The 144,179-nt window shown below is 39.5% G+C and overlaps 3 protein-coding genes and 2 long non-coding RNA genes across 7 annotated transcripts; 4 read left to right on the plus strand and 1 right to left on the minus strand.

Annotated features, from left to right (window-relative positions):
• The first annotated feature begins 41,499 nt into the window (after positions 1–41,499).
• fam219aa (family with sequence similarity 219 member Aa) lies at positions 41,500–72,585 on the plus strand. Of its 2 annotated transcripts, none has more exons than XM_037546075.1 (6): positions 41,500–41,730; positions 56,296–56,395; positions 60,389–60,491; positions 62,170–62,250; positions 65,216–65,291; positions 67,032–72,585. In XM_037546075.1, the coding sequence occupies exons 1-6, from the start codon at positions 41,671–41,673 to the stop codon at positions 67,188–67,190; spliced, it is 579 nt and encodes a 192-aa protein (XP_037401972.1). In that variant the 5' UTR covers positions 41,500–41,670; the 3' UTR covers positions 67,191–72,585. The 2 variants fall into 2 exon arrangements, with proteins under 2 accessions (XP_037401972.1, XP_017570413.1); XM_017714924.2 differs by having other exon boundaries at positions 65,216–65,270.
• Positions 72,586–74,999: 2,414 nt separating this feature from the next.
• On the plus strand, positions 75,000–87,753 carry zgc:109965 (uncharacterized protein LOC619266 homolog). The gene is made up of 17 exons (XM_017714937.2): positions 75,000–75,123; positions 75,502–75,669; positions 76,354–76,544; positions 76,795–76,939; positions 78,663–78,760; positions 78,863–78,940; positions 80,018–80,121; positions 82,318–82,406; positions 82,906–83,045; positions 83,146–83,208; positions 84,797–84,912; positions 85,012–85,099; positions 86,374–86,412; positions 86,521–86,693; positions 86,789–86,842; positions 87,306–87,384; positions 87,494–87,753. Exons 2-17 carry the CDS (start codon positions 75,513–75,515, stop codon positions 87,548–87,550), a joined length of 1,671 nt encoding a protein of 556 aa, XP_017570426.2. The 5' UTR covers positions 75,000–75,123; positions 75,502–75,512; the 3' UTR covers positions 87,551–87,753.
• Positions 86,637–105,299, minus strand: LOC119265404. The gene is made up of 4 exons (XR_005131632.1): positions 105,173–105,299; positions 98,590–98,597; positions 95,608–95,611; positions 86,637–86,648 (listed from the first exon to the last, which is right to left on the minus strand). It is a non-coding gene; the product is annotated as an uncharacterized LOC119265404 (long non-coding RNA).
• LOC119265405 lies at positions 93,757–94,731 on the plus strand. Its single transcript, XR_005131633.1, has 3 exons — positions 93,757–93,847; positions 94,218–94,307; positions 94,545–94,731. It is a non-coding gene; the product is annotated as an uncharacterized LOC119265405 (long non-coding RNA).
• On the plus strand, positions 95,255–102,768 carry myorg (myogenesis regulating glycosidase (putative)). 2 transcript variants are annotated; one of them, XM_017714951.2, is made up of 3 exons: positions 95,255–95,334; positions 98,494–99,000; positions 100,099–102,768. In XM_017714951.2, exons 2-3 carry the CDS (start codon positions 98,738–98,740, stop codon positions 101,891–101,893), a joined length of 2,058 nt encoding a protein of 685 aa, XP_017570440.1. In that variant the 5' UTR covers positions 95,255–95,334; positions 98,494–98,737; the 3' UTR covers positions 101,894–102,768. The 2 variants fall into 2 exon arrangements, with proteins under 2 accessions (XP_017570440.1, XP_017570456.1); XM_017714967.2 differs by lacking the exon at positions 95,255–95,334 and adding an exon at positions 95,704–95,785.
• Positions 105,300–144,179: the final 38,880 nt, after the last annotated feature.

Consider the following 144,179-nt stretch of genomic DNA (forward strand, 5'->3'; position numbering starts at 1 on the left):
GACTTCACCATAGAAATTTTAGTACATCCAGCATCTATGAGCACAGGAACTGGTGAATTTGGGTTAAAACTAAATGCTTAAACTTGCTGAAGTGAGACAAACTTTTACCTCATGTCTTCTCATGTTAAGTACAGTCTAGCTGTCCACTGTCAGCTACATCCTCAGTGGAATCCATTGATTCATAGGGCTTTTCAGTCACAAGAAAAAAAAAACTGAACATAAAAATAAGTAATGAGGCATAGACCCTTTAAACCAAAACTATACTGAAGTAAGTTAATTATATATATATATATACAGTGTATCACAAAAGTGAGTAAACCCCTCACATTTCTGCAGATATTTAAGTTGTCATGGGACAACACTGACAAAATGACACTTTGACACAATGAAAAGTAGTCTGTGCAGCTTATATAACAGTGTAAATGTATTCTTCCCACAAAATAACTCAATATACAGCCATTAATGTCTAAACCACCGGCAACAAAAGTGAATACACCCCTAAGAGACTACACCCCTAAATGTCTAAATTGAGCACTGCTTGTCATTTTCCCTCCAAAATGTCATGTGACTCGTTAGTGTTACTAGGTCTCAGGTGTGCATAGGTAGCAGGTGTGTTCAAATTTCTGCTCAGCGTCACATCCAAATGCTGTCTTTGAAAGATAGGCGCAGGAGTGCTGTCAACATTGCTGCAGAGATTGAAGAGGTGGGGGGTCAGCCTGTCAGTGCTCAGACCATATGCCGCACACTACATCAAATTGGTCTGCCCACCCCAGAAGGAAGCCTCTTCTGAAGTCTGTACACAAGAAAGCCCGCAAACAGTTTGCTGAAGACATGTCAACAAAGGACATGGATTACTGGTACCATGTCATATGGTCTGATGAGGCCAGGATTAATTTGTTTGGTTCCGATGGTCTCAAGCATGTGTGGCGGCAATCAGGTGAGGTGTACAACGATAAGTGTGTCATGCCTACAGTCAAGCATGGTGGCGGGAACGTCATGGTCTGGGGCTGTTTTTCCTAGTGGAAAAGTAGATATTTGTATCTTTTTATAAACTAATGTTTTAAAACAGAACAATAAAATAAAAAGCCTGGAGATGAGATGGGGGGGTGTGGAGTCAATACATGTTAGAAAATATAATTTCAATGGATTATGGTACAGTTATGTTCCCTAGGTACCACCCCAGTGACAAGAAGTGTACTGCCCTAGTGACAGTGTTGTACCTTTTTTTCTGAGAGTGTAGGAACAACAGGAGGTCCTGACTTCATAAAATGTTACTGAACAAAAACCTGTAATTATCTATGTATAAATATATATATATATATATATATATATATATATATATATATGATTGTAAACCTTTGAACAGTGGTGTAAACTTGACAAAAGCATTTGTAACTCTTAAAAAGATGGTTATTCAATGACTGTCTAGTAAAGACAGTGATTCTATATAGAACCAGGAACATTCAAAGAACTGAGAATGTGTGATATATGGTTTTATATAGAACATTTTCAAAAATGGTTCTATATAGCAGCAAAAAAGTTCTGTTGTTACAAGCTTGACATTGTAACCTTTTTCACAACAAAACACAGAACACATTCTCATTCAATCTGAAAAACCATTTCACCTTGCAAAGAACCCTTTAATCAGGCCAACAATTAGTGTCACTTGATTCTTTGAGTGTTTATAGTTCTACATAGAAACGTCTTTACTAAAGAACCCCTGAAGAACCATACTTTGGAAGAGCGTAGGGTACTTTTCTACTAAGTACATAAGCATAAGCAAAAGTATTAGCAATTAAACATACTCAGAGGTACAAAGACATGAAAATGTAACAGTAAATGTAACCAGCTTCTGTTCACCACTGAACATAACCTTGGAAAAGAATTTGGAGAGCAGCTTGTTAAAACTCAGATGGAAGGGGCCTTGATTCCAGCAATCCTGAGTCTCGCAAGGAGATCTGGATGTGGTCCAGTTTCATTATGAAAGTTAGTGGAATGAATCTGATTCGCTACAAATGCTGGAAAAGGCTATTTTATTCAACCTGAAAATGAAACTCATTTCTCAAACCCCAAAAAGGACTGGATGATGTCACAGTAGCACAGTATGTCCAGACAATACGCCAACTTGAAAATAGATCCTAAGAGCACCTTGGTTTAGATCTCAGATGCATGAAAATTACATCCCTAGAACTGACTCTGAAGGTAGCGGGGCAGATGGTTAGAATTTGTAGACCACGACCTGCTGGAAATTCCACCTGTTTAAAATGTAATAATATAGTGCCTTTCTGTGTTGGAGACGAGGCTGTTTGGAGCTGTAATGGACACTCTGTGAATGTATTTTTTTTTTCAGCACACCTGTCATTACTGGTCCAGCCTGACATTTCGCAAGTCTGAAAGGCTTCTAGGAAAGAAAAAAAAGGCGCATCACTGTCTTCAGCTCTGGCTCTGGCATTAAATTCAATTAATGAGATAAAATCAACCTTACCCATTTGGACCACAGAATGACAAATGGCTGCTTCCACAAAAGAAAACTCATCTTTGGAAGCTATAGAGCTTGTAAAGAGCCAATAAAGGTAAAAAGCAGGGATTTGAATGGCCAGTGTCCTTTCTGATCTATGTTACAAATTGACAATTGACAATTGATATATCGCTGCTGTCGGAAGAAAACCTCGTATCTCTATTTTTGTAATTTTTCAGTTTTTGACATAATTTCAAAGGACCTGTTTCCCTTTACGTTGTTTGTGAATTTCATGATGAATGGAGCAAAATAAACATCCCAAACTTGGAAAGATGTCTGGTTCCATTGACTTGCATTAAAACTACAGCATGTTTTTTCTTTCTCCTGTAATGTTCTAATTTTGGAGATACAAGGTTTTATTCTCACAACAGCGATATGTTAAGTTTACAGAATGTATGAAAGGTTTCATTCTAAAGTTTTCATTTATACTTTCATTTGTAATAAGAATTATTTTGAAAAGAAATCAATTCATGTTTATTGGAATGGATTTCCATTTACTTGCTTAGTTTCAGATACAAACAAATAATACAAACAAAAAAAATCAAATGTGCCATAATTTTTTCACAGGCCACAATGTGTGTTTTATGTTTCCAATAAATTAAATTCAGCAAATAAACAGATATTGTAGAAATAGAAATTGTGCATTAAAAATGTGCAGAAGTGTGTCCTCTGTAGAGGATGTGTACACTTTCGCACACAACTGTATTTCTCTAATGAAGGAGGCCTTAAACATAAAATAGCATTGGTATTTCTTGCATGTGTAAAGCCTACTCTCAACAGTGTAGCATCCCATCATCATGAAAAAAGAAAAGCGTTTTGGAGCAAAACTCTTTTTATTTACTTTCCAATTGTGCAAAATTGGATACTGAAGTGGGAAAACTAACCAACAGTGTGCTGAGCATGATGCGAATGTATGTAAAGTCAATCAGACATTGAGCTTAGCCCTGTCGACCGAAATTAGTCGAAGACATTTGAGTAAAATCCCTGCCTCATCCTCTGGATCGTGCACAATGCAGTAGAGGAAGCATATTGTAAGTTACTTGACAGATGCATAAGTGTACTTGGCAGCATTCTGCAACAGGCAGACAATAAGAGCACAGAGTCCACATTGTTTGTGCAAATTTACCCTTTTAGATACCAGGCAGCAAAAATTCAGTAGCAGAATGTGTCATGTTCCGAACATCACTTCCTACATTTGCGTGCATCTCTCGCCGGCTGGTGGATGAAGCGGGGGGGGGGGGGGGGGGGTATGGGGGGATGAGGGCGGGGGTTTGGAGACACTTATGCAATGTCTGTGTGGGAAAACAGGATGTGGACAATATCTGGAGGGCTGGTTCCAGTCCTCCATACTTTGAGTGTACTTCCTGATCTATTTGCATGCTGCATCCTGCGGGCAGTTGTCAAACGTTGGAGGAAAAATAAAGTTACCGTCTTGATGATAATGCAAAACTCAAGCTCAGTAATTTTGGCCATAAATGGAAACTTATCTGCCGACCGATGGTGATAAAACAGAGGCATTAGCATAAATTAATATAAAGCCGACGGTTCCGAGGCAGTATTTCAATACTGTTTACTCACTGCCTCCGCCACGGGGCAAGCACTTACTTGGATTGGTTTATTATTGCTGTTTTGCTGTTCATTTGCTGCTAAATAATTCTAAGCAAAATATGAAAAATTACACTTTTCTATAGAGTTCTGGGGCACCAGGCTGAATGGGCCCCATGCTATCATGCATATCCCTGCAGTTCATAAGAAAGACAAATTTACTGAGTGTCTATAAACTTCTGATATGATGCATCACCTCTTGGCTTCCTCAGCCTCATAAATCTTCTGTTATAAAACATTATCAGCATCAGTAAGATGAACTGAGCTGGACCAGACAGCACAGGCAATCTACTGGGACTTGGGAAAGGCCATAGTGCCACCAGCAGGACAGGACAGAAAAAGCCTCATCACCAATACATCATACAGCTTTCATTTTACACTAACATTAGAAACAAGCCACGTCTAATCAGGCCAGGCACTACAACTAAATCATGAGTGGGGCATCCAAAAACCACAGGGAGAACAACTGGCAAGGAATTTACAGTTTGTACATCAGGAATGCAACGTCAAAGCCATGCATACAAACAGAAAGAGGACTCTCTTTGTTGATGGTGGTATCTACAGTATTTACCTGAATTGGATTGCTATGCTCTTTGGTGAAGAAAACTGTTCTGTCTGATATCCATGATGATGATATTAAATATTGACATAACTCATAAGCACTGCATGTGGTTAATTACATTACTTTGTCTGGTTTGCTAGTGGAAGTGATGCTACTGCTATCTTGACAAGCTGAATAATCCACAATTGTGAAATTGGTCATGCGTGCCTTTTCACACGTATAAACCTATACCTAGCTCCATAATTATTGCCAGCCCTGTTAAAGATGAGTTATGAATGTCATGAAAGAATGTTTTGTGGCTAATTAGCGTAATCTTATTTGTATCTGAATGAGTCGTCCATGATTTTCTGTGTCATTAAAGTATGAATATATATAATGTTAGAAACACTGGCATTCAAAGTTTATAAAAGTCATTCCATATTTTATTTGAAGCTGACATACCTATTAGCATCTACTTTACCTTAAAGCAGTTTTATAGTGCCCTCACAAATAGCTCTCACTACTTGCCATCCAACTAAAATGCTACCACTGGTTCTCGCGGTCAGTGATGTATCTAGAACTTCCAGAAAATCATGACTAGTTGATTCCACTGTCACTTTCTAAGCAGTCAGTTGTTAAACCAAACCAATAGAACTTCAGGTTCAGCTCCTGAAGTCCTAACCAATGGGGGAGTTTGTGTGGCTGTCTAGACACCACCTTACTAGATCATTTTCCATTGGCCATTTCAAGAATTTAACCTTTTTGTTTCTACTCATTTAACAATGAATTGAAGAAAAGTACTGCACTGCTTGCAGTAGTTCAAATACAAAAAACACAGGCATGACTATTGTATTAAACAAATGAACATAAAACTACAAACAGAGAAATCATTCAGCCTTCCCTGAAAGGCCTTGAAGGTTCCCCTCTAGATTCAGACCGTAGTCCATGCTTAATCATAATGCATTATGTAACAACTGCACCATTACTTTTGTGCTTTACCTGAACTTCTTGTATAAAATTCCTTTTTACATCACATTCAGCAAGCATTAACATTAAACTCTTCTGACTGGTCTTAAGTTGTTTTGTGTGTTTGTACACTTAGCAATGCATGTACATGCTGAAGTGAAGCCTGTTGTGTAGGAGCAGCAGCAGAGCAAAGAGCAGGAGACAGCTGGCCGGCACGGCAGGTAGCAGAGCAGGAGGGTTAAGAGGGAGGGAGGCTGGAGGAGACAGAAAGAGACAGAAGGGAAAGAAGGGAGTTGAAGAGCAAAGGCAGGGTGTCGTGGCATTTTTTCAAGGCCATCTTTAATGCAACAGTGGTTACAGGATTGTACCTGCACTCATAGCTCAGGGAAAACACTGCTGTAGCCACTGTGAGAGTTGGCTTAGGCAACGTTCCACAATCATCACAGACTTAATATATAATTTATACACGTCCCACCTTCACCCCTTAACATGATCTCATTGGGGGCAAACAAATTGCTATTCCTGTTATGATTCTTTCTGCCTGCTGGACTTGCCTGACCACTTTGGATCCATTAGCATGTGCCATTCAGCCTCCTGCTGTGATGAAAAGCCTCACCTGGATGCCCCAGAGATTTTAATGAATAGTCATCACATCCCTCTCCAATGTCTGCCATGACTCGTAATTAGCTTCACAAACTCCTTCCCTCAAAAAATGAAGGTGTCAAAAAAGGATCTGGAACAATGACATAGAAGAATCACTATCAAGAACATTTCAGTGGATGTTTTTTATTTTAAAAATGCATAATTGTGAATAAGAGTGTGAAGAACATTTTTAAAGAACATCCACATGGTGTAGAGGTTATTACTAGAACCACAGTTGTAGCACAATTGAAGCAAATTGTAGCAGAGATTTTGGGGTGGTCTCCTGACATCAGGTCTCACTATGAGGTGACCTACATAGAGAAAAACTATTTTTATAATATTTGTTTAGATTAACTCCTGTATTTTTTAAAAGTATTACTAAACAGCAGTCTTTTAACCCCTTACATGGCCAGGGCCCACCAGCAGGCTCAAAGTTTTATTACACACTTGCATGACCTAAGAACAGGTCAAGTGGTTTGTGTTGAAGTCCCTGTAGTTACTGAATAAGCCTTGATATGTAAAAGTCTGGTTAACTTAATATCTGGAATGATATGAAAGACGTGTACACTTAGTAGCTGACAAGAAGGTACAGCCAATAGGTCTAATAGTGTTCCTTTTCCAGTAGATTAATTAGAGTGTCATGCTTGCCTGAAACTACAGCCAATACGGCCTCCTCAGACGACAATTCCCAGAACCCCTCACTTCATCACATGACCTAGGACTCCAATCAATCCCTTTTAGCCCTCAGCATCATCAGGCTTCTGAATACACACACCTGTTTCCCCATGTATATAAACTGTCTGTTTACAAAGATTCATACCCGGTGTTTCGTTGACGCCTGTGTTCCTCTTTTTGTTTACGGCCTGTATCAAGTTTTCAACCTCGTTTTTTGCCTTGACCTTTTGCTTTGCTTTGGATTTCTGTTACATAAGAACAGATAATGATGAGACGGCCTACAGGGACGAAGTACAGCATCTCTCCTCATGGTGCCATGACAACAACCTGGCACTCAACACGCACAAAACAAAGGAGATCATCATGGACTTCAGACGGACTAGGAACCAGGCTCACACCCCCATCTCCATCAGTGGAGTTGCAGTGGACCAGGTGTCCAGCTTCAAGTTCCTTGGTCTCCACATCTCCAAGGATCTCACCTGGTCCTTGAACTCCTCCGTCCTCATCAAAAAGGCGCAGCAGCGCCTTTATTTTCAACGGAGCCTCAAGAAAGCTCACCTGTCTCCCAGGATCCTGGTGAACTTTTACCGCTGTACCATTGAGAGCATACTCACCAACTGCATCTCTGTATGGTACGGCAGTTGCTGCGCTGCTGACCGCAAAGCACTCCAGCGGGTAGTAAAAACGGCGCAGCGCATCACAGGCACCGATTTACCCACCATCGAGGACATATACCACAAACGCTGCATGGGCAGGGCAAGAAACATCATCAAAGATGTTACCCACCCAAATCATAGACTTTTCAGCCTCTTACCATCTGGCAGGCGTTACAGGAGCCTCCGCTCCCGCACCAGCAGGCTTAGGAAAAGCTTTTTTCCTGAGGCGGTTATCCTGACGAACGCTACACAGTCACTTTAAAAAACTGCACTTCCAACACCTTCTGCACTGATGATATACTTCATTCATACAACTTTCATTTGTATTGCTGCTCCCTGATCTGTACAGTATCTATTACATCTACATGTCTATATTTGTATACGCATGTGTATATAATAACCTACATTCATATTACTGCATATCTCACTTTATGTATGTGTTATGTATATATGTATATTATATACTATATATTCAATATGTACATTCCTGTATATAAACATAATACACAGATAGATAGATACATATAACACTGCATATATAACACTGTATATTTTATATTGTATGTCTCTTATATTACATATTTCACATTTCACTTGTACACACATGTATATAACAGTTATATTTATGCACTGGTCACTGTTACCACCGCACTTTATGTAAATAATGTTATATATTGCACTTCTGGTTAGATGCTAACTACATTTCATTGGCCCTGTACTTGTACTCTGCACAATGACAATAAAGTTGAATCTAATCTAATAAAGCCGGGAACGTCGGGAAAAACACCAAGGTAAAATATAATATGTGAGTCACCCTGTAAAGCCTGAAATAATAAATGAAAAGTCAGAGATGTCGGGTTAGATTTTTGGGGCTTTTTTTCAGACCTTCAGGAAGAAGGTCAGGCTCAATGTTTAGGTCAAAAACACAAAAATGATCATTACATTGAAGAAGATAACGACAATAATGAGTAATTCACTTCCTCATAAGAAACCTCCTTCACCAAGTTTTGACTGAGTTCTCTTTGAATACTCTTTCAATGAACTTGCAATAATCAGATTCATCTGCTAGGGGGAGGGTTTTGAAGCACCACCCACATTACAAAATGTTCTTCCAGACCTTATATGCAATCACACATTTCCACCAGAGAGGTCTCCAAAATCCTCAAAACTTGAACAGTGCAGCTTTCTGTATTATTTAGGTAGCAAAAGTCTTCAGCAGGCAGGTTGGGTATGTCCCATAAGAAGTTAAATGAAATTACATTTCAGTTTGCTGTACAAACAGGTAAAATTCTGGTCATATACTGCTTGTTGTTCAAAAATGGAACAATTACCACATGATGCAATAGGCTAGTGTACACAGTTCTTGTCAGCCAACAAATAAACATTTGTTGGCTTATGTGGTGGTGACTCATAATATTTATTTTTCTCTGTGTTTTTGACTGCTGCTCACGTAGTGTCAAAAGCATTTAAGGTCTCTTTGCAGTTTGAGTGAAGCAGCTTTGCACACTTGTACGGTTCCATTCTGAATTTGGGTTATAATTTTACAGCATCTCCAGAGGGATAAATCTAATATTGATCCCAAAACTGAATACATTTGAACCACCAACCTTAATGCGATACGCAAATAAATAAATAAAACCATTTCTAAGTTTACATGAGTGACTTTGAATGTCAGTTTCGCTACAGTCACAAACAGCCATTACTGCAATTCCGCTCTCCCACAGCTCTCAGTAGTGACAGGTTATTTATTTTAGAAAAAACATTTAGTCTGAAGGACAGATTGAAGCACTACATGCAGTAAAAGCAATGTTTAAAGGAAAGCTAAGAAAGCATGATCGCCATACAAAATGCAGACTAACCAGATTTTTCAACCCGAATTGTGTGTAGAGTGTGCAGTGCATCAGTTTGGTCTTCAGAATGTAGGTGTTTCTATGACTACTTTGAAGCCATGTTGAACCTGACAGGTTGCAATGAATAATAATGATTCTAGGGCCAAGACTCAACTTGAGCTACATTCACATTCCAGGTCTCTTTGCTCAAATCCAATTTTTTTTTTTTGCTCAAATCTAATCTATCTGACACAATGGTTCACACTTGTTTAGGTAAGTGATTCAAATCTGTCATTAATGTGAACAAATTGGCATCTGAAATGACCTGCATTCGCATATCATACTCAGTGACATCATGTGAATAAAGTTTGTGCATCATATGCATCATCAGCAAATAGACTAATGGTCAGAACGAGCCTTCTCTGAGAAGATAATTAACTCTGAACATCAGCTGATCATTATTGGAGCAAGACAAAATCGGAGGAGGTGAAATGATTCTTTTCCACTATTTACGGGCTTTAACTTCTGTTTGGCATGGCTGCCAGAGTACGGGCAGTGGAAAAAAATAACACATGAATTCTGATATGAACGTTCACATTAAGGTTGCATGGCCGCAAATCTAGGACCACATATGAAAGGGACTCAGGTCAGATTTAAAAAGATCAGATCTAAGTCGCATTAGGGCAAAAAAATCAGATTTGTGCCACTTCAAACCGGTAATGTGAACGTAGCCTTAGATTCGAACCCCAGAGACTTGAGACTCGACTCAGACTGGAATCTTAGAGACTTGAGACTCAACTTGGACTTGAAACCTGGACTCATATGAAATGACTTGTGAACAACTTATGTAGTAATCAAGCCTTATACCTAAATTGAACTTCTTAGCTTTAGTATTTATGTAACATCTTGTAGATGTTCAACGCAATCAGTAATCTGCCTGATCTTTGGTAGGGTTATAACTTTGATCATCTCTGTTATTTTGCTATTGTGTTCTAATTGAATCAAAACTGCAGTTTGTGCTGTGGAACCAGAGGATGGATGATCAGTAGCTGGTTCCTTTTAGTGTGCTGCAGAATCAGCGGAGGAAAGTGGGTTCCTGGTTCCTCTCCTTTTTTTTTTTTTTTTTTTCTTACTATTTTTGGGAGTGTCTCTTTTTGAGTCTTGGTTCCTCTCAGTGGTTCCTCCTCATGCTCTTACAGAGTTTCTCAGTTCAAATCTTGGTTCCTCAGTTCTCAGTTCCTTCTTCATGTTTTAGAGAAGGTCTTTATTTCTTTGTTTTTCCCTCATGATCATATTTTTAGGTAAGTGCTTCTCTCAGAATTTTTGTCACTGTCACCCTCAGCAGAACATTTAGCTCATTTGGGGTCTGGACCTGAATTTCTACAAAGCATTTCTACAAAGAAAATGCCACTGCATGTGTTTATTTATTTTTTTGTTCAAGACAAGATATACAGGTACCATATGCAAAACAAGCATAATTTAAAATGTTCTGAGTCACATAAGAATTTTTTCCTTTTTCTGAAAAATAATGTTGTCATGGTGTCGGTTCTCCTCTGAACAAATATAGAACCCTGTGTTGTAATTAGCAGGCCATAGAAATGTAAGTATTCGTAACAAGCATGTGGATGAAGATGATAGCTGGCTTCGAATTTGAGCAAATTATGGCATCAAAGCTGGAAGCAATGACTACATCATGGGATTGCAGCTGAGGTTGCCTGGACTGTTTTCTGGGAAAAAGTACTTCAAGTCATGGAGCAGGACCGCACATAAGAGAAGAAAAGAGAGAGAGAGTTTTAACTTTTAAATCAACCATTTTAATTAATTAATTTTAATCAACCATTGTCCACGTAATAAGAGCAGTTACAACCAGCTCGGAATAAAATCAAAAACAGAACAAAGAAAGAAAAGGCAAATAAAACAAAAATAGTCTACACTGTCAACAAGGAGTCGTTTCATGATCAGTCCCCTGACCATCAGAACCCCCACAGCTCTGTATCCTGTTTCTTCTAATACACCACATGGGTAACTTAGCAGCGCCCTACAGAAAATGTAAAAGTACTGCCTTGTTCCTTTTTGAAACTGTGTACTTATTTACTATCATAAATAAATAAACTCTAATCAAAACAGCCTTAAAACCTCAAGGCCCAGTCCTTAATTAAACCCAGAATTGGACTCAAACATGCACACTGGCAAAAACCATGAGACGCTGTCTCTGATATCCCACAGAAGGGACAACCATCCCCCACTAATGGATCAATCTGCACCACATGTTGGTGGCTAAAATCCCATGTACAGTCCTCCACTGGAGGTCTCCCACCCTCAATGGGTCTTTTGTACAGGGACCACCAGCTACCTTTCGGGAAAGAGCCAGCCTGAATAACCTAATAAGCCAATTTAGATTCTCGCATGTCTCTCAAGCTGTGAAAGTTCAGTGCCTTGGTACATGCAAGAAGAGTCCTCTTGGCGAGAATACTAAAGAGACCAAGAGTCAGGGTTCCCAAAGACAAGAGCATCCCCCGACACCCCTCGCTCAAATCCATCACCCGTTCAGGAAAACCAAACTCTTCATGTCTAGATAATCATGCACAGGAGGAGACAGGTCAAATTTCAAACAATTCAGTATCTGTAGTGTCAGTCCACCTAGATCCACTGCTCTCAAAGAAAGACAGAACAGGTGTCTGTCCAGGCCCAATGTACCAGCAGCCCTCAGGAGAGCACAGGCAACATCCATCCAGCTATGGCAGTCTTGATGCAGCAACCCCTGCACCTTCTGCAAACACAGAACAGCCACTCTGGAATGAATGTCTATCAGTCCATTATTCCTCCTCTCAGCGAGTGCTGTCCATTCCGAAAAAGTTCACCGGTGCCTTCTGCATGTTATAAAACAGTTGTCCTCGAGGATTAAGAACAGTAAGCTTGTGCCACAAAGCAGATGCGATGAGGTTGTTTGCGACCAGAACTCGACACCTATATGACGGCAGGGGTAGCATCCAAGACCATTTAGACAACCTGACATGGGGTAAAGAGAGAGAGTGTGAGAGAGAGAGTAGAGAGATAGTGAGAGAGGGAGAGAGAAGGAGAGGGAGAAGAGAAGGTACAGATGGAGATAAAGAAAGGGGAAGGAGAGGGAGAAGAAAAAGAGAGAGAGAGAGACAGAGGGAGAGAGAGGGAGAGGGAGACAGAGGGAGAGAGAGGGAGAGGGAGAAGAGAAGGTACAGATGGAGAGAAAGAAAGGGGAAGGAGAGGGAGAAGAAAAAGGGAGAGAGAGAGGGAGACAGAGGGAGAGGGAGAAGAGAAGGCACAGATGGAGAGAAAGAAAGGGGAAGGAGAGGGAGAAGAGAAAGAGAGAGAGAGGGAGTGAGAGATAGTGAGAGAGGGAGAGAGAGGGAGAGGGAGAAGAGAAGGTACAGATGGAGATAAAGAAAGGGGAAGGAGAGGGAGAAGAAAAAGAAAGAGAGAGAGAGAGAGGGAGACGGGGAGAGAGAGGGAGAGGGAGAAGAGAAGGTACAGATGGAGAGAAAGAAAGGGGAAGGAGAGGGAGAAGAAAAAGAGAGAAAGAGAGACAGAGAGAGAGAGAGAGAGAGAGAGAGAGAGGGAGAGAGAGAGGGAGAGGGAGAAGAGAAGGTACAGATGCAGAGAAAGAAAGGGGAAGGAGAGGGAGAAGAAAAAGAGAGAGAGGGAGAGGGAGAGAGAGGGAGACAGAGGGAGAGGGAGAAGAGAAGGTACAGATGGAGAGAAAGAAAGGGGAAGGAGAGAGAAAAGAAAAAGAGAGAAAGAGAGAGAGAGAGAGAGAAATGGAGTGAGAGAGAGAAAAGGAGGTTGAAGGAGAGAGAGGACAGGGAGAACAGATATAATGGAAGAGAAAAAAAGAAATGGGAGAGAGAATAGGGTGAAGAAAGAGGAACAGTGAGAAAGAAAGAGAAGATATAATGAGAGAGAGTGAGAGGTACAGAGGTACAGAGAGAAAAAGAGAAAGGTGATGAGAGAGAGAGAAGAAAGAGAGAAAGACAGAGAGAATAAGAAAGAGGGAGTAACATAATGGACAGAGATAATGAGAGAGAAAAAGAGATGGGAGAGGAAGAAAGATGAAAAAAAGGCTAAACAATAATGAGAGAGGGAGAGAGAGAGAGGGAGAGAGAGAGAGAGAGAGAGAGAGACCGAGAGAGAGAGAGAACGAGAGACCAAGAGACCTGTTGAACGGCTGCCTTCTAGTCTTTCTAAGCCAAATCTACATCCATCCAATTTTTTGTATCCAAAGTTTTAAGATCCCAAATTTCAGAAGAGGAGTACAAGAAAATCACCACAAGTCAGAGTTCAAGAAAGAAACAGAGACAGAAAGCACATAATGAAGAAAAGTCAAAATATTTTAAGAAGAATGGCACAACCACTAGCTAGGTGATGCTAACTTGACTGATGCTAGCCCTAAGCTGCAAACACCTGAGCAAGCAACCAACACGAATGTCATCATCATTGAGATAAGATAACTTCAGAAAGAACTGAGTGCTCAGACAGAGTCCCTGGACTCGATCAAACAGTATGTGGTCTCTCAGGCTGCCATTCAGAGAGGACTGAATGAGAAACTATTATAGATGGACATCGGACAGCCTGGCTGCTTTCCCATCTTATGCACCGAGACGGACGGATGGAAGCTAGAAAAATCCCAATGGAGAAATAATTTGACACTATATGGAGTCAAGCAAGACTCTGAGGAAGGACACACAGTCAAGTTGGTCGAAAACTTCTTGCAAGTCATCTTAAAACTTGCACTCACTTCGAGAAAAGCCAGGACAAACAAAGCACAACAAAACAACAAAGCATGGCAGCTAAACAACTTGACATATAAGGGTCACAGAATCACCATGGATCATGACTGACCAGCGCTGTTAAAGAAATGATGTGAGTACTCAGATACTAAAAGTATCAACTCCATATCCTGCCATTCTGAAAGTGCATGTCAATGGAGAAGCGAAAGCCTTCATCTCTGCATGGAATCTGCTGAGTGCCTGTGAGGACTGGGCAGTACGGCATCGCAATCTGAAGACTAGCGGCTGAAGAGAGATCTCCATCTCTCTGGATGGTGTACCACATTTACTAGAAACAAGTGCACTCGAGTGGAACACAGACTCATCCAGGATATGAAGTGTTCTCGATGACTTACAAGACAAGCCTTGAACTGGAGAGCACCTGCAGCAATGCACTGTTGTTGTGACAATGCAATTTATGAACACTGGAGACTTTTAATTGGTTTAGTACAAAGTAATGTTTTAGGTCTATCCCATGCCGGACAAACGGACTTAAAAAACAGTTTTCACCCCAGAGCCGTATGGGAAGTGAACGCTTCCAAACACACAGACTGACAAGGACTTTTTATAGAACACTGTGCTCAGTAGAAGGGAACTGAACACCGCTACAACTCTGTACTGGCCCTCACTTCAAAGGACACTGTACACTGTTCCAGCGTTCCACTTCACCTCTGTTCTATTTTTTATTCACTGCACTATTTGTTCTCGAGTGTGCAATCTATTTTTTTTCTGTGCAATTCTTAAGATGTGCAATATTATATAACTCAGTGAGCTATCCAAGGAATCTTATCTTATCTTATCTTATTTTATCTTATCTTATCTTATCTTATCTTATCTTACAAACACATTCCAGGAGCAGTGTTGTGTCACTGTGGGAGACCAAGAATGCTATCATCTAGTAATGAAGTTAGCCTTGACATACCATCTCTTTTATTTGGTTGCTGACTACTTATGATAGTTTACATAACGTTTTAGACCAACAGAGTTGAAGGATTTCAATGACATAACACTAATTCTACATATAATGTAGACTCTACCAGGTCAATGGTAGCCAGCAAGGACAGATTCTCTGTTATTAATTACACCAAATTCTGAAGGCCCAGGCTTTATTTTAGCCTGGAGGCTCACTCTTGTTTTCCTTTTCTTCTCTTTGTTTATTCCTTTTCTCTTCTTTTTCTATTTTTTACAAACCCTCATGCTTTACTGTTATATCAGAAAAATGCATTTTTAACAATCAGCTATACGTTGTACACTTTGTCTGAGTTAAACCCCCCAATCTTTATGGAACATATAAAGGTGTGATAGGACTGATTAAAGTAACTAGCTAATATTTTAATGGCCTACATTGCCACATTGAGATAAAGCAAATTCTCACTCAATTAAAACATCTTGGGTGTAGTGTAGCATTCCTCCAAGAAACTCATATGTCAGATAAGGAGCATGAAAAAATGAGAAACTGTTGAAAATGGAAAAAGTTTTCTTCTCTCAGCTCAGGAAGAAGAGGTGTAGCATTCCTTAACATTTAGAGCTACATTATCTTACAAAGACTCAGAAAGCAGGTACATATCAGTGAATGGGGTTATAGAAGCTGTCTGGGTATCTCTATGTGATATACACTCACCGGCCACTTTATTAGGTAATTTATTCAGTTGCTTGTTAACACAAATAGCTAATCAGCCACAATCAATCACATGGCAGCAACTCAATGCATTTAGGCATGTAGAGGTGGTCAAGACAACTTGCTGAAGTGGAGACCGAGCATCAGAATGGGGAAGAAAGGTGATTTAAGTGACTTTGAGCGTGGCGTGGTTGTTGGTGCCAGACGGGCTGGTCTGAGTATTTCAGAAACTGCTGATCTACTGGGATTTTCACGCACAACCATCTCTAGGGTTTACAGAGAATGGTCAGAAAAAGAGAAAATATCCAGTGAGCGGCAGTTGTGTGGACGAAAATGCCTTGTTGATGTGAGAGGTCAGAGGAGAATGGGCAGACTGGTTTGAGATGACAGAAAGGCAACATGAACTCAAATAACCAACCAAAATCTCTGAAGAACGTTTCCAACACCTTGTTGAAAGTGTGCCATGAAGAATTAAGGCAGTTCTGAAAGCAAAAGTGAGTCCAATAAAGTGGCCAGTGAGTGTATATGCACCAGTGAGGATGATGCTGAGTTTAATGAAAGCCTTTAACCTTATTCTGGACAAATCTACAGGTGTTCTATTGATAGGGAATGATTTCAGTTGTGTCATGTTTCAGAGAGCAGATTTCCATAATCATCAGCAACATGCAGAAGGATGAGTCCTAAAAAATCATTACCAAGAGATGGGATTAGTATGTAATTTGGTATGGAGATACAAGTTCCCCAGTGGTTAAGTTTGCATGCATTTATCGCATTTGCATATTGATCTTTTTTCACACCTAAATGTGAGGCCTACAATATAGCTTACCATGCACTTACTCATTCAGTAATTCAATTATAACTGGGTTTCTGCATTTATCTGATTATTCAAATGGTCGTGTAAACATCACAGTCCAATTTCATAGATCTGAGTAAGGTCTAGAAATCTGATTAAGAAATCTGATAAAGAGAGCTGGATTTTAGCTCAGTAATCAGATTTCTCGGTGCATGTAAACTCTGATTTCTTTCAGATTTCTCAGTCTGTCTCAGTCTCAACCAGTTTGCTGCATGATGGCAGCAAAACATTTTTGGAGTGACACTGAAACCAACTACATTCTCAACAAAAAGGATTCTTCATCTTCTAGATGATATAAGTTCATAGTTTCAGGTAAAGTGATGCAATCTTTTAATTAAAAAGCAAAGGTCTGGCATGAAGTTTGAGTTTTACATTATATTTACGTCATGTTTTCTTCTGTGAGTTTACTGGCTGATTGCAAAGCAGAAACCTAACTACTGCCTGAATCATGTAGACCTGGAGTTTTCACATTATCTGATTACTCAAGTGCATATAAATGCATTGATCAGATTACTGACAAAATCTGATTTTCTGCAGTTATCACAATTATTAAGTGCATCTAAACGCACTCAATGACATTCTCCCAATTACCTTCTCAGGCCATACCTCAGTGATTTTAGAATGGAGCCTTCCCAGCTGGCATTTCAACATTTAGTCACGGTTGAATCAACGTCACAGATCATGTTTGAAACAACATTGGATTATGTCTCGATTTTGAAAGATGAATCAACATCTTACCTCTCAACATCAAGTCTCCCAGATTACAAAAACCAGTCAGGCCACATCTAGAATACTGCACACCAAGCTTAAACCTCGTCGGCTGAGACTTTGGTTTGTATCTTGGCTCGCATCCAGATACGTTGTGGTATTAACACTGCCAGCTAGCAAAATATACTCAGTTTACTTCCATATAGTTTCTGCATGAATCTGAATCTCTATAACTACATGTACCTCAACCAAAAGCATAGCATTTGCTCATATGTAGACATCACTTTTATGTTCACTTTTATTCTGAAATAGCATAACAGAATCCAGACAATAATAAAAAGAAAACCAATTAAGCCAATCCCCAAAGAATACAGTAAAGCACAAGTGAATACAGCAATCAATAGTTTGCCACAGTTTTAATGTGCATCATCTATTAGGCTAGTATGCATTGTATCATGCTTTATAAAGTAACACAATCTTAAAGCTCACCTGTTTTCACCTCTATGCATGAAATCATTTGGAAACAACTGCTTTAATTGTCTTCCATAAATATATAGTACATGCCTACAACACGGACAAAATGGAATAGTCAGTACATAAAGGTAAACAGTTAACATATACCAATAAACAGATGTTAAAGAAAAATACACATGAAACTGAAATGTGCAGCTCACCACTGTGCTTTGTTTATACACACAAACGCATATGCATGTGCACACACACACACACACACACACAATCATTTACAGCCGCCTTGTATTAACTCAGGTTTTCATGAGTGGGTATTATTTGGGTGGTTGGTCATTCTCAGCACTGTAGTGACGCTGATGTGGTGGTGGTGTGTTAGTGTGTGTTGTGCTGGTCAGAGTGGTTCAGACACAGCAGTGCTGCTGGAGGACATGCAGGTGACTGCAACAAGAGAACAAGAAGATTTCAAAAGCATTACTCTGACTAACCTCTGGTCAGTGACGCAGTGATTTCTCGTACTAGCATTTAGTGGTTTTATTCCACTTACCATACACTACCATCTCCTAAAGTGGATGCTCAAACTTCAGTTTATACAGAAGATACTGAATTTCCAAAAGCTGAACACTGACCTAATGTTAATTCTTTTAGATATTCAAATATAAGCAAGTAAAACTATTAGACAGAAAGTAACAGAAAGTCATAGCTCAGTTCAGTTAGGATAACTCTTATCCAGTTAGGATAACACATTTCTATCAATTCAAAATTCTTGAATAAATCAGTCCAATGGAAACATGTAAATGATGTAAACATGTGGCTGCAGAGTCATTCAGAGTGGTTTGATATAAAATGGTTCATAGTAAATAAATGTACAGTTTCTTTACAGTGGTGGTGATAGGAATCAGGGTCACCATGACTACAACACAAATATAAGTTTCAGCATCACACTAATATATATATATATAAAGTGTGTGTGTGTGTATGTATGTATATATATATATATATAATATAAAACCATTTCATATAATAACTTTTTTTCAGAGTCACTGAATTCTTCAGACGTCTGGTTCCACTTTAAACATTTCCACAGTCGTAGGTTTCACTACAGTCAACATCGCAACCATTTAATTATGCAGAATTTTTTAAAATCAGTGGAGTTCCCCTTTAAGGTTTAACTCCAGCACCAGTCACTCGACGTCTCTCCCTCTAAAGATTTCTGCTTTATCTCATGTGAGTGAAGCATCAAACCTGGTCTGTGTGGTGAAGCCGTTACCTGCTAACTAGCAAACTAAGCAATAGAGTCCATTTGCAATGAAAGGCATTTTCATAAAACAAGAACGGCCACAACATACGAAAACATTTTTTAATCCTAATGGTATTTATTCAGCAGGGGTTACTGTGTTGCTGCCAGCTTGCACAATATAACTCTGGCAAGGTTGAGTATTGCTGAACATCAAGCCACATGTGCTTATTTTCCACAAGTTGTAAGGTGGTAGTAAAATGTTAATGTAACAGTAAACTTACCGGCATCATAATCTGTAATGAAAGCGCTCACAGTGTTTTAGGGCCACTAATAAAAATTAAAATAGTAGACTTTGAGATTAAAATCATAATATTTCGATGATAATATATAATGATAATAATTACGACATTAAAGTGGGATGTTATCAGAAAAGGTGTGCAGTATTGTGAGCAAAGGCTTTGCAAAGGGAAGGCAGCACCTCCTCGTGTTAAATGAGGGGCATTGAGTTGGTGGAGTTATACTTTCATATCGATTTAACCCATAAAGGAACATGGCTGAGCAAGAAACTATTTATTTAGAATAAAGAGCCATACGGACTCAGAAGAAACTGTCTGTCTGTTTCGTTGAAGGAGAACCGCAGGCAGGGTCGTCTACACGGCTACTGGGGCTACATCTCAGCGCTATTCAAAGATTAGGCATTAAATTTCATAGACAGTGAAAAAGATAATCAAAATGATCGATCCACAAGGAGACAGGAGTGTGAGGAAATCCAGTGCCAGTATAGCAACCGAGACCCCACGGCAGCCCCCCTACAGTAGCACTTAATCCTCGGAATATTGCGATTTTACTTTCATAATTATACAACATTAATCTCTAAATATTATTACTTTACTCTCAAAGTCTACTAACTTTTATTAACAGCGGCCCTCCACAGCCCACCTGCCCCTGATGTCACATAAGGGGCGTTGCTGGGGAGCGTGTCTGCATCACAGAAACGCTCTTATAAGGTGCTGCAATTCGACCCTCCTCAAACTAACAGCCCCACACACCACAAAACCTGATTAGGTTCTGCTTATCGGACACTCCAGCACCGTTCACTCGACCAAACTCATTCAAATTTGAGTCATTTTTCTTGAAATTCGCCAGTTTAGCACAAGTTAGCCAGAATCGAACCCGTCTTCCAACAGAGTTGTTAGACAATCTGTTAACATTAGCTAAACTTAAGCTAACTTAGATAGCAACTTACAGTTTATTAGCTAGATTTAGAGCATGAATACAACACCATCGTTCCAATTTAAAATAGGTATTCGAAAAAATTTGAGCCAAGGCGACTAACCCAGCTAGCTCACCATAGCACACCACCAGCTAGCTAGCTAACTTAGCAAGTGATGCTAATTTTCGATTTATTGTATAAAGAGTTCAGCATTATCAGATTATAGGATTAAGTCAGTAAATGTCCCATTAAAACTGTTGGTACATCAAGTAAACTAAGTACAGTGTCTGGCCAAAAAAACGGTCACCACGTGAATTTAACTAAGCAAATAGGTAAGAGCCTCCCAATGGATAGTTACTGCATGGGTGATTATGTTTCAGCTGGCAACAAGTTATTTAACCATAACTGATGCAATGAGTCACTTCTCATTTGTTAAACAACCATGTGGACAGACACACCCTGTGGTTGTGGAAAAGATGTTAATCTGTTTCACAAGGGTCAAATTATGGGCATGCATCAAGCAGAGAATACATCTAAGGAGACTGCTGAAACTACTAAAATAGGGTTAAGAACTGTCCAGCACATTCTGAAAAAGTGTAAGGACAGTGGGGAAACATCTTCTTCGAGGAAGGAATATGGTCAGAAAAAAATCTTGAATGATCGTGATCGGCGATCACATAAACGTTTGGTGAAATCAAAATCAAAAAAGTTTTAATAGTGAAAGTAAGAACATTTTCACATGCACAATGCGAAGGGAACTCAAGGGATTGGGACTAACAGCTGTGTAGCCTTAAGAAAACCACTTACAACTTACCATCAAAAACGGCTTCAATTTGCTAGGGAGCATAAAGATTGGACTTTGGAGCAATGGAAGAAGGTCATGTGGTCTGATGAGTCGAGATTTACCCTGTTCCAGAGTGATGGGCAGATCAGGGTAAGAAGAGAGGCTGCTGAAGTGATGCACCCATCATGCCTTGTGTGTACCATTCAAGCCTGTGGGAGCAGTGCTATGATCTGGGGTTGCTGCAGTTGGTCAGGTCCAGGTTCAGCAACGTTATGTGCCCAAAGAATGAGGTCAGCTGACTACCTGAATATACTGAACAACCAGGTTATTCCATCAATGGATTTTTCTTCCCTGATGGCACGGGCATATTCCAAGATGACAATGCCAGGATTCATCAGGCTCAAATTGTGAAAGAGTGGTTCAGGGAGCATGTTCATCTTCACACATGGATTGGCCACCACAGTCCAGACCTGAACCCCACTGAGAATCTTTGGCATGTGCTGGAGAAAATTTTGAGCAGTAGTTCAGATCTTGGGGGAAAATTAATGCAACTCTGGACAGAAATAAACGTTGTGACATTGCAGAATCTTGTGGTAATGATGCCACAGCGAATGTGTGCCGTAATCAAAGCTAAAGGTGGTCCAACGAAATATTAGAGTGTGTGACTTTTTTTTGACCAGGCAGTGTATTACTCACCAATTACTCATTTCCAAGCCCTCTGAAGTTTCCAGAAGCAGCTCTAAATACTGTTCCCACTCAGGTGAACGTTGGCGAATCACACGCATTGCTGCAGCACAGAAGCACTCAGGCAGCCTCAAAATGGGTGCACTCAGCAAGCCTCAGTATGAGTGCTATTTGTCAGTTAACATAGTTTTCATGCTTTCATGTTTCAAGGTTTTTTTCTTAAACTTAATTTGCCTGTTACTATTATTGTTGCTGTTGTTTGCCATTTTAACATAATTTTTAAGTGGTCTTATGATCAAAATATAAAAAGTGCCAATAAAAAAATAATAACGATCATATTTGTAAAGCAGGATAAATGAGACATTATTTTGATTTAAAGTTGAAATTTCAACGTTGATTCATTTTACAACAATTTTAATATTAATAGTTGTTTCAACGTTTTTCCAATGTTGAAACAACAACTGACATTATGTCAACTACATTTCGATGTTGAAGGTCAGTCATGTGCCAGCTGGGTTGATCCAAAAGCTGGTACTGGAAACTGGAGATGAAATACTTCCCTCATTCATTATTCCGAATTCACTGTATTTGTAGAAGGCGAATTTAGAGCCTATTTGTATCTCAATGTGAACTCTGAATTCTAAACAGATGCTCTCTGGGACTGTGTGAAGGCTTATTTAATGGGATATATTATAGTCTTGTCTTGTGTTAGGAAAAGGGAAAAAGAAGCTGAACAAATTTGAAAATAAAGGGAAGACCCTGGAACAATAGAACAAGTTCATGCAGTCAACTGCCCTGATGCAACCACTTAAAGAAACAAGTAGGGCTTTAGACACATAAGCAGAAGCATAAAGCAGAAGGCCACTTGCATTTTTCTGAGCAGTAATATTATGACTATGGCTCTAGAGCAATACATTTCAGTCAGAAAAAAAAATCTAAATAATCTTTCTGTGAAAAGAAAGTCAAACAAACCAGGCGAATTATTGACTAAACCAGAAGAGATTTTCTGAAGCATGTGCTATTTTTCTATAGATCTGTATATAAAAACGAAGGGACTGCCTCAAGTGACGACATCAAATCTTTCCCAGGTCAGATTCATTTGACAAAGCCTCCCAAACTTGCAGTAGAAAAGTTAGACAACCCACCTGCTGAGAAGGAAATTGAAGAGGCTGTTGTATATTCAAAAATAATAAAAGCCCAGGCCCAGAAAGATGCAAGTATGAGTTTTATAAGAGATTCAAAGACATTGTGTTCTTTTGCAAACAAGCAATCGTGGTCTGGACACAGGCTGGAAAGAACCCTACTGACTGCAGTGTATACAGACTGATATAACTCCTTAATGGAGACCAAAAATTGCTAATATCTATTCTTCCTCAGCAACCAAACAAATATGTCTCACAAATAACAGACACTGACTAATCAGAAGTTTAACAAGCGGATATTCAGGTACCAACATCCGCAGGCTTTTAAACATTATGAGCCACGCCAGAGCTGGTGGAAGTTTTGATGCTATCCTTAGATGCGGGAAAAGCATTTGACCATGTCTCTTAGAGATTTCTTTCACAAACTCTAACACACATTGGATTTGGCTTTAAACCTTATGAAGTCTATTTGTGTACTGTATTCAGCACCAAGAGCTGCAAATAAAGTTAATGGACATCTCAGAGTGTTTTACCCTTGAGAGAGGAACATGCCAAGGTGATCTGCCAAGATTATCACCTGCTTTCTTCACCATCTGCACCGAGCTTTCGGGGCAGACTAGTAGAGATTTTAAAACTATATCTGGAATCTTGGGAAGTGATGAAGACCATGAGATATATTTCTGTGCAGATGACATGCTCCTTTGCTTCTCACATCCATCTTCCTCTATACCAGCTCTGAAGGGGTGCATGGAACAATTTTGCTACCACTCTGGCTATAAAGTTAAGCAACTAAAACAGAGGCTGTTGACATTAACGCTAAAATCATGCTACAAATCAAGACTAAGAGTGGCTTTAGATGGCAGAGAGAAGGCGTCAAATACCTTGGTGTCTTTATACACCCTTCAGTAGACAGACCTTACTAAGCTAACTATAATAGGACAATCTGGGCTTTGCCTATTTAATGGCAAATAGAACTGTACAAATGAATAACCTCTCAAAATGATTATATTTGTTCTGAATACTTTCTATCCCAATTCCAAAATCAATGTTCCATGTGTGTGATCTCTAGTTTTTTATGGCAGGGTAAAAAGCCTAGAATCCATATCTGAGCCTGACAGGGGATTGGCTCTCCCAAATCTGAGGCTGTACTTTTGGGCTGCTTGGCTAAAGCTTGTTGTGGCCTTTATTATCAGTGATACTACAACCAGGCGGCTGGGCAGTGAAAGGTCAAACTCTGAATGTACAATGGAAGATCTAATATTTAATAATATTCCCTTGACATTTTGTAGTGTAAGCACCTGAGAAAAGAACATGATTTAAAAGTAGAGGGAAAAAAAACAGAATACAGCTTTAACTTTGATTAGATCCATACATAATTTCTCTCCATTATATTTAGATTCAGAATTTTAAACCTCAAGGCGTGGCCTCACCTATATACATCATATATTCAAGTCAGAAGTTCTTAAGTCTTTCACGCAAACCTGGCAAGAATTTAGCCTCCCTGGAATAGATTTCTTCATATTTCTACAAATTAGACATTTTCTTAAAAACACTAAAAGCAGTCACAAAATAAGACTACCATCTCCAAAAGAGCAGAATATTATGAAAAACTTGGTAATGCAAGGTAATTTCAAATTCTTAAAACAATAACTCCTTATCTATCCATATAGTAAGCATAGGGGGAAACTAAACTGCAGTAGGAGATTTCAATAGAAAATTGGAAAGACATCTGTTTGGAATGTCATTTAACTACTTGTTCCAACATATGGAGGGAATTCAAATGGAAGCTTGTTGCTAGATGTTTTAAATCTAGCGCATATTAAGATCCACGTTTTAAGAGGACTGGTTCATCTTTATCTAGTCATTGAGGAACTGTCAGGAAAGTGAATCAAATTTTGTCCACACTTTCTAGTCATGTAAAATACTGAGGGAGACATCTCCAATGCCCTAAACTCTGTCTTTGATATTCAGATCACTAAAGAGCCTTTAGGGTAATTGTTAGGAGTTGTTCTCCAAGGATTTGATAATAGACAGCAGATCTATTAAAGGTTCAACAGCGTCTTTACTTCCTCAACAAAGCTCACCTGTCTCCTGGGATACTGGTGGACTTTCACTGCTGTAATAAAACTCACAAACTGCATCTGAGGGTGGTACAGCAGCTGCTCCACATCTGACCGCAAAGCACTCCAGCAGGTGGTGAAAACTGCCCAACGCATCACAGATACCTAGTAATCCTCCATTGAGAACATTTACCACAAGCACTGGCTGGGCAGGGCGAGGAACATCATCAAGGACGTTTCTTATCCTAACCGGACTTTTTACCGTCCTCCCATCTGGCAGGCATTACAGGAGCTTCCACTCCTGCATCAGCAGGCTCAGGAAGAGCTTCTTCCATGATACTGTTACCCTGTTGAACTCACACCACCACTTTAACCGCATCTTAGCACTCACTGCAATGTTACTGTACTTTGTCTAATTGTATTCTCAGTCGGCACAGTATGAGACTCTTATTCTCAGGGTCATGGGCTCGTGCTCCACACTGGTCATCACTTGTGATGGCTTTATTACTGCACTACTCATATCTACTGCACTATTCATATTTGCAAAACCAGTTACTGTACATGTTTTTACTCTGTATATGTATCATTTTACGTATGTTGCTCTCACAGTACATACTATCTACATTTGCATTCTCTCCACTCACCCTGTATTATGTAGATTATATTTATACTTGCACATCTATATTTTGTTTAATGGATGTTGAATCTAATCTAATCTACCTTCTTCATATTCTATTAGCAGCAGCCATTAAAGGTCTAACCAGAAGCACGCTAAAACTATTGCTCTAACATAAGAACCCTCATAGATACCTATGAGAATGACATAACATGGAAGAAACAACACAAAATTTAAGACACAGGTAGAAATGTATGTGTATACATATATATTGTATAATTGAATTTAAATATGTTGTACACAACAGTCCCCTGATTCCCTGGTACCCCCTCTCCCCTCCCTTTCCCCTTCAATGTTAATTTAAGTAATTTTATGTTCACCGTTAATCATTAACCACTGTGTGTGAACATCAGTGTGACTGGACATCTGACTATGACCTGACTGCAATGTGGTGAACCTCTCTGTGATCTTTTAATAAAACAATTAGTTCCAAAAAAAGAGAAATAAAGAGAGAAAGAAAGAGATGAGAGAGAGAGAGCAGAGAGAGGCTAAGCTAACAGAGAGAGAGAGAGAGATGAAGAGAGAGATATTACTAGAAAGAGAAGGAGGAGAGAGAGAGGAAGGGGATGAAGAGATACTTGTAGATAAAGAAAGAGATCAAAGAGAGAGCAGAGAGAGGCTGAGCAAAGAGAGAGAGCGGAGATGGAGAGAGAGATATTAGTAGAAAGAGAAGGAGGAGAGAGAAGAGAGAGAGGATATGAAGAGAGAGATACTAATAGAAAGAGAAGGAGGAGAGAGAAGAGGGAGAGGATATGAAGAGAGAGATACTAGCAGAAAAAGAAAGAAGAGAGAGGGGAGATGAGGAGAGAGATACTAGTAGAAAGAGAAGGAGGAGAAAGAAGAGAGAGAGAATATAAAGAGAGAAATCCTAGCAGAAAAAGAAACATAGATAGAGGATATGAAGAGAGAGATACTAGAAGAAAAAGAAACAGGTACAGGAGATGAAAAGAGAGATACTGGCAGAAAAAGAAAGGAGAGAGAGAGGAGATGAAGCAAGAGATACTAGTAGAAATAGAAGGAGGAGAAGAGAGAGAGGATATGAAGAGAGAGAGATACTAGCAGAAAAAGAAAGGAGAGAGAGGGGAGATGAAGAGAGAGACACTAGTAGAAAGAGAAGGAGGAGAGAGAAGAGAGAGAGGCTATAAGAGAGAGAGATACTAGCAGAAAAAGAAAGGAGAGAGAGGGGAGATGAAGAGAGAGACACTAGTAGAAAGAGAAGGAGGAGAGAGAAGAGAGAGAGGCTATAAGAGAGAGAGATACTAGCAGAAAAAGAAAGGAGAGAGAGGGGAGATGAAGAGAGAGACACTAGTAGAAAGAGAAGGAGGAGAGAGAAGAGAGAGAGGCTATAAGAGAGAGATACTAGCAGAAAAAGAAAGGAGAGAGAGGGGAGATGAAGAGAGAGACACTAATAGAAAGAGGAGGAGAGAGAAGAGAGAGAGGATATGAAGAGAGAGAGATACTAGCAGAAAAAGAAAGGAGAGAGAGGAGATGAAGAGAGAGATACTAGTAGAAATAGAAGGAGGAGAAGAGAGAGAGGATATGAAGAGAGAGATACTAGCAGAAAAAGAAAGGAGAGAGAGGGGAGATGAAGAGAGAGATACTAGTAGAAAGAGAAAAAGGAGAGAGAAGAGAGAGAGGCTATAAGAGAGAGAGATACTAGCAGAAAAAGAAAGGAGAGAGAGGGGAGATGAAGAGAGAGATACTAGTAGAAAGAGAAGGAGGAGAGAGAAGAGAGAGAGGATATAAGAGAGAGATACTAGCAGAAAAAGAAAGGAGAGAGAGGAGATGAAGTTAGATGCTAGTAGAGAAAGAAAGAGATGAGAGAAGAGAGAGAACAAACAGAGAGAGGGAGATAACAGTAGAAAGAGAAGGAGGAGAGATAGACAGAGAGAAGAAAGAAACATTGGACATACTTCCATCTTCCATAAGAGATAGAACAAACAGGACAAAAGGATCCCTCTCTCTCACAAAAGGAGAGGCTTGAAGGCAGGTAGGTGTATCTGTACATACAGAGAGAGAGAGAGAGAAACGTATAGTTCTATTACCAATGTGCAGCATGTTTCTTCAGTTTGTACTCGTGACCAACTGGGGGGAAATATCACCACCATTATAATTAGCTTGATTTCCTCTTCTATCTTAATGAAAGAATGTGCTGGCTCAGCTGGCAGTGTGCCAAATAAAGATACAGTGCTTTAAATGCTGGAGTACATATACCACAATAATTCATATTTAGCCTCCCAGTAGGCCTACTCTCCGACAAATACAGCGGTCAAACAAATTGAGACTGCAGTGGAGTTGCTCGAATTTTATCTCTGTAATGAGCAGCTTGGGGCAGAGGGACTCCACACAGCTTCATTTACTTGCTCCACACATCATCAGCTGAATTCAAGGCATAATGCATAAGTTCAACCTTCAGAATCAGGAATCACATTAGTGCTGAGTAAGACAAACTCACGGGATAACTTCCTGATCCTGATCAGTATGCAGACCTAGCCTACACTCTTATGGGTTCTCTAGTAAAGAAAACGGTTCTAAATAGAACCATGAACACTCAAAGAACCTTTTGCATGATTAAAAGGTTCTTTGCTTGTTTCATGAAGTAGTTCTTCAGATTGATGGAGAAGGTGTTGTATATGGTTCTATATAGGACCTTTTTGAAAAGGGTTCTTCTCTTGTTATTATGTCAAGCTTGTAATTCTCCCTTAATCTGAAGAACCCTTTCACAATGCAAAGGACCCTTTAACCATGCAAAAGGTTCTTTGAGAGTTGATGGCTCTATATAGAACCATTTTCTTAACATAAGAACCTTTCTATACAGAACCATAAATATTTAAGGAACTATTTGCATGATTAAACAGTTCTTAGCATCATGAACGTTTCAGATTGATGGCAAATGTGCTGTAGATGGTTCAATGTTGAACTCTTTTGAAAAGGGTTCCATACAGAATCATCTAAAGAACATTCGCCAACAATCTAAAGAACACTTTCACGATGCCATTTCTTTGAGTGTTCATGCTTCTATAAAGAACCATTTTCTTTACTAAGGAACCCTTAAAGAACCATCATTTGTTAGTGTGTAAGACTTTTTTAATGCATTCTCACCAAAACAGTCTCATTTCAGTAGCAATATAGAACCATTTTGAAAGGTTCTTCAAAGAACTGTGTACAATAACTTCTCCATAATAACAATAATCAGAAGAAGAAAATAATAACTGACTATCATAACCTTGTGGAAAACATAACCTTGTGGAAACTTCTGGAAATGTATGGTTCCTCAAGGGTTCTTTAGAAAAGAAAAAGGTTCTTTGCATGATTAAAGGGTTCTTCCTATCATGGAAAACTTTTTTAGATTGATGGAGAATTTGTTGTAGATGGTTCTAAATAGAATATTTTTGAAAGGAGGAGTTTCATATATCACCAAAAAAGGTTCTTCTATTGTGCCAAGTTTCACATCGTAACAGGAGAAGAACGCTTTTGGTGCTATATAGAAAACTTTCCCAAAAGGTTCTATATAAAGACAACTACAACACATTCTCCATCAATCTAAAAAACCCTTCCATGATGCTAAGAACCCTTTAATCATGCAAAGAACCATTTTCTTTTCTAAAGAACCCTTGAGGAACTATACGCTTCCAGATGTTTCCACAAGGTTATGATAGTCAGTTCTAATTTGAGTGTTCAACATAAAGTGGTTCTACATAACATGAGTGGTTCTACATAAAGCCATTTTACTCTTTATTAAAGAATGCTTGAATAACAAAAAAGGTTCTTGCATCAGTAGCAAAACCCTTTTCGGTGCCATATAGAACCATCTTACAAGGTTCTTTGAAGAACTACAATAGCATCTCCATAATAATAATAATAATCAGAAGAAGAAGAATATAATAACTGACTATCACAACCTTATGGAAGCATATGGTTCTTCAAGGGTTCTTTGGAAAAGAAAATGGTTCTATATAGAAACATGATTAAAGGGTTCTTTGCATTATGTAAGAGTTTTTCAGATTGATGGAAAATGGGCTGTAAATGGCTCTTCATGGAACCTGTTTGAAAAGTGTTCTATATAGCACCAAAAGTGTTCTTCTATTGTGTCAAGCTTGACATTGTAACAAAAGAAGAACTCTTCAGTTCTAAACAGAACCCTTTTCGAAAAAGTTCATCAACTTGAAGAACCATTTCATGGTTTGAAAGAAACATGGTTTCTTTACCAAATAACCAGGTTATGATAGCCTATATATCTCTCCCAGGCAGCTGTATTTTGTAGCTGATTTAATGTGTTTCTGTTTCTGGCCTTGAGGATGTTGGTAGCCCTATGAGACACAATGCTTTATAACTGTGCTAAATCATAAATGGCAAGGCGAACAGGAGAAATTAGGCTACTTGTAGCTCATGGATCTGCACTGGAAAACACTACAGAAGACCTGATCTGAGCAATCTGTTGACAGAATGTCAGGTGTGGTTAAATCCTCCTCAACCCTCTGAGTGTATACATCACAATGCATAAAACTGCAGTGATTAAAATAATCTCCAACAGCAGAAACCAGTAACCTGCTCTGGGTTCCAAATGAACAACAGCAACAGAATCCATGCTTCTCTTCTCAGGGCTGGAAGGAAGTTTAGGCAGGATTGCCATCTAGCGCTACCTGTGTGCGATAACAGGCTGTAACATTTGGATAATGTGAGGCGGAGTTTAATGAGAAAGTCTAATGATAGCAATTAGAATCTATGGATGCCTCAAATATGAGACAAGATTCATGAAGTGGAAAGAATCCCAATTGCTTTCCTGGCTCCAGGGCAAGTGATTGGCAAGAATAGCCAATATGGAGAGGTTATTTTATAAGATTTGAGACTAAGCCAATGCGGTCAAGGGTGTCACTGAAACAAATACGTAATATAGTGTAACTAATGCTTTAGATCTGAGGAATTATCCTGTCTTTTTTTTCTTTACTTTTTTTTGGTCACAGACTACGGAGTTCAAACTGCCCTGAATACTGAGAAGAGCCTGAGTTGAGAAATGAGCTTAATGAGATTTAAGCTTTCTGTTCCACTGAGGTTTAGGCTGGCCCTCTCTATTATCCTCTAACACGTTCAAATCTCCAGCTCAGCACTGTCATGAAAGGACTTTCTTGTTAAATCATCACTTACATTAATAATTTCCTCTCAACTTGTCCTCTAATGAGGAGACACAGGGCATTCTGGTAGATGTTTCAGAAGAGAGAAAAGGAGAAGGGGTCCAAGACAGGCTTCCATGTCCTGCTGAATCTTCTGTCAAGGTCAGCTCAAAAAGAAGGAATTCTCCATCTGTTCTTTACTATAGCTGGACAAGCTTTATTTGTAGCCCCATTTTAACCCCGCTCCTGACCATTTTCACAATTTGAAGCCATTGGCATAGGTTTCGTTTCAACTCTGGGGGGACATACTGCTCATATCATCTAATCCAGCATATCGCTGCTGTCGAAACAAAACCTTCTATCTCCAAAATGAAAACTTCACAGGAGAGGGAAAAACATCACTTTTAAGATACCCTTCTTAGTCCCACAATGGAGAAATTTCACCTCCACATATACTCTAGTGAGCACACACACACTAGGGGGCAGTGAGCACACTTGCCGGAGTGGTGGGCAGCCCAATCGGCAGCGCCCGGGTAGTAGTTGGGGGTTAGGTGTCTTGCTCAAGGACACCTCAGTCATGTGCTGTCGGCTCTGGGGATCTAACCGGCGACCTTCCAGTCATGAGGCTGGTTACCTAACCTCCAGCCCATGACTGCCCCTACTGTAAATCAATGAAACCAGACTTTTGCCAAGTAAAAAACTAGGTTGAAAAGGATTTGGAAATTGGAAATTTAATTGGAATTGGGGTTGTACTTAACTTTAATGTTTTGCAGACTGTGCTCTGATGGACACTGTTTTCTGGTTGAGCACTAGTGCTGATGTTTTGACGCAGTGAGTTTATTTTGAGATGTTTCTGCAATGTTTTTATGGCTGTAGAGCATTTTGAGCGTGAAATGAACCAACTTGCTTGCTGCTGCAGAGAGTTTAAGAAAGTGAACCTTATATTGAACCTTAAACCACTTCTAAGGAGTTGTAAACAAATACAAGACACTGAGGCCTTGTCCATACATACAAGGGTATTTTTTAAAGTGTAGCCTTTTCTATACATTTTGGCCTTTCATCCACATGCAAACTGCCCTTTAGGTCTCTGGAAATTGACCTTTTGCAAAACCCTTTCCAGCATGAACTTTAAACGAAGTGGTTGTTGCAGAAAAATGACGGAAAAATGATTTGTTTGTCAAGGACATCACTGTTGTCATTGAGTGAGCTGCTGACAGGGTGTCTCTGCATTTTCATGTGGGTGGAGATTTTTTAAAACAGTGCTTATGTGGACAGGATTAAAAAAAAAAAAAAAAACGCTCTCTAGTGGTCCTGTGAAATGGAGTAACAAAGTATGTAGAGATGCAGATGGACCAGTCTTTTGTAGAGCTACTAAGTGCCCCTGTCTGGAAGTGGAGATGATAAAATGGACAATGAGTGTAGGTACAGGGTGAGTGTACTTAATAACGTGGCCAGTCACTATATGTATATTCACTACATGTATTTCTAACAAACTGCCAACTCAATGTAGTTTGGCTATAAGACAGGCTTATTCTATTAACAGCTGTGAAATGGGAAAGAAAAACGCTCATGCTGTATTAGAGCTACTGCTACCATTCATCTATTTACAATAAAAACCTCGAAGCACAAACATGTTCAGGATTAGACGATGTTGAAGTTGAAAAAAAAAAACACTTCTAGGTTGAGATAAATGTATTCTGGTTACAAAAATTCATGAACTGTGACAGGCTGCCAGGGAGTTTGTCAAGGCAAAGCGACAAACCAAAGCTCAGCTGCTTCGTATGCACTGTGTACTGCATAAGTTCAGAGGAAAATGGCTTGGATGTTCTCTTGAGAATTTTTAAAGGAAGACAACTTTCAGTACAAGCCGCTCAGATTCGCCTCTGATCCACTATGCATTTCAGCATACATGCAAGTGTTTGCAGTCCTTTCGTGCAAATGTCTTGTGTAAATATACTTTAAGCAGCACAAGCTATTCTCTAACGGCCTCTCAGGGTGTGTTTGAGGAGCTTTCACAGAGCATCTTATTGGTAATGACTACTGTTCAATGTACCATCCATAAGGATAATATGAGCACTTTCCTTGATGGGTCTACTTAATACGGCTTAATATGATGTTTGGTTAGATGTAGCATGGCCGTGCTTGCGCAGTAGTCATTTGAAGAGAACTCGTAGAGCATGTCAGCCTCCATTAGGTTGGGTGGAGTTTTAATCTGTGAATCACTGTAAATATTACGCTACCAATGAACATTTCCATCTGTTGTTAAAGCTATTTTCCTCAGGGAAAATAGCCTTTTTCTAAGGCATTAGAGACATATTGCCTTTGTTATTTTCCAAATGTTTTGCTTTGTTTGAAATCACTTACAACCAGCCTGTGGGATTTGCCCAGATCCACTCATTGGAACTCTGTATTCTAAACATTTAACAAACCTATTGTTCAATTCTGGAGAGAAAAAAGGTCTTTGTAAACCACAAGAGCCAAATTTAAGGGAAAGGTAATTGCTCTAGCAAGCATCAAACCTATAAGTGCATGGACATGGATAAAGTTTTATATTAGACATTTGTGTTGATTCCTAGTGGAATTTATATATCTGAGAAATATAAAGCAATTCAATTATTTTGCTGGTTTTCCATTGACGCCATCTCTACAGAAAAATATTGTACACTTTTAGAAATTACGGTACCATGCAGGTACATGATTCATTCATGACGGTACGACACAGTGGCTGTGAAGGTCCAATTGTGTACCTTAAATAAGTTTTTCCTAGAGGAAAAGAAGATATTTGTATCTTTTTATAAACTAATGCTTTAAAACAGAACCATTAATAAAAAGCCTGGAGACGAGATGGGTTGTGTGGAGTCAGTACAACTTAATTACAACTTAAGAATATATAAATTCAGTGGATACAGTTATGTTCCCTGACTATAGGCGCAGAGATGTACCCCTGAGGGTACCACCCCAGTGACAAGAAGGGTACTGCCCCAGTGATAGTGTCGTACCTTTTTTCTGAGACTGTAAGATAGAATATTTTCTTCAGATGTACATGAACAGTCACTTAGTATTTAATTCTTATAAATAACAGAAAAATACCAATTGTCCCATATGTAAAACTTTGGACACCCTACTAGGTACTTAATAACACCCCTTTGGGCAGATATCACAGCTTGCAAGAGCTTTTTGAACACTTGTAGTTCAGCATTCTTGGTTTATCTTCTATGCACAGCATGTTATGATCCACCCACAGATTTTCAATATGTTCGAGTCAGGGGAAAGCTTCAGCAGGGATTTCTCAAAGTAGTTCATGGTGGATGTTGAGGTATATTTTAGATTAGTGTTCTGTTGTAGAGACCAGCCTCTTTTCTGGTTTAGTTCCTTGACTGACTGTCACATTTATTTCAAGAATTTGGTGGTATTTAGTGAAATCCATTTATCTACTCTTGCAATGTTTCCTGTGCTGATACATGCACGCCCCCATGCTTAACAGCTATCAAGGTGTTCTTTTCATCACATGCTGCTGATTTTTTTCTCTAAACCTACCTTTGATGATTGTGGCCTACAAGATACATTTTTACTTCATCAGTCCACAGCTCTTGTTTCCAAAATATCTCTGTATCTTTGTATACTTCAGTTGTTCCACAGACAAAGTTTCTTTCTTATGACTCTCCTATGCAGATCACGTTTGTGCATGCAACTGTATTTTTCCTCTTTCGCAAAATTACCTTTGTCACATGCCAACACAAATATTGAGTGCAAACTAGAGCCTTATTGAAATAGAAGTGTTAAGTGTGCAAGCAGGATTCAGAAAAGCTAGAGGAACAAGATATAATTGAAAAAGCCAAAGAATTCAAGAAGAAAGTTAATATGTATTTAATTGACTACATGTAATTAGAAATGTCCTCAAGAATATGGCTATGCCAGTGCATCTTATTGTTCCAATGCAGAACCTGATGATCAACAGGCCATAGTTTAGACAGAAAGTGAACAAACTGATCAGTTCTACATCAGCAAATGATATTGACAAGGCTGTATATTGTAGCTTCCTGCTACTGGCCATGTTGCCGTAAGAGTGTGAGAAGCATGGCCATGCAGAGCAGTCATTTGAGGAGGCTCTTGGGACGTGCCACGTTCACAGTTAGAGAGACATTTCTTGTAAATAAGTTGTTGTTGCTGTTGTTAGCTTAACATGTGTTAACATAGAAGTGGGGTAGTAAAGTGGGAATGTGTATGGCTAGAAGGAACCTGCTTGCTTGCCAGCCATGTGAGCTAGTGCTGCACAAAGGTTCTCTTTTGCATCCTGTTCAATACAATGTTTCCAATTCAATGTTTCCCATCTTATTTTATGCCAGTCACACTGGTGTCAGAGGTAGTGCCTTCCAGTGTTCAAAGGAATAGTGCTTCTATGTACTCAAAAGTTAGTGGCATAAAAGCCCAAGTCCTCAACGGTAAAGACAGTGGAAGAAGCATCGTGGCAAGGCTTGGCAGCAGAGTCCAGTGGGAGGACAGCAACAGGGATGACAGCGGGGCTGCCTGGATGGCATCCAGTGGTGAGGACCTGCCTGCAGAACAGCTTGGTGGCCTGATGGTGTTGGCCGCTTCACTCCAGCGACACTTTGTGCGTGGCACAGCTGGCTACTTTCTGAGGAGCAGGTGGGCAAGTTGGAGGCAGAGCTGAGTGCTATCTATACTATCACCATCTTTCTTCAACCTATATACTAGACATAAAATAAAAGAAAGACGGTCAAGGATTCAAGATCATAAAGCACAGAAAGAAACGATAGGTCTTCAGCTAAGTATTAAGAAAACACAGGTAATGACAAAAGGAAAGAAAGCATCAGAGATGGTGCCTGCAGATAGTGTAAGTGGTGGAGAGCTTTTGGCCACATGGATTAGTTATTAACAACAAAGGATTCAGCATGTAAGAAATGAAAAACAAATTGAAATTAAACAGAACAAGTATGAAGGCACTTGATCTTCAAAGGTAATAATTTGTTTCTCCAAATAAAGATCAATATTGGCCAATGAAGGAATTTATTGTTGTGAAATCTGGATCTGTGTGCATGTGCTGAAGTTGTATTTTAAGCTGTCTATTTTGTGTTTAACCCTATATGGCTGTGTTTGTCACACCTGTTACTTGTCCTGTATAAACTGGGTCTAATCTTGGCATCAGTCCAGCTATATAACTGCATCAGCCCAGTGTCTTACAGGGCTGGCTAGGTATCTGGTACCTGCGAAAACGAATAAACTTCACTTCTCCAGACATACGGCTGGTCCCGTGGTTAAGTTAGGGTTAGAGTTTAATTCTTCACCAGGCTATGGCCTTTCCTCTGATTCTTTATGGATGTGAAAGCTGGACAGTAAAAAGGCGCAACAGAAAAGAATAACGATGCCTTTGAACTTTTGTTCTGGCAAAGACTTTTGAGAGCACCTTGAATGGCAGACAAAACAAACAGATGGATCCTTGATCAAATCAAGCCTTGCCTTTCATTCAAAGCCCAGATAACCAAGCAACCAAGAATCTCTTATTTTGGGCTCAGTATGAGAAGAACCAGTTCACTGAAAAAGACAATTATGTTTGCAGCAGTTAATGATAAAAAAGGTAGATTTTATTGTAGCATGCTAATGTGTTTTGATCACCTTGACCTTGTAATTCCACTTGACTTCATACTGCTAGTGTGTTAGTTTTGTCAGAATAATTTATATCGTGCATGACCCACTTCACTTGGCTCGCTTCAGCTTTGCACTTGTTCGGGGCAAATGAGTGAATCTCAGATTTATCCATCTTCCAGAATGGACAAGGTGCTGAGGTTTTGCCCTTTCATGCTCATCTGGTACCCAGCAGATAGGACCACTTATGAGTGGGAAGGTAGTTAGAACTGTGAAAAAAGACAGAACACAAGTTCTAAAACCACACTGACTGCGAACAAGAGCGAGCCATGCCAACTACACCCTTCTGAAATGAAAGCAGCCTGGATAAAGTCTAGCAAAATTCAGAAAATGACATTAAGTCTTTTTTCTGCTCTGTCATTTCTGACTCAGCTGCTGACACATATGACTCAGAATTCAGCACTCAGATGTACAAGTTATAGATCCCCCATGTGACAGAAGACCAGTGGATGAGCCATCCTCAGTTTGTCCTCACAGCAAAATTATTTTATGTTGCTTTTTAAATCCTACTGACAAGCAAGCAAGAGTTGAGATCAAACAAATCAACAAGAAGAATGGAAGCCAATGGAAAGAATGGAAACCAACATTAGTTTATGTCAACTTAGCAAACTCTATATATTGCCAAAATCAGTAATCAACACATGAACGTACCATTTTAGTTTAAATTCTATGTGTCTTGCTATTGACCATGTAATAGTAATTGGTGACTTTATCTTCTCCTGGAAGGGTAAATGTATTTAATGGCTTCAGCTGAGTGTTACCAAAGACAAAGGAGACCACTTTTGAATACCGTCAGGTCCTGTTGGTACAAATCTTGAGCAGGTACCAAACTGGAACCTTAGAACTGGACAGATGGCCAATAACAAAAAGCAAAGTTCAGGTTATCTGGTGACAAATGTTCTGGTATTTTTTTAAACTAGAAAAACACCCCTGAGGCTGCATAATATTTAAACCACATTCATGGTGCAACAGGATCTAAATGTATATCTATCTAAACACTTTGAATTTAAAGTATGCACTTTATGTGCTTTTGAGGAAAAGCAAGAATTTTTAACTGTTTGCATTTGCTATTTGGAGTCATAAATTAGCTTAGTTTAGTTTAGTTTGAGCTTAGTTTGAACACTCAGGTTCACCTTCATATGTTAACTTATAGCTCCATCTGCTGGACTTCCTGCATATTGAAACAGTGTAATTCTGAGCTGCGTTTCATCATATGTGCTTTTACGTGTGCAGTGAATAGACTTTTTTCCCCTCGAAATCCACTGCTTAGCAGTGATGCAGTGATTTTGGGGGGAAATGTGGGTTTTTAGTCTGATTTATAGCCACCCAGGGCTCAGGCATGACCAAATTATTATTTATAGGTTTGGTATTTAAGGATCTTTACTGATAGACCACCGGTGAGCCTGCAAGGCCTCTCACTAAAACACTATCAAATCACATCTATTTGTATAGCGCTTTTTACAACTGATGTTGTCACAAAGCAGCTTCACAGAATTCCAGAAAAGACAAAGTTTTAACAAGAATGTAAAAACCCCCAGGTGAGCAAGCCAGGGGCAACAGTGGCAAGAAAAACTCCATCAGAGCTGAGGAAGAAACCTTGGAAGGAACCAAGGCTCACAAGGGGGGACCAATCCACCTCTGGTCAGACTACCTACAAATGATTATACTACTCATATTAATAGCAGTAGTATTACTAGTAGGAATAGCTAGAAGTCTATGAAAACTTCAATGTAGTTTTCCGGGCAGCTAGTCCAAGGCAGGTGGCAGTAGCTGGGGTGTGGGCAGCTGGTCTGAAGTGGGTAGCAGGAGAGCTTGACACCTTCAGTGTCCGGCCGGACAGGTGGGCGGTTGTATACTTGGAAAAAGGCAGGGAGAGGGAATTAGTTTTATTCTGTCTGTTTGTCTGTAAAACAGGGGATGTGAACATTTACAGAGTGTGGCTAACGACTCCGGCAGATCTGACTATGACAGCTTAACTAAAAGGAGAGAACCAGAAGGACACACAGACACGGCAGCTCTCTGAAACAATTTGGCATCCCTCGCTCCACTGTCCACAAACCTGAGTGACCGCATGCGAGCAGCGGGACGACAGCACCAGCGTCTCAGTTTACTATAATTCCCTGTGTCCATGGACCCCTGGATCTGCTGCCTTTATCTAAGGGGGAACATTACCTACCAAAACTAAACTGAACAAGTGAGTTTTCAGCCTAGTTTTAAAGATTGACACTTTGTCTGAGTCCCAAACATTTTCTGGAAGATTGTTCTAGAGTTTGGGGGCTTTATAAGAAAAGGATCTTCCCCCAGCTGCAGCCTTATGAATTTTAGGATCTATTAACAAGCCAGCACTCCGTGATCTGAGTAGTCGTGATGGCTCATAATAGGAAATAAGGTCTTGCAGGTACTCAGGAGCGAGCACATGTAGGGCACATTCCAATGAATTTGGGACATTGTGTAAAACATAAACAAAAACAGAATACGATGATTTGCAAATCCTTTTCAACCTATATTCAATTGAATACACTAGAAAGACAAGATATTTAATGTTCAAACGGATAAACTTTATTGTGTTTTGCAAATATTCACTCGTTTTGAATTTGATGCCTGCAACACGTTCCAAAGAAGTTGGGACAGGGGCAACAAAAGACTGGGAAAGTTGAGGAATGCTCAAAAAACACCTGTTTGGAACAGGTGAACAGGTTCATTGGAAACAGGTGACTGTCATGATTGAGTATAAAGGGAGCATCCCTGAAAGGCTCAGTCGTTCACAAGCAAGGATGGAGTGAGGTTCATCACTTTGTGAACAACTGCATGAGCAAATAGTCCAACAGTTTAAGAACAATGTTTCTCAATGTGCAATTGCAAGGAATTCAGGGATTTCATCATCTATGATCTGGATAAATCTCTTCAAGTAAGCAGCAAGGCAGAAAACCTGAATGCAAACATTGAATGCCCGTGACCTTCGATCCCTCAGACAGCACTGCATTAAAAACTGACATCATTCTGTAACAGATATTACCACATGGGCTCAGGAACACTTCAGAAAACCACTGTCAGTGAACACAGTTCGTCGCTCCATCTACAAGTGCAAGTTAAAACTCTGCCATGCAAAGTGAAAGTCATATATCAACACCACCCAGAAACGCCGCCGGCTTCTCTGGGCCTGAGCTCATCTGAGATGGACTGGCACAAAGTGGAAAAGTGTCCTGTGGTCTGATGAGTCCACATTTCAAATTGTTTTTGGAAATCATGGACGTCGTGTCCTCCGGGCCAAAGAGGAAAAGGACTGTCTGGATTGTTATCAGTGCAAAGTTCAAAAGCCAGCATCTCTGATGGTGTGGGGGTGTGTTAGTAACTTGCACATCTGTGAAGGCACCATTAATGCTGAAAGGTACATTCAGGTTTTGGAGCAACATATGCTGCCATCCAAGCAATGTCTTTTTCAGGGACGTCCTGCTTATTTCAGCAAGACAATGCCAAGCCACATTCTGCACGTGTTACAACAGCGTGGCTTTGTAGTAAAAGAGTGTGGGTACTAGACTGGCCTGCCTGCAGTCCAGACCTGTCTCCCATTGCAAATGTGTGGAGCATTATGAAGCGCAAAATGCAACAACGGAGACCCCGGACTGTTGAGCAACTGAAGTTGTACATTAAGCAAGAATAGAAAAATTCCACCTACAAAGCTTCAGCAATTAGTGTCCTCAGTTCCCAAACGCTTATTGAGTGTTGTTAAAAGGAAAGGTGATGTAACACAGTGGTAAACATGCCCCTGTCCCAACTTCTTTGAAACGTGTTGCAGGCATCAAATTCAAAATGAGTGAATATTTCCAAAAAAACAATGAAGTTTATTGGTTTGAACATATCTTGAACAAATATCTTGTCTTTGTAGTGTATTCAATTGAATATAAGTTGAAAAGGATTCTGTATTCTGTTTTTATTTATGTTTTACACAACGTCCCAACTTCATTGGAATTGGGGTTGTAATAAAGCTTTTTGTTGTCTTTATTATTTATTTAAAAAAATTTTTAATTTGATATGTTCTTTGAACAAAGCTCAATTTTAAAGTGGGCTTTTCCCACATTGAGCAAAGTGAGGTGAGGCTTAGCTTTGGTAATAGTACAACTTAGCTTTGTTACATGTGATATTTTTGCAGTATCCCAGTAATGTAGCAATACATTTCAAGTAAAAGATCATGGAAAATTAATTGACTGTATTGACTATCTGACAGCTGGAATAATCTCCAGCACCCCCCACGAGCCAGAAGGAGAAGCAGCTTAGAAGATGTGTGTGTGTGTGTGTGTGTGTGTGTGTGTGTGTGTGTGTGTGTGTGTGTGTGTGTGTGTTTGTATTGACTATCTTTAAACAAATTAACTTATATTATCAATTTTATTAAAATTATATAATGTATAGTGAATTTAATTGGTTTCTGGTTTGTCTTTAAACCAACTCAATATTATTAACTACATTTTCATGATCTTTCTATGTTATGTATTTATTTCTACTCATTTTAATGCATACTTTTTAATGGCTACATTTAATTGTAATTTAATTTTTTTTACTCAAAATCAACTGAGTAACTTGATAAGATTGTTAAGATTGCATGTAATCTGTTGTCTTAGTCAGTTTTTCCTCCAAGTCCCTTATTATAGGATAGCCATACACTATTATACATTGTTATATAAAAAAGGACAGCTTATGTAAATTCATCATTTCAGTCTAAAGACAGTTTCGATCATGCTGAAAACTGTTCACATGCTTTAGATTATTTCCAGAAGTTATTTCAAAGACATTATGGCTAAATAAAATATATTTTACCTACATGCACAGTGATGAATAAATGAACGAATGAATAAATGAACGAATGAATTAATGAATGAATGGGGGAATGAATGAACGAATGAATGAATGGAAGAAAGAAAGAAAGAAAGAATGAATGAGTGAATGAATGAATGAAACAAGTAAATATATCAATAAAAACATTTGACGCGTCTCGTGGGCGTGTCCTCATTAATTATTTATCACATTGTCACGGTGGGCGGAGCCAGGCTCCCGGAAGTGAGATGTTGCTGTTGAGTCACCCCGTAACCGCGACTCGGCCGTTAACACACTGAGATGGACGCCTCTAGCTCCAAATAGTGACCGATTAAATGCGCTTTTTTAGCTGCTACGTCATCTTAAACACCGCTGCTACGCTGTGTTAGACGGGTACTTGTCCAAAATGATGGAGGAAATCGATAGGTTTCAAGTGCCAGCGGTGAACTCGGAGATGCAGCCGCTGGTGAGTAGCTTCACTGATCAAAACAACAGCAGCTGACGGGCTGGGCGTCTCAACTTAGACTGTTCTACGAAAATAGACCGAGAAAAACCGAAAAGCCGCGAGGCGAAGGGTTGCCGGGCTGCTGCGCCGTCTCTGTTTTTCTTTTCCTTTCTGGAAACCATCACCAAGTAGCCTGAGCTTTTACCTCAGTTGGGCCACGTTGCGAAAACTGAGAGGTCTCGCATTACGAGCCCCCGTTTTGCCTCATTTGTGTTGTTTAGCTGATGAAGGGCAGGAGTTTGAAGGCTTGAGGGGATGTTCTGTTTTTCCTGCGTGGTTTAACTCGCATGAAGCTTCAGGTTGGATTCACTAGCCAGCTCATCAATCTTGAGCTGTCAAACCCAACGATAACATCGAGACCATGACAGTAATACCACTGATGCTCCTGCTCTCTGTGGCCTGATTTGTGTTTGATAATGCAAACGGTCATATCAACGCCTTACGTCATTTGTCATTATACCTATAGCGTGTATTTTAGTGTAGACCCAGAATAAACCATATGGAGAATGGCCAGAGCTAAATGAAACTCTGTGCATTACACCAGATATCTAGGCTGGACTTAGACTGAGCTTGAGATATGCCTAGTTATATGTATGATTGGTGTGAAGTGATCTGTGGTAAGTTCTACTTTTCTCACCTAAGTGCTCAAAGAAATGCTCCACTCTATAAATGTAATCACTCTGGGCTGCATAACAACTTTTACGTGTTGTTCGGATCCCCCTTTGCGGTATGTTAAATGCTTGTAGATAAGACCGTATGCGTGGCCTTAATTAAATAGGCCGTGAATGCTCTATCCTAAAAAGACAGAATGCCTGACAGGCCATATTACAGAGCAGTTTAATTACAGACATTTCTTTTAAGTTAGTCCTGAGAGAAAGTTTACATAGTGCTTCTAAATAAACCACGGAACCTCTGGGTTGCGGCTCATGATATGGCATTTAAAGACTACTGAACATATAAGGATTTAGCCGTTTTTGTCAATAGAGAACATACAGATGCCATCACAGAGTTTTAGGTTTGAAATGCAGAGGCAGCCAAGTGAGCGCCCAGTATGCAGCGGGAAAGCCATGTTGATTGTCTCGGGTTGTTTTGAGCACCCCTGCAGGGATAAAGCCGACGCTGCTTACAACCCAGTGAAATAGTCCTGAGAAAGTACAAACACCTTTGTAAGAGTACATTGGAGGAAATAATTCTGCTATGATAAAAGTGCTCTTAGTTGCTGTCTAAACATTGAAATTGAGTGATGGGGGCAGCCACAGGGGCCTAGATGACAACTTGTTTGATGACCCCTTTTTTTATTATTGTTGTAAGAATTCCTACCTGCTATAAAGCTGTTTTCCTCTTCACCACTGAAATCAATAGTTCTTTGACATGCTGTTCCCTTTACCACAAATGCAGACGATCAGCCGAGACATGTTTATTGTTTGAAGTTGGCTTTTTTTAGTTTCTCAGTGGAGCTATGAGGCCAAATGAGTTCAAAAGTAATGAAAATCGGTGTAACCAAAAATATATTACTGCTATTACATTAGCCTCGTAGCTTTGGAGACCAAATATATCTTGGCTGATTGACTGCAAATGGACAAAGAAAGCTGAGACATAGATTTTGTGCCTGACTATTCCTTAAAGCCTAGTTTTACTGGCATAAACAGCCTCACAGATCAAGCTACCTATAGTCTGCACTGTGTGCAGTTTATATTAAGGTGTGTAGCCCTCTGAGCTCAGCTTTACATTTGCTTGTTAAAACTGAGCTGGATTAAGGTGAGACGGCCTGAAGTGATACTGTGTGTCTCTCTTTCATTCAGTTCCACTATTCAGGGAGCCAGCTGTTACCCTGCGCTGCAACAGTGCTGCACTTTGTCATGCTAATGTCTGTATTGTGGGTAGAAAAGCATATAAATCTGGCATCTTCTCAAAGCTGTTTCATATTGCCATGTTGTGAGAGTGGACATATTGGAACAACCACAGAAGTGAGTTATGAGTTATATTTACTTTTTTACTGATGTCGTTTGTCTGTTTCCATAACCCAGTTAAACATATGTCCATATGGGAAAAACAGATCTTAACAGAATGGTATCATATTTGCTGACCCTGTTTCATGTAGGTTAGTAGCTCATATTCATTAAACTCTTTACTGTGTCTCTATTCACAGCTGTTAGTCACATGACTAGTGAGGCTTTTCCACTGTTGGTTGGAGACACAGCTTGTCAGATTATCCCACCGATCCCTTTCACTGTTCAGCTGTGTCAGCAGCTTTATTAAGCTTTTTTAACACGGTTTAACCAAAGGCTGTGTTGAGGAGATGCACGACTGCAAGGCCAACAAAATCTTCCATGTTTAAAAAGAAAGGAAAAAACCATGCACCGTCTGAAGTTGAACAGCTGATGCCTTAGTGAAAAGGTTTGCTCCCAAGAGATTTTCCTGGCAAGCAAAGTGAAGGAATTACTCAGGTCTGACTGAGAGACAAAAGGCTAACTTGTTGCTTCAGTGTTTCAGGGTTTATACTTTCACTTTGATAGGTGGTACATGTCTGTTTGTGTCTCTGGACTTCAGTATTCCCACGTCGGCATTCTTCTACCCAGAGCTCGTCTTGATTGTCATGATCAGTGTTTCGTCTGCCAGGATCTCACAGTTCTGTGGAGCAGCGTGTCACCCCCTGTGGCGTTCAGCGCACATATTCCCTGTCTGTGGCTGGGAGCATTAGCATAAACTGCACAGGCAACTGAACGTGTAGCTGGCAGAATATGAATAGCAGCTCCGTCCTTTGATGCTGTGTTTTGTGCTGCTTTTGGTGTGAGCTTTGTGTCGGCTGTGTAGTTTAAAAAAGGCTGACTGTGTAGCCAAACGCTCTTGTTTTCTTGGAGAAAGGTCACAGTGGAGCTCATGTAAGGCTGTCTGTGTTTCTAATTAGACGTCTTTGGATTTTGTTTTTGTTTTTGTTTTTTAATAAACATGATGATAACTTTCTGTTGAGAGCCGCTCTTTAACTCATTTTCATACCCAACAGGCTGAGTTGTGATCCAGATATTTAGCAGCACTATATGTTGGGAATAAACATTTTACATTTTTTTCAAGTGATAATGGACAGTAACGTATTTGACAAAGTGTCTTCAGCAGTAGTGTACGACTAACTGATTCTCCAATACTTTAGTAGCTGCTCTGATCAAATCCGCATGATTCTCATTCGGATTCTTTTTGTGCAGGCTCGACTAACTGAATCAGCATTGTTACTTTAGCAGTTTACAAATGAGGCGCTGTTATCAATGAAGACAGTGAGGCCTTTTTTCCATATTATACACTAGAGTAAGAGTGGGCCTATATCATTGCAAACTTAACATGGATGATAATGCAAATTTAGACAGTTATTAGATTATCGTCTGTAGAATTAGCAATACATAGTATCATCATGATCCAGGTTCAGTTATGTGAGTGTTACAGAGTCTTACCCTATAGCTTGGATTTTCCCTGATGGTAATATAATTACCACTTTGGCTAGCTTCTGATATTTCTTCATCGTTTATAATTTGTCAGCATTTTGGTTTCAATCACAAACCGCTAGATGCAGTGTAGGAGAGGGTCCGTCAAACTGGCACCCTTGGTCTGGCATTTACTCTCAACAAGACTCTCTGTGCTATACTCTTCTGAAGTGACATTCATAGTATAAATGTTTGCAGGGGGTTAGGTGGTGATGCTCTGTTTGTATAGCCAGTATTTGTGGAATCTTTTCCATTTCAGTACAATTTTGAATAAACCACTGTTTAAAATAATTGTATAACGGTAAGGGTAAAACTAAAGTAAAGCAGTGAAAATGTAAGAGAATAAAAGAACAGTAGTTTTTGTAATTTTGGACATTTTTATTTGTTGATACTCAGTAATATTGCACACTACTGGAAACGGCAAACCAGTGAAATGTTCCTCAAAACCTCTTTGGTTTAACATATTGTGCTGTATTGGTTGACAAATTAACTTATTTGTAAAATATTTTTAAACTCTAAAAGAAAAATTGGTAAAACTTTATAACAGCAAGCTAATCTTCAGTGTACACGTGTATTTTTCATCCCACACGCATATACTGACAGGGCTGGTGATTTGTGTCATCACAATACTCTGATATTATCATATGTTCATTGTTATGTTTTATGAAGATGAAGTTGATTGCGTTCGATGACCAAATAATGTTCCGACAGTGATTTGTAGGCCATCTTCTAAAGGTCTGGCTTCAGGGTGTGTTATGGATGGTGTCGCGCCCCTATGGATTTGACAGGGAGTGACCCTGGTGTAAGCCATAACACTGCTTTTATTAGAAGCCATAATGTCTCCTCTCCTTTGAGCAGAGCTCTTGAAAAAGTCTTTGCTGAGAACAAAGGTGACCAGTAGTACCTGTGCAGTGACCCTCCTGTAAGAAGGCACTGTGTTGCAAATGTGGTAGAGCTTTCGTATTAGTTCCTAACAGAGTTTACAGAGAGACAGAGAACTCTCCTGTTGGATTATTAAGCCACATGACCAGTTAGGTTTTATTCTTTGTTTGGATATGGAGACTATGGCTGGAATTGATGTGTAATGAAATGCAGAGGCCAGCCTTCAGCTGTTTTATTTCTTCTCCAAGTGGCCAATAAGAACGTTACGCTCACTTTTCAGCATCAAGAGAGCATAAATTTAACAATTACACTCTCTCCTGTCCACCCGCCTTTTTTCCAAAGAAACCTGTAAGGTTATTTTCAACACCTCCAAAGTCTTAGAAGTTGGGTGCATTTTCGTCTTTTGTCTTATTTCCTGCTCTCAGCAATGGATTTTTGACAGAGACGCATCTTTTCGGCCCCATAATGTTTAGTGTTGTCTTCTCACAGTGTAAGGATGGAGAGAAAAACCTGTGGGTTTTTTCAGATCTGAAGTCAAATTGGAGATTGAATTTGTATTCGTTTCTATTTATTTATTTATTTATTTATCTATCCCTCTCTTTCTCCTTATAGATGTAAGCCTGAAGTACTGTTATCTGATGGTGACCGTTTTGCTGGTCTACCAGGTCTTACATGGTTGTTAAAAATTCCATTTTCTCTATAAATCCAATTCCAAAATGTTGGGACAGTAGGTAGAATGCAAAATAAAAACAGAAAGCAGTGATGTATACATCTACATCTACCTGTATGAACAAAGTACAAAGACAGCATGTTTTATTTTACCAACTTTTTCTTGCAAATTTATTTTCATTCTGGATGATGCCTGCAACACATTCCAAAAAGGGTAGTTTAAGAGTAGGAGCATTGTGAAATGTTTAAAAACAGCTATGCAATCATATTATTTATTGGAAATAAATAGAGCATTGAGGGAAAAGAATAGTTATTCATGAGCAAAGATGGGTTGAGGCTCACCACTTTGCCAGAATGGAGCAGGAAAAAATCTACAAAGTTTAAAATTGTTAGTCAACCAGGGATTTTAGGTATTCTACAGTGTGTAATATTTTCAAGGAAAAGGCCAGAAACTAATAGTCATAGTGGTCTGTGTTCAGTGTTCTCACTATCTATTTGGCAGATTTGTTTGGTGGCAGATCTGCATGGTGTTCCAACTTTATCATTCACTCATATGTCAAGATTGAGCTCAGCATGCTCTTTTTCGCAGCTGTCAGTCCAGCTGAATTATTTAGCATTTCATGTGTTGCTTGTGGAGGTCGGTGAGCTCTGTCTGGTGCCTGATATTTTAAAAAGAAAAATAACACTCGTCAACAGTGGCTGTAGCTGGCAGTGCTGCAGAGCTTGGTTGACTATGCTCAGTGACTCTATGCTTTGGTCATTCTAGTGATTTGAAGTGATGCCCTGTTGGGTGTTTGTTTTGTTTTTCAGGCCATGTTGGGGTTTCCCCCCATCGATGGCTCAGTGCCCATATTCAGAGCAGGGACAGAGAGGGCGGCTAGCTCATTTCTCCTTTTGGGTCTGTTTCCAGAGAGACCCCATTATAGCCATGCTTTCACATGTCCCCCACAAAAACAGAGCTAACCTCCTCCTTCGCAGAGGTCTGCATGGAACAGTGTATTCTTAACTGGTTTTTAAACAATGTGAAATCTGCATCGCTGGATGAATGGCATGCTGTATTTGGACATGTAGACATTAGCAGATATAGTTGAGCCTGTTTTGAATGGTCTGTAATTCCAGAGATAATTTAATGTTTTGACCAAAAATTCTGAAAGTTATATTCAAACTAAGATGTCCTTTGGTTAAGAATGGATTTAAGCTCTGGGGTAGCAGATCTCTGGCCTGCAGTGTCCTTTCTCAGGCACTGGCCTTCATTTCTGATGTGTAAAGCCACCAGTGAATATGCATGTTTGCTTATTAAGTCCTTTGTTTAAGTTGCTTCAGAAAGTCAAACTACAGTGTGTTGGAATGTCCCCATTAGCAGTGGCTAGTATTGCTGTACTTTATCATGATAAATTAGGCCTACATCACAGTATGTTTTCCTGAGCTTAGTGTGGATACACTCAGTTAAAAAAAAAAAAAACACAGTGTGTGTTATGAAAAAGAGGCTGATGTTTAATATGTTTTAGTAGAGCAAAGTATGTGTCCTATTAATTAAAAATTTTAATTAAAGATTGTTATTAATACTGATGGACTGATCCACGTTTTTTCAGTTTTGATGCAATTTCGATATACAACTGCCAGTACCAACACAGATTCTGATACAGGAGCTCTTTTTACTAATAAGAGACACTGGGCTCACATCTGAAGTCCAAATATCATTTGTGCAGCTCCTGGCTTTAACATGTTTAACGTGTTGTACAGTTGGAAAACTTTCCTGTAATCGTTTTAGTCTTTGGGTTGTGTGCTGGAAGATTATCGCATTTCTGGAAAGTATCAGCGAGAGTGCTGCAGGCGCTTGGTGAAATTGGTCGTATTGTACGACAAACCAGACGTCCACCCCTCGGCACACTGGCTTTGCACACGTTACAAGTAGCTGTCGTACTTTTCAGCATCTCATGTACGTTATGTTACGTTACGGCGTGTTCATTGTGCTGCGGACTGGAATATGGATCTGTAAGTGGATCAGTGAAAGAATGTCAATATCTGACCCGATACCCATAACAAAAAAAGCACTGCTCTAGAGTCCAGTGGTGGCGCTTTACACCACTGCATTCGATGCTTTGCATTGCACTTGGTGACATCAGGCTTGGATGCAGCTGCTTGGCCATGGAAACCCATTCCATGAAGCTCTCTATGCACTGTTTTTGAGCTAATCTGAAAGCCTCATGAAGTTTGGAAGTCTGTAGCGATTGACTCTGCAGAAAGTTATCAACCTCTGCGCACGATGCACCTCAGCATCCGCTGACCGCTCTGTCATTTTACGTTTTTAAATTTTACACTTACCGTTTCATGGCTGAGTTGCTGTCGTTCCCAATCGCTTGCACTTTGTTATAATACCACTGACAGTTGACTGTGAAATATTAAGTAGCGAGGAAATTTTCATCCTATCACAGTACCATGCTGGAATTCACTGAGCTTCCATTCTTTCACAAATGTTTGTAGAAGCAGTCTGCAGGCCTGGTGCTTGGTTTTATACACCTGTGTTCATGGAAGTGTTTGGAACACCTGAATTCATTGATTTGGATGCGTGACTGAATACTTTTAGCGATATAGTGTATGGCCTGACCAGGACTAGCTTGAAGCTCATATCAATATAAACCTAGTAGCTCACAGCCTTTATGGTTAACCATTGGCTAACAAACACATGTATAGGCTCTAATTTAAAGCTACCCTTAACAGAAGCAACACATCCTTTACAAAAGAGTCAGTTATATCCTACCTTAACGCGTTATGTGTCACTTGGCGAACTGTCCTAGTTGCTTTTGTTGAGAAAAACCATCATATCCACCGAAGTAGAGGTCAGTCTACTATGCAGTCTGTACACAATCAGACGAGTGGCTGAGAATACCCGCTCTGCAGGTACTGAAGTGGCTTTTGTGCACAATTACCGCCTGGCTGAAATTGCTAGCCTCAGAAATCATGTGCTGTTGTCTTTCTACCAGTGAAGAGGATTTATGTCCAGTGCTGGCAGAATATCGCTGAAACGGTTCTGTGTTTCAGAGTTCTCAACTGGAGATAAGCAATGTTCTCCAAGAAGAAACAACGTGGCATTTTTCTTACCGGCTTTGTCTCCCAGGTGCTCTGCTCTCTGCTGCTACAGACAAGCTGTCTTGGTTATTATCACACACAGTTGTTTTTGCTGGCTGCCTCTTTCTTGATTGAAGAAAGCAAAGGTGTTTGTGACGAGGGTCCTGCATACAGGCAGCTTATTGGAAATTAAACGAACTTTTTAACCAAAAGCATTGGTTGAACATTTGAGTGTTTGTCAGTTAATGGTCAATCATTAACATCCTTACTATCATGTATAGTCTTGTCTTCGAGTATTGTTTTTGCCCTGATCTCTATGTAAATCCTTTGGTATTGATTATCTGCTGCTACAGAATCCTGATTTGTCTATTTATTTTCATAGATAATACAGCTGCACAGTAAACATCAAAGGTCATAAAACCAACCTAATTTATGTAAAATATTCCTGACTACTGAGTAGGCCTACTTTCAAATGCTACAGTAAAATCACTTCAGTTTCACTAAACGCATAGTGTGACGCCCTCTGAACTGATATTTTGTTTTTGGGACTACCTTTTTCAAAGGTTTTGAATATGCTACTTTCATATTTCAAATTGCAAAAAAAGCACTCCTTTTTCTCAGCTTTGAATGCGCAGTCACTGCTGAGAGCTCAGAACTAGGCCTATTCACCCTGCTGATGGAAAGGTTTGATCTTTTTGCTGGATTTGTCTGTAGAGGGCATGTTATGAGGAAAGAGGCTGCTTCTCTCTCTGTCTTATATGACAGGAGTTATCTCTTCTATCTGAGGATGTGCATTCTTACTATGTTTGATATTCAGTTATCTTAAAAAGGCAATGAACAGATGTTTGGTTTCCTGCTGGGAAGAACAGCAAACAATAAAAAGCTGATATTAAGATGATGTTGTTCTTGCTTATAAAGTAAAAGTTTATGGGTAAAACTGTGGCACTTAACAGCCCTGTTGAAACTAGTGAAGTTTTTTTTTCTTCTTCTTCTTTCTGTCAAACGCACATATGAGAGAGATGATTTAGAATGATTTCCTGTTCCACCTTAAATTGTGCAGCAGTTACATTCAGGTGCTTATACAGGTGCCATGCTGCTCCATTTAAGGTGGAGTGGAAATTTTGAACAAAAAGCTGGTGAATAAGAAGCCAGCTTCAGCTTTGTAGAAATTAGGACATGAAACAGAATTTAGCATGGTTTAGACTAGGCCTACGAAGGTGGTGTTAGACACACACACACACACACACACACACACACAAAGGGTTCCTAATAAAAAGTGAAGTTCCATTCCAGAGTAACCTACAACAATAGGTTTACTTCTGAATCTAAAATGATTGTCTTTGTGAAAATGTGTAGTCTCTACAAATTTTTGGCTTCACAACATATTTAAATAATGATGTCAGTATTTAAATACTGGCACCTGTAATGGTTAAGTGAGTACTCAAGTACCCACGCAAGTATGCCCACTCCCCTAGTGTCCCCCTAGTCATGGCTCACATTCCCAGAGCCTTGCCGTGCTGTTCTGTCAGCAGTGAGATTGTGTTCAGCTGGCTTCTCTGTGCCAGACATGCCTAATTAGTCCAGCTATATGAACAGTATCTCTCTGTACTACTGTTTCTGAAAGGAGGTGAATGCTGGATGAGAAAAGCTCTGTCTGTCTACACTACAGTACATGTGTTTTGTTCTATATCAAGAAGCATGACGCTGGTGGTTCACAGTTCAAGAACGAGGGAGTGGTGAATGGTATCTTTCTGTGCCTTTGTGGCACTTCTCATTACTTCAGCTCTATCTGTATAAGCCTATTCATTGCCTATATACCACTCCACTCTAGCTCTCTTGCCTTGCTCTTTTCTTGTAGTTGCTGCTCTGAAGACAACGTCAGACAGTGATGTATCGAAATGGCCAGCCTTGTTTTCGGTTCTGAGCACCTCATCGAAACCTTAGTCAGAAATATTTATAGTTTGACAGCTGCTATGTTTAGTGTGTCAAACTGCTATAACTGCGCCGCGCTGCTCTGACTGGTTCATGACGTGCTTCTGGCTGCCTGTAATAAGGTCAGGCTCGGGTGGTCATAATGAAAGCTCTGTTGGCAGAGAGGCTAACTCTTGCTCTTCCTCCAACAGACTCCCTCTGTTCTCCTCCCAGTCCCTAGTGATGTCACACAGGGCCTAAACCTTACAAACCGAGTAGAGAACTGGCATGCTGTCCATGTAGGAAATACTAGGTGGTTGCTATGGCGTGTAGAAACTTCCTCTTTCTCTCTGTCTTTGCTGAGCACTGAGCAGTCTGGGAAAGGGGCATCTCTAAAAAATGAAAGGGAAGGATGGCATCAGCTGTGAATACATATGCGCTAATAGAACGTCACATAAATTGAGGAAAAACGGTTTAAAAAGCTTTGGACAAAAATGTTGTTCCCTTGGTCTGTTTATCAGATTGGGCCCTTTATCTGATGTATAGGTTATATCAGTGTTCAAGGACACTGGGTTGATGAGGCAGACACTGATAATCATATTCACTGTCTGATAAGAATGCTCTGTGTAAGTTCATTTAAGTGAAGCTTTTATCTGCCTTGAAGGACTTTTATTCAATAGCCATGTTTACATGCAGCCTGATAATCTGTTAATAATCCGACTAATAGCTCAATCAGAGCTGCAATTTTTAATATAGTCCACATGATCAACATTGTGGTCTTACGAAGTGGGGAAATTTGACCTAATGACACTTCTGTGAGCTGCCTGTAGAGTTTGCGAGTGGCCTATAAAATAATTTCACAAGCAACCAAGCTTGACTTGCAGTGGACATGACAACCACAACTCTCTGGCAGGGTGCCTGTTCCCTGCCCCAAGTCAAAAAAACTTGATGTGCTGGTCTTCTTAGCCAATAAAAATAGGCCTGGATCTCAGTTTACAGGAAATGATTACAATTTAAACCATCATCACAGTATTGGTACAGTTGGATATTTTTTGCCAAAATTGTTCAGCCCTAGTTACATGATGCTGGAATGCAGATATTTTAGCACACACTAATACAATGAATACTTCATAAACTATTGCTTTGGAACACTGGTCAAATTTTAACATCTGTTAAATGCTGATGATAATTTTAAAGCAACTTTCTGCCAGTACTGTTGTGATTCTGATGTCACTGTACAACCCCAAATATTAGCTAGTAAAAGCATCAGAAGTGCAGCCTTAAGGCTATGGCAGACTGGATGCGCCATGTTGCATCATGCAGCATTGAAAAATTTAAAGCCATTGTTTTTGAAAGCTGGTTGTTGAGAGCTCGCACAGTGCTGCCAATATCCTGCATTGATGTGTCTCAGCACATGATGACTTTCAGCACCACTTTATTTCTGTGTGCAGCGCAGTGTGGCACTCAGCATTTTGCTCTTACTGCAAAAAATGTATTTTTATAGAATTGGCTGTGGGTGACGGGGCTTGAGAAAGGCAGTAAATCCTAAAGTCTTCAAGATGCACAGAAAAAGGTTAATCATCAGTTTTCACATCAGCTAATGTTACTAGCCCATTACAACATAACCCCCCCCCCCCTCTGTTTTTTTTTTTTTTAATAAAAACAACACTTAAAGCTAATAAGCTTTCTGATTTTGGCTTAATGAATGGCTTAAAGTCTTGCTGCTGTTTTTAGTGTTCCTTTTTTGTATGTTTTGGTGTCAGAATTACTTCAATATGTGATCTGACAGATGAAAGCTTTTATTATTTATTCCTTTTTTTTTGTATTTTATTTTTATTAAGACTCTTTTCAGGTAACAGTCACAGGCACATCTACAGGTACATTTACTTCCAAATAAGGAAATGTGGAGGGGCCATATGAGTAGGTAAATCTCGAAATGATTATACAGACATAAAGTACAATGGACAAAAACAGAGCTCTCAGTAGGTATTTGTAGACATCCAAAACTTGAGGGAGAAAAGAACCAAATGAATAAGTACAACAAAACGTTAAGATGAATTATCAGTATAATTCCAGAGAGAAAACCATATTTGCCCAACTTTTTGCAGTATAAACCAACAGAATAAATATCTGTCTGGCATTGTAGTCAAATAGAATTCCTAATTGGCCATAGATCGAATATCATTTAGTGCACATTGTAAACTGTGTATTAAAAATTTCTGGAATAGGAAATTAATAAATACACCACTTCCCAAAATGCAATAAAGTAAAAGTGAATGTAAATGCCCTTGTGTAATTGGCACTTTAAACAGAGGTCAAATCTTTCTGGAAATATCCTGTGTAAGATAAAATCTACTAATAAGTTTAAAGTGAAGTTTGCGTATGTGTACTGAACTGCCCTTAGGGTATAGATTTGAACAGATAGCGAGCCAAACACCCTGATCAATAGACTCCTCCAGGTCTCTTTCTCAGATATCTTTAGGACTTACAAAAGAGGACAAGCACTCATCAGATAACGAGGCATGAACCTTTGTAATCAAAGCTTTTAAATCATGATGCTTAGTCAGAAATCATTCAGTCTGTCATGTCCAAACATTCCAGCATCCAGCTGGGCTTTAATGAACCGTCTAATTTGAAGATATCTGAAGAAGTCAATCTTTGACACCTTCTCATTATCAGAGATCTCAAACAAGTACATCATAACACCCTCTGAGAATAAACAAGAGATCTGTGAAATGCCAAGTTTACTCCAATTTAAAAGTCCAATATTAGCTGAGAAGGGAAATCGGGGTTAAATGCAAGTGGCGGAAGCAAGGAAAGGATTTTAGGTACCCTGAGAAATGTTTTAACTTCTTTCCAGGCCAGTATTGTGTTGAATACCACAAAGCACCCAGAAACATTTTGAATTTCTTCTCATTATGTATAGAAGGTAAGAACTATAGGTAGAGGCGAGCAGGCCCTAGATTCCGTGATGACCCAGAGTGAGTTAGTCCTGTTAGCACATCAGCTGATTATATGTAAAGATGAAGCTTTTAAACTAGTAAAATGTACTGTGGCAAATAATGGAGACACCCATCTGACATGAAGAACCCTTATTGTCCTTTTAACTGTAAACTCCTTTCTGTCTAACATAGCTAACCAATTTAACGCTGCCAAAGTGACACAGCTGATTAATAATATGAATCAGCAAACCTTATTAGCAATTTACCAAGGTGAGAAGTTGGCACAGTACACTTTTGAGTACATTAAACATTAAGTACATTAAGTATATTAAACTACAGTGACTTGGCGAAACAACAGTTTAAAAATCAGTCATACAAAGCCGTCATGTTTAGTAAAAACCCATCTGCATGGAACAGACGTACAGCATGAAGAATTGTTTAATTTAGCTGCGTTATCTGTGACTAGGCCTGTCACAATCACGAAATCTTTGCTGGCGATAAGAAGTTGTATAAATAATCATAATTGACAGTTTAATTGTCAGTGTTCTTTATTTTATTATATAAAAAACTATAATGTTATTCAAAAAAAGTCAGAAGAAAGAAGCCTATGATAAAATATGATCTAATGACTGGAAAATAATTGTGATCTTATTAAATAACTGTAATTATCCCAAATAATTGTGATTATCTGGATTAACAGTGACAGGCCTAGTTTTGATCTGTGCTTTGGAGTGACTTTGGATTTAACAGGATAAATAACACCATATACTGTAGGGTTCTTAAAAGTTGAGGCATAATTTAGAAATGTATTTAGTGAGGTATTGTAGTTTAAGATTAAGCATCGTGATGTGGCACAGCCACAACATAAGCAGGCCTGCATTATCTTTGTCTTCATTTGAGGCTAAACCCCATAGTGAGTTCAACTTCTGATGGAAGCACAAATACCTTTTTAAAAAAATCTGTTTTTGGAAAAATAACCAGAGGCTATGGAGATGCATGAATCTTTTATCAAACTGAATACAAACCCAAAAGCTGGAGGAATCACGTATGCTCTTTATGGCAGAGGACTGCTTTGAAATGCTCGAGGTGTTAGCCGTCGACGTCTCTCTCAGGGCGAAGTCACCGAGCATATAAGACACAACTGCTTAAACCTGACAGGATCTGAGAGAAAGATTCAGATGGTGCCATTCCTGCTGAAGCTTGTGGGGTTCTGCTGAGTCATGCTGTTTGAGGGGAATGGAACCAGCACCACCTTAATCACCATGCTCAGCCTGTCTAGACGCTCTCCAGAGGCGCTGCTTCAACAGAGCTTTTTGTTTATGCATAGCATTTCTGCTGCTGCTTCTCTCTATCAGTTTTTCCTGCAGCTAAGATCTGTTCATAGACCTGCGTATGGTGGGAAGTCAGGATGAAATAGATAGGCACCATCTATTACCTCTGATCAGGAAGAAATAGGTTTTTATTGATTTCCATTTTTACTTCATATTCTTTTTCGGTCCCTTCTGGGAACATATTGTTGTTTGTTCGGTGGATTGATTAGTTGTGCATTTGTGTTTGTGTGTGTCTCTGTCTGTCTCAAGGACCCAGCAGCAACATCTACATCAGAGGCTGACTCAGACACAAGGGAGGCAGAGTCCGTGGCTATCAACTACAAGCCGTCCCCACTGCAAGTCAAGATTGGTGAGTTTTCAGTCATGCAGCCGATGATCTGTAGAGTTCCACAGGTCAGTGTGTCCTTTTGTCAACTCAGCACAAAGCTATCAGTTCATTTGCACACACACAGTGTGTGGGAGAAGAGAAGACCAGTTGACCTATTCATGCTTTCTTTTGTAGCAAGTTTTGCTAGGTTGATCAAGCTTAAAGAATATTGGCAAAATCCTATTCAACCTTGCAAAGAACTGTCATGCACAACAATAGCGTTTTAAAAAATGTTTAAAAAATTGATCATTTATTGATTATTGGTTCATGCAAACCACCGCAAGACAGATTCCTACATGTGAACATAACTGAACTTTTAAACATGTTGGATGGTGTGATGCATTAATATCATGTCGTACCTAACATAGAGAGATTGTTCTACAGTCCTGGCTGTTGAGCTGCGCTGGTTGAACACGGTTAGGAGAAGGCTTGGGGTGCTGCAGGCAGATATCATGCTTGTACAAAAATGACCTACGTTACAGTGAATATTTCTGGTCAGACCATGTGATCAGGTTTAAGACATCAGACAAAACAGCTTTGAGTCTCGGAAAAACCACTCTATCTCAGCTCTCATAAAATTTGAAGCTAAAGTGCCTCAGACAAGATGGCCTTGGACAAAGCATTTTTGCCATTAGCTGTTCTGATATTTCTTACTAGATTAATTACAGTTTTGTGGCTTGATTAAAGATGACAATACAATTCAACCTAGTGTATAACTCTAGTTTCAGTCTTGAGAGATGATGTCTCTGTTTTGATATTGTTTTGACACAGTCTCAGGGGGAAGAGAGACTCAGAATTTGTGCAGAATTTTTGCTATCATTAATGAATATGAACCGTACCTTCAAATATAATAAAAGTCTTTTTTTCTATTTAATAAATATGTCTCTGCAGATGGAGGATCTAATTGATCCTTTTCATGGTGACTTAACTGGGTATTATTTGACATATTCTGAGGGCAACAGTAATTAATAATATTTTAGGCTATATATTATTTAATATTATGTGTTGAAATGCATTTTTATTTTTGTATTCTGATGAAATCTTTATCGCGTCTCCATCTGGTCTCAATCCTGTCGCTCCTGGCTTCAACTACTACAAAATCTTGGTCTTGACTTGATTCGATGCGTCCAGGTCTTGACCTTGACTCTCTAATGTTGACTACAATACTTCAAAACATTGTTTACTAAACTGTGCTATTATTATGATGTTATTTGGCAAAGATTATAATTCAGCTCATGCACTGTTATTGTGTTAGCTCCTGCACATGGTAGATGTAAAATTTTCCACAGGCCAGAAACTGATTCTTTTTATTTTTTTTGTCATTTCCACAAAGCGTTTACAGATTCCTTATTCTGGTAATTGTAGTCTGGTGCATATTTTTTCATTTAATGTGCTGAAGAAACACCTACTTTAGCAGGAAAGGGCTGTTTGATCAATGTGCATAATAACCAGTCACAGAGTGGTGTCTTTGTTCGAAGTGTAGGGGCCGGAGCTTATTAAAAAGAGACTACAGCAAAATCAAACCTGCAGGAAACAAAGTGGGATGGACCAGCAAACATGCAGGAATGTCTTACTTACTAGCTTTAAAAGACTCAAAGAAAACTAATAACTTTTGAAGATGTGATGCTCTGAACTGGTTGTGAGTCTAGTGAAGATATCTTACTCGGCACAGCGAGCAGTTCGGGCAAGTGTTTGCAAAACATGTTTCCCTTTGGACAGATTAAAGCTGGCACACAGAAATGTGTATACACGGACATGCTGATGGCCAGTCTTGTTGTGGCCAGCTTATTGTGCTATCAGCTTACTAGGGCAAAGCACACACTTTATCACCATTTTTTAAATGGGCATAAAAACAAATGATTCACTTCCTGCACACCATTAATTGCACATAATTGCAGCTCTGCTCATCAGGTAATTACCAGAACTTTCATAAGCTAGATCAGGCACGCTGGAGGAGAGAGCTGGAAAACACAAACACACATAATGCATGAGGTCCCCATGGTGATTGTGTATCAGACCATTAGGCAGCCACAGTGCATCATATCATATTTGATTTGTCAAACTGTATTAACTCTTGTGATTTACACCCAAAAATGATTCAACATCAACATTTCAGTGAAAGAAAATTCTTAAGATTTGTTAACACACTTAGTTGATGAGTACTGCTACTGCTGCTACCGAATGAAATGCCTTTATTGGGGTCTTTCGTCGTTAATTAACTGCCCAGCCACGCACTCTCGTGTTGCTTTGTGTGCGTCGTCTCCTCCTAGGCTAAAGCACAGAGACCTCCAGATGAAATGCAGCCACTGCTTGTTAATTAAACTTTGTATTTCAGTTGTCGAGTGGCAATTGGTATTGCTCACCGGACTGCAGAGGAATAACAAGTGCATTGGAGCCCCCATCTGAAAGTCACACAGAAGTCAAGCGCAAAGCTCATTTAGTTTTATTGCATAAAAGTCCCTGCTGAGAATGAGGCTTCAAAAATAGCAGCGCCTTGTAAACTAGCAGTAGTGTCATCCAGAACAATAATCAACAGTCATGAGCAAACATAATCCCTAAAACAGTTTCTTATTAATAATATAAAATCAGATGTGCTCTCCAGAGTTGTTCAATAATGGTTTGGCAAAAAATATAATAATAATAATAATTTATTCAGTTTTACACTTAACCTGGTCAGTTGAGATGTTTGCTTTTTAGTTTAGGAGCTACAGGGTGATATTGCTAAAAAAACACAAGAAGTCAGTAGTCACCCAAATCTTTCCTGTAAATGCATCCCCAAAACCTGTCTCAAACCGCTCAAACCATCTAGCTCTTAGCTAAGGTTGCGCAGGCGTGTCGACTCAGCATGACTTACTGTGAACTGTAAAAGTTAACACAGCTTCACAGTGCAGCCAAAGTCATTCATTTCAGACACAAGTTAGCAGGTATTGTGCTGATTTCTGATTCCGCTGCAGAACCTGACTCCCCTTCATGTTCACGCTCCTCGCACAGGTGTATAAACTTGTGAGTTCTGGTATTTCTGTTTATAAACATGCATCTTCAGATAGAAAATTCAAGATTAACACACACACACACACACACACACACACACACACACACTTTCTAAGCCGCTTATTCTTCTGGGTCACGGGGGGAGCTGAGGCCTTCCCAGCAGTCATTGGGCGGAACACAGGAAACACCATGGACAGTTTCAAGATTAAGTTATTTCTAAAAAGAAACAATAAATGGTGAGCATACTGTGCATGCAAAGTGGAATCAGAATTTGCCACAATACCTGTTGTCTGAAGTTGATGCCTGCTGTGCTTTGCTATACAGTGACGTTTGGTTCAGTTTTGTAAGTCTTATTGCATCCTAAACCACATCAAAAAGTCTGCTCAACTGTGCTGAAGAGCTGCATGCAGTTTGAGGTGGGGGTTGGGGATGTGTGTACATGGAAGTTTTGTTTGACTATTTATTTCTAGTGTTTGATAGTGATGTCAGCCTTGTAGCTCCAGCACTAAACTAAAAAAAGCCAACTTTGGACAGCAGTCTTGCTAGTTGTCTAGTTGATCAACTACATCACTGGTAAGAGGAAAATTGTGTGCTTTTGATTTTTGGATGAATCACTCCTTTAAAACATTGTCTTTGATGCTATTTGGATTTGCGAAATAACAGTGCACGTGAAAGAGGAAATACTGTTTAAAGAGAGGAAACAGGCAGTAGACTAAATCAATTTTTTCATACACATTAAAATAACCAAATGTAATCAGAATGCATGATGGAATTGATTAAAAACAGTTGGACCCCTTGAAATGTAGCATGACTAACTTAGGAGGGAATTTTCATATTTTTATATAGACATATTTGGTCTAGTTGTGTTCTGTATTCATCGTCATCATTTTTATACATTATTTTCGGTGGTGCTGTTTATCACTGGTAAAAAGTCATTTCCTTCAGGATGTTGGGTATGATGTGTTTTTTCCCCTGTGATTGCAGAGAAACAGAGAGAGCTGGCCAGAAAAGGCTCAGCAAAGAACGGAACTGTGGGCAGCCCGGTCAATCAGCAGCCTAAGAAAAACAATGTAATGGCCAGAACACGGTGAGTAAACCAGACTGCTTATGGCTTTTGCAGTTCTGATACTGCAGAGAAGGCCTGAACATGCGAATGAGCACTCTAACCAATGATAAACTTACCAGTCAATAAGTGTCTTGGCTGATCTTGGACATTCCTAATACATGTTTTGGTAAATCAAGGCACCGTGATCCAACGAAAGCAAATTGTTGGTCAAAATAATCCTGCCCAGTCCATATTACAGCAAGTTCCCCAGTATTTTTATATATTGCAAGATGAGTTCATTTTTGTCCATGTCATGTGTCCTTAATAGTTATTTAAAAGACTCATGTCACACGGCTTCCTTTTTGCTGTTGGCATATTTTGAATAAACAATGGCCTGTTTAAATCATGGCAAAAAAAATAAAAGCTGCCCCACAGATTTTTTAATATGGCCCTTTTGGTGGTTGAGTTTGACACCTCTGGTATATGGTGTGGTATATTTATGGTTTATATACCATAAACAGGCATAATTTATTTTTACATGACCATTTCCCAAGCTCACTTAAATTAAACACTGTTTTTGTTACTGTGCCTTTAAGACTGATTTATGCCAATGACCTCTGCTGATTGGCAGCCCTGTATTGTACCTCATTCAAAAAGTCCAGGCCGAAACACTCCTTATACCTTCAGTGTGAAGTGATGGGGCTAAACTACAGGGTGAGTCAAAAGTCACAGGACACCGTTTTATTTTACTTTTCATGCTGTCACAAGCCTCCACGATACAGTGCTAAACGTGGTATTTGTTGCGTATTTTCTCAGCATACACCGTTTGCTTGAGGTGACCCCAGAGATAAAAGTCGATAATAAAATAAAAAATAAAATTAAATCTGTCCTGTGACTTTTGACTCACCCTGTACTGAAGGTTGGATAGGTGGATAGATGCAAATGTGCTCATATCACAAAAACAATGGGATCAAAATGGGCTGTTTCCAAGGACAGTATAGACTGGGGTCTGAATAGTTTAAAATGTTAACCATGTTTACATAATAACACTACTACATACTCTACATCAAACTATTTTGAGTTCCATAATATTTGCCCTTTAAGACAGAACATTGAGTGAACAGTAACACAGAAAAAAAGGATTTCTTTTTACATCGAAGCCAATAGACTGAAACTGCATACAAATCCACTGATAGCAGAAGTCTGAGAGCAGAATGTCTGTGAATGCTAATAAGGGGCAGTTCTGAGAGCAGAGTGTGCCCCACTCCCCTGCTGGGATTAGAGGAGATGAGAGGACTCCTCTCGCGCAGAGTACAGGCCAGTAGATTAGCTGGACACAGGCCTACTCAGAGAGCCTGCGGACTGCAGATTAGCCCAATCCTTTGTTCCACAGAGGGAAAGTGGAGGATGCCTTGCTGGTGCAGCGGCTTGTGCAGTGGTTTGATGGTATTAAACTTAGCCTTGTCCCAAACTTATAATGGGCTTCCATTCTCAGTTTTAACTATCAGTACCCAGTAGGTTTAGGTCAGAGACTAAAATGCTGCCATAAATTAGACTTGTTTTAAGATTTGAATACAAAGAAGATGGTTATTAAAAATTTATGACCATTTATTTATTTGTTTGTTTTGTTTGTTTGTTTCTGTCTGTGGTGCCTCTTTAATCATATCATTTATCGCAGTTGGTTTAGAGAGTTAACTCTTCCTTGTCGTTTCTGCTGCAGGTTGGTTGTTCCTAATAAAGGCTACTCATCCTTAGACCAGAGCCCTGATGAGAAGCCCCTGGTAGCACTGGATACAGACAGGTACAGTATTCTTCACTACTGCTGAATTACTTTGTGGTTTTGTATATTCATGTATTCCTGCCTAGTTTTTTTTTTTTTTTTAAACAGGGTACTCCAGCCAAAATGAAAAATCTAACTGTTGCTATATCTGTGCAACAATAATCTTAAAAGTGATATTTTCTGATGATGTATCTTGACGGTGGGAGGAGCTTTTGAAAAGCCACAAAAGCTTTTTGTTTTTTTTTTGGATTTTGGGAATTTTTTTGTTTCCTGCTAGGTGGCAAGTGCAGAAGGAAGCCAGAGAGCTAATGTAACAGCTGCAAAGCCGAATATCACGTGTATTTCTTAGCTTCTACATGAGTGATGCATCAGTGAATTTCTTTATAATCACAGGGGATTCCCTGTGGTTATCTTATACATGTTACTGCATGCTGGGTATCATATTGTTGGATGAAAAACACAATTAGGAAATAAAACTGTGAATTCTGTCAATCTGACTAGGTCAGATTCAACAGAATATTACATAACAGGATACATTATATATTAAATGCTATTTTGAGGCTGGAATGCACTTTAAGAGACTGAAGGTCCTTTCAATGACTACACATTTAAAATGACAGAATCCATTGTGTGTCGTATTGGCGTGAGAAAATTCCCTGCATAAAAGCAGTGTAAAGTACAGCCTAATCACCAGGGAGTTTATATAATTAGTACTGTCCAAATGTATCAGCCTTACTGTCTGCTGAGCTACTTTCGACTTCTAAAGACACTGATAATCCTGTTTAAATTTTCCAAAATGTGGGAACACTTTTTTTTTTTTTCTTTCTTTCTTCTTCTTACATCAGCTAGTTCATTCTCCAGATGTTCTGTTTTGAGATGTATTTTTATGAGATGGCAGAAAGGGCAGAACGGTGGCATGGTGGGTAGCGCTGTCGCCTCACAGTGAGGAGGGCCTGGGTTCGATTCCCCAGCCGGGTGACCGGGGTCCTCTCTGTGTGGAATTTGCATGTTCTCCCCATGTCTGCGTGGGTTTCCTCCAGGTTCTCCGGTTTCCTCCTGCAGTCCAAAGACATGCAGTCAGGCCAATTGGACATGCTACATTGCCCCTAGGTGTGTGAGTGTGTGTATGATTATGTGTGTCTGTCTGTCTGCCCTGCGATGGACTGGAGACCTGTCCAGGTTCCGCCCGATGACCGCTGAGATAGGCTCCCCCCCCCCGCGACCCTGAGGGAGAAGCATGGATGGATGGATGGCAGAGATCTTTATCAAATCTACCTCCAGATGTTCTGAATCAATGAAAGTGTCCTCAGTTTGTGATGGTCAATAGAACACGTATCCATAGAAAGTGCTGTGCTTGGCTGAAAGAGTTTAAAGGGCTTCACATAGCTTTGTTTGTATTGATCTGATTGACACTCCTGGCTAAAAGCAAGATACGCCTGTATGTGATTCTTGAGGGTTATTGACTTGTTTCCAGTCTCATCAGGTGACCAGGCTCAGTGTGTGACTGCCTCACACAGATGGATGTCCCTACTAAATATTCTCTCTCAGCTGCCCAGAGATGCTCTGTGACCTCATCCCTGTCCATGCCAGTCCATGATTGGGTCATGCATTAGATCACTGCTCCGTTTCTTTCTCTGTTCCCTCTGTAACTGTCACTCTTGTCTACTACTCTGTCTTGCTCTCTTTCTCACACTCTATCCCTCTTTCTTTTTCTCCTCCTCCTCTGTCTCTCTCTTTTGTTCTCTTTCTGTTGCTTTTTCTCTCTATCTGTTTCTCTTTAGCTCTTTTTTCTCTTTCCCTCTGTTCCTTACTGTGTCCCTCTTTTTCTTTTTCTCACACTCACCTCTTTTTCTCCATCTCTCCACTTCGCTCTTTCTAACTCTTGCTACTACTACCTCCCTTTCTCTTTTTCTCTTTCTTTCTCTAACAGTCTTTTTCTGTCCTTTCTCTCACTCTTTCTTTCTCTCTCTTTTTCTGTCTCATTTTCTTTTTCTCTGTCTCCTTCTGTTTCTCTCTACTTCACTGTCACTCTCTTCACACTTCTAGGGATGTAAATGTCAAAATGATTCTATTCAGTGTGACTTTTCACTGATTTGCGTCTTTAGGGAACGATTCAGTGCATAATGAAATCTCAGATTCTCCTTGATTCGATGCAATTTGAACATTTTGCATATGCATATAGTATATTTTGATATGGTCTGAATCAGTTTTAAAAGTACACCTAATGCACAAATAGAGAAATGTAGACAATAATAACCACATCTTATTTGGAATTTACATTTGAAAGTTCACTTTAGTTATAAACTGATTGCACACTATATTGGATCGTATTCAGTCGATTATAATCAGTTCTAATGTATCAAAACCAATGCTGCGTCTTCAGATCGATGCCTTACAATATGTTTCTAACACTCCTCTCTTCTCCTGCTGCTTCTGCTCTCTGATGTCTGATATGTACTTACTCAATTAGTTCTTGGTTACCACTGAGCTCATCCTCATTAATGCGGGGCTGTAATTACCAAAAGGGCCAATGGATGGGTCCAGATTGCCTCTGCTGGTTTCTGTGATAAATCAACGTGACTAAAATGCCATCTCATTGCTCTTCCACTGGCTATAATGCATTTAGTGTTGCTCTTATTGAAGCAAACATATCTTGTCGATATCTCTGAGTAAAAGTGTTCTTGTTAATTCCTTTTAAAGTGATCATTGTGAGTTTTTTCTGCCCATTTAATTTCAGTATGTCTGAAAGGCCCTTCTATCTTGTTAAATTAATGGTTCTTGATCCAAGTCCTCAAGTACTGCACAGATTTGGGCTTTTCCTGCTCTAACATACCAATTTTAACTCACGAGGTATTGATCAAGTCCTGTGATGGAGCGGTCTCCAGTCCTCCTAAGTAAAACGAAGGGTATATTTGAAATAAGGCTGAACACCAAAAGAGACGTATCATGTTTGTGCATCTGATGGTGTGTAATCTGTTTCTTGTAGTGACGATGACTTCGACATGTCCAGATATTCTTCATCAGGATACTCCTCAGCCGAGGTGAGATCTCTCAGGGACCAGGTATCTATGCACTACACTAACGTGAATTAATCATCACGCCTGATCCTGATCATCTCAACACCACCATCACTGCCCACCATCACCCTTTGTAATACTATGTTAAAGTTGAGTTCCTTTTGTTTTCCATTATATGGCCCAAAATATCTTACAGTCTTTCAAATGTCATTTCTTTAGAATATTCTTCTACTCTTCATTAAATCTTTCACCAAATGCAATCATCATTAGTGTCACCTTGACATCACTGGCCATAACCAGCCCGGTATCGCATCTCCATTACATATTTTTTTTTTAATGAAGTAATCTGAAATAAAAGTGATTATTTGTTGTGTTTTAAATTTGCATGTCTCTCCCAAGTTGATTAGTCAGCTAATCAGGCCTAGCATCCTTCTCAAGATTTATTTATGCGTTTATTTTTATAAATATATTTTTATGAAAGCTGTAGAACTTCGGGAATTAAGTTATATTAAAATTAACATTGAGACAATGTAGTATTTGAAAAACTGGTTATAAAATCTCAAGGCAAATAACTGACCAAGAAATTACTGTAAATAGATAATTCCAGGGTATTATTTATCATGTTATAAATTCTTGGTGTTCCCAAAAATGTGAAATATTGAATTAAACATCTTACAGTAGCTTCTTGTATATAACTTGCATAGTATTTCCATCTACACTGCATAAGTTATCATTGAGTAAAAATATAGACATTGTCTATACATATATTATTTGATAAGTGATTGCAAACATTTTAATGCTGTTGAATTTCTGCATATAGAATTTTTTTATCTAATAAAATAGTTTATTATTATTGTTTTTTTTATACTGTTACACTAAATGTTGTTTACGCACATCAGTCACGCAACACTGTGGTTACTCAAGACGATGCAAACTAGAAGCCGTTCTTGGTGCAGAATTTGTAAAGATTTCCACCAATAAGGTGTAGTGTAAACTGTGCCAACAACTTTAAATGTAATGTAGGTTTACCACTTGAATGTAACTGTGTAAAGTGTTGTCATACAGAATTAGCTTGGCATCTTTAAAATGCATTTCGATAACAGACTAAACTAAACTAGTGCTTCCTTTAACCCAGTCATGTCTAGATCAGAAGTTTTATTTTAATTTTACTTCGGTCCACATGTTTTCTGAGCTTGTCTAAGCATAAATTTGAAGTTTTTCAAATGGATCCACCCGGTTATGATTGCTTATTTTTTTATATAAAATTTAAAGTTTTGATCAGATGGGACTGCTGCTTTTAAGAATCTCATTTTTGTGAGTTGAAGAATAGGAATAACTTAAAAAGGTTTAGTTTAAGAAATTTAAAGTTGTACTGTGAGATGTCCATGCAAAGTATAACTACACAATTTCATGTCTTTTGACCAGCAAGAACAAGTTCCTTGGCATTTTTCCTTGTCATAGTAAATGTAGCTGTGAATGGGTTTAAGGTAGAAACTAGTGTTAAGTTCTGTAATTCAATATTTTCTGATACTGTCTTATTTATTTGCATGTGGTGGTAATTATTTACATTTTTTAAAAGTTACATTTATAATATTACAATATTAACAGTTTACTTTTACATCATATACTTTAAGACTTTTTTCCAGATGTTGGCAAGGGGTGATTAGTTGACTGAGAAAATCCTTGGCTGGGGTCAACACTAGTGTCAGACACTGCTGAACACTGCAGGTAACAGTAATGAGATCTGCATTCACTAACATCAGTTGTCCTTCCTGTCCTCTTCAGCAAATCAACCAAGACCTGAACATCCAGCTGCTGAAGGATGGCTACCGCCTGGATGAAATCCCTGATGATGAAGATCTAGACCTCATCCCCCCCAAATCAGTGAACCCCACCTGCATGTGCTGCCAAGCCACCTCCTCTACTGCCTGTCAGATCCAGTAGCCCCTTATACACTCCCCAACCCCCACCCTAGCCCCCATTTCCAAACCTCCATTTCCAAACCCCCTCTACTATGAGTGTAACTCACTGCTACACTTTAACCCTCAAAATAGAATAACTACTAAAGAATTTAACTCGTCAGAACGGTTATATTAAAACTAATATATAAAAGAACATATCGGAAGGAAATGCACAAAGGGTACTAACAGTCATTGGTTCCTCCTATGGTAGGAAATGTGAGTCTTTGTATCACCACCAGAGGGTGTTAGGCTTAGGTGCGCATATGTATAGAATGTGTTGAGGCGAAAACAAATGCACAGTTTAAAAAGAGTGAGAAACATAACTGACATATATTTGAACAACATTTCACACAAATTCTTTAGTGTTTTACGCTTGAATCTTCACTCTTTGCCTCCGTTCCAGCTTTTTGTTTCTGTTGTCGACGTCTTAGTGCACAACAATGTTCAGCTAGTACTGTACGAAGGGAAAACGTAGTATTTTGTTTCTGAGTGAAAGGGAACTTACCCAGCTAATGGAAAGTCTGATCCATTTTTTAAACCAATTAATTGAAAACAGTATTAATACACTGTAGCATATATTATTACAGAGCTTGAGTGATATTCAGACAGGGTTTATTTTACATGGGGAGGTGGTGGTAGTGTTATTGCGCCACAGGATGTCTGTAGGACGCCTGTAATGTTTATGAAAGGTATAAAGGTAAATAAATCTCGCTATAGATTACAGAGCTGGGAGTGGTTACTCCAGTTACGCACTTCTTTCACTCCAAAAGAAGAGTAGAAAACATGCCAAAACATTTGTAGTCATTATTTTGTTTTCCCTAACCGCTTGTTTTGCTGTCTTAAGTAATTGCAGCATGTCATCAGCTTGGGAATTTTCAGCCCGCAATCAGTATTACCACACAAACAAACTTCCTTTCTTTTTAACGTTTGGTGTCATACACTTTAGGTAGGACACCAGTCATCTTGATTTGAGCCACAGCGAATACAAGGAAATCCATCTTCGAGTGCTACCATACAGAAATCATTGAGAATTTGTGAACGAAGTCATTCAGAGTTGTTTGCTATGAAATGTTTGATTGTAGAGAAACTTTCCAACTCAGATTTTCTTTACAGTAGTGTGATGAACCCTGAGTCGCCATGTTTTTTCCATCATTAATGGACTTAAATATGTATAAAATGTGCTTCAGGCCCAAATCTTTTCAAAACGATCATAAAACAATGGCTTGTGCATCAGGCAACTTATTTGTACCTATTTCTTGTAATGGCTTTTGAGGTAGCCTATAGAGGCATCAAACACTTCAGACGTATCACTACTAATCTGAACGATTCTGAATCAGGAAATTTCTGCTCATTCACATCCACCCTGAATGACTTTTACATGCAAATGATTTAATTCCACACATATACATACATAACACAGAAAAATTCAGTCGGAATCTGATTGCATTCTTACTAACATGTCAATACGCATGGGATTGATATAACCTGGAGTTTTAACTAGGGTTAATTTTATAGTAGGTAAAAGCCGACTGACATGGGAACGCAGTCTGGGGGGACTAAAAATGACTGAGAAACACCTTAAAAAAATGACATTACCCCACCTTCTCATGTAAAATAGCACTTCAATCTGGTTTGAGACACTTAAATTCAGCTAAAACACTTGCCACTGAGCTTGAAAATGAACAGAAGTGAAATCAACAATGAGCAACTGAAATGTACTAATTACAATGAAGGGATTCGTTCGTTCACTGTTGAGGCAGTGACTGGGATCAGATATGAAACTGATGCTACAGGAGATTTTTTGTGTTTGGTTACTTGCGTATACCTCTGTTGACTACATCAAATTCTGGCGTGGAATTAAAGCAAAGTCAATGGACTTCGTATCTAGTGCCGACTACAGTTGTCGGTGCAGCACTTCTGTTGTTTGTCTGTTGACAAGGTAATAACTAGCAAAATATGATGAATATGACTTCATACAGCTCTGTTGGGAGGCATTAATAACACTGTGTACACTTTTACTGTACAGAATGTCATAAGTGACATAGCTATTGCCATATATATTGCATATCTTTCTAACACGGCTAAACTGTTGGGTGTTTTTTTGTTTGTTTGTTTTTTTTATTATTATTTTTATTAAATTTGTGCCAAGAACTCCTAATGAAAAGCGATGCATGTTCTCATTGTTGCCGCAAATGTCTTCGATGCTCTGCAGCCAGATCGCTAATGGAAATAAGGACTGAGGAAAAGTGCTGGGTTGCCAGATCACAGTTAATTCCCACACGATGTTCCATCGCTGAGATCTTGTCTGTTAATGTCTTTCACTGATACTTTTGACAAAGCGCCAGCAGCACATGCATTTATCCATTTTATCCAAAGAGCAATGAACTGTTTGACAGTTTGACTGTGATTTGGACCATAACAGTGTAAAATGTAAAAATTATTCATTAGAGGAGTAAACTTAAAGTGGAAGTTTCACCCATTTTTAAAAATGACTGAATGGAAACAAATTCAATCAAAATATTGTGATGCAACATGGAGCAGTGGTTGCCAGAGGTTGCGTGGCTTTTCTTTATAACACCCTGCATGTACTTCTCTGCCATGAATAGATTTTAATGATATGTTTTATGCCAAATCCTTTACAACTATCATAAAACACTGTCTTGGACATCAGGCAACATATTTGTAACCATTTCATGTAATACCTTTCTGTGAGGGGTGTTTTTTAAATGCTTCAGACGTCTGGTTCCTATCACCACCAGTGCAAACTCTTGACTCCATAAGTTTCTCTGGGGTGGTAGATTTCACAACAAACCACTCTGAATGACTTTGTTTACATCTTATCCATTTAATTTTGGGAAAAAAATTGGAGCTCACCATTAATCTCTTGCAAATGTAAGCAAATTTAGCTTCTCTTTAGAAGATCCTGAAGATTTTGAAGAAGGTGGTACTGTAGATGTACACAGTATTATATTACATTTCTTTTAAAGAGTTTTAAAGCTGCATACACTGTTTTAGAGGGCTTCTTATTTCGTGTGATGTCACAGTATTCATTATTTGTACTCACTGTATTGTAACGTGTCATAGATGTCCTGTAGGTCCGCCATGTGCCACCTATTCCTCCCCTGCTGCCATTTGTTATTAGATGCCATTTATGCAACACATGAACTCTCTCTCTCTCACACACACACACACACACACACACACACACACACACACACACACACACACACACACACACACACACACACCCACACACACACACCAGTAACGCTGCAGCTTTTTAAACACAGTACACTACATTAGGGGAATGTATGAGGGGAAAATAACTATAGAATTGTATAAATACTATTTAATATGTTACCTTGTAAATGGCAGAGACCACCCTTCATTTACTTCCAGTCAAACCAGCCATTAAGTACAAGGTGTTCATTTTCAGTGTCAGGAATAAATACAGAAAACACATTTACCACAAAATTACAGAAAGCCTCAGCAACTAAATTAAACATTATTTTCAGTATTTACTGTGTCCACTCTGCCTTTATTGCAGCTTCCATTTGTTTCAGAAGACTTGCTTCTCAGACACTTTGTGGTGAGTCCATTGTCATGAGAACATGTTCTTCTTTTTTGTATTTCGTTTTCTCAGTAAGGGCGTCTTGAACAGCTACACATCCTCTCAGACCCATAATGTTGAATTGTCTTCTCACAGTGGAAAGATGCATAGAAACATTTGTGGATTTTTCAGATCTGAAGCAAGAGTGCTTAAAAAATGTAATCTTTTTACTACCATTTATCTGATAACAGTTTTGGTGGTCTACCAGGTCTTGCAAGGTTGTAAAGAGTCACGTTTATTCTATATTTGAATTTTTCCTTTGACTTTTCACTTCTTCATACAAGTGAACATATCTTATATTGTTCTTAATGGCTGTTTTGACTAGAAATAAAATAAAGGTAGTCTCTGCTTTTTTCTTTCTTTCTTTTTGGGTTTTGTGGAACGGCTCAGCAGCAGGGTCCAAAATGAAAACACTAATGTACTCAACTAAAGTTAATGAGTACTTTAGACTGTTGTAAGTATGAAATGGACTGCCCTGCTCCTTTAAGCCCTAAACACACTCATCTTTGTTTTGCAACCGCTTTCATCATAGTCTGTTTGGACAGGGGCTTATATTACCACGTTCTCTATCATATCGAATGAAAGTTCCCCAGTGCGAAGCCTAAAACTGTCTATTCTTTTTATATGGTGTACACGCTTGAAAAAGATGTTTTTTCACAGCTTCTTTAGTAAAGGCAGTTCTTTTTAGAACCATTCCATGTATTTCAGGTTTCTATAGCATTCGTATAGCATCAAAAAGGGTTCTACTGTTATGATGTCAAGCTTGTAACAATAGAAATTTTATTATTTATTTTTTTTTGGTGCTTTATAGAACTGTTTTCAACATTCTTCATCTTTGCAGTCTTTCACCATGCAAAGAACCATTTAAGCATGCCAGTGGTTCTGAATGGACCTCATGATTCTAAATGGAACCGTTGGCTTTGCTAAAGAACCCTTGAAGAACCATCTTTTTTAAAAATGTGTACTAAAGAGGTTTGTAGCTGTTGTTAGGATGCACAAGGCTGCACCTACAATTCCCATGCCAATAATGTTATCATTCACACAGTGAAGTATGTAAGTTTGTAAATGATAAACGGTGCAGCACACAGTTCGAGTTGGTATTGACTGGTTTACTTCTTTGGGGGGAGGTATTGTGGAGCGGCTCATCAGCAAGGTTCATAGCGATAACACTGATCTGCTCATGCAGAATGAATGAGTGCTCTCTGATGAACTTCCCCAGCAACAGTACTGTGCTTTTTCTTGGACGTAAGGAACATGTCAGATGTTTAAAACTCATTTTTACGCTTCTGCTCTCATCTGGCCACTTTTGATGGTTATCTGAAAGCTCTTTCTGTTACTAGTGCTGACGGACTATGGGAGAGAACTGCAGAACCTGAATTTCTGTTCCATTAGAACGCGTGCCCTCTTCCCCTCTGTTGTACCTGCTTTTGAGTGTAATTTGAGCGTGCTGCTCTTCATTTTTAATGGGAATTATACACCATTTTCTTCTTTTCCTCTCCCAGTCTGCTGTATTAGAGCTATGCCTTAAGTCAAGCTCAAGTAGTACACCTTATTATTTATTGCTGAGTGGTTTGTTTTAATTTATTCCAACAAAGGGGAAAGTATGCATTTTATAACATAGACACATTTTTTCTTTTTTTTTTCTTTTTTTTTTTTTTGTTCTGCTGATAAATATTATGATTGTAAAGATGTGAACAGTTTCCATACCAGTATTTAACAATGTTATTGTTGTAGTGTAGCATATCAATAAATACACCTGGCACATACAGTTGTGAGGCTTGTCATGTGTGTATGTGTGAAGGGTTGATGCATGTGACCAAATGTTTCATGGTCCAGTAGGGGGCATAGGGGTCATACAAGTATGACCACATTTATTAGTCGTTACAGTTACAGTTACAGTTTATTTGAAGTTGTATGTAAGAGTTTGGGCACCCCTGGTCAAATGAGGTTTTGTTGAGTCTGAAAATAAGTTAAAACGTCCTCTATGGAGAACATCTGCACAATTTGGTACACAGTTAGTGTTCATCTGCTGAGTTTAGCATACTGGGGAAACATAAAATGTGGCCAATAGAAAGGTTATGTTATTTATTTGCTATATTTAATGATTCTATATTTAAGTTTCCTCTTTATAGAGAATGTGTAGTTATTGTCACCCATGAGACAATCAACAAAACGTAATTTGACTGAGTGATTTGAACCGGCACCCTTCGTTTTTCGTGAGATGAAGTACAGCTGTTTTTTTAAACATGGTCACATATTGACCGCAGCAGGGCTACTACTTTTTCGTACTTTTATTATTCACCATATTATACTATTTAAAGGACAACATTATTGTTTTTGTGTGGTTTTCCATCACATTGTAATGCCTTCTGTCTGCCTTGAAAACACCACATCATCATGCACTGGTGAGTGAGGAAATTATTACCAGGTAATATCATATCCCACCACCACACCTCTGACTGTCATCGAGCTATTTCACTCTGCTAGCTCAGAGGCCCTCCCTAAGACCATGTTTCACTCTGAAATGGGATGGTACAGAAGGAAAATGTATAATGATTTCAGATTAAACTCTAAAGTCAAAATGAATTAGAATTGACCATTTTTCCCTTGTTCACATCCTCGTCATATTAAGCACAATACATCATATGCTATTTCAGCAAAATTCTTTTTTCTTGTCTTCAATTTAAATGTAACTTCTGCCCACCTTGTCTTCTGACTTTGGCCTAGAAGGCTGGATTCCTGCCCTGTTTGGTAGTCTTCCTGCTCAGACATTCCTGATCAGCAGTTAAATGCCAGGTAAAGTTGATTTGGTACAGCAGAGAAATCAGTAAAGTGTCAGACTCCAGCCTGTATCCTATCAGAAATGGGGTGGCTAGTAGCCTAGTCTCAGGAGCGGTGAGCCAGCTACCAGAAGGTTGGGGGATCAAATCTCAGGTCTGACTGGGTTTTCCTAGACAAGGCATTTAACTCCCTGCAGCTCTGCTGGCAATGCTGTGCTGCTTCTAGACTGAGTGTCTTTAGACTGGAAAATGCTAGATTTCCTTTGTAGGATCAAAAGAGTACATAAATTTCATTCCCCTCCTCAAATGCTGGTGCCAGAGGAGCAAGAGAAGGCCTCCATGATTGATTGAAGACTAGCATCCAGGTCTGACTCCATATCCATTTTGGAACGTCCACTTTTCCGAATCCAATCAGATTACAGTAAATAAAAAAAATGCCCTGCCCAAATTTATTTACTTCTCAAATATATTTTTTCACTCAGAAATATGTTAAGGAAGAAAAATGCACCATGATTTCCGATTCATGTTGACTTTGACAGTGACCGCAGATGATGATTCTTCAAGGCTTCTTTAGTAAAGAAACACTCAAAGACCCCTGTGCATGCTTAAAGTGTACTTTGCATGGTGTAATCGTTCTTCAGGTTGATGGAGACTGTGTTGTAAATGGTTCTATATAGTTCTGCTATTGTTATGATGTCAAGGTTGTAACAGTAGAAGAAACCCTTTTTGCTATGATTACAGAACGTACAACACATTCTTCATCAAACTGAGGAACAATTTAGCAAGCAAATGGTTCTTTGAGTGTTCATGGTTCTATATAGAAACATTGTAATTGCTAAAGAACTCTTAAGGAAACCATTTTTTAAGAGCGAATGACAGGGTTTGTTGGTGGATTGCAGAACTTACACTTAGGACAATGCACTGTAGACAATATATGAGTACATATCTTCATAAAAACAATAGAACAAAGTACACAAATGCACTTGTGGGTTAATCGGTGAGTTTTTTTAAATAAACTTAACAAATAAATAATAACAATCACAGCAAGAACTTACTAAAAACTCCAACTGAAAAACTGAACAGATGAACTATTTCTGAGCCCTAAAATGAAGCGGAAACACAGGATTTCTGCTCACGCTGTTGATGCACCATGTCCAGTCTGTTCATTTACGTTATTCCTGCATGTTACTCCTGCTGTATGTCAGATTAAGTCTATTGTCTGTTGTTAGTGCTCTTAGGAAGACATGGTATTATCCTCTATACCTCTGATAAGCCAGGACATTGTAATTGCTAGCAAAGCGAGAGAGACAGAGAGAGAGAGACATGGAGGCCTAGGATTGGTGGACAGGCCTGATTAGCCCTGCTTCATCCCTCCCAGAGCAGATGGTGCAGCAGGCTTACCTACAGGCCTCAGTGAGCCTTCTTCAACTGACCAGAGTCTTGGCAGCACACACTACAAGGAGAGAAAATGGAATAACACCTTTTTTTTACTAAAGAAAAGGCTCCAAAACCAACTTAAACTCCAGGTGAGGTTTAAGAGACCCCCACTTGTCATAGAAGTCTTCTATTTAAATGCAACCACTGTTGTAATGAGACCTGGATGTAGTTGTTAAGCCCCTAAACTCTGTTGACAGCTCTATTGACCAACAGCAGGTTTAATCATGGAGTGATTCGTACTCAGTACTGGATAATTTACCTTAAGATTTATAATTGAATAATAAGCCGGTAGTTTAAGGGGTTTAAGCTGACATTTGAGATCCTACACATTGGAGTAAACAGCATTTTGATCTAGTGCCTTCTTTCAACATGCCTAGTTTGCATAATGTATGGGTTTAATAGGCTACTCTACCTGTATTAGGTATAGTTCAATGCTTTTTGTGTAACCCCCTTGTTCTTTTTTGTAGGTTTGCTCAAAATGTGTGGCAGCATGATGACTTTGAGAAGCTCCAGAGTGGCTGCCTTGCTGCTGCTGTCTGCACACTTGCTGCAGGCATCTGCCCTTCCAGCTGCGTCTTCCTACGAGTTTACAGCCTACAGGATGCAGCAGTACAACCTGCAGCAGGACAAACGAGGTAACATCCCTTCAGATCCCTTACTCTGTACAGTCTCAGGCAAAAAGGTAGTAAACTGACACTGGGGCAGTACCCCTTTTGTCATTAGGGTGGTACCCTAAAGGTACATCTCAGTACCTTTAGTTGGATCATAATCCATTGAAGTTATATTCTCTAAGTTGTATTAACTCCACACACCCCGTCTCATCTCCAGGCTTTTTATTTTATTGTTCTGTTTTAAAATATTCGGTTATAAAAAGGTACAAATATGTACTTTTCACCTGGAAAAAAAAATGTAAGGTTTACAATTGGACCTAAAACCACTGTTGTACCTTTGAGGGAACATTTGCATTGTTGGTACCTTGAAGAATAAAATAATGTACCTGCACAGAACCTTTCTAACAGTGTACAGGCACAGCACACAGGGAATTATGAGTCCGTCTCTGTGTTGGAACATTATAATGCAGTTTAAAGGGGATGTATACACAAGTGAAGAAACTGAAAACCTTTTAAAAAGTCTGTTATAAGTCACTGTTTAATGCACAACTACTGTTTATTTGCTGAATTTAACATTAAAAGATCAAATACAAAATGTGCAAATGTTATAGCACAATTTATATTTGATGTTTTATGTTTTTCCAACACGTGAAACTTTTGAATTTGACTGTTTATTGTTTAAAATATAACCAAATGTTTCATCAACAGGTTGTCGAGGTGCCATCGTAGTGGCCGAGGCTCGTTCGGCGGATGACACAACTCTGACCCGTCGCTGTGTGATCATGAAGCTGCCTGACTTTACAGCAGAGCGCTACCTAGAGGCCAAGAGGCAGAACGCAGCGGCAGTGCTCATACTGCTCCCCCAGAACATCTCTACCGTACCTGAAGACGTCATACAGGTGCTGGCAGATGACATTGCACTCTGTTACATGATTTTGATGCCTTTAAGAAGCACTGTTTCATTTTCTTTTACCATTTCGTAATCCAGCTTTGAGCGTCTATGTTTTTGTTAAGGGATTCTGACATTTTGAGGTGGAAGTAAACAGCCCTGCAGCTACAGAACTTGCATCATAAAATTCCAAAGGATAAATTGCTCTCTGCCTTCAGAATGAATGATTTAAGAAGTAAATGTGATCTCTCGTCCTCCAGGGTTTCATGGTGAGTGAGTCAGAGGCTCTGAAAAAGGAGACCCTCATGCCCGTGTACGTGGTCCATGAGGATGAGCAGCTTCTGTGCATGTATGCAGAAGTGAAGCTGGCCGCAGCCACCAAGTCTGCCTCCATTCTGGTCAGAGGTGAGAGGAGCCAAAGTAGAAGAGAAGAATATCAATTTTTAGTCACATCCAGTTGGAGGTATCAGTCAGGTAGGTATAGGTGTAGCTGCAGTCGAAAGGTAGGATACACCTGAATCAATGTGTTTTACCTATTCAGACATTACAATCTAGAGGCTTCCAGTGCTTGAAATTTGTGTCTAAGACAAATATAAATACTACAGTTGATAACTCTGTATGTAAACTGTTTTGCCCCCAAGAAGTAGTTCTGAACAGCCAGCCAGCAAGATCTCAGATATGCTGTTGGAAAAGCATCCCAGGTGGCTGCTCATGGAGTTGCTTGAAAGAATGCAGAGAATGTCAAATGTGTGCAAAGCTGCGTCAAGGCAAAATAAAAACATATTATTATTATTACTTATTATTAGAAAGAATATTTATTTTATTATTATCATTACATTTAACATTTTAGCATTGCCCCATATGTGGTATTTCATAGTTTAATGTAGTCAGAATTATTGTAAAATGAGAAAAATAGTACAAATGAGGAAAAACGTTCTGATAGTAGGTGTGTCCAACCTTGGGACAAGTGCTGTATATTGTTGCTGTCAAACAAAACCTTGTCTCTCCATTTTTGATGATTTAAATTTTTTAGCAGCTTCCAGCTCTGTAACAAGAAAAGCGGCTTGTGCTTGCAGGTAAAAGTAGGAAATGTGGCTTTACTAGTGTGAATACAATCAATACTAGTGGTTAGTAAACATGCATGGTTCAAATCCAAAATTGGCCACATAAGAATGAACATAACATAGACAGGAACGGGTAAGCACAATTCAAAAAAAGGTATAGGCAAAAGGCATAGTGGATAAGTCCAAAAAACACTGGAAAAAACACATGTATACACATGAAGGCAAACATACACAGAATGGAACGCTTAGTAGCTCGAGTGAAAGAAGCAATACCTTGCAAATAAATAAACTAAAGCCCAGGTTTAAAATAGTCATATGACAAACAAGACACGTATATCAGATTAATATTCAGGCAAAGGAGACTGACGATTGGCTGTGGATGGTGGTGTGACAGTCACATCATTTCATTTGCAAGTGGAGTGCTTCAAAGAGTCAGATCCAGAGGGGTGTGAGACAAGCTGGGGTTTATTGCTGTTTATGTCAAATGTTCATGAAAAATGGCCAAATAGACAAATAGGAAGTCTAAAATCTTGTTATATTAACTTACTTAAGCTAAGCATGTTTTTTCCTTCTCCTGTGAAGTTTGTAGATTTTTCTTTGAAAAATTTTAAGATATGAGGTTTTGTTCTGACAGTGATTTCATATACAGTGTACATACAGACTTGTGCAAAAGTTTGTACACCCCTGGTCAAATGATGCTGATTGTATAAGTGCATATAAGTTAACACATCATCCGCTGGGAACAAATTTAAACATCATTTTTTGTGCAAATGAAGAAAGAAAAAAATTAAAAAGAAAATATATATAAAATGTGCCATAACTTTATTATTTTCATTTCAGCTAAAAGTAGTTCAGAGCAAAATCACCACACCACAACACGGCTTTTTGTAACAAAATCATTTGCCTGTTTTTTTGCATTAAGATTTCGCTTAAACGATTTTGAAGGTTTTTTTTTCAATCAGGGCCTTTTTTTATTTAATCCAAATTCAGCAGGTAAACAGGTAATCATACAAAAAACATGGAATTTGACCAAATGTATATGTGTTGTCTTATTTCTGTGGCAGTTCTTCGCAGTATGGTCACAGCCACTGCCTTCCAGATACTAGTGAGCAACAACTCCCCCATCAAGGCCATCACTGACAATTCCATCATTACATTAGAGGTGAGCTTGACAGCCTTAACTGGCAACTCCATCCCTTAAAGTATCACTGTTTGACCTGGAATTGAGCCTGCCAGTCTCGCTGATTGATTGCTTTGTTCCAAGGGTGTACTTCCTGGAGTCGGAGAGGACCCACCTACAATCGTGATCACTGCCCACTATGACTCCTCTGGCCTTGCTCCAGTAAGTCTCAGTCACTGAATGGATATGTTTTGAAAAATATGTGTGATCTTCATTTCTTTGCTACATCAACTTGTCTTCACTCTTGATCTCTGGTTCCCCTTTATGTCTGTTCAGTGCATTTAACATTCATGGGCATCATAAAATGATTACGCCTACATTGTCAAGCTCTAAATGGACTGCTTTAAGCTAGTTGACCTTTACAACCACATGCAATCAGATGTTAGGAGCATTCATTTAGCTCACAGTATCACTTGTGGAGATGAATTTACCCCTCAGCATTGCTTTGCACTGCTGATTGATAAAGCTATGATGATGCTGTTATAATCTTGTTAACTTGGCTCATCATCCATTAAATAACAGTAATGTACTTTCATTGAGCTTTATGGACTCAGTGTCTCTGGAATGATTGAAATTATAGGTCAGATTAAATCTCCAGGTTTGTGATGAAATCAGGTCACTTCATTGCCCCTTTGGTCCACCACTGGACCAAAATGAGTTATTCACTCTTATGAATGAAAACTCTGATTTTTTCCTTATTTCTTTCTTTTTGTTCTTGTGTGAGATGTGAAAGTTGTTGCAGGGCAGATTCACCAGCCTGTCCAGCCATATAACATCTCAGCTGCCCAGACTATCCACTCAGGCTGCTTCTTTCCAATTGCCAACACATAAATTCTTTTTTGCTAGGAAGACTGTGGTTAAATACCCATAGGTATTGGTGACCTTCTGAGAAATTTGATTGCTTTTCTTGTTGGTTTTACTTTTCTTGGTCCTGCTGAGTTGGGCTTAAAAGTCATTATCTTTATCCTTCAGCTTTTCTCAGATCATTAAGCCATCATTTAATGAATCTTTTAAACTGTCCAATTAAAAATATGAATAATAAATCTCTAATGGATTAAAGGTCTGAAGCTGATTCTACACTCTTGAGCTTCGTTGCCAAGTCTATCACAGTTTGACACCTAATGATTAAGAATTGACCTCACACGCTGTGATTCTATTATGCTCTAAAAAGCAGAACATCTGTGTTAAATAGGACTTTGTGTATGTTTGTTTATGGCTCTGAACCTGTTTGCTGCTCAGTGGCTGGCATATGGAGCAGACTCCAATGGCAGTGGGGTCACTGTGCTGCTGGAACTGGCTCGCCTCTTTCAACGACTCTACAGTGATCCTCGCAACAAAGCTCCGTAAGCTGACGGGCTCTTTACAAAAGCAGGAAAAGGATAAAACCCAATAGTGTGTTCTTAGAGTTGCTGCATGTAGTGAGGTAGTGAGAGTTTCATACAGCCACCATATGGTTCCCCTTCAACAAGACACTAACATTCACTCAAACTGCTACCCAAACTCACCTCAGCTGCCTTACAAATTTACTTCTCATCAGCATAAGGAGACATAAGGAACATATCTCCTTTAGCCATGAGCATGGCTAAAGGAGATATGTTAAACAGAAGATAATCCACTTGCATATATGGCAAGATAACTCTAGGGTCTAAAAAGATGTGTGGCTGTCATGAAGCTGTTCCTGAGAAAAAGAAATAGCCTGAAAAAAGACATTTTGCATTAGAACACTGGATATCTGAGATATGAAGTAAAGTTTTATGGACCAGGGAAGTCTTTATTTGTAATTGGGATTAGTTGGATAGTAAAAAGTAGAAAATTTAACATCTAAGATTGAATTTTTGAAAGTTTCCAAAAAAGAGAATTAGCTTATAAATAGGCATGACCTGAACTATTTATACTTGGTTATTAACAGGTATTCAAGTATTTAAGCATAGGCTTGCAGATGTGGCAGATTTGCAAATGAGGCTTGTATCCTTTAAGATTATGTAAAACAAATATTCAGTCCAGCATGTCTAAACCAGTGATGTTCAGTCTTATCTGCAAAGGGCCAATGTGGCTGCAGGTTTTCATTCCAAACATGCAGAGCCCACCTGATTGTACTTGCTTAATCAATTGCAGTGGTGGACGAAGAACACATATCATGTACTTGAGTTAAAGATACCCAAAGTAAAATATTACTCCAGTAAAAGTAGAAGTTCCTCCCTTTAGACCTCCACTTGAGTAAAAGTGCAAAAGTATTTGCCTTCAAATGTACTTACATATCAAAAGTAACATACTAAAAGATTAATTAACTTAATGCAACTTAGTTACAAGTTTAAGTTGAATAAAAACTTGCCTTAATCACAGATTCATAAATGAGTTTCCTTTACTATATTGCATCTGTAGGTCTCTGTTCATAAACATAAACTAGCCAAAACGAATATACTATAAAATGAAAGTGTTTGTATAAATTCAGAAAAACACACATGCCAGTCACAACTGCTTATCTGTACATATTTCTATATTGTGGTCTATTTACACAAAGTTAGGTTAGTTCATCATTTATGTTGAATAGACTCTCCCAAAATTTTGCACTGCTGCACTGACGTTGAACTGTGTTCTTGCACTGGGTAGGTTTGTCAAAACAAAGTGCCCACTGTGCCCTGATTGGTTCATGCTTAAGTTTTGACATGTTAGATTTTTATGCACACATAAACCAAAAGGAACGAAAAAATGCACAAAATGTAGTGGAGTAAAAAGTGAAATATTTGACATTGAAATGTAGTGGAGTGTGTAATGGGGAGCGAGCAGGTGGACGCATATGCGGAGATAAGCGACGTTTATTATGGGCAAATCCAGGGTCATTGTTTAAACGGTCCAGGTTCATGTAGCCAAAACGGATTGATCATACATAATCATACATTGATCAGACATAACAGAAACCAGAATCAAACATACAAGCAGAACAGTACAAACAACAATACAAAGACCAGCAAAGACAAAAGGGCAAACACAGGGCTTAAATACAACAGGGACAACAAGAGATCACACAGTTGGAAACACAGGTGGGAACGATCAGGGGTGGAGTCACTAAACAAGGGAGCAGGACTACAAAACCAAAACAAAGAACACGTGTGCTAAACCAAAACACAACACAAACACATGGACAGGACTGAGAGGGGCCAATCATGTCAGAGTGAAAGTAAAAAATCACCCAAAATGGAAAAACTTCAGTAAAGATACACAAAAAACTACTAAAGTACAGTAACCAATTACATTTACTTAGTTACAGTCCAGCACTAATCAGTTGGTCAGTCTTTAAAGAATTAATCATGTGTGTTCCTCCTTTGTTGGAATGAAAACCAGCAGCCACACTGGCCATTTGCAGATAAGATTGGACACCCCTAGTAGTTGACTAGTAGTGTATATAAATAAACAAGATACAATGAGTAGTTCTGATTCACATGAAAATTACATACCATTAGTACTGAATCAAGTACATCTTGTAAATGTACCTGTTAATTTTGACCTTTAGCTTGTTTTGCGGCTATTTATAAATTTAGGTATCACCTCCTTTTCTCCCTAACTGGTGGTGGGAAATATAATTTCCTTGGCACCAAGCGCTGGCTCGAGGAAAATATGGACCATGCAGGTTAGTCATTTATTTGTGACCCTTTATTCACCATAGCATCAAAATGACTATTATATAAAATGGACATCATATAATTTTGCTGTGACCTAAATGTTACTGTTGGATAAGGCTTATGTGTTCATGGCCCAGCAGTGTGCTGGACTACTTTAGCTCATAGCTCTGGAAGTTTTTTCCAAATGTTTTTCAGTAGGCCTACACAGTCAGTCAGACACGCACAGACAGGATGGCATGTGTTGTGCATTTTCTATTGAAATGATTTACCGTTGTCAGGAGGGCTGTAGTGTTTTGTAGATATACTCTGCTCATGACTGCTGCAGAATTGGAGATAGCTGTTATGGCTTTTCATTTATGATAAGAAAGTCTGCCTGTCATAACAGCCTCGCTCTCCTGTCCTGTTTGCCGTAGTGCTGGAGTCACACAACAAAAGTAGCAAGCTGTACAAGCAGCACTAGAGCAGGACATTTCTTTCTTTCTTTATCTGTGTTTCTCCTCCACGCAGAATCCAGTCTATTGCATGACAATGTGGCATTTGTTCTCTGTTTGGACACTCTTGGCTCTGGGGATGAGCTTTTCCTGCATGTATCCCGACCTCCAAAACCAGGTACCCCTCAGTATGGCTTCATCCAGCAGCTGGAAGAGGTGAGAATGAAGCTCAAGCCTATATATCACAGTGTTCTCATAACTAGCTGTTCATTTACTCCATAGATGCCATTGGCATATATGCATTCCATCGTTGCAGGTGATCTCCTCCAGGTTTCCATGGGTGAGGTTTGGAACTGTGCACAAGAAGATCAACCTGCAGGTCCATATGGCAAAAATTACACAATATTTTGTCATTTTTTAGAATACATGGTGTGTAACCATGTTTTGTTTTTCTGAGGTTTGCGAACAAGTATGCAATGGAAGAACAGTAGTGCACATTAATGTTGTTTTATCCCGCATGTAAACACACTGACTAGCTTTTTATCATTGCTAAAGCTTGGCCTTTTCTATCTCAGAATGATGCAGAGAAACTTGTTCATGCATTTATTACATCTAGAGTTGATCACTGTAATGCTCTTCTTACTGGACTTCCTATTAAAACAACATATCCTTTACAGCTCATACAAAATGCATCAGCATACTAAGAAAAAAGAAAATAGATTAAATAAATCCTCTTTTGAAAGATCTGCACTGGCTGCCTGTACTGTTCAGGATAGAATTTACAGTTCTGCTATTTATTTTTCAGGCTCTAAATGACCTTAAAGTACTACGCTTACATCACAGAGTCTCTATGTGACCTTGGATCTGCAGATACTGACCTTCTGCAACGCCTTCTGTAAAATACAGAAAACATGGAGAGACTGATTCAGTTATTCTGCTTCTAAACTGTGGAACTCAGTACCACCTTTTCTTAGACAGTCAAGCTCAGTGCTTCACTATTAAGAAGCACCTTAAAACGTATCTCTTTAATTAAAACGCTACAACTCATTTATCTATCTATCTATATAGTTTGATCTGTCATTTTCTTATATGATTCTAAACTAATAGTTATAATTTCTTGTATTACTGCTAAGCTTTACCACCTATCTGTAAAGTGTTATATAGAAAAGATTATTATTATTACTAGTATTAAGAAGGACTACAGAAAAACTACAAGTAAATGATTTATTAATTAACAATTTGCAAAAATAAACTATCAAGGGCCCATCCTGGGTAAAACAAAATTGAGTTTGATGTAGTATGTAAACATTTTTAAACTTCCAAAATGTATTTTTTACTCTCCTTTCCATTCATCCCTTTTTTCCCTAAAATAATTCAATGTTTTTGTCATGTCATGAAAAACTAACACATTTACATCTATCTAACTATTTAGCCTACAGCATCTTAGCCACCCACTCATGCTGAAGTAATAAGGACTGTTTCAGCCTGGATGGTTGTGGATAAGGCGCAGAGCAGGGCAGCCAATCAGAACAGAGCTCATTTATAATTACAGGTCTTAAAGGTGCAGTAACAAACAGCCTGTTTAATTCCAAGGTATAAAGAGAGGCTTAAAAACGGTCCTGTAAAAATTAATTGTGACAAAACAAGCATCATTAATAGACCTTGTGGAAAAAATTCATCCATCCATCCATCCATCCATTTTCTAAGCCGCTTCTCCGTCAGGGTCGCGGGGGGAAAAAATTCAATACAAGAAAATGTAGGCTATGGGCCTTTAAGTCTAAAAACCAATCAAACAACTTATTAAAATAAACTAAGCCTTAATCAACTGTCAGAGTCATCTCCTCGTTACTACACAGTTTATGCAGTTAACATACTCTGGTTATTTGATCCATTTGTTTATGATATTTGCAGTTGTTCAGTGCTCTAGAAGTACTGAGATATGTTACTTTGGTCGCTCCTACATGCAGGAGTCCACAGTAGCGTGGGAACATGAGCGCTATGGCATGAAACACATTCCTGGATTCACCCTCTCGCACCTGGAGGACCCCAGATCAGAGCGCAGGGGCTCCATCCTCGACACCATGTGAGAGTCCAATTCAAATAGAGCAGTAGTCTGAAAACCTAGAATGTCAGTTACTCTGTCTGAAGACTGTTTGCATTGATCTACCACACGTACATGCAGGTCGCAAGTGGACATCAGGAAGCTCAAACGGAACACGGTCATTATTGCTGAGTCCTTGGCGCGTTACATGTATAATCTGTCGGACAAGGTGAGAGAGCTGCTTCAGTTATTTTCCACTCTTTTATCCATTAAGGGACCATATCATAGAAATACTAATTTCTTGTTTTCTTAGAAATCAGTTTAATGTACTACGTAAAGTTTTGACCATTCTCTACAGTACAGTTTAGTACAGTCCACACAGTCCTTATATGGAAACAAAGCCCAAAAACAGGCTGTATTGAGTTCATCATGGTTTTGATGTCACAACCAAGAACGTATGTACATGTGACCATGCATTCAGCTCACAGCAGTTTAGACTGTTGTATTGTGTATCATTGCAGCTTTCCAAAGCATCCAGACAGCTGAAAATAGTGTCTGAAGCTTATTTATTCTACTGTTCCTGATGATTTCAGTGAAAACCTATCAGACTGCTTTCAAAATGAGGCACCATACAGGCCAATAACATCACAACAGAGGTCATTTACATATATCAGTCTCAAAGGCCTATTAACAAAAACAGCCTGTTGAATTTTAAGGGACAAAAATGTTGGAAAATGGTTACGTAAAAATAAATTAGGACTGTTTTTTGTTCATAAAACCAACAGTATTGGTTTTGAGGAGAACTTTTGGTACTTTGATTTACACAAAACATGATAAGTCAATTTCATAGAATAGGCCATTCTCTGTTTGGAGTGGGAAACCATGACACAAAGGTTGCAGGGCTTAAAAGGATACTGTTATATATTAGGGACAGCTCCAAAAGTCAGTATGCACATTGACCCAAGATGAAATCTCAGGACTCTTATTTTGCATTTTTACATAGTATTCTCAACTCTATTAATCTGCTTCCTTTGGTCAGGGCTCATCAGAGAGGAAGCATCTCAAGTTAATTAAAATATTGTCAAAATAGTGCAAAATATAAGTTTTATTACTGATTTTAAACAGTTGCACAAGGTCACCTCCTTTTTGCATATATGATAACAGTAGAAGTTAATGGATGTATTTAGATCATTTAGGTTTTGGGATGAAAGAAATAGATTTTTTAAAAATGTATCCACCTGAATTCCCACTCCAAATGGAGAATTGCCCAAATACGAGAAAAGCATAGAATATGCTCTATTTCACATACTCTGTGTATTACTTGCCCTGCGATGGACTGGTGACCTGTCCAGGGTGTATCCTGCCTTCCGCCCGAAGACTGCTGGGATAGGCTCCAGCACCCCCCCGCGACCCTGACGGAGAAGCGGCTTAGAAAATGGATTGATGGATGGATGGATGTGTATTACTATCTAACTGGTACTATGTGTCTGTTTTCTTATGTAGGGTTCTCCAAAGGAAATCCAGGTTTTCAAGGGCAGTTTGGTAAATAGATGTTTGTGAAAAACAAATTTTTCTGTTATTGCGTAACATAGCAGGCTGATGTGTTCCTCTGTCTCACTGTGTGCTCATTCATTTTATTACATTTTGTAGGACATCCTAGACAGTCGTTTGTCTGCGCTGATGAACATGTTGACATCTGTCCCACGAGCCACTCAGTTGATGGACAAAGAGCCACAACAAACTCTCCTCATCAACAGCTTAGAGCAGGAGTTCAAACGCTACCTCCAGCAGGTCCACAGACACGCTTTCCGTCAGGACCGCAAGTAAATACACACACAGACACATAAACGTATGCACATATGTGTGGAAAAAGGACATCTGTGAATGAATTGGTTGGGTTTTTTTTTTTTTTGTCTAGGGATCCTGATGTTACATTCTTTGATCAGATGAAACAGCCAATGATGATGTACAGGTTAGAGATTTTTCATTTTTGAAGTCAGTCTGTATTTCTTATCACTTCACTAAAAACAATATCCCTATAGCCTATTACATTTACTTGAGGAGGTAAATCTGCAATCCTTATGTATTTTCAAGTCTGACAACAATCATTTGAATAATACTAAAGCAAATATTTTGCAGAATCCAGAGCTTCTTTAGTAATAGTATTCCTGTTCCAGTTCACTTCATGCACTGACAAAAGCTGCTAACAGACTCAGCAATGCTCCGTGTTGTTATTGTTATTGAGTGTAGTGCCTGTTGCATAATGTTGATATCCATATCCAGGCAATGAAATTTCAAGCTAGGCTAAACATGGTCATTTTGTTGGAAATCACATTTATGTTTTATTCCATACTAATTAAATCACACAGCCTCTCCTAATAAAATTAATGCCTGCTCAAATAGAGCTTATGTCTTACTTTAACTATTCTCCATAGGGTGAAGCCTGCTGCATTCGATCTGTTCCTGGGTGGCTGTATTGCAGGCTACTTAGGAGTAGTGTACTATGCAATTCAGGTTTGTGCCATGGTTGTTCCAAGTGGACCACTTTCATAGACCGAAGTACATACTTTGTTTGAAGCACTATAATTTCTTTAGCCTCAAGATGACTGTCCTTTCTTTACAGAACTTTGGGAGCCTCTATACAAAGCTCAAGGGTACAGTGAAGAGCAAGCAGCAGTGAGAACAGCTGCCCAGTTTGCCAAAGAAAAATACTCAAATATCCTTCCAAAGGCAGAGATGGAGAAAAGGCCACTGAGGATGTAGTGGAATGTTTTGAAAGAGCTGTTTTGGAAAAGAAGTGGTTCTGCAAGGCACAGAGCTTTGCAAGGCTTTGTATTTTACTTTTATATGTACTTTAATAATTAAAGATGGTCCTGATTGTTATTGTCATTGCCTTTATTTCAGTACCAAACCACTGACCACTGTTTAGAAGTGTAAGTAGGTGATCTTTTTGCTATAGTATTCTACAATACTATAGAATACTATAGAACCGCTGTAGCAGAACTCATGGGTTAATAATGGCTCACTTAAAGGGAAACACAATGCCACAGTAAGAGTGAACATAAGCTTACACGGTAGGCCATAAATTGTGCTGTCAAGCTATCCATCTCATGTATCGGGCTGGTTCTCACTAGATTTGTAGCAGAATAGACAGTGTGGCCTAGTTTTTTACACACATTGCCTATAACATATCCAATTTCTAATCCTTCATATCAGATTATGATCCTTTTATTTATTTAAATAACTTCTGCAGAACTCTGAAATCATTAATCATTTGGTAGTTGGCACCATGCCCATATTAGTAACTCTAGGCGCGTTTTCCTCTGTGGGAAAAAATGAATAGCAATTTTCAAAAACCAAGAATGTTCTAAAGCTGATGCATTTTGCTCTGTATACACTTTTGAATACACTCCTGAATGAAACTGGATCTTCAGAATTATGAAGTTATGTAGTTAAAATATGAAATGGGATAAAGTACATTTAAAGCTGTTCCCTGTAGAGAATGTCTTCGTCTTTTTGAGTCAACAAAACATGTAAGACAAGTAAGTCTGATACTGTATTTCTATGTCTAATACTGCACATCTACGCATATTAATGTACTGTGATGTTGCTGTAACAACAGCAGCTCCTACTGACACATTGCTGGCTTTTGTGGAGTATTTTGCTAAAGTTTCCAGTGATGTTCAGAGGACAGATGTATGTAGAGCAAAACACACGGACCTTCTGTTTCTCACAGGGCACAACAGAAGTGTTTGTTGAGATTCCTTTATCATAGTAAAACATGATATAATTCATGTACCATATGTTCATGTTCATTTACACCACCGTTAGCTTGGCACTAATTTAACACTGCATATCCAATAGAATGCTAGCAGAAATTAGCATTACTGTACTGTAGTGTAGTGTTACACAGTAACAGTTACAGAGTAAAGGGCATAAAAATACTTTGGCCCGAGTATGTCTTTACTTCACTTATGGCACTGACAGTATAACATGTTATTAACACTACTTATAATGCATTATAGTAACAATTCATAATGTATAATAAGCATTCATAAGCCATTGTAAACATGGCTATAAATATTTATAAAAATGAATTACCCTTTATAGCCATGTTTATAATGGCTTATGAATTCATTATAACACATTATGAATGTGTTTATAGATGCTTACAAACATGACATTCATACAAAGTGTTACCTACTTTTCATTGCTCCTTCAGCTTTCCTGTATTTCCCAAGTGGATTAAAGTAGCTTACTGTTTGATCACAGTGCTTTATTTACAGGCTGTAGATAGAGATCCAGTCAGACTCCATCAGGCCCCAGTGGGGGCAGGATGTGAAGTCCCCACTCATTCTGAAGACTTGAATTATTGATGGACAGAAGCAGAGTGGCCCCATGGCACTCTGGCCTCCAGGGGGCTGAACCATTGGAGGCAGGAGAGACTAGAAGCTGCTGATGGATGAGTGACCTGCCAAACAACTGTTCTATTCTGTCTGCCTACTGAAGCTTATAATACACAACATGACTGCGCTTCCAGAACCTTCACCTGAGTTATTCCTTATGATGTGATTCACTGCGTCATTTAATCTGTAATGTGATTAGAGGAGCGAGAGCAGAGCTTAGCATTTAGGGTTCCGTGTGAAGGGTTTGATGTAATATGTTAACAATGTTAGTTTTAAAACTAATGTGGCACAATACAGGGCACCCAATCAGAACAGAGGTGATTTACATATATCAGTCTTAAAGGCACAGTAACTAAATTAATCAGTTTTATTCTAAGGAATAAGAGAGGCTAAAAAATGGTCTTTACTGAATAAATTATGATTGTTTTTTGGTATATAAGCCCAACCACAACTGGACCTCAGGGATGAAAGTAAGTCAAGAAAAATGTAAGCTATGACTCCTTTTGAGAGTTACAGGCAACTGCCTTATCTTTTTTGTGTTGTTATAAATCACCTTGTTGTGAAAATGAAAAGCAAGCCAAGTGAGCAGCAGACTGGACACTGGCATAAAAGCCAAAAAGACTTATGATTAGTGCAGAGAAGGAGCAGCAGGGAGAAAAGAGGCTAGTAGTAAACACCATAAGTGTGTGGAAGCGTGTCCTGGGTGGTGGTGTGTCAGACAGAGGGAGGCGGAGAGGTCCTAATGAGGTCACCCAGGTACAGTACACGCTCAGTGCTATAGAGACCGGCTCAGTCAGAGTGGTCAGGGGAGATGGCTCCTCAGCTGCAGCTCAGCACCTACTCACAGGAGTTCAGCTACCCGGCCCAGGCCAAGACCACCCAGCCTAGACCCACCTCTGCCCACCGCAAGAACAACCCCCACCCACGTCCGGTAAGGACTGCCATTCAGCACCACATACATTGCCAGTCAAAACTCTGGAGATACCTTATTATTTTCTCCTTGTTACTTTTAAACTGGGTAAGAAAAAAAAGAGTTTTGTCAATGTAAAACAGCCTTTAACTAAATAACTTTAACTTAATTTGGGTATGTTTCTTAACATGTTTATGAACGTGTCATGGTTTGAAGAGTAGGTGCTGTTGAAATAATGATCTGACCGTTTTCTTTTCCAAACTACTAGTTACAGTACATACTGAAACTCTTTTGAGAAAAAAGGTGGTTTAAACAGCTGAAAGGTTTTAGTGCTGAGGAGTGCTGACCTCACAACTAGAGGACAAAATATTTGGGCTTTAGTGTTATTCTCAAGGTAGCAATGTCACAAATGTTGTCAGCAATATTTACGTGCCTGATATTGTTTTACTCAAAATAAACCTGTTTTTTGGTTATGTTTCACTTTTTAAATGGCCAGGATTTGTCAGCCGGTCACGGCTATTCACTCTTTAAGTTTGCATTTATCATTAGGAAGTAATAAGTATGGGATTTTATAAGGTTTAAGGCAAAACTGTAAACTGACACGCTCGTTTGTATCAAAGATATTTCAAAAAGCTAGACATCCCCAAACTCTTAACAGAGAGAATATCATACTGTTTAGAATGGATAAAATCAATGGTGAATCATGAGCAGGATAAGAAATTCCATGTTCAGTCTTTAGACCAGACCTTAAAAATCCAAGCAACTGGCTTAGCTTTTGTTTCGTCATTTATTTGTTTATTTATTGTCCAGATATAAATAATTTCTGTGTGAGGATGACAAACAAGCCTAGTGACAAACTAGACACTGGCACAAAAAGGACAAATGATAGAGATATATTGATTCCTTATAGGTGGATAAAATGTATTGCCATAAAATGTGTCTCCTTTCCATAAGAATATTATACTGAGTTTCAAGGCCAGCACAGTTTTAAACATTTTATTAAATATCATAAAGCTTGATCTTTAACTTAAGCATCAAGGATGCAATTTAGGAGTCAGGCTTTTAATTGTTTCTTGGTAACAGAAGGCTGGATTCTCTTTACTGATTGTGGATTGGGCAGTATATTATTGTAGTGTAGCTTTCTAAGCTAAAATAAGAGACTACTTTATGTTTATTTAATTTCCAGTGAGAACTGCCATTACCTACAACTTATTAACCTCTTAACCACCAAGGCTCATTACATACAATGGCTTATTGTTCAGTAAGTGCAAGAACTTATTGTTCAGTAAGTGCAAGAAAGTGCAAACTGGTTGAGCTATTCTGAGGTTAAAGAAGTGTAATAAAACTTGGGGCCTGCTGGTGGGCCCATGACCTTCTAAGGGGTTCATTTTGCAGCATTACGAATAAACAGAAAACATATTTAGCAGAAAATTACACAGAAGTCCTAACAAATGAATATAATGTCTATCCGTTTATCAATTTTTAACATTGATAAATGTTATATAATGTTATATAACATTGCCTTTGATTTCAGATTTCAAAGAAAGTTCAGTCATAGAAGTTGGCTGCATTTTCTGCTTCTCACAATCAAAACAAAACAAAACCAAAAAGAACCACATTCAGTGATGTTGAGGTCTGGACTTCGGGGTGGTCAGTGCATCGTTCTGACATCACCAGCAGCTTCTTTGTTTGATTTGCAAATGTTATTTCTTTTTGTCAATTTTCTTTTCTTAGTAAGGGATTCTTGACAGCTACACATCCTTGTAGATCCATAGCCTGGAGTTGTCTTCTTATGATGGAAGGATGGACAGAAACATCTGTGGATCTTCTTCAGATCTGATGCAAGATCCTCAAAGATGACAGTTCATCTGGTTGTGGTCTACCAGGTCGTGCTCGGTCCTTAAGAGTCCCACTTTCTCTATATCTTTAAATCATTTCTGGATTCTAGTTTTAGAAACCCCTATTTTCAACCCATTCGTTTTCCTTTGACTTTTCTTATACATTATATTTTGAAATCTTATGAAAAACTTGTACTTAATAGCTGTATTGACTTTAATTTAGTTGAGAAATCGACTTGTCAGTTCAACCTCAAAAAATATGTTAAATGATGCTTTGATCAATGTGATATTTGGAGTTGAATAAAATTAGTTCAACTGCTTGTTACTACTTGAAATATTTCTTTAGGTTGAACTGACAAGCCATTTTATACAGTGTGATCTTGGACTCACAAAGCTCTGCACGTGTCAGTGATTAATGTTTTATCTAATGTGTGCAGGTAAGATCAGATAAACACAAGAACTTCAATAGAAAATGATGTTATGTTGTTGGATGTGCTTGTACTTTCACCTCATTCTTCACCTGTAATCCTTTAATAGTGACACAAGTAGGACTCTGGCCACTCATGTTAATTAGCCCATCTCTGTGTCCTTCACTTTTCCACTGTAACCAAGAGAGCTGTTAGTAAAGCCACATCTTCTCAGTGATCAGTCTACTAGTGATCATGAATGCATGTGGTAAATTAATAAAAGATTGTGATTAATATTATAGAAGATCCACTCTTGCCGTAAACAAACATCCTCTCATTCAGAGAAACTGATTGGTCTGAACAGACGTTAATTATTCATCAGTTTTGGGAACACTGTACAAAAGGCACATGAAGCTTCACATCAGGCTACATCCTGCGCGCCTCATCCAGAACGGGCTCCAGTTACCCACAGAGCCACTGATCACTGTTTTGAGATCAGGCCACCCTTGTCTCACTTAAACCTCTCGCCATGTGGGCAAACAGCTGATGCCACACTGGGTCACTGTGTGGGCCAGCTAGGTGCCAGCTTGGCTGAGGAAAGGTTTCTTGTTTCCTTTGCCCCATTGTCACCCAGGACTTCCTGTTGCCAAGGAAACTGCAGACAGGATATGGACACAGGCCGATGTTTCCTACGATTGCCCCTCCAAACAACGCTCCTCTGTTTTCTCCAGTCAGACACGTATCCGTCCAGTGCACAGGTACATCCAGCCCACAGCACCTGCCACTCGTACAGTGATGTGTGGATTTGATGTATATTTTAGAGGTAAAGTTGTTCAACACCATCCAAAGGTCTGGAGTCTCTTTTGTAATCTGTATTATAAATAATATAAAACTAATATATAGATGAACAGAAATATTGACAATTTAGATAGAGAAGGCTCCATTTATTATAACTCAATGAAAAATAATGTTATAATGAAATTAATATCCAGAGTATCTTGGTGGTAATCAAATGACAAAAAAAGACTGTGTATTACTATTTAATAACATTGTTGTTACTATTTAATAACACTTATGTGTTAATAAATTTTGTTATTGCTATTATACAATACCCACCAAGCATCTTCTCAGTGACAGAAACTGACTGGTCTGGATGAATGTTAATTGTCCCAAAATGCTTGTGATTAACATTGTGCAATAACTTATGAACTGCACAGGCCTCATCCTACTGCCTATCTCTCCTCATCCCTATCTAGATGGCAAAATTCCACAAATGCAGCCTGCACTGAACCCATCGCACAGTGATTCTCAAGCAGCAGAAGGTACAGGGCCCTCTGCTGGCTGGCTACCCAAACCACAGCCAGCTAATACCACCAGGGTTCACCAGTCTCAGGGCTCTGGCAGGAACATGCAAAGGTGATACACTGTACTGATATCTGTTCCCTGGCTTTGTTCCCATTCAGTGCATTCATTTCAAATTCGCCAGATAGCTCAACTACCTTTAATGCATACTGTTATTTTCATTTCTGTAACTCAGAACGTGATTGTGATGGTGATTTGTTGCCCTGCTGAAAAAATTGCACAGACCAGCAAGTATTTCATGTTGGTCTAAGCTGGTTTATTTTGGTTTATGCTGGTCAAGTGCTGTTTTTACTACCAGGGTGGAGTTCCAAATGTACAATCTGAACAACCTCTGAAACTAAATTTTGCAAACCTTTATGTTAAAATGAGATAGTTTATATTTATAATGCTGGGTAATTGCTTAATATGTGCTGCACCCTCACAGGAAACTCTCGAGCAGCATCCCCCCTATAAGGCCTTTCAAACCACAGCTTACATATTCCAGGCCCCGCTCAAAATCAACTCCTGATTCAAGGTATCCAAGCAACCTACATGTGTAAGATTGTAATGTAAACTATGTTAGCACAAATCACTGCATATGGACATTTTTTATGAACTTTAAACAGCAGCAACTTACTTTGCAATATTCTGACAGCTTTCTCTTAGTATAAAAATTTGTTTTATTTTTCACTCTTAAACATGGTGTTTTGAGACTAATGCATCCAAATGCCAGAGATTAGCAGATTTAAATCTCTGTGTTTTGGCTCTGCAGTGGTGGGTACAGCTGTTTCCATGTGGTGAAACCCTACAAAGCTGGACACTACATCATCCACCCTGAGTTCATGTCAGAGTGGCTGCACTAATCCCTGCACTAAGGAGTGTTGGCCTTACTGATGTAACCTCATTTATGTCATTTGATCTTCTACCAACTAATGAAGGCGATCATGTCATCAAAAATAAACAACTGAGCGTGTCTAACTTGTAAATACATACTTGTTTGAATAAAACTGTTTTGAGAAAGGGCTGTGTGTGTGTTCAGTAACTGTTTCTGTCTCTTTTTCCCAATTGTTCTACAATGTGTGAAGTGTTATGTAAGCATTTAGATAGTCCACATTTAGATAGACCACAAGCAATACAAGAATACTGATATTTGACCCAGGAATTCCAACTGATTCACACTTTTCTGTAACATCTACAGATAATAATAATAATCATTCACCGTTTAACCCCATAAAATCACATAAAAAAAAACTTTACACATCTTTGCACAATACGAATTGATTCATTTGAACACACATCAAACTCACTCGGTCGTCGGTTCAATGGAAGTTGATTCAATGAATCGCGAATCAGTGAATCGTTGAACGACACTTTTGTTTTACTGAAATTGACCGTTCGTAGGAATCGATTCGGTAAACGGAATCGAATACATAAACAACTACATTTCCCAGCATCCCACAAAGCGACATCTGTTAGGCTCCTCCCACATCCAAAACATCCACATCGCCAGACGTCATTTGAACTCAACTCGCTAAGTTAGAGGAGCTTGCGAGGGTAGCTAGGTAAGTTAATCTCCCTCTGAACGTTTTTATGAACTATATTTGGTCGAAAATGTTAATTGTCTTCGTCTCCCACCTCTTGTGTGGAAGAACCCGGGTTAAACTTAGCGAATGACCCGCTGTCCCGGGGACACTGCGCTGTTCTGTTGTCTTCCCTTGAGCGACGGTCTCTCACTCACGACGACTGCTGTGAACACATAGCAAGCTCGGCAAAACAAAACACGAGTCAGGCTTCTCGTTGTTTGTCGGGCGTAATAACGACATAGGTTTACCGACTGTGCTCACAACCTTTCTGGCGTCCTCTCCCTTCCTCCACACAGGTCTGTAGGGTGTTCTTGACTGTCCCTCGGAGGACTTTGGTAGCAAATATATTAACGGTTCAAGACTCTTAAAGTTACACCTCACTGCTGCGCCTCTGCAGAACAAGCCTGCGTGGCTGAAGCCCCACAGACGTGTGAGTCTGGCGCTTATACGCTGTATTATATTTCATTTGTGCTAATGCTGTGTCTAGTTTAGTGCTTAAGTCAGCATAAAGGTATGCGGCTGCCTGCATTTGCCCAGACCTGGACCTGTACTAACACATTCATTTTCTGGAACACATTCAAATGCTGGAAGGAAAATTGGGTAAAACCAATCTGAACTAGTTAGGTTACAAACAGGAAAGGTTATATCAGGCACTTACTGATATTCCCCTTAGAAGGGGTTTTATAGTTTTAGAAAGAGTTTTGAAACCCCTGTTTGTGCCATACAGAACCATTTTCTGTTCTGAGGACCTTAAACAGGGAATCATTTTTGCATTCAGACGGTTCTTCGAGTTGTGTTCTGCACTCTTAAAAAGATGGCTCTTCAAGGATTTTAGCAAAGAATGGTGCTATGTAAAACTGAGATCTATCAATGGGGCCGAAGTGGAGAGAGTCACTAGTGTGAAGTTCCTCGGCATACACCTCACTGATGACCTCACCTGGTCCCTCCACACCTAGATCTGCCCGTCAGCATCTCTTCTTCCTGCGTAGGCTCAGGAAGTTTGGTCCGCCTCCTCAGATCCTCACCAACTTCTACAGATGCACCATAGAGAGCATCCTCATGGGCTGCGTTACTGTCTGGTGCAGTAGCTGCTCTGCCTGTGACCGCAAGGCCCTTAGAGGAGTGGTGAGGACGGCAGAAGCCATCACAGGCAAAAAACTACCAGCCTTACGGGACATCTGCCAGTCTCAGGAAGATCAAAAAGATCTGGTCAGACAGCGTCACCCAGCACTCTGCCTGTTCACCATCCTGCTATTAGGCAGGAGATTTCGCAGCATACAGGCTAGAGCAACCCGGTTAATGAACAGTTTCTACCCACAGGCTGTCAGGCTTCTGAACAAGCTGTGAAGCTGTGGCTCCTTCCCAAACTATCATTTCACTCAGTCACTCTGTCAGTATTATTATTAGATCATATCACTGATATGGACAATAACACCTTAACGCTAAGTCACTTTAAAGAACAATAACACTGAGTCACTTAAGCCACTTTAAAATTTATATTGTCTCTATATTTTGTGTATATTTCTCCATATTTTGTGTATATTTCTCCATATTTTGTGTATATTTAATATATTTCAATTATTTTTTTTTATATTTTACTTTAGAGTGATTACCTGAGCCTCACCACAAGCATGTCTGTGCATAAATGTCCTGATATGTGCAAATTACAAATACACTTGATACTTAAAAGTCTATAGAACCATTTCATGCTCAAATGGTTATTTATTGGCATGGTGAAATGGTTCTTCAGGTTCTATGGTTTTCCATAGGGTTTTCCATTGTTACAATGTCAAGCTTGTAACCATAGAAACATCATTTTTGCTGTTATATAGATCTGTTTTCTAAAAGGTTCTTAGGACCTTTAACAGGAAAACAGTCATTTTGGTGTTCAGGTGGTTGGAGTTGTGTTAAAAAAGAAATAAGATGGTTCTTGAATGATTTTTTTTAGTACAAGCAGTGGTTTTGTGTAGAGTTTTATACAGAACCATTTCATGGTTAAATGGTTATTTGCAGGGTGAAATGGCTCTTCAGATTCTTCAGGTTCTGTATAGAACCTTCTTGAAAATGGTAAGGGAACTTCTAATGTTACCATGTCAAGCTTGTAACCACAGAAGCACAATTTGGTGCTGTATTGATCTGTTTTCTAAAGGTTCTGAGGACATTAAACAGGAAAAGAGTCATTTTTGCATCCAGATGGTTCTTTGAGGTGTGTTCTACACTCTTAAAATTGTGGATCTTCAAGGATTTTTTTTAGTAAATGGGATAGTTTTATGTAAACCATAAGTTCTTTATAGAACCATTTCATGCTTAAGTGTTTTTTTGTGTGGTGTATTGGTTTTTCAGATTCTTCAGGTTCTGTATAGAACCTTTTAGATCTTCTGTTGTTACAGTGTCAAGCTTGTAACCATAGAAGCACTATTTTGGGGGCATAGACCGATTTTCAAACAGCTTCTGTAGCGATCGCATGGTTCTAAATGGAACCATTCCCTTTACTAAAGAAGAACCACTTATTTTAAGGGTGACAACAAATTCAAGGGCAGCCACTGCAAATTACAGCTTTCATACAAAATGGTTCTTGAGGTGGAAATTCCTGACGAGGTTAATCTTTTGAATATTAACCCAGCTGTGGTTTTAGCTCTCTGTGCTATTTAACTCAAAGCCGGTTCCTGGGGTGGAGATTCCTGATCAAGTTTTTAATCTCTTAAATATTAACCCAGCAAGGTTGTTTGGTTGTAGGTTGGTTATTAAAAGCAGCGCAGAGGACTATGCAGTCATTTCAGATATAAGAAGAGCTTCTGTGTCTGTGTGTATTTGCCTGAGTGCAGCAGGTCTCACACTAGGACATTTAAACAGCTTGGCCTCATGCTGAAGGTTCATCATGTGCCTCTCCTTGCCCTTCAGGCAGTGCCTTGTTTTGGCTTATTGAATTCAACTTTAATGTTTCGCTAAGACAGCAGCCCCCTGACATTATGGGAGTAATATAGTTTACAAAAGTCATTGTTACTCCACTTTGTATTATTTTATATATTTTGCATTCTGAGTTCATTCAGTAATTCATTCCTAATGCAATTTTTAGCAGAACAGTCAAACATCTCTGATTAATCTCCATGTGTTATTTCTGCCTTTCTTTTTTCACAGGTTTGGAAAGGATGCTGACAGAGGCAAATCAGATCTCTGGGCAAGGAACACACGCAGTTAAAGGTTCCATTTCGCTCGTCTTGAGCAATTCCTAACCTCTTCCGCTATTGGCAATGTAATGTCGCAAATGAAAGCACTGCATTAGTTATTGTCCACAGTGCACTCTTTAGTCATTTGCCTGTCAGTCCTACTTGCTAGTCTCCAATAGAACATTTCACAGGTGAATGAAAGGGACAGAAACACAATGTACCAAGTAGTACCTGGAGGAGCAGGAGGCACTATTACGGATGGAGTGCCTATTAAGAAAATAAACAAGGAAAGCCGTCCACTAGTAGGTGCTGGAGTTCTGGGGCTGGTGCTGGTTATAGCTGCAGTGACAGCATGGTGTTATTACATTGCCTCGCTCCGCAAAGCTGATCTGTTGAAGACAGAGTTGTTGGATCTCAATAAGGATGGCTTCCTCATCCGCAACCAGGCTGGGGGGATCGTGTTCAAGATGGCTTTCAGGTTGGTGATCATGCAATATGCATACAAATCACACATTTTTTATTCTAAAGCATTGTTTGTGCTTATTATTGTGTCTACCATAGCCTTTAATTTAAAGAGAACACCTTAATAAATCAGAGTATTTTAAGTAGGACAGGGAAAATGCATATTATTGACATACTGTGGGTGTAAAAAACACATCTGAAAATGGTAAATCAACCTTAATTTTTGGAATATTGTATTTTATATACTGTATTATTATAATCAATTATAATAATATTCACTGAATTCTGCAATTGTTTTGCCCAAACATGATTTCTGTACAAGAAGTCAAAAAAACAAATGTTGTACAGTGTACAGTACAGTACAGTACAGTGTCTTTTCTGAGCATCTCATTTGCTTTTGTGGAGACCACTGGGGGGGGGGTTGGAGAAATTTAAAGCTTTATTAGCTTTATTCTCTGTGGTATATGTGGTTTGAGATGCAGCTGATAATTTTCAAACGCCATTGTGTTTGTTATTGTCAGGTGACTGGGACAATGGAAACAGATTTTTCAAATAAGTGATAGTCTTTCACCATTCTCCTTTATCGATCCATGTCCATGTTTCCACTTTTCCAAACATACAACAACAAAAGTGATGTTTAGGGATTTTTTCACATTTCTTTTTTTCCATCTAGGCTTTTATGTGCATTTTCAAAATTCTCATTAAAGAAGTGAATTGAAAACACTCTTGTGTAGATGTATATATTAGGACTAATAGGAGTCAAGACACTTTAAACACATAGAATATCAAACTGAAACAAATCTAAGACCATGGAAAAGAAAATAGTATTGAACCTAAAAGTATTTGCTTACACCCCTAACACACAGTTTCCCTTGTATTCATCTATTCAGTTTAAAATAACTCAACTGTAGCAAAATAATCTTATCTCATCATGGTACATCTTGAGATTTCCTGTTTTACTAAAAAGGGTCATAAAGAATCCTCATGTAATTCAATTGGGAGGTCAGAGATTTACATCCCTAGTGTAACTTAAATTGAAAAACTGTAGGTCTTAAATGAATGATTAAGAAAGGCCGTAAGAAAAAGAAGTGATGATATTATTCATGAATTTCAGATCTGGAACGCTTGATCTGGACTCGTGTTCCAAAGAGGGTGTGATCCTGCGCTGTTCACGCTCCTACGCCGGGAGAGTAAATTTCTTCATCATGACGGTGAAGCCTAAAGAGACAGTGATGTGTTACCGTGTGCGCTGGGAGGAGCTGGAGTCGGACCGGCCTGTAGAGCACGCCATGGCCTACAACGAGTCACACTGGTACGGAGGGGCTGAGACTGCTGTGCAGCACTGGCCTATTGCCATCTCAGGCCAGCAGGCACCCAAGCCCTTTGTCACCAGCGATGTTTATTCCAACCGCCACGACTTTGGCGGCATTCTAGAGCGCTACTGGCTGTCGTCCAATGCGACTGCCATCAAGATCAATGACTCTGTGCCCTTCCACCTGGGCTGGAACGATACAGAGAAGACTTTGTACTTCCAGGCGCGATATCAGGACAGCCCGTACAAGCCCCTGCCGGGGATGCCACCATATGCTGAACTTAGCTACCGCGTGTGTGTGGGACCAGATGTGACCTCCATCCACAAGGTCATGGTACGCAGGTACTTTCCCAAGCCCAACAAAGTTCCCTTAGAAGCAGTGTTCCGCTACCCTATATGGTCCACCTGGGCTTTATACAAAACAGACATCAACCAGGAGAAGCTTTTAAGTTATGCGGCAAACATCCGAAAATATAGTTTTAACTGTAGTCACATAGAGTTGGATGACCGCTATACCAGTCGATATGGGGAGTTTGAATTTGACCCTGTTAAATTTCCCAATGTTTCTGGCATGTTCCAGAAACTAAAAGCAGATGGCTTTCTGGTGTCTTTATGGACGAACCCTTTTGTAAACTATGACTCTGCGAACTTTGGGCTATGTGTCCAGAAGGGCCTTTTTGTAATGGAGCCTACTGGCCAGCTTCCTGCACTGGTGCGTTGGTGGAACGGCATTGGTGGCATCTTAGACTTTACTAACCCAGAAGCTCGGAACTGGTTCACCTCGCATCTCCGAGCTCTCCGCTCCAAATATGGTATATCTTCCTTCAAGCTGGATGCCGGAGAGACCAACTACCTCCCCTGGCAGTTCAGAACACGTGCTCATCTCCCAGACCCCAGCACTTTCACCCGCCGCTATACTGAAATGGCCATTCCCTTCAATGAGCGTGCAGAGCTTCGCTCAGGCTACGGCTCCCAGAACATCTCCTGTTTCTTCCGTCTCATTGACCGTGACTCTGTTTGGGGTTATGAGCTCGGCCTCAAGTCCATCATCCCTACCGTTCTCACCATTAGCATTTTGGGCTACCAGTTCATCCTGCCAGATATGATTGGAGGTAATGCGTATCCCAACCGCACATATGGGAATGGCAAGCTTCCGGACCGTGAGCTCTACATCCGCTGGCTGGAGCTGTCTGCTTTCATGCCGTCCATGCAGTTCTCCATTCCACCATGGGAATATGACGCTGAGGTGGTGGCCATCGCCCAGCGCTTCACTGCCCTCCATGAGACCCTGGTGGCACCCAGAGTTTTGGAGCTAGCAGGGGAGGTGCTAAATACCGGTGACCCCATAATCCGTCCCTTATGGTGGATAGCCACCGGCGACGAGACTGCCTATAGAGTAGACTCGCAGTTCCTAATAGGAGATGACCTGATGGTGGCACCAGTGCTGGAACCAGGCAAGCAAGAGAGGGATATCTACCTGCCAGCGGGTCACTGGAGGAGCTATAAGGGAGAGCGCTATGAAAATAAAGAGCCTATGCATCTCACTGATTATCCTGTGGATCTTGATGAGATTGCATATTTTCTTTGGATTCAGTGATGCCGTTTTGAGGACAGACAAAGCTTTTTTGTTGCTAACTTTTTTCAGGGAATAAGCATTACATGCTTTGCAACATCACATATGGCTGAGTTGTCGGGTGTAAAGATATCTGCATGAATTTGGGAGTACAGAAGCAAGCATCTAATTTCTTTTGTGTTATATTTAAGCTAAGAGCAAGTAATGCAAATGAAAGCCGGTTGTGTTCTCTTTTGCCTTATTTGTTTCCTGTTATGGCGGTAAATGTGCAAATAACTCATGCGCAGACCTAACCATGTGCCTTACATTTCTGAATGTACATACCAGATGCCATATTTGGGAGCTTCCAACTTAAACAAAGCCTAGCTAGCGCGCACATTGCAGGGTAAACTTGGGCTGCACATTTAAGAACATTTTGGGTCAATGTCCATAATGAATATTATTTGTCTGTTACTGCAGCCATCAGTATGAATTCCGATTTTTTATGCGTTAAATCTACAGCAAAACATTGACAGTTGATTTACTGTGAAAATAAACAGTATGACCTCTTTGCACATAACCTTCGTTGATGGTATCAGTAATACAGTTGTATTACAAAGTCAAAAGCATGTATACTTATTGGGAGAATAAGCTAATTAATGCATTATTGTATCCGCCCAAAATTCTTATATAGAACCAGTGCTAATGTAAAGATATGCATGTCTGAAGGGCTATGTCAATTTAGTAAGCATTTATAATATTTAGCGCTTCTATCAGCACACACTAGCATCTCTGCTTCTTGAAAAAGGGACAAAAAATGTTAATATGTTATTGCACTAAAGCTACACTCTGTTTGCTTAGAATGCATTTGGACAGTAGTTTCTGTAATTAATAAATGAAAGGTTATTCTGTATACAGTACTGGCCAAGAGTCAGAGACTACTTTTTATTTGTGTAATTTCCAGTCAAAAAGGCAATTAAGTACAAACATTCATTTCTCAGGAGAGATTTCTGAGGAGATTATATAAGATAATAGCCTTATCTTATACCCTCATAAGGAAGGGGAAAGTCAAAGGTACATAACTGAAGAAAACAGGAGTTTCCTACTGGGGTTCAAAAAATGATTAAAAGACTTAAACGAAAATGGGACTCTTGACAACTGGGTAAGACCTGGTAGACCATCAATACCACAAGATGAGCAGTATTTAAAGGCAAAAGATTTAAAGACAAAAAGAGAAGAAAATTTACAAATCAAACATAGAAGCTGCTGGGGTTCTCAGAACACCACAAAGTCCAGGCCTCAACATCTTTGAATTTGTTTGGGATTGCTTGGGTTATGAGAAGCAGGACATACAACCAACTTTAGAGGTGTCAAAAAGTATCCTTGCACTTTTGTTTCAAAAACTGAAAGCAAGACCAGCAAAAAATGGAAGGCTTTATACAGGCAAAGAGTAGATACACTAAATACACAAAACATATACATAATATATTACACACATCTTTAGCTATTGAAGCTTCTGTGTAATGTCTGAAAAATGAATAACTTGTATTTAATGGCCATTTTGACTGGAAATTACATAAAGCATGGTCTCTGACTTTAGCACAGTACCAGGTAATATAGAGCACCATGGCTTTGAGCAATAATTGTCACCTGTATTATTACTCTTTTATTATAAAGCCTACATTTTTGTTATAGAGTGTATACAAGCTGCCTTTCTAATCCAGTGAGCACTCACATTGAGCCAGGGGAACTCAGTTACATGTTGCTGCTTGAAAACATCCATTGCTCATGAAGTTTGTTCTCTCATTGCTTTTTGCCATAAGGGTATCATCAGATGCCAAAAATGTAACACCATCCAGCCTCATTTGTCGTTAGTCAGATATTTTTGTAATTTCATATTCATGTTGTACATGAGAATTGTGACTGTATGCTTGTGTTTTTAAACGTGTTTATGTTTTTGTATGGCATGGTTCCATGGCATTGTTTGTGTTTTGCAGTGATGACAGCTCTCACTGCTTAATCAGTTGATCTTCAATCAGATTATGTTTTTGCTGTGTAGCACTACATGTCCTCCTTTCTCCTTGTTCTTGCTGTATACTCTTCCAGCAGTCAGCCCGCTGCCAGGCCTTTTGCTAATCTGCAACCTCCCAACTTATTTTTAGCTCTTCCCACACTACTGCGAAAGCGCTCTGCTTCGGCCACATCTGCTTCACTGTTGCGCATCATGGGTCACTATGTGAGGAATACAGTTGTGTAATTAACAAAAGTGGAATAGAAAAGTGTTTCTTGTTGTTGAATGTTGGTAGTAGAGCTCAGCATACTTGCAATACAGCAACATTACTCCATCGAATGATGTCTAAGAGGCTGTTTGCACCTTGCGTCAATGTGTTTTTTTAGTAATTTGATCATGTTCAGATTCCAGTTGAGCACATGAAAAGTCATTTGTAAACACACCCAGGACGAGCTGTAATTGGATTACAATCGGATCTCTTGAACCACATTCAGAGGTGGTCGGAGGTGGTTGTTGACCACATTCAATACAAGTGTAAATTGAGTGTGATTTCTGTATCTGCATACAGTTGCATAAGGAATTAATGACAACAGCTGGAAGACACAGCCTTCTCCTCCACAGATGCAAACAGTTCATTGCCTGGTTTCTTATAATATTTGACAGTGTACAAATATACCCTCACCAGCCACTTTATTAGGTACACCTTGCTAGTGAAAGGTTGGACCCCCTTTTGCCTTCAGAACTGCCTTAATTCTTCGTGGCAGACTTTCATCAAGGTGTTGGAAACATTCCTCAGAGATTTTGGATGGTTAGTTGAGTTACTGTTGCCTTTCTATCATCTTGAACCAGCCTGCCCGTTCTCCTCTGACCTCTCACATCAACAAGGCATTTTCATCCACAAAACTGCCGCTCACTGGACATTTTCTATTTTTCGGACCGTTCTCTGTAAACCCTGGAGATGGTTGTGCGTGAAAACCAGCTCGTCTGGCACCAACAACCATGCCACGTTCAAAGTCACTTAAATCACCTTTCTTCCTCATTCTGATGCTCGGTCTGCACTTCAGCGAGTTGTCTTGACCACCTCTACATGCCTAAATGCATTGAGTTGCGACCATGTGATTGGCTGATTAGCTATTTGAGTTAACAAGCAAGTGAACAGGTGTACCTAATAAAGTGGCCGGTGAGTGTATGTACAGATGCACTAAACATTAGGTTGGTGCTCTCAAGGTTATGTCTTCAGTACCTTAATTTAAGGAGCATAATTGTACCATATCCCATAGCAGATATATTTTTAAGTTGCATGGACTCCAGACATCCTGTCATGAGTTAAAGCTTTTTTATTTTAAAATATCACGTAATGAAAAATACAAATATGCTTTCCCCTGTAGAAAAAGGTACACAGTTTGACCACTGCTGTACTATATTTGTATGTTAGTGAACAAATTTTTTACCCTTGAAAAGTAAACTTGCTTGAAAAGTGTAAAAGGAATCTAACCAAACTTATCCAGAAGTGATCTGGACATGAGAAAACGTGTTAATGCAAGGTGTAAACACGCTTAGTTTTCCTGAAATCACAGTGTTTTAATTGTGGCTTCAGTGCGAAACAGGAATATAAAATCTGGCAGATTTACATTTTTTTGGATAATGGCTATCCAAACATTATCCATTACCTGACAAGCCTAAAATAAAAGACTAGTTCCGGTTCTGAAATCTGATTGGCCGAGCCGTGTTCAAATCGGTTGTAAGCTCGATATAAGCACACTTTTGAGCGCACAGAACAACTGAATTCTATATTAATGAACCAAGATATTGAAAAGCAAACCTGATGGGCGGAGTCAGACATCAGCATGGATATAAAAAAAACCCATAACAATTAAGAATGACTGAACCATGCAATGCGGAGTTCTGAAGTTATGTTCCCAAGTTAAAAGAAGACATAAATGCCATGAGCAGGTTTAGCTTTGGCTCAGTTGTAACAGTTGTCTTTCTCATCGCCTGCAAGTGTTTGACACATATGGTACATCGTTGTAGTTGTAACTTAGTCAAACAATTACTGCATTTCAAACCAGCCTTAGATCATGTCATTTCAGCACAGTACAGCTGTGCTAATAGTTTAGGGAAAATACATTTTACTTGCATTAAAATTTCAGGCTTGCTTCTAATTGACTTTGCCGTCATATTTATACATTGGTAGAACAGATCTGCCAGTGTTTTTCAGATATACTGTGGGTAAATGCAGGCTATGCTGGAAATGCAGGGCTAGAAATAGACTTTTCTGCTTTGCAAAGCAAGTCTATGATGCTCCAACCAAACATCCCGTTTGCAGACTGTGTGAGGTGCTTATGTTGTTAACAGTGACATGACATTGCGCCCCTATGTATCTGGTGTAACATTGGTAGATGGTAGAATGCTGATGTTGAGGAAAGTTACCGGAGCAAAAACAGTGTCGGCCTCCCACGGACTGAACAAACTGACTTTTTCACCTTTCCTTCTGTCTTTTCCGTTGTTCTCTCTGCTGAGTGAAGTGGCATGAACAGGATTCATTTAAACAAAGAGACCACAGTTAAAGCTGGTACTACCAGTGCATTGCTAATGTCGGCCCTGTTCTCTTTATTCTCTTTCATTTCTTTTTATTACACAAAATAACATCAGCTTGATTATCAGCTCTGAAGCATGTTGACTGAAATGGTTTTAACTGTTGTGTAATGTGTTTGAAAAGTGGTGCCAAATTGGATAAGGCACTGTATAAGTTTATGCTTATCCTCGTCCACAGTTTTGGATTTAGAATGATGCAGCAACAACTGGGCTGCTGCAAAGTGGAAATGCTTTGAAATGATTTCAGCTAAACATTTATCAGCTTTTTTAGTGCATGTTGTATAATACAGCACAAATACAACTACAGAAATATTCAGGCATTTAATCTGTTGTAGCTTTGATTGCATATTAACGACTAGGCCTCTAATGATGAAGCACACTGTAGACATCAAGACAAGGTTTGGAGGAGTTGGACTTTACACAGTTATATCGTTTCTTTGTTTTCTAATTTGTAGATGCAAATATGTTTTGGCTGTAGACTTTATCTCCACTAGGGGGCAGTGTGCACCTTTTCTGTACTCCTCTTGTTTCTGCACTGCATTATAATGGCATGAGCAAGTTTTGCCCTTTACACTTTTACCTTCTCTGTTAATCCCATGCTACTCCTCTCACAATATGTAATTTCTCTGCACTGATACAGAACAATAAGCTCTTTTAAAAGCTATTAACAGCTTTGACCTCATCCACAAATGAGGTGCTATTGAAATTCGAGCCATCATCTTTGTTGTTCCACTTAACTGAAGTCATGTGTGGATCCTGATCGCTTTGTGTTATTCAGTTTGATAGACTGATGCGTTCACAGCATCCACGCTGCTTTGATTTAACGTGTTAATGGTTTGAACTCTTTTTTCCAGCAGGACTGTTCTTTTGTTTGGTGCTGTTTGGTTTCACAAGCACTGGCCTTCTGTTCTATTAAAAGCTAATTTTAACTTTGTTCCAGTTTGGTGGACAATAAAAGACACTGTTATTGATTGATTGCATGGAATGTGTGTGTCTGTTTTTGTAATTAATAAGTGTGAAGGAGTTTAAAAACCTTAAAATGATTTTTTTAAGCCTGTATAGAACAGGATCGTTTGGAATGTGCATAGTTTTCTTCTTGGTATCCAAAAGGTGCAGTCTACGTGCCTCATCACACAGTTGCCTTAAAAGATATCATTTGGCTCAACAATCCCATCAATCTAGTTTCATAAAACAGCAGAATACATCAGTGTTGAACAATTAAATGTGATAATCAAATTAGAACTACATAGTCATTTGATCCATTGTTCTGTGCTCGTTGAAAGCTTATGGTTTGTAGATGGTGAACAAGTAAATGCTACTAAACTCCATTTGGGTGCTTGTTGATAGATGATCCCACCCAACAGAAAAGGAAAGCAAAAGTCCAGAGAGTCCTGTATATTAAAAATGCCAAAATTGCATTCTAACTTACTGGATAGTGAAGTACACCACAACTAGAAGTGCATTCATATGTAGAGACAGCCATAAATCACATAGAAGCACATCATGCATCATTTTTCACATCCACCACAATTTTTCGCCAGCAAAAAAGGTGAACCGTCATGATATACATCACATCTGAAAAATATGCACATCATCCAAATTAGGCAGACTCCTGAGCTTCCCACCTCCCATAAACATCTATCTTCAGATCACCTGTTTAAGTGCAAGTAAGAGAGTGGGTATTTTCCGGCTTCTGCCATCACTCATAACTTCCTGCAGCATAACTTCCCGTTCTATTACACCTTCAAACTTTGGGCAGAGGCTGCACTGCAGGGGTGTCGCTAATATAACTTTATAACTATATAGCAAAAAACGGGAGTGAAAACGGTCATTTGAAGGGGAAAAAAAATCATTTTTGTAGCATTGCAGTTAATTTAGAAGCTTAATAAGTAACACTGCACTTGTGTTATCCATGTCTTTAACAAAATACTATTTATTACACGATGTGTTTAAAACATAAATTTCCTCTATATAGATTTTCCTTGTTTGTCCTTTTACCCTACTGCACCTATACAGGCCAGACTTTTAAAAAAAAATGAAAATCTTTCTGAGTAAAGCTCTGAAAAGAGCTACTGGGTTCTCCATGTATTTGCCAGATTTGAATGAGTTTTAGAGAGTAACATAGAAGGAAAGTAATAAGTAATGAGACTCCTTTTTATAAGAAGTAATATGTAAAGTAATCCCATTACAACAGGAGAGAAGTAATTAGTCATTTGTAATGGATTATGTTTTTGCGTAACGACCACAACACTGACCAAAAAATGGAGGTACAAGGTTTTTATACAGTGGAATACTGTAGCTGCCTTATGTTAACAAAACCACTGCAGGTTTGTTTTCATACTAAAGAAGCCATTGGACATGAAATATGTCTTGCCTTGACTGCTCGACTACATTTGAGGTAGTTGATACAGATATTAATCTGCCGAATAAACTGCTAGTACCACACATATGTACTATGTTGTTGTAATACGAACATACCTTTGCACACGTAAAACAATATGTAAACTGTAATAAAATTAACAATATATTTGATTATTTCCCCCAAAATTAAGTCTGTATTTTTGTAAGCATTGAACTTTGCAGGTGTAGAAGTATTAGAACTGCTAAACTAAAAATTGTTCTTGCAAGACCAGCCGGAGTGAAGGGGTACTCGTAGCCTGTCATTTTGTTCACTCAAGGATTAACCTGCAACTCTCCGCTAACTTCAGACAAGGCTTAGAGCCGGCGCTCGGTCATGGGTCTCTGGATTCATTGAACCTCCAACCTTCCCCAGCCCCTGACTGGAATAGTAATTATTGCAAAGCAGGTTAAGCTTGATCAAAGTTGGAATCAGCCTTTGGTCCAGCATTGAATTAAGTCTCCTGTGAGCGGCATCTTCAGGCTTTTTTGGGCGCTGCTCATCACTGCTGGATAATGCCATAGTGCTGAAGTAATTTACAGGTTATATGGAGGTTGCCCTGGATCAATAAATCATTTAGTTGAGTTTGGGTCAGAGGAGGGGCAGGAATGGGTAGGGGGGACAGGGCAAAGACCAAGGTTGGATTGTGAAGAGAATGGCCAGACCACCTGCTGAACAGCAATTACAAAACAAAAGAGCTACACTGTGCTTGTTAGTTTAGTTGCTTTATTTGGATGCCTGTTCTCTGCAAGCTACAACCCTGTTTCTAGAAATGTTGGGGCGCTGTGCAAAATGTAAATAAAAACAATGCAATTATGTGCAAATCATTTAAACCCTGTATTTAATTGAAAATACTACAAAGACAACATATCAAATGTTGAAACTGAGAATTTAAAAAAATATATATGCCTATTTTGAATATGATGCCAGCAATATGTTTCAAAAAGTTGGGATAGGGTCATGTTTACCACTGTGCTGCACCACCTCTTCTTTTAACAACAATCTGTAAGCATTTGAGAACTGAGGAGACAAATTGCTGTAGTTTTGGAAGTAAAGTGTTTTCCCATTCTTGCTCAATAGTTCAGGGTCTCCTTTGTTGTATTTTTTGTTTCATAATGCAGCAGATGTTTTCAATAGGTGGCAGGTCTGGACTACAGGCAGGCCACTTTAGCACTCAGACTCTTTTACTATGGGGCCATGCTGTTGTAATACATGTAGAATATGGTCTGATATCATGTTGCCTTCCCTGAAAAAGATGTGGTCTAGATGGCAGCATGTTTCTCCAGCACTCGTGTATATGTTGACCATTAGTGGTGCCTTCACGGATGTGCTGGTCACCCATGCCACGTACACTAATGCACCCCCAAACCATCACAGATGCAGGCTTTTCAACTGTGCACTGATAACAAGCTGGATGGTCCCTCTCCTCTTTAGTCCGAAGGATGCAATGTCGACGATTTCCAAAAAGATTTCAAATTTTGATTTGTCAGACAACAGGACGCTTTTTTTCTTCTCTGGAGAACTGTCTATTGAAAAGTGATTCTTCTGTGATATCATGCAAAAAACACTTCCTGGCACCCTTTTAAGAGTGAAAGGTGGTTTATACACCTGACAGGATCGAATGCTAATGAGTGCTGACATCACAAGAGGATAGACATTGCGTTATTCCCAAGAAAAGACTGTCACAAACACAGTCACACATACTTACATGTGTGACACTGTTTTCCTCAAAATGATCCTGCTTAGTCTTTAATATGTTAGGATTAGGAATACATGCTAATTTAGATGAAAAAAATATCCTCAAGCTTGTAATAGGCAGTGTATCTGCCAAAGCAAACAGAATTGAGCACAGCTTGCTTCTTTTACATGTTTCACGGTAAGCAGGTCACTAAATGTGGCTGGGAGCAGGTTTACTCTGCCTGTCAGTGACGCCTCCCCTGCCATTGATCTGCACTCCCAGCCCGCACAGAAGACACACACATTGATCGATTAGCTGTCTGTATTCCGTACCTAAGGAATCAATGCTATTTGTAGCTTTGCAGGTCTGCAATGATATTGTTTATTACTGAAAGGCTGGAGTAACAGGACGCTTTCTGATAATGTTTAAAATGAAGGTTCGTCAGTCTGGGCACCAAGAGAGAGGAGAGCACTGTGGTTCTCATGTTTTGCTGAGCGTTTGTAGTCATGCACTACTTATGCAGTGAATTTGCAGTTTGTGAGGTTTGAAATTTCAGTAATGCTTGAAGACACATAGCAAGTGTGCTGAATATTTTGGGCTAAAAATAAACTTTATTTAACAACAGCTATTTGCTAATCACTGGTGTTGGAACAAAATGCTGCATCTCAATTTTCTCAGTTTTTGACATAATTTGAAAATATCTGTTGCCTTTTATGTTGTTTGTAAATTTCATGATCAGAGGACCAAAAGAAATGGCCCAAAATTAAAGTCTAGTTCCATTGACTGACTTAAGAGTAAAGAATATTTTTTCCTTCTCCTGTAAAGTTACCATTTTGGAGAGTGTAATACATTGTGAATATTTGAGACTATTCGATTATGATCTTATGGTATTATGAGGACCCTCAAGCATCTTTGGAGGCCATGTAAACGAAACACATAATAAATAAATACAAATAAATCAATAAGATGTAATTAGATTTAACAATAGTTCACATTTGTGTTTATGTGCACTTTAATCAAAGCGATATTTTATTAAATGAACAAAATTAGCCTCCGTGGTTCCACACGTATTAAAGGCAAATGCCATGAAGCGCAGTCCAAAACATCCCATTTGAATCTGGACAATAAAATAAAACGTGAGAGGCCTGAGAACAGATATTTCATTTATGTAGTCATTTATGCATATTGGATGGTCATTCGTTCATCTAATAGTATTTGTAGTTGACTATCCCAAGTATTATAGCCCCCTTGGGCTTTGTGGTCTGAAGCCTCATGAGGCCCCTGGTAGTCAGAGGCCAAAGGGCACTGGCTTCGTTGGCCCAATCAGTAGTCCATCCCTGGCTATATTTTGTAACACACAGCTTCATGTTCATCAAAATGTCTTTCTTGTTGTTGAATGCACCTGTTGAAGTTCCTCCAATCCAGAAGTGGTTTAAAGTAAACATAAGAAATCAAGATGCATTATTCTTCTGTATTGTGCCATATTTCTGAGTAAAACATGGTATTATGGAGGGTCTTCGAGCTAGCTGAGCCCTTATTCTCGATGATAGGTGAGGGTGGCAGGGGAGAAACATGTTATTATTAGTTAATATTATTCCTCTCTGTTTGTTCTGATTGGTTTGTTGTGTTTTCTTCTCCTAAACAATTCATATCCAAAAACATTGTTTGCTGTAATGTAAAAAAACTGACAGAAATTGGTCTGATTGATCTAAAGTGACGAAATTTTGTGTATGTGTAGTTATATGTTACACGAAAATCTAACAGTAGCCATCTAAATATTTTTATGTGCCATTTTCTTGCTTTTATTTATGCAGTTTGATTTGTCCATCAGATCTGTTTGAAATCAGCAGTCCCACGTAGAGCTGGCACCAATCCAGTGCCTTGTATTGTTATTGGGTTGATATCAGATGCTGGATTGAATATCAGAGGGGAAAAACTGCATTAATCTGATCCAATCCTGTAACAAATCTAGACTGAAATGTCAGTCACACGGTGTGATGTGATGTTTTTAGCAGTGTCTTTCTTCCTGTGGGGTGTTTGAGAAGTTTTAATCATGAAAGACTACTGTAAGATGTTCAATGAAGTTCAATTAAAAACTATTTTAAAGCTTAATACTTTTTAAAGAAAAAAAATCAGGTCTGTGTTTATTGATACTGAAAGGTTTAAATATCAATATTGGTCTCAGAAATGAAGGGCATTAATGGGTTAGTGGTTTATCAACCTTACAGTGGTGGTTAACACCTCTGCCTTCTACGCTGTAGACTGGGGTTCAGTCCCCTGCCTGGACAAGCACCCTACACTATATCGATAAGAGTCCTTGGGCAAGACTCCTAACACTACCTTAGCCTACCTGTGTAAAATGATCAAATTGTAAGTTGCTCTGGATAAGAGCGTCTGCCAAATGCTATAAATGTAAATGTGGTATTCAGCAAATAGCATATAATGGATATAATGCTCATTGTCCATCAGTACCACGATGAAAATCAGTGTCTTGGTGTCAGTATAGTGTGATTGACAAAACTCACCCATTGAACCCAGAGTGTAAACAGAGCTGACCGGTTGAAAAAGAAGTGATTTGAGATTTCCCGGCAGTAATACTGAGAGCCTTTAGAGGGCAGTGCAGCGTCACACTGCCAGCACTGGCTGTATGGACCGCAGCCCAGATGTGATCAACAGAAAAAAAGGAATGCACACTCTGAGCAACAAGGAGGACACAAACCTGGCAAAGGCCCCCTGCTCTCCCTCCTGTGCTGCCGGATGCCCACCTGTGTGCCCATCTGCATAAGAGCAATGCCAGTTGTTCTGTGTGTGTGCCAGGGTGAATCAAGCCCATCCACCCCCCTCCCAGGTGTGTGTATGTCTGGCTGTCTCTTCCCCCAGCTCTCCTGGGAACATGCTAGCTTTCCTGCGAGGAGCCAATGGGCAGATAGCTCCAAAAGTCCACTTGTCAGAACACGGCGTGTGAGAAGGAATGGAAGCAGATTGTGCATTGGCTCGTCCAACTGCTATATTGGCTTCAAACCTATTGTCTCCATCAGTGATAAAGCATTCTGACCTTTCATTCTAAATATCAGAAAACTTTGGTAATCTGCAAAATATGTCGGGTATAAAGCCTCTGATTAGTTTCTGTGACAAAGTACATTGCGGTATACACTCTTGTAATCACATTACAGTTACATAAGTTTCCTCTATGTAGATTATTCATGCCTGTCATTGTATGCAATTTGTGCACATTACCTGCGACAGCTCACTGCATGACCTCAACTGTGAATGTAAGAAGCACAGCAGGCCTCATTCACCAGTATCTTTAGGTTCTAAGAAAAGAACATTTTCTAAGAAAAAGTCTATGTTAGATTCATGACATCTTCTTAAACCACATAATTATTCACACCATTGTGCTCTTGAGTGTGTGTAGATTCTGTTCTCACCTAAGAAGAAATCCCAAATAAGAAAATGTTTGTGAATGTCAGAGTCTTTGTGAAAACTGCATTTTAAGTGGGTTTTAAGAAGATATTTGCTCTTATGAACAGTTGGTGAATAAGGCCCAGTGTGAGTGCAGGAAACACTGAAAACTCAGTGAACAATTTGTCTAAGCATCTATTCAAGATGTTATGAAAGTGATTGATAAAGACTGGCATGCTGACCCAAAACATGTCCAAACAGGCCAGACTCAACTTTACATTTTGCTCATAAAAATTATTACTACCACTTTAGTTGAACTCTGCTATATACTATTGACATAACCATGTCGTGGGGGTTGGCATATGCTGTCATGAGTTGTCATGACTGATTATGTTCATTAATGTAAGTGTCATTGTAATATTACCAATACTTGTTATGACAGATCCCAGAATGTTTGATGTCACATGCCAGTTTTTGCTAAATGTACTCCAGTCAATCAAACATTGTTGCATCTGTCATGACAGTTTGTGGTAATGGTAACATAACACTGCTATACTGAACAAAGTCTGTAATGACAATTCAAAACAGCATATGACATCCACCATGATATGCTTATGGCATGAGTATGTCAGTGTTTTGTAGTCAAGTTCAAATGAAGCATTAAGAGATTTTCTTTCAAGACAGCCGTTAGTTTAGTTTAGTTTTTTAATTTTTAAAACAGCAGTAACGTAGATATTAGCGTAACTATCTGTATTTTGTTTATGGCAGGGATAGTAATATGCACTAAAATGATATTTGCTCTAATTGGCGATTTCTTTCTAAATAAAGTAAGAAAAGACTATTGGTTTTTCTTGTGGGGCTCTTTGGGTTTTGTATAGGTTTTAGAGAGTAATGTAGAAGTAAGTAAAGTAATGAGTAATGGCTACCGTTTCCAGGAAATAATTCGCAAAGTAGTCCAATAATAGTTTGAAAGAACTAATAAGTTTGTAATTACTTTTTTGAGTAACTGCCCCAACACTGACCATTAGTATTAACTGCTGAATTGCTTATACCAGATACAGGTAAGGAAAAAACACCCAATTTTCTAGCCTGATCTAGCTCTGAATAATAACAAAGTGGACACATGGAGGTTAATTGAATGTTTTTAGCAGATGGTTTTTTGTGCTGTTACTGGTGATCAAATCTTTTTGCTTATGTAAGATGTGTTATTTATCAATATCTGCAGTTAAAGCATGAGACCAATAACTGAAGGCAACTCCACCTCGTGGTTCCAATTTATATTCAGTGTGGTCTGTATGGAGTACATACTGTCAGGAATCAATTGACAGCATGAGCTCCTGCCCACAGCAGTCTGAGACACTGTGGTTGATCAATTGAGTGAGATCTGTAAGCACTCAGTAGTAACTCATCAATACTTCTTAGCTCATATGCGCGTCAAACAGAAGGAGACTAATGGAAAGAAAACTTACTTTAGTCTTAATTTCTCCAACTTGATGAATATTAACTATGACTACTTTAAAAGCCCATTTTATGAAATTGTTCATTAAACGATTATCTTTGTATGGGGGCCCATTCCTGCAAGCATGCATGGCCCTTTTAAATCAATTTCATGAAAGCAGCCCTGTCTGAGACCAACTCAATGCTGGCATTAAAGTAATTCTTGCAATTCTGCTGAATAGCTCTTTATGAAGATTGGTATCATGTGTATGACACCACATTTAGTATCTGGAGCTATCCATGCGTGGAGTGAGCAATGAGACTTGCGGGATCTTTTGTGAAGAGCTGAAGTTAAGCGTGCTAGCTCTGTTATAGGAGCTGATGCCATAATGAGAGACTCATTGATCCAATCTCATTTCACTTTGAATTTTTAATCGATAGCCATGGCCACAGGGAGATATTAAAGAGGTAGCTAATTAATGAGGTTGGTAATGGTCAGAACTGCTGCTGCGAACCACTCAAATATGAAGACCCAGCTGTTCTAATGGACTGCCTGACCCAGCGCGGCTCACTCCCACTGATACTGAGGCAGGGAAAGAGAACATTTCTACTAGAGGTGGGACCTTAGCAGCTTGAAGTGCTATTCGACCTTCAGCGTGTTTTATGTTTTATGTATCTGGGCGAGGTGAAACTCTGGGACGTTCCTGAGCACTGCCTCCTGCATCCAATATCTGAAAAGCCAGAAGGGGTAGAAGAATTAGGAATAATTTCTGCAGCAGGTAGTTTGAAAATGTCAGAGGTCTGATTGAATTTGGCATTGATTATGAACTTGTCAGTGGTGGAAAACTGATAAATATTTGTCCAAATCTGAGGACTTACAAAATGACATTGACACAAATGAAGGCTGAATTGATTACTGCTGCAAAAACAAATATTGCTACATTAATCATCTTTTTTTTTTCACTGAGAAGTAAGAGCACGTAGAGGATAGAAGGGTTGCTACATTTTTTCTTGGAAACAAAACTTTATAGGGATTTTGTTGAACTTGGCATTCAGTGATTGAGTATGTAACTCAATTTGTAAGCAATAAGGCAGTTATTTACATGGAAAAGAGACCTTTTTAGCCTTTTCTGGAGTGACCTCCCATCTACCAGAGCTGGGCTGAGCATGTTTGAGCGGAAAGTGTGTGTGTCCTCGCTGGGTAACAAATGAACCTGACACACCAGAGACTGTGGGCCTGCACCTGCTTAGCTTTTTCACCCGCCTGTCTCCCACAGCGCCAGACTGACAAAGCTCAGACCTCCGTGGGTACCAGACGATGCCGTTCAGTCTAAGCGCTGCACCACAAGGCTCGGGCCGCTTATTTGGGCTATGGCAGCATCTGTCAGCGCCGGGGTTGGTACAGCCCTTGGGGGGATGATAGACTTGCTTATAAATAACCCCAAAATGAATAAAAAAAGAGGGAAAAGATAAAGAGGCGGGACTCCTGTTGCTGAGGAGACATGGAGCTGGAGGGCAGGTTGGGGGATGTCAGTGTGGTAGACGAGGGCAGTAGCGCACGGGGCCATAATTGAAACATTGCGCTGCGGCGGTGCAGCCTTTGGTGTGATTGATACCATTTTAGAATAGTCCTGTCCACATGGGCACCAGGGATTTACCTGAAGAAGAGAGAGCGAAGGTGGGGAAAAAAGGTGCTTAGGTGGCTCATCTGGGTTTGGCGGAAAATTGGTGCCATCCATCAAGTACCAGATTTAACGAACGCTGAAGCCAAGCTGCCCAGCGAAGGATTCTTATTTAAGGCAGTGAACCGGCAAACGTGTGAGGGGCAGGGACTGGTGAGGGTCTATCAATCAGCCAGTCAGCTCCTTTATTTAACAAGCATCGGACAGCCCCTGGGGCCAGCGTGCAGGGTTCCAGCTTGTTGGGCATGCCGTACTCTTCTGAAGGGAGGTATGGAGGAGAAGAGGAGGGAAAAGAGAGACAGGACCTGAAGGAAAGAGGCATCGGGGCTCGGCCATGTCCTCTGATGAGCTAGCATGCTTCATCTTTCTTGCGCGTGGACCTGGAACTGCAGCTTGATGGGATTTTTCAGCCCCATGGCCTTCAAGCATCTCCAGTGTGCAGTGAGAGACCTGAGGCCAGCCGAGTGCTCCACAGCAGGCCACTTTCACTTTGGCACAGCAGCCGTACTGCTTCAGTTGCTTTAGGTAGTAGCAAGACACAGGATTTAATGGCCCCACAAGAAGGCTCTTAAAAATAAAGGTATGGGAAATGATTCTTCTGAGCAATGCTGTAGCAAAGCCACTAGAGAACCTTACAATGAAGAAACTTTTGTAAAGTTTAGAAAATCACCTTATATACTTTTTCCTAGAACTGCACGTCCAAGAAACGTTTAGGAATGTTTGTTTCTAAGAGTGCCTGTGAAATATTTAGTAGGATTCATTAATGGCCTGTTAGCTCCGAAAGGACATCTGAATGCCTCCGGTCACGCAACAAAGAACGGACCTCCTTGGGTCTCCTTCCTCTTGTTCACGCCTTACATTTTTTCTTCTATTTATCTATTGTATGGATTTTCCCACTGCTCTCTGTTCAGATAAAACGCCGCCCACAAAGACATGGAGGAGTAAACATTGTTTCGTTAGCGTGCCTGAGAGGGAGGGCTACTGAGAGGAGACAGAGAGGCCAGTGCACACGCAGACACACAAAATCAATGCTGATCAATGTTTTATATCACCGAGACGCTCCTCTTCCCGACCTGCATCACCTAAAGAAAAAAAAACACACCTCCCAATCACCTCTCTTACAAGAGGGCCTCGGCTCCCTCCGGTATTCCAGCCAGGGTTCAATAAGCCACTGCGTTCTCAATCAGAGAGAGAAAAGATGATAATGATTAGGGCAGGACATGCAGAGACTGGGGGCCCTGGCTAGCAGTAACCAAAGTAAAAGGTTTCTGAATCCCAGCATCAATATTTAACATGATAAAGAAAGATGTCCTTTCTGGAGACACATTATTTCTGTAGCCTATGCATCCAGCTTCATTTGTCCCTAAAGAGGGAACTGGGATTCATAAATGATACAATCTATTGTGTGACTGTGATTTGGGCTGTAGATATGTACAAATATAAATGACATAGATATTGCTATAGTGTATTACCATGAAGATCAAATACAGGCCTGTGTGGTTCTCAGTAAATGATTAAAGAACTATATTAAAAAAGACAGATCCGCGAGATAACGCATGTAATTGTCTTATGCTGTGCACGCTCTAGAGATAGGGAGGGTAAATAGTAGTGGCGAAATGGGCTAGGCTGGCAACTCTAAATTCAATAGCACACGGTAAACAGGATTTTTAAAGCATGACCAGCAAACCTGGAGACAAGCAAATTTAATCCAGAATTTTTAACAGATCTGAGTGGATCAATATCTCAATCCCTTGGATGCGGGGAGTGTTACTAAAGTGACAACAACAGCAGGAAATAATGATACCAGGGGGGGAAAAAAAGAAGGAAAAAAAAAAAAAGGAGCGACTGTCAGAATACAGCCTGGCACATCGGCAATGGTGTCTGCTCTCTCTAATTAATTTTCACAGAAATGGAGACAAAGTGTGCCAGAGTTTTATTTCCTAGCCCAGCACAAGAAGCTAATGAGTTTCCCACTGAGCAAAGCCGAAGATAACAACCAAGTAAGAGGGAACGAATGCATGCAATACCACTCCAACTTAATGTGCTCTTCAAATGAATTCCCTATCAGCTCAAGTTGTGCCATAATGGTGATTTTATGCCTTTTCGAGCTGCTGCCATGGTAAATGTACTGCAGATGGTACTCCAGAGATAAAACCTTAGGTTGCCTTTGAAAAAAATGCAGAGTTTGGGGAAGGAGGTGATCGGTTCGTCTCTCGTTTCACCGCGTGTTGGCAATGGTTGTGGAATCTTTGACTCCATTTGAGTGCAAACTTGCTTAGAACATGGCTGCAGTGACATGAAAAATCTCTGTAATCCTGAAAATTGCATAGTGTTTAGAAAAAGAAGAAGAGAAGGAGCCTTCCAGTACCCATTTTTTCCAAAAATAAGCCAAAATGTTATGGATGATCTGGGACAACAGTGAGTGAACACAAGCAGTTTCATTGCAGACCAAATTTTCCTTGTTTTTTTGTTTGTTTTTAAGTGTGATGTAGCATGTAAACACTGTCAAGGCTTCAAAACATAATATTCACTCCCTGGTCCATACAGTCCATGTATGAAAACTAAGCTGCAAAAACATAAAGTAACGGCTTTTATAATGTCACAAAAAACATTGTATTTACATGTATCTGCCCATTCAACCTGCAGCAGTTTAGACCCACACATTCTCACTACAGTTCTAAGGAGTGTTTCTGCCTGATTAGAATAGAGTTCGTTTGCATATATCGGGACTAGAGGTGCAGGAAAAACTCGATTCTTAGATGCATCGCGATATGGATGTGAACGATTCTGAATCGATTCATAATGATTTCAAAAATCGATTTTCTAAATATTTAATTTATAATGTAATGTTGATGGAATATAAAAGGCAGAACTTGGAAGTGGGTAAGTGCAGCCTGTGGTGGCACATAGCCAAAACACACTTGGATGAGTGAGAAATCCGACTGGCTCCCTCTGCATTAAAAGCCAGGTTAGGTCAGGAGTCACAACCCAAATGTTCAGAAGAGCCATTTTGTCCTTTCAACAAAGTCAAACCACCTTGGGAGCCACAACATTTTATGTCCAGTATGTCTCAGTGTGTGCTAATGTCCTAGACTGTCCTAGGCTTTGCTCTGCTTTAAGCTTTAGCTATAGCCGCTTTCCTCCCGTCTCCTTCAGGAAACATTTCCTCAAAACTAGAACAGTTTCTTGTAAAATGTCTCTCAACGTTCAGCTGTTTTACAAAGCTGAAGTCGCTTCTCATTCGCCAGCTTCTCGTTCGAATTTTCACGTTCCACCTTAAATTTTGCACGAGCCGCCGAATGCTGGAACGAGAAAATTTGAAGGAGAAGCGTCTTCATCTTCACAGCTTTTTAGAATTTTTATATTCGAATAAGTTCATTCGTTTCTAAATGTTCGTCTTAATCTCTTTGCCATTTTGTAGCTACTCGCTCTGCGAGACTTCGTTGCTATGTGACCGGTAGTCTGCACAGCAGTTCTCAGCTGTTGAGAACCAGGGTTTTAGCACCATGCTGCATGCTTTGGAGATTCAGTGTCCAGTCTCAAAAATATCTTACTGACACAGTAATAGTGGCTTTACATGCTGAGATTTTTGCCTACTCAACAATCTGATGGAAAATCTCAGTTTACATGCACATACAAACAATCAGATCCAAAAATACACCGATGTGTAGAGTACCATGTTACAATGTAGTGTAGATATTATAATGACAATGAGCATCATGTGAGTTCAGTCAGAGTGAAATGAGCAGCAGTGAGCAGCGCTTGTGTTTTTAATTACTTTAAAATGACATCAGACTCAGGAAAACGTCCTTCACATGTCCTTATTAAAGAAGGCAGCGAGGAAGACGTTGTGCTCTGAGACACATAAGGTGGACTCCCGTCCCACTGCTGTCTTTCAAAGTTCAAAGCATGAACTTCGCCTCCTCTACAGACCAGTTTCTGTTCCCGCCATGTTGAACATTGTGAGACGCAGAACGTACTCAAACTTTCCGATTGGGTATGTAATCAGATACAGGCGTTTACATGGTTATTAATATTCTGTTGAACAGATTATTTACAGGATTACCCACCTCGTTCAGTCAGATAGAAACTGTATTTTTAATCTCTTCTGATTGAGGTGTTTACATGCACATATTTTACTTCAATTGAGCTTTTAGTTGGATTAGTAGGCTTCATGTAAACGTGGCTAGTTGCATAAATCCACACAAACTTCCTATTCTTAAGAAAAAAAGGTGCAGAATTGACTCACTATGGGTCAATACCATAGAAGAACCACTTTTGGTTCCCTGAAGAACCTTTTAATGGATGGTTACAAACCGTATGTGTAAATGTGTCAGTTCAACAAAAACAACAAATAAATAAATAATGTGGTAACAAGTGATTTTGCCGGCTTTATTCAACTGAAGTACATACTTGAAATGAAAATATCCTAAATTTGCAAAGATGTTGAATGCAGAGGACCTTTTTAAAGTTTAAGGGGCCTGTTTATACCTCGTATCAGTAGGCATGAAGGCATTGGATTATAATTAGATTACTCAAACCACAATTGGAGGCGGTCAGGATCTAACAAAAGTACACTGTTAGAAATAAAGGGTCTGTGCAGCTACATTTTTCATTCATCAAGGTACAAACAATGTAATTGTTTCCTCAAAAGGTACAACCGTGCTTTTAAGGTCCAATTGTGTACCTTAAATAAGTTTCTTCTGGTGGAAAACGACATATTTGTACCTTCGCAATCTGATGCTTTAAAACTGGAGACGAGACGGGGTGTGTGGAGTCAATACAACTTCGAAAATACCATTTCAGTGGATTATGGCACAATTATGTTCCTTCACCAAAGGTACTGAGATGTATCCTTGAGGGTGTCACCCCAGTGACAAGGTGTACTGCCGCAATTCCAGTTTCATACCTTTTTTCTGAGAGTGTGTAGACAGAAAGAGTTTGTAATATTCAAATACAGTTATGAAAGAGTAATGCATCTGCCGAGTGCAGACAACCAGTGCTTTCTTGCATTTTGGGTCGAGGAAAGTGTCTAAACCAAACTTTTGCATCGTAATGAGGAAAAAAAAACAAACACAAGTGTGTGTGTGTGTGTGTGTGTGTGAGATGTGCTTTTTACACAAGGAAAGTAAATCTCATCTGGTCACATCAGGAATACATTTTAATGAAAAGTCAAAATATACCCGGAAACCATCCATACATGAAAACCATGTCGATGCAAGGTGTAAACAGGCTTCTATACCAATTACCAATAAAGGTTCCTTTCAGAATCATACGCCCATGAACCTTTATTTTAACAGTGTACATGAAAGTTGTAGCAGGTACAGTATGGGCCTCTATTACTGTTACATTAATGCAAATATTACTTTTACATTTAACTATCCTCCACCTCTCTCTAAACAAGCCTGAATGTCTTCCTTCTGTCCGGCGTCCAGAAGAGAAAGTTTCTGTGCTTAGTGCTTGATTTATGTCCCTGGCTTTGTGTGCCTAGACAATGGTTCAGTAGCACTGGGGATCGATGTGCAAGTCAGGGCTTAGCAGAGAACAGACTACCCTGGGCTCCAGCACTGCATACTGATTGGCTGCAACTACATAAGAGGCCAACAAAGGTCTAGATCTGTGCTTATTTATTTATTTCAGAAATGATAGTATTGTAAATAGTAAAGAGGAAAACTTCTGGTGTGTAGGTGAGACTGTCAGTTCCAGCCCTTCCTAGCCAAATAAAGGAGCCCAGAACCCAGCCTTGATTATACAAATTGGCAGGTTGCAAGTCACACAGAGAACATGGCTGGATAACAGTGTAGTGTAAGGCATCAGGTGCACGACCACAGAAAAAAGCCCCCCCCCCTTAAAATCCCAGGCTTATTATATGCTAAGGCTCATTATTTGGTAGCTACAGGGCCTTTAATAGAGCTATTCATAGGTTATAAAAGTGTGTAATAAAACTTTGGGCCTGCTGGCGAGCCCTGGCCATTTAAGAAGTTAACTCTCAGTGAAAATGAGGAATACGTTCTCTATGCTTTTTAAGTATACATTTTAAGATTCATTAAAAAGGTTTTTTTGGGAAATTGTCCAATCCCTTGTTTTCAAGATGACCTAACTTTTATCACCTTGTGAACTTATAGTGGCATTTTTTAAAGGACAACATATTCACTTCTAGGTCATTACATCCAATTAATTAGAGAAATAACATACTCTGAAAAATAAAGGAGCCAGAATAAGAAGAAAGTTCTTTGGAATGATGCGAGACAAGAACCACTTTTTGTGCCTTAAGAAACCTTTTAATGGATGGTTCTTTAAAAGAAGTGCTTTTATAAAGGAAATGTATGCATGGAAAAATGTATATGTTTGGCATGATGTACAGGTTATATTGTTTATTTTAGATTCAAATTTCCCATAAGGAAACTAAGCTGCAAAAACAGAATGTTTTGAAATCATTGAGTGTGTTTACATGTGGTTAATAATCTGATAACTGCAGAAAATCCGATTTTGTCAGTAATCAACGTGTTTACTTGCACTTGGGTAAATAGATAATAGGAAACTCCAGGTCTGCATTAGTCAGACAGCAATCAGATTCCTGCTTTGCAACCAGCCAATGAACTCACAGAAGAAGGTGTGACGTAAACACAATGTAAAACGTTCACTCGAAATTACGAACATACAGTACATCATTTAGAAGATGAGGAAAATTTAAATCCTTCATTTCGCCAAACATGTAGTGAGTTTCAGCATCGCTCCAAAAGTGTTTTGCTGTGTCTTGTGGCAGTGTTGTTTGTTTATGTCCGGTACTGCTGTCACTTTTCACACATTTTCTGAAAGAAATCAGAGTAAGAGTCTATATGAACTGGGACATGTGATTACTGAGCTAAAATCCAGCTTTCTTTGTCAGATTTCTAAATCAGATCTCTAGACCGTACTCCTACCTAAGAAACTGTGTACGTGGCTGTTTATGGATAATCAGATGACTGCAGAAATCCGATTAGGATCAGATTATTAAGTGCATGTAAACATTCCTCACTCATTGTTTCTGTGATGTCACAAAAACCAACTCAAACCACTGTAAAAACACTGAACTTAACAGTGCTTTTTCAATGAGGCACAACACAGGGCAGCTAATCAGAACAGTCATTTACATATCGCAGTCTTAAAGTATTAAACAGGCTGTTATTGTTACTTTTAAAGGATAAAGAGGTTGAAATGGTATTAATGAAAATTTTTTTGGTGGTTAAAACCACACAAATGTTACAAGTGGACCTCAAGGGAAAAATACAGCTCAAGAAAAATGTGGATACAAGCCTTTTGACATTACTATTTGTAGTAAACAAACTGTTTGCTTTTTAGCAAAGGCCTTTAGATCAAAACATCTCTAAGACTCTAAATGCATTATTCAGTTAGTGGCCATACCCTTCATCAGATCCTGTCAAGAGTTATGATCATTCCCGATTAATATATAATGGCAAATATGGACAATTAGATTTCTGTAATAGGTGTTTTATTGTCTTAGTTTCCTGTGTTTATGTATCCCATTCACATCCAATTTAGCAACGCGTAGCTCCAATAGCAGGCATTTTTCCTCAGTATGTATGATCTGCTGTGCCTTTCTTTAAAATAAATAAATAAAACGCTCCTGAAATCTGTCATTCATGCGGCGTGCAGCTTAAAAACTATAATGCATTCTAATTAGACATTAGATAGGAAGATAAAAATAGAGCTGAGTGAAAATGTGACCCTGGCTGCAGGCCTGTCATCTCTCAACCCTTCCGCAGAGACTGCATTCTCAATTTGATGAGGCTGTAATGAGGACTCAGAATACAGGCAATGACTCAGGGCTTCTGATGACTGAGGGGGAGAGCACTTTTTTATTTCATTTAGTCCATCCAGGCTGGAGCAGAGATGTCATGCTTTTTTCATATCCTATTGAGATTGACACAAGCCATCGGACCATGAACGTATCTGATACAAGTCCGAACCTCTGCTGTTATGTATGTGTAACATGGTCTGGCTGCGACGGCCTTCCAGTTCCCACCACTTACTATTCTCATTTACATTTTCCATCCGTCTCTGCCTGCCTGATATCTTTCCCCCATTACCTCCCATTTCTCTCTGTGCTTTGTTTATTTCTGATGAAACTGAAGGGTAGCATTCGCAGTAAGGGGGGCTGTGGGAGGAGGAGGGGGAGGGGGGGTGCGGGGATGGTAGAGCGCTGATTAGAAACTAAGCAGTGAACGGAGCTGGTGCGTTCTCCAGTGAGCTGCTGCTGGATGGAGCTCGTTAGCATGTGCGCTCTCCATGCAGCTCTAAATTTAACAAATGACGTGCTGGAGTGGGTGGGGTGGGCACCAAGCACGGCGAATAAGCAAATGCAGAGGCTGTGTGTGTGTGTGTGTGTGTGTGTGTCAGAGTGGCACTAAGGCCCCACCTGCCCACTATTAATCTATATTACTGCACTGCATGCTTTTCAGAGGCTTTAGAGCTAATCAAACATCTGCTCACAACAGCCTCTTAGCATATCATTAGGGCATGTTCCGAAAAGTTCTTTCAAATGCATTAAGAACTCACAGTGCGCATGAAGCAACTGTACAAAAAATTAACAAATACAACAACACATATGAGCTATACAGTCGTTTGCAAAAGTTTGAACAAGTCTGAACAAATGTTGCTGATTGTCTAAGTGAAAATAACACATTGTGTAGGGAACAAACTTAAAAAAGCATTTGTCTGCAAATGGTAGCACACAGTTTTGTTATTTGTTATTTGCTGAGTTTGATATGCAGGACAAAAATGAAAGCATAAAATCTCAAATGTGCTGTAGCTTCAACAAGGGCCACATTTTATATATTTTTCTTTGCCAATATGTTCAATTCTACAAATAAACAGTAGTTTGGTTTAAAATATGCAGAAGTGTTTTTTCTGAAGAGAATGTTTTGCTTAGAAAATCATCAAAACATTTCATTTGGCTGTGGTGCCCAAACTTTTGCTCAAGACTGTATGTATGAGAGAAAAAGAGAACAACAATATGGCGATACTGTGTGGCGAAGCTCAAAGTAGCTAATACATGGTGTTCTGCAAATAAATGTATAAATTGTTACTAAAAAATTTTTTTTTTGCAATTTTAGCAGATTTTATATCATTTGTATGAAGCTAAAGGGAAAACACTTTAGGAAAAGAAAGAATATCAATCTTTTAAATTCCTGAGAACTGAGAATTCAACACGGCTAGTTACATTAACATGTACATTTACAGCATTTAGCAGACAATCTTATCCACTTAGAAAAGTGCTTTGTTGTCCAATCAGAGAATGTATCCTAGCTAGTACACATAGGTTAGAGTCAAAACTACCCTTGAGCTCAGACACTGCTAGAAAAGCCCGTGCTGATTCGTAGAAAGAAAGATACAGAATGAAGCGTAACAGAAGTGCAATATAATTTATTTCAATTAACACTTAGATTAGTGCTCACTTAAAGTGCTGTAAAAAGAGACAGGTCTTCTGTCTGTGTTTGAAAACCATGAGAGAGTCTGCTGTTTGAATAGCCAGCAGGAGTTCGTTCCACCACCTGAGAGCCAGGACAAAGAAGAGTCTTGATGCTTATCTTCCATGCGTCTTGAAGGGTGGTGGGTGAAGCCGAGCTATACTTGAAGCTTGAAGGACTTGACGTACGGTTAGAGTTTTGATCATTGACATAAGGTAGGGAGGGGTTGGTCCATTTTAAGCTTTGTAGGCAAGCATCAGGGTTTTATATTTGATGTTGGCACTGCAGGAAGCCAGTGAAGGGAGCACAGCAGTGGAGTGACATGAGTGGACTTAGGAAGATTGAAGACGAGCCATGCTGCTGCATACTGGATGAGATGCAGGGGATGCAGGGGATGGCCTGATGGCCCGCATAGGAAGACCAGTCAGTAGTTAAACTTTGGGATGACAAGAGACTGAACTAGCACTTGGGTAGCCTCCCGAGAGAGAAAGGATTATGTCTGCCAGATGTTGTTGAGTTAGGTTTTCAGTATGAGCTAAGAACGACAAATCACACAGAGACTTTTTGCATCTTCAGATGGAATGACTAAGGAGTTCTCGAATGAGATGGCAAGATCATGTTGGGGACCTGTGGTGACAGGGATAAATCAATCAGATGTCAATCAGACATGTCGAGATGTTGCTGGAAACCAGTATCAGAAGCATCAGTTGGAGGTCATCAGCATAGCAGTGGTAAGATCAACCATGAAAGGATATTACATCACCAGTAGAATGAGTTTAGAGTGAAAAGAGAAGAGGACCCAGAACTGAGCCTTGTGGGACACCGGTGGAGAGCTGGCATGGAGTGGATGTGGACCCTCTCCATGTTACCTGATAAAAGGGCTCTTCTAGATAGGACTCAAATCACTTCCACACAGATCCAAGGTGGCTTGACCAAATTACTTGACCAAAATATTATTGCAAAAATATTTATCAATAGCTCTGCAGTTAAAGTAGCACACAAGGACAGGGTAACTGAAGACAACTTCCCCTTAAAATAGTAATCTAGTGGGAATGCACTGATCATATTTTCAGTTCTTTTTTTAATTCTATTAGTCTCTACTTAAACCCAAAACTCAACCAGTGTACACTAAATAGACAGATGATACTTTCCATTAGCCAAACTCACAATAATCAATGACATTATTTACTCTTTAGCCAAGCTATGCTTGAAGCTCAAAGGGCTTAAGGTACAGTTAGAGTTTTGACCCTAAGGAGAGGTTGGTCCATTTTAGGCTTTATTTAGCCAGTAAACTTCCCACTGTGAGTGAAGATGGCTGTTTGGATTTTGTAATAATTGCTTGTGGGGGGCTTCTGACTTGGGCCCCTGGGCACACATCCATAAAACCCATAGGATGGGTTTACAGTGTGTTAACATGTTTTCACTTAGGAAATCAAACAAAATGTAGTTTGACTGGGAGTGTTTAAACTTTTGCATATGACTGTATGTGTACTACAACATTAGCTTTAAGAGAAGCAGCAGTATTCAAATTACACTATACTCAAATAACTCACATTATTTATCATAAAACTGCAACAAAGCCCAGCCAAAATGAAAATAAGTTGTGTTATTGGAGAAAAAGTCTACTGATGTTGTGATCCGTGGTGGTGGTTTTGAGTTCGGATGGCCAAGTACAGTGGTAATGAATGGAAATGAACAACAACAAAAAAAAAACACTCAGCTTGTCATCATGGTCCTTCAGAGAATGATGTCTAGCCGTGCTGTGCAACGGCCTTGGCCAAGGAGCCATATTGAAGCAATCGGACCTGCGTGCTGGTGGCTGTCACTTAGCTCTGTGTGTGACAGGCTGGATTCTCTGTCTGTCTGCCAGGCCTCTATTCACCCCCCTCTCCCCCCTCTCCCCTCTGCTTTCACTCTGCTCTCCCTCCATCTGCTTTGGGACCCTCTGAGATGGCACCTTGCTCCCCACCAAAGCTCCATTGGCTGTGGTTGCCCACCCTGCGTTTCATACCAAACACAGCGCTCTGAGTTCCACACAGTCTGTCCTGACAAACATCAGCCTATACACATAAAACCTCACTCTGCACATTTTACACCCTCTACACTATTGTTTGATATACGCTCTTAAAAACAAAGGATCCTAAATGGTTTATGGCTTCAACAGTTCTAGGAGAATCTCGGTATTGTTGTAGAACCTTTATGTGGAGGTTTTATAACTTTAAAAATGTTCTTTACACTCACACATTTCATTTATAGAAATAGTTCTATATCAGTTCAAAGATTCTTTATGGAACTAATAGTGGTTTCATCATTGCATCACTCATTCACTTCATTGTCACTTTCAGTTTATGCAGTTTATACATTTGGATTTAAACATGAACTAGACATCAAAAGCTTTTCTTGGATGTCATATTTAATATTTCTAGTGTTTTCTTAAGTTAACAATATAAAAAACAGTAGTTATTAGTCCAAGCTATGAACACCACTTTTAAAATGTGAGGACTTCTAGGTATTCATTTTAATTTAATTTCATTCATAATGCTTTACAGCTTCTTCAGTTACTTTAGAATCTCCTGCATTTTTGCCCTTCTATTAAGTTTTATTCTTAGTGTACAAGCTTCAAATGTTCGTGTTAAATCTAAATCGCCCTCAGTTTAGCACTAGTATACTACTAGAGTCTAATGGGGGGTCTAGGCCTAGCTCTATTAGCCACTGTCCACCACTAATAAATGGTTTGGCACACATCAAATAACATGCTAGTGCATCTCATACTGACATGACCAAACTGAGAGCACATGTCTAACTAGACAACACATGCTAACTCCAACAAAACAGCACCAGTAAACACAACCACTGGGAGCAGCAGGGGCTCATGGGACATGCAAATATGCATGCACAGCAGCACCAAAAGATTACTGAAAACATTGACTTCTGAAAGTCTTGATGGGTGATAGTGCACTTCTGAACAGTAGTGCACATGTGCTCTGACAGTTCACCCTCAACTCAGCTTTCATCGAGTACTGCTACAATTATAGTATATGGCTCAAGATAAAGCCTTTTAAGAATGTGAAACAGCGTGTGGATCACTTTTGATCAGCCACCGACCTCAGCCGTGCCAATCATGATGATAACATGATGAATTAGATATTTCATTTGTTCATACAACAAAGGTAATTGAAAGAAGAGCCAGTGTACACACCATTATATATCCACACGTCTCATTTGTGTCAAAGTAATGCATATCATCTGGCAGGCCTGGGAGACTGACTCGGAGACAGCGAGCATCGCCACTACTCAAAACTAGCTCACAGTTTTTGAGTAGTTATTTTCCAGGCTGTCTGCTCTCTGCCTTCGCCAGTCAGGGATGGGGGTCTGCGCTACGCAAGCCATTTAATGAGACTTCTGTGCTGATTTGAGCACAAATGAGGCAGGGGAAGTTTGATGTGCCACTCAACACTGGTGTTTCATCATTATTTAAATCTAGCATAAAACCCTTCATAACTCGGAGGCCCAAATTAGTTGGGAAGAAATTCTTTTCACTCACGTCAGATCAATAGACAGGAATTATTCATAAGATAAGTGGGGAATTGCTAGCTGCTTCCAGAATTCCAGAATGACCTAAACAGTGAGATATTTTGCAGTGGGCATTGCTTATCATAAGTCAGCTCAGCTTTTTCAAGCACATCCTTAAAAAGATTATGTTTTTGCCCATTTTTTAAGTGTGCAGATGTCTAATCCTTCAGATTTTGGCTCATAGCAGGAATTTAAACAGGCAAATTTATGGATTCAAAGAAATCACCTCTTTGGTGGGGCTGGACAGTCTATCCTTGAGATTTCAGCGTTTGTGAATAGTAATCAGGGGAACCGTAAATGCATTGCATAAAAACTTTGGAAGAACTTTTGAGCCTCCAATTATAATCCACAGGAACGATGAAGGTGAAATTGATATGCACATATGTTTTGGTTTAATCTTCACTTTAAAGGAAATGTTATCTAAGAATGTTTGCCTGCCGCTGTTTTTCCTTGAAGAGTGTAAATAGACCATTGACAGTCCTGAGCTACATCAGCCACAAACTACTCTTTTAGTAATGACTGTTGAACAACAAAACACGACTCTATCTCACGAATGGTATTTATAATAGATGTTTCCTCATAAATTCAATTTGGACTCATTTATACCATGCACTCAGCTCCTTCAGATGGAGGTAAGTGCACAATTTTCCTGTTGTTGCTCATCATTTCTCTTTAAAACTCATCAGGACTGAAAAAAATAAACTGAATATGCTCAAGCATGGCTCTTCTGATTTCTGTAGAAGCCGGTTTCATTACTTTTTCCACCCTTAATGAACGGATGTTTACTCCAAATCGTGATTATTCAGTGCTGTGGCTACTCCTACTCAACATTTGAAAAATGTAAATGGTGTAATTAGCAACGCATCCAGATGAAAGACCTTTAATTATGTTTATATGTCACTGTTTCAGTTCATTTGTATCCCCTTTACAAGAAGTCGATGGCAGCCCCAGTTTAGTTCATGAGGAACTGAGCCAGCTTTTATTCTGGTGTGAAAAGAGAAGCAGTAACTTGAGAGAAGGAGCATTAGAAGCCAACGAGAACAGTCAGCACGTAGCAAAAATAATAAATAAACTAATAAGAAGATGGTGCTATTATACATTGTACATTTTTACATTTTTTCACAATCTTTTTTCAATTATAGTTGCAAACAATCACTGAGAATCAACACCAGCAAGAACAAAGAATGAAGCATGTCTCTTCACTGTAATTGGATGAGCACTGACCATGCAGAGCAGTGGCATTTTAGGAGGGCCTGATTACTGGCTCAGGATCCTATGTAGCAAGCGTTAAGAACCAGAGACATCACTATAGGGAGAATGACAACATCAGGAGAAACAGTGGAGTAAGCTGTTGCTGTTTTTATCTGAAAAAAAAGCATCTTTCAGTGCCTTTTTCCTGTAGTCAGGGGTCGATAACATGTGTCGCTTTCACTGCCCTGTTGTGGCTCCACAGCAGAATTTGATTTTTAGGTAAAAATAAAATAATCCCTCTTTGCAGTAAAATAAACCTCCGGTGATCGTTCAACACAGTTTTAATAATAAATGCTCTAAATTGCTGGAGTGGTAGCCTATACTTACCCTTTAACCTTGATGACTGCTAGTCACAAAGCAACTGACAACAATCTGGCCTAGTTAGTAGCTAACGAAAAAAACAAAGAGAGAGATTTAAGACGAACATGGATAATTTGGAGATGAATGGACTTGTTTGCATTTATAAGCACTCAGCTGGTGTTCTGATACAGTTAGTCTCCAACAGGAAACTGTCAAACACTAAAAAGTCATAAAGCTAACATGAGCTTGTCCTTTGAATTTTCCTGTTCTACCTTAAATGGTGCGGCAGTCGCATTCTGGCACCTCATGCACCTTGTAAAGTGGAATGGGAAAATTCTAACAAGAAGCTGGTGAATAAGAATCTGACTTCAGCCATGTAAATTGTAAATTGAATGTCGAGAGACATTTTCCACTTTTGAGGGAAAGTTTCCTGCCAGAGATGCGAGAAACCAGCTATAGATGAGTCTGCTTTTTGTTTATATTTTTTACCCTATAGATACATATATTTTTTACCTTTCATAGAATGTGGCTCCCAAAGTGGTGTGAGTTTTGTTGAAAGGGCAAAATGGCTTTTCTTAACATTTGGGTTGCTGACCCCTGACCATGGTGATGCAAAAAATGTGATGAGAAATTTATCTCCATATACAGGGTGAGTCAAAAGTCATAGGACACCGTTTTATTTTATTTTATTTTTTATGCTGTCACAAGCCTCCATGATGCGGTGCTGAAGGTGGTATTTATTGCGGAATTTCTCAGCATACACACTTTGTTTGAGATGACCCCAGAAATTAAAGTCGATAATAAAATCCATCCATCTATTTTCTTAGCCGCTTCTCCCTCAGGGTTGTGGGGGGGGGTGCTGGAGCCTATCCCAGAGGTCATCGGGCAGAAGGTAGGATACACCCTGGACAGGTCGCCAGTCCAATGCAGGGCAGACAGACAGACAGACATAGACAGTCACTCACACACTCAGACATTCACACCCAGGGGCAATTTAGCAAGTCCAATTGGCCTGACTGCATGTCTTTGGACTGTGGGAGGAAACCGGAGAACCCGGAGGAAACCCACGCAGACACAGGGAGAACATGCAAACTCCACACAGAGAGGACCCCGGTCACCGGGGAATCGAACCCAGGCCCTCCTCGCTGTGAGGCTACAGTGCTACCCACCGCCCACCGTGCCCCCCGTTGATAATAAAATAAAAAATAAAATAAAATAAAACCTGTCCTGTGACTTCTGACTCACCCTGTATATTATCTCCACATTTATGCCCATAATTTTTAAAATTTTACGCTTATATTTAATCGTAATGAATCTTAATCTTAATTAATCTTAATTTAAACCCTGTAAGTACTCGATTCTACTTTTCTTTCATTGTTAAGTTTTGAATTAAAGAAAAGGGTTAAATTCTTGAGCTCTTTTTCTCTGTGATATCTATGTAGATATGACAAAGAGAGCTCACCTATTGGTTAGGACTTCAAGAGCTAAAGAGAAATCCTAACATGTGACATTACCAAACAGCATGATTGCAAAGTGACAGAGGAATCAACAAATTACATTTTGATTTGCAATAGGTGGGAACAATTTCTTGAGAAAAATACATTACTCCAGGCCTTCTGGAAGTCCTAGATATGTCACTGACTGTGAATCAGTGAGGCATAATCAGTGGGTTGTCAGGACTGAAAAAACAGCTGAGGCAGTTCTGTACCAGGGCTCTGTAACCGAGTCACAGTGAAACTGCTACAAGGTCTAACATATGCTAATATACCTGTTACAACCTTGAAGTAAAACACTGAATGTCTTTTAGAAACTCAAACATCTATGTTTGAATGACCAAAAATGTTCATGTGAATCACTGTTAGCTTATTAAAATCCCATACAGATGCATTATCATAGATGTGGGTTTTTCCCCATGTTTTGACCAATTTTCCACATTTAGGGCTTGAACTGAAGGCCTTGCTCTACTACAGTGCTGTAACTGTAGGGGAGGGTACAGAGTGGCCAGTGACACTTGGGCCCATGGCAAAGTGGGACCAAGAGTGACTGGACCCCAATTTAAAAAAAACAACAACTTTTTATTACTTTTTGAAGAGCCCTTCTTATAGCGGAAAGCATAACTTCTCCTGTGTCTCCTTCTTTGCCATAACGTTACATTTGATGTCAAGAGTGGGATAGTGCCCCCTGCGCCAAGGAGCGTAGCGACTCTTCAAAGAACTTCAAGGTGGATGACAAAGAAGGCAGAGCCCGATGAAAGCCCCCGAAGGGAAGAGTGCTACGAGGCTTGACAGTGGAGATGGCACTGCGCGGTTCAATGGCAGACACTTGGGGGAGGCCATGATTTCTGCTATGAGAAATTCTTTTTATTAACACCAGCAGAAAAGTCACATACACTGCAGGGAAAACAGCAGGGAGGTCACCTCAAGCCATAAAACCCCCGCTGACGGTGACCACCCTGCTGTTTTCCTTGCAGTGTATGTGACTTTTCCTCTGGAGTTAATAAAGAGCACACTTCTTGTAGCAGAAATCACGGTCATGCCATAGCGTCTCTTTCTTTGCCAAGATGCTGCAATACTTTTACAGTGTGGATTAAAGGTATCACTGAGCTCTAGACATACGCGTCCAAGTATTTTCAATATAATATGGAACGGAGCATTATTTACAATGGAATGTTTAAGTGACTGAGCTGGTTGTGGTTCTGTCATACTTTATGGATGGGTATCACACTAAACTGGCTATTTAGTGTCTTATGATCTACAGTTAAGTTGGGGAACTTGGTAAAACGAACAATAACAGGCATATTGGTTTATTTGCTCCACTGGAATAAATATAGGACTGGCGACCTGTCCAGGGTGTATCCTGCCTTCTGCACGATGACCACTGGGATAGGCTCCAGCACCATGGATGGTTGGATGGATGGAATAAATATAAATAAACAAAAAGAAAAAGTTTTTGACATAATGAAAATGCCTGAAAATGCCTGTAGCCCTTTACACTATATATCAATTTAATGATGAATGGACCGAAAAAATAACTTGGAAAAACATCTGGGTCCATTTATTTACATTGAAAGTAAAGTAGGTTTTTTCCTTCTCCTGTAAAGTTACCGTTTTGGAGATACAAGATTTGGCTCCGACAACAGCGGACAGCTACCATCCAATACTTAGTTCATCTGACCAATCCTTCATTAAATTACATCAGTTGCTGCTGATGGAACTGCACAAATCTATGCTGCAGGACAGGGAGAAGTCAGTTCTTTTAACTGTGTTCATCTAGCCTTCATCATAAATAACTTCACTGCCAAACGACACATTATTCTTACTATACTTGTGTTTATTAGTGTTTATTTCAATGTTTTATAGTATTTATTCTAATGTTTTATAGCGAACCAAACATATTAGAGGCTAGTGGGTGGAGTGGCATACCATGAGAGCAGTAACTTGTTTGAGACATATCAATACTGAACAAACATGCAAATTACATTGTCTATTTTTTTATTATTATCTGCCACTGCTCTAATAGGCACAGATCAGCTCAGTTCACAGTTCTGACCATAATGCATAATTCTGTCCTGATTTATTATTTTTTTCAAATCTGCCTTACTCCCTTAAAAATCTGAGAAATAAAGGGAAATACATGCTCAAAGCGTACAGCTTTTGAATGTAGAGATTCATGCCTAGAGAACAGCAGGTTTTCCCTGACTCTGTTTTATAACTCAAAACTCAAATGAATGCAGGTTGCTGGTGAGTAAAGAAAACTTCCACAGTGCAGAATCACTAGAATCACTGAGACTAGACTCATTATGCCATACTGTATATTATAATATCTTGATGTAGAGAGTGAGATGTATTGGTATTAGAAAGAAGGATTGTGTAAATACAGTAAGACAGACTCCATGGCTTACGCAGGGGCTTTGGGGGGGGGGGGTGTAGAAAGCCTTCTGTGAAGAATAAAGAGAATATTGTAAATATATTCCAGTTTGTGTTGGCGCTAAATGACAGACAGTGGCTCCCCTCCTGCTGCTCTGTGCCTGTTAGGGACTCACTGGTCCATGCCTGGTTTTATTATGCCAATGTGTGTGAGATTGTCTCCCACCACACTTCATTAGCGTCCTTCTGATACTTAAGCTCAAACACACAGGCTCAACATCAGCACTAGAACAAAACAACTCCAGCAGGGGCGAGTGCCGATGGCCTCCGGAAGCCTCAGATCACTCGGCCCATGCCAGGATCACTCACTTCCTTGCGCTTTTTTCTTTCTCCTTTGGTTGGAGAGATGCATAAATTTGTAATAAGGATGTTTTAAAGCTTTGGAAAATGTAAACTGATTCATGGTAACCAACATAACTGTAATAACGCACAAGAGTGTATCACAAAAGTGAGACAACAATAATGATGTTTACACTGTTAATTTAAAAAACATATTTTCGGTTAAGAGTAACTGCAACTATGGGATATTTCATTTTCAATTATTCTATCAAATGTTATTTCAAATATTCAACTGTTCACAAGAATAACAAACGCTCAAGACCAGTTTCAGTGTAATAACTGATTTTTTTTATTGTTGTGTTTTGATGATGATGATGATGATGATTATTGTTATTATTGTTGTTGTTGTTGATATACAATACAATACAAATATACAAATATTGTTTATACACTATATTGCCAAAAGTATTCACTCACCCATCCAAATCATTGAATTCAAGTGTTCTAATCACTTCCATGGCCACAGGAGTACAAAACCAGGCATCTAGGCCTGCAGACTGCTTCTACAAACATTTGTAAAGAATGGGTCGCTCTCAGGAGCTCAGTGAACTCCAGCGTGGTACAGTGATAGGATGCCACGTCTGTAATTTCCTCACTACTAAATATTCCACAGTCAACTGTCAGTGGTATTATAACAAAGTGGAAGTGATTGGGAATGACAGCAACTTAAACATGAAGGGGTCAGCAGTTGCTGAGGCTCATAGAGGTCGCCGACTTCCTGCAGTCAATCGCTACAGACCTCCAAACATCATGTGGCCTTCAGATTAGCTCAAGAACAGCATAGAGAGCTTCATGGAATGGGTTTCCATGGCTGAGCAGCTGCATCCAAGCCTTACATTACCAAGCACAATGCAAAGCGTCGAATGCAGTGGTGTAAAGCACTGCCATTAGACTCTAGAGCAGTGGAGACGTGTTCTCTGGAGTGATGAATCACACTTCTCCGTCTGGCAATCCGATGGATGAGTCTGGGTTTGGTGGTTGCCAGGAGAACGGTACTTGTCTGACTGCATTGTGCCAAGTGTAAAGTTTGGTGGAGGGGGGATTATGGTGTGGGGGTTGTTTTTCAGGAGTTGGGCTCGGCCACTTGGTTCCAGTGAAAGGAACTCTTAATGCTTCAGCAGATCAAGAGATTTTGGACAGTTTCATGCTCTCAACTTTGTGGGTACAGTTTTGTGACAGCCCCTTCCTGTTCCAACATGACTGCACACCAGTGCACAAAGCAAGGTCCATAAAGACATGGATGAGTGAGTTTGGTGTGGAGGAACTTGACTGCAGCTGGAGTTGAGACAAATATCGTCACCTCAAATATAGATAGTTAGGAATGGTGTTTCAGAAGCTGTGCCATAAAGCATTTATCAATCCTCAATCTGGCAACTGCATGCTACAGATAACAAACTAACTTTTAAATAAGATTGATAAATAACATGCAGGGGTCATAAAAATGGTAAGTGTGTCATTTATTCAAATGCATATTTGAATTTTCAGTTATGTACTTTCATTTGTTGCAGCTCCAAAAGTGACATATAATGTGTTGTCCCTAACTAGGCATATAGAAGTTTCTATTTCGGCAATACGCCTGTTTTTGGAGTGCAATGCATGCACCATATGGCTTAAGTGCTTGGAGTCCACCTAAACGTCACACATGCACTTGTTGGTCATTCTATTCCAAAACTGTTGGAATTAACATAAACCTCGGCATTATTCTTCAAAACAACCCAATCTACTGCCAGTGTTTGTATATGGAGATTACATGGCTATGTATTTGATTTCATACACCTGCTAATAATGGGTGTGGCTGAAACATCTGAGTTCAATAACTAAGAACAAGGTCCACATAATTGTGGCCATATAGTGTACTTCTACAACAAAACTGAAAAATAACTTTCATCGTCTGATTGTGTGACTGAAACTGTTCCCAAAGAAACTCTGCATTCACATTGTAATGATGCTTAATGGTACGTCAGCATCTGGCTGTTTGCTTGAAAAGAAAGAGAGTGGCAGAAATTCTCTAAAAAACAGTGGTGTGGTGGCGATGGACAAAGGTCAGGGCCCGGTCCACAGGGAAGAGAAATAAATCCAAGTGTTTCAAGGTTAATGGCAGTGTGCAACAAAATGGATTCCGTGTCAAAGGCAGGCTGACAGGTGATTTGACTCGGACAAACCTGTGTAATCAATCTCCAGCCAGCCACTTTCACACTATCTTCTCCTGCTTGTGCCACATGCAGGGGGCGCCAAAAACATCATAGTGCTGAAGCATCCTCAGAGTGAGTGTGCTAACAGCAACGCTAAACAAGGCATGAACTGATTCTTGGCTGTTCGTTCTCATAACTTTGTGTAAAGAACTGGATGAAGCTGGCTCCCTTAGCAGTTAAACAGTCTAGCTGATTTCTGTTGACAGGAGGAGCCCCTGTTGGTGCTCAGGTCTGGTAGTAGACAGTTAGCCTATGCGGCATGTATGCATCTGATTTCTAAGATTAGAGAATTATACAAACCAAGTGAGAAAGCTTCCCATCATGCATTTAACATCTCTGCATCCCATTTATTTCTATTATTTCTGGAACCAGGCCTGGGGTCAGTTAAATGGACATCACATTTCTCTGTTTCATCTGTTTTCTCTCTCCCACTGAAATGATTTAGATCTGGGCTCCTAAGAGCTTCATGAGATGGTAGAGACAATATCACATTGCACTCAGTGAATCTGAACAGCGTGATGCTGTTGAGAAAGCAGGCCCAAGCGCTTTTAATGGAAGGAAAAAATAAATGACCCACTCATCCACTTGTGTCGTCTGCACAAAACCAAATCATATCATTATCTCTGTCCTCAGGTCCGGTTGGTCAATCTCTGCACAATCTACTAAAGAGTTCATTGGTAGCCCACATTTATTTAAGCTCCATCGATTAACCCCTTGAACTCTTAGAGTCTGTATGTGGTGTCGTTTCTCACTCTCACAACAACGTACATATTAGTTTCATAGTAGCTACGGAGTAATATGTCCAAGGATCGATAACTAGATTAAGATTAAGCCTACAAAGAACCATTTCCATAATTAAAGGCTTCTTTGCATCATGAAAGGGTTCTTTAGATTAATGGTTATGGTATGGTTCCATATAGAATCTTTTTGAAAATGGTTCTACATAGCACCCAAAATGGTTCTGCTATTACAAGCTTGACATTTGTCCCAATGTCCAAATAGAAGCAGATGCGATATATAAGCCTTTTCAAAAAGGTTCTATATAAAACCTTCTACAGCACATTCTCTATCAATCTGAAGACCCCTTTCATGATGCAAAGAACCCTTTAATCATCCGAAGGGCTCTTTAAGTGTTCATGGCTCTATATAGAGCCATTTTTTTAACTAAATAACACTTGAAGAACCATCATTTTAAGAGTGTACAATTTGAGGAGTTACTTTTGTCCTGGGTAGATTTTCCAAAAAATTCAAAGATTGCACTTTTAAAGATTAAACTAGACTAGACTAGACCAGAATAGACTAGAATAGAATAGAAGCTTACATTTTTAGCTAGTAACTATTTTATTGTACGTAATTCACTGTAAGTTTTATGTGTATTGAAAGGTAAAGTTTGTCCCAAGTTTGGCATAAATGACCAAGTCAATGTGTCAAAAGGAACCATTCATCAATGATGTTGTTGGTAATGATATGAAGAAACTAACAAAATTTCACTGTAGCCATAAAATGGATTTTCCCAATGGCCACTAGGGGGCTTGCAGAAACAGTTTAAAGAACCTCTGCATAATTTGAAGATTCTATATGAACTGAAGGATTTTCCTAGACCTGTGCTGAGCAAGTGTCATTCTGGAACCTTTATTTTTTAGAGTGTGGCCTGCAGCTGTTTATATGCAGGTCTACGATATGGCAGGGCAGAGGGGATGAAGGGGTGGGAAGGCTGTGATGTACTGGGTGCAGATGAGCACGCTGAAGTCTTCTCTCTGCTCTGGTTGTGCTCTGTGGTGTCGCCAAGGGAAGCTGGCACTGCATGCTTTCCTCCTTCTCCGTTCCGTCTGAAGCCCCAGACAGCAGCTCCCCAGAGCCTTCAGCCGCTTGTTTAAACCTGACACAAATTCCCTGTCACAATGCCCAGGGCGGCTGCGCTTGTAGGCACAAAAGCAAATATTTCCTTTTCTGATCGCAGCCAATCCCCTTAAACACCCCCACCAATACCTGACCCCCCACCACCGCCACCACCACCCCCATTCCCCCTTTTCCTTTCCTTTTCCTTTTCCTTTTCCCCAGCAGCTCCGGCACTGCGAGCCAGCCATTTGTCACAAAGTAATTATAGAATTATCGATTGGCAAGCAATTAACACCCCCCCCCCACCCTCTTTTACTCCCCCTCCCCATCTTTTAATTTGCAGTCGGAGCGGCGAGAGGGAGAAAAAAAAAGCTTTTGGAGTAACACATTTAATCCCCTTGGCATTTCTCTACAGTCTTCAGATTAATGGAGGGACAGGGACAAAAGGCCTTTTTTTCCTCTCGATTCCGTCCTACTGTTTCCCTTCTGCCTTCAAATCTCCCTTAGGCAGCAGCAGCCGGCTCAGGGCCTCCCCGGCCGCTGCTCTTACACCGCTCACACACAGAGAGAACAGAGCGTTTCAGATTAGCATTGGGAAGAGCTATTGGTGCAGGATCTCTGAAGGCTTTGATAAGCTCTGAGCTTGCTGCTATAAAACCGGAGACAGCTATAGCTATTGCTTCCTAAGGGCACGTAATTCCACTGACCATTTGGACAAATCCAAAATGGAATAGTCTAGAAAAACTGCCAATGATTCACCAAGAGAGCACCGCTAATAGCAAAAACTTGAGAAAAGTTTGCTCCAATGTCTCACTGATACAGCATGCATTGTAGAGAAAACTTTTTTCCAGCATTATTACTACACAAAGAGATAGAAATGAGCTCACTGTGGGCATAGGAACTTTTCCCTCTTTCAAATAATACAGTCTTAGACAGATCATCTGTGCATTCAGCAGAGACCTTCGACAGGACTGGAAAGAAAAATCAAAAGCCGAGCTCTAATTCTTAATCTGCATTTGCTGCGGCTTGCAATCTTTATTCTCTTCTGCTGTATGCCACCGCTGCTGCCCAGATGGACATGCAAAGGACCAGCTCAGACCCCAGAAACTCAAGAGCTGGCAAATTTCAAGAGTGGGATCGATTTCATGGAACATCACCTTGGTAACATATGGCCACAGCTGAGAAAGTTGATTTCCCTTCTGTCGTCTTTTATAACTCACGGCCTCTCCATTTTTCAATTGTTTCAGGTTTTCATTTTTTCCCCTCTGCACCGCTATGTCTTTTCACACTTCAGGGCAGAAAGTGTGAGGTTTCATATTTTAGATTATGCATATCAGTCTGACACTGTTTCAAAACACTTTTGGCATATTGTCAATAGCAGAATAAAAGCTCAGCCAAGGCCAGTTTCTTCACTGTCTGAATAATGTCAACACTGAGATTATGTTTATGTTTTAAAATTGAACAATACAATAATAACATGTCAAATTTGTTTTCATTTTTTTTTATTAAAAGATTTTAAACATCATTTAAAAGCATCAGTTGCCCTTTATCTTGTGTCAGCATTTTGATGGAATGGACCCAAATGGTCAAAACCATCTTGAAATAAAATTATACACTGACGTTAAAGACATTTCACTTTTTCTATGAAGTTAGCATTTGAAGATATGAGGTTTGGTTACAACAGGGAAAGTTAACCCTTTCAAAGACTCTTCTTTGTTTAGACACCCAGGTTGTGGAAATAACTTCCTTTGGCTGTCTACACAACAGAATGAAAGCTAACATGTACCTTCTTTGAGTTGCAGTCTTTTGGAACTGCCACTAACACAATGTCACTGGACAGTTCAACACGCTTTGAGGAGAGCACTAACTGCCAATTCTGTCACATCAGATAAAAGGCATCTGGGTAACAAGTAAAGGACACAATGAATAATAGGAGGATCATCCTGCTTCTTGTAGAGGTCTGTGCGGGACCTGCTGAAAATCAGAATCATTTGTCCCGCTCCCACTCACAATGAAATTATTTTTCCCACCCACACAGATCCATCAAGGAGAACTAGCATCCAATATCTGACATAGTCTATTCGCAAATACATTAACGTCTACTGAAATAACACAGCAGTCACAGTCATCAGGCTCATCGTGAAGTAACTTCACCAACCGTCATTTATTCCCAGTAAATAAAAGGCAGGAATTAAACCAGAGAATGGTTATTTTTGGTGTTTTACTGTGGCCATTTAACTGTCATCATTTTAAATAGTTTATATATATATATATATATATAAAATGTACTTATGAGTTAGTGATTGTTCTACTTTATTTAGGCTATTCATTAATTTGCAGGACTTCTTGAACTGCTTGAACCTGCTCCTGCCTGCAGTGGTCTGGTTTCCCGCCCACTCCCATGCGCAACAGTGAAAATGAATCCAGCTGGTCAAGAGAGAATCCATTGCAGTGCAGGTCTATACATTCTTAGACTCCAATCAACGGATGGCTGTGGCATCACCAGAGATTGAACCCCCCCCCGAATAACACAAATGACACATAACACTTCTTTTATCTAACAGACAACAACATGAATACCAACAAGTTCCTTTTCCGAAGGGGGCGCATCTCCCATGAGCCCCCTCGCATGGGTTTTCACATGGCCACGCCTTCCAAGCTTCTTAGGGGCAACTCAGCAAGTAAAAACAAAAAAAATCCACGTTAAGCAATTAGAGAAAGAGAAGATTTTAAGTATCTAGCGTTCGCATTATCAGTTTACTACTTTCGGCTTCCACTTGTACTAGTACTGTTCTCTGCTAATGCAACTAGTACAGCGTGAGAATTTTTTATCTACTCCACAGATGTGATCTCATCAGAGCTAAAATATGAGCAAAATAGTTTAGTTAGCTTCTAATATCTCTTATTCGTATGCAATGTCCAAGTATGTACAGAACAGACAACAGATTGTTCAGCTACGTCCAAGCAGATGAGGTATTCAGTTTCCATAGGAGTACCAGTACTGAGGAGAAAATCTCTCTCCACGATTTCCAACAATTCAGTAGTTTTCAGAGCAGAAACTAATGCCACCTGTTTCCCTAATGCTCCTCTGAAATATTAATATGTATTGCTAATGCAAGTCCAAGTTTATTTCTGCAGCGTTTATGCCTTTTAAATGCCCAGATGGGTGTCTGCTGAGAAGTTCTGTGACAAACTGAGGCAAAGTCTTTCCGATGTTCTAACTCTCCAGGCGTTTAGAATACAAACGCTTTCAGTCACAGAGCTGCAGCTGGTCCCTCGCTTCGAAAATTCTCTGAATGAAACAGCTCAAAGCAACTGAGGTGGTGCATTTCATCCATTTGGATTTAAAGAACAATCCAGACTAACCTCCACCTGATTTCTATTGTCAATCGATGAAGCTCCCAGCCTTTTATGCTCATACATACAGCAATATTGCCTTATGAAATACACTGGAATATTGACCTGTTTATCCTGTGCTGTGCAATTCTCATTTTCTTGAAGAAGAACTCAGCGTGAGACGCCATCACGCTGCTACACTCCTGACCCCTGTGATGTCATGGAGTTAGAAAACAGATTATCATTCATTGCAGTTCAAAGCTAATGGATCAGAAAGTTTTTCTTTGGGCTTCTAATGTCTCCAAATAATAACACGAAAGAAGTCTGCATGAACTCAGAGATGACCCCAACCAACCCAAAAGCAGTCTACTAAATAGTGTAAGCTCTATACAGCTTTCAGATACTTCTAACTTATAATCATAGCCTCCGTGTAATCATATAAGCCTGTCTATCAGGTCTTTTTCACTCTGGCATTGTTGCAGGGATGACAATACTTAAGCTCAGTTTGGATTTCTGGAGTTAGATTATCCACTTTTACTGTACATTTCTAATAGAATTATGCTTAAATTAATGGAGCAAAGAGCCAGAGCATGCATAAATAAAATAGGAAGGGAATTGACCTGTCCATGCTCTGGCCACAAATGCATTCTTTTGTGTTGTGGTTCATTCCCACAGCCAGTGGCTATATCAAAGTAGTAACTGACCCATAACTACAAACAAAGGGGGGTCCAGGACCCCATAATTAACCTCTTGGAGCCACTGAATGTCTCAAAATCAAAATTCTGAGGGGTCCATGAAAATAAACCTTTTGTAAAAAAAAGCATTATGTTGCCTATTAGAGAAAAATAGATGCTCATATAGAAATTCAGAGAAGGTCATTGTTTAGCTGCTTCACACAATTG

This window comes from Pygocentrus nattereri, chromosome 16, assembly GCF_015220715.1.
Source record: "Pygocentrus nattereri isolate fPygNat1 chromosome 16, fPygNat1.pri, whole genome shotgun sequence".
NCBI classification, from domain to species: domain Eukaryota; kingdom Metazoa; phylum Chordata; class Actinopteri; order Characiformes; family Serrasalmidae; genus Pygocentrus; species Pygocentrus nattereri.

Excerpts from the sequence above, each read along its gene's own strand:
- fam219aa (XM_037546075.1), top strand. The coding sequence starts at position 41,671 with ATGATGGAGGAAATCGATAGGTTTCAAGTGCCAGCGGTGAACTCGGAG. Across the intron at positions 41,731-56,295 it reads ACTCGGAGATGCAGCCGCTG|GACCCAGCAGCAACATCTAC; the intron begins GTGAGTAGCTTC and ends GTCTGTCTCAAG. Across the intron at positions 60,492-62,169 it reads AATGTAATGGCCAGAACACG|GTTGGTTGTTCCTAATAAAG; the intron begins GTGAGTAAACCA and ends TTTCTGCTGCAG.
- zgc:109965 (XM_017714937.2), top strand. The coding sequence starts at position 75,513 with ATGTGTGGCAGCATGATGACTTTGAGAAGCTCCAGAGTGGCTGCCTTG. Across the intron at positions 75,670-76,353 it reads CCTGCAGCAGGACAAACGAG|GTTGTCGAGGTGCCATCGTA; the intron begins GTAACATCCCTT and ends TTTCATCAACAG. Across the intron at positions 85,100-86,373 it reads TGTATAATCTGTCGGACAAG|GGTTCTCCAAAGGAAATCCA; the intron begins GTGAGAGAGCTG and ends TTTCTTATGTAG.
- myorg (XM_017714951.2), top strand. The coding sequence starts at position 98,738 with ATGTACCAAGTAGTACCTGGAGGAGCAGGAGGCACTATTACGGATGGA. Across the intron at positions 99,001-100,098 it reads GTGTTCAAGATGGCTTTCAG|ATCTGGAACGCTTGATCTGG; the intron begins GTTGGTGATCAT and ends CATGAATTTCAG.